Source organism: Abramis brama (genome assembly GCF_963993115.1).
Source record: "Abramis brama genome assembly, chromosome: 2".
NCBI lineage: Eukaryota > Metazoa > Chordata > Actinopteri > Cypriniformes > Leuciscidae > Abramis > Abramis brama.
The window spans coordinates 8,267,330-8,411,508 of NC_139964.1; the positions used below are offsets into that span (position 1 = coordinate 8,267,330).

A 144,179-nucleotide genomic window follows, 5' to 3' on the forward strand; every position below is an offset into this window, starting at 1 on the left:
ATGGACAACCGATATAGTCCAAACATATATATACTATATATAAAACTTTGTAAAATTAGTAAACATTTGCTACCGTATTTTTTACGGTAAGGTACGGTAAATGCAACGGTAAGTTTTTTTTTACAGTGTACTTCCAAAATCCGTACATTTAACAGTATATGAATGTAAAATTACATGAAATGTCCCTTGAGAGCTATTACAGTTTTTCACTGTATATAGTAAGGGTACATACTGTTACTGCTTTTTTACAGTTTTTTACAGTTAAAATTACGATCATTTTTTACAGTGCAGGTCTGCAGCCTCCCCCTACTCTCTGCCTGAGGTTAACAACCCCAAACAATCTCTCAGGGAATGCAGAAGACCTTCCCTTACCGCAGGAAACAGATTGTTCTGCAAAGCAGTCCTGTAATCGATCTTTAATCTAGATGGCCAGATTTGTTTCAGCCCTCACTGGTACAATATGTTTACTTGGTTTTAAAATGTGATGTGATGGATCATGAAGATGTGCCACATATAAACAATTCTGTCGGTTTCTCTTTTCAGATTGAAGAAGAATTCCCAAGGATTACTACAATCCGGCTGCAGGCAACATTCATGGAGAAACTAGACCTCTACACCCCAAAGTTGCTTACCGTGTTAAAAACAGGTGGTGCTGCAGGAGAAGAAATCAGCAAAAACATGGACTTGCTCTCTGTGGTGTGTCATCATTATGTGACAGAAAAAGTAACCTTTTTTCTTTAACCTTTTTGTGACCATAATGGTAGGATTTTTGTTAATTTACAAAACACAATCAAGTTGCTCAGTGAAATATCCCAGCTTTTCTAGAAATCAGGTTTGTAAAATATCAATGTAAATTGTAATGAAGGGAGTGGATTGGAATCCACTGCTGCTTCAATGTATATGTAATGAGTGATTATAATCAAGGTATTAATCAATACTTTTCCTTCTAAATATCAAATGAGTTGAATGACTTCTCTGGAGATTTTACTTTGTTATAGAAGTTACCAGTGTGATTACTGAAATGTTCTTTTCATGTATTCATTAATGTCAGTATTTGATATGTGAATGCAGTAACGTTGCTTGCCTATTTATCCCAGCTTCCAGAAATTAAATAGGGACTGGTTTTGTGTTTGAGAAAGGTCTTCAACATGTTAAAACACATAGGGGTCAGTTAAGTCTATAGTTTAAGGTACCATTTGTCAGTTAAAGCCTATAATTTCCATTTAGGATAAAGTGTCCTATCCTGAGAGAAAGAACTTGTTATCTTGATGTTTTGAGAAGACTCTCCTGTTTATAGTTAGAGCCTGGCCAAATCCAACCTTGGAAAAGATGTGTGTCGGGTGTGTGTGTTAGTCTTCTTGGTTACAGGTTAAGGAACCACTGGCATTGTTGGAGATTGACTGAGTTGTTGTTCGAGACATGCTGGCACCCAGCAACCCAAATTTGCGACCTGGAAGGTCATGACGTGCCTAACTTCAGGGTCCGAGTGTCAGCGGCATAATCTATGGAGATATGCTTCTGTCTATCTGTATATGTGTGGAAAATTACTATGTTTATCAATTTCTTGGCCAATAAGAATCATTCAGCCTGTAAGCAATGACGTAGCTTAGACCTTGGAAATGGTATAACTGCTGTGATCTTTGTAACTGTAAGCGGGGCGGCCTACGAACTCCTGTGTGAGTCTTGAAGCTGACTTCTGCTGATGAAACTGCAAACTATCTTCAGTAAAACTTTTCTTCTATTTTTTATAATTCTGACTCCGGGTCTTCTTTCAAACATCTGGTCCATGGGTCCTAAACTGTTAACCCCTAACAGTAATGGTGGAGGATGCGGCGGGCAATTATTCTTGGTGACAACCCGGGCAAATCAGCAAACAAGGTAGAAAGAATTATTTGGTAGTGCTGTCTGAATGGAAGAGATTGTGAAGGGGGACGGAAGAGCTTCACTCCGATGAGGAGAGTGAAGATTAATTATACTAAGTTTAAAGTATAAGAAGTCGCTGATAGCATTGTTTAAGGTTTAAAGTTAACAAGAGCAGACAGCGCAAGCGAAGCGTGCTCTGTGGGGGCCCCGCTGGGCATTGTTGGTGTAGCAACACCCCAGCAGAGTACGTCCCTGGATTGAAGGTCCAGGACGCCGCAAACCTACTCCATCTCTTCCATCTCAGATAGGGGATCCCCGAATTTAGTGAATTAGGCAGTTAGGGATACTAACAAAAATAGGGTTGTTTGCCAGGGATGCATCAGGAATGATCCCGAGAGAAAAATGCAACTTGTGACCCAAATTGGCGTGGACCAGTATATGTAACTGTCATGTTGGAGTATACTTTGCAGTTTCATCACGCAGAAGTCAAGCTGTGTTGTTCAAAGATCGCCGCCTCCATTTCTGCAATAACTTCAGGTGAGTTTGAACTACTGTGATTAAGATATGGCAGACAAATTGAGTAACTTGATCAATAACCTGAACAGTCCTGAAACAAATAGTGAGACAGAAGAGAGCAAACGCTGTAAGCAGCTGTGCTCTGATGCTCTGACTTCAAAGAAATGTGAAATTATTAAGAAAATGGGTAGTCAGGGTTTTGATTCTGTTTTGAAATTTAAACAAATACTTGACTGGCTACACAAAGAATGGAACTGAAAATTTTTAATTTTTATCCTTGTATTGCTTAAGATAATTACAAAAAGCAAGTAAATGTAATTATGGGTCTGGGATCATTTCCTTGGACAAATGTGATTTAAGTTAAACGGAAACATTGTGAAAACCCCTAAGAATATGTTGAGTGATTTTCTGTGCAGCTTATGAAAATTAATGTGCTGCCAATGATAATGATGAAGATTATGATTTGGCTATTGAATACGCCACTGGTGTAAAAGAATACAGAGAACTGCTTATCACTGCTGTGTTTACATTCCTGATTGGGACACACTGCACAGCAAAAACTCCAGTGTTAAATTAACACTCCTGGGAGTGTATATGAGTCCACACTCAAGAGTGTAAAGTGTTAAAATATGAGTGTTAAATTAACACTCAAGAGTGTTAAAGTTAATGAGGTAATTAAGTGATTAATTTAGTGATGATTGAGCATTATTGAAGACACCTGATGTTAACAAGCAGAATCACTGAAGGAGAAAATCACAAATTGTAAGTTACCATTATTGTGATCAGTGTTTGCTTTAGTTGGGCTATTGACCCTTATATGTTTACTTTAATTTTGTTTGGCTGCTGTATCTGAGTTGTAACTGACAGATGAACAAAGAAAAAAAAGTGATCTGATGGTGTTGGTTATATTATGACAATCATCATTTGAATGCACAATGCATGATGGGAGCCATTAATGAGTTGTGATTGGTGGCAGCCACTGCAACATGCTTTATTATTGTCACCATTGTTGAGAATCACAGGCTGATTATTGATGTCTGTGTTTCTAAATAAATTCATTTGAAAGTCTTTTGATCAGAACAATGTTTATTAAATATTTTGGATTATATGAAAAATACTGAAAATCATATGCTGTAGAATCACAGAGCTGCTGTAATTAACAAGTTAAACCAAACTATCTCAATAAGTAAAATTTTTCGGATCACAACATGATTATGTCAAAACATAACCAACACCATCAGATCACATTGTTTCTTTGTTCATCTGACTGTTATAAATCAATAACAGCAGACAAGCAAAATCTAAAGTAAACATATAAGGGTCAAGAGCCCAACTAAAGCAAACACTGCTCACCATAATGGTGACTTACAATTTGTGATTTTCTCCTTCAGTGATTCTGCTTGTTAACATCAGGTGTCTTCAATAATGATCAATCATCACTAAATTAATCACTTAATTATCTCATTAACTTTAACACTCTTGAGTGTTAATTTAACACTCATATTTTAACACTTTACACTCTTGAGTGTGGACTCATATAAACTCCCAGGAGTGTTAATTTAACACTGGAGTTTTTGCTGTGTGCTTCAAGGGTGTGCAGTAAGTTTGAGCCGTTTGCAAGCTCACAGTGATCAAACTATAGTAAAGGTGTGTGCTGCTGTAGTTGTGGCTGACACATGAACCCACCAGATGACAGAGAGTTGTTTTAATTGTGGTCAGCAGGGCCATTTAGCCCATAATTGTAAATGGCCACTCAGAAGGTAAAAAAAAAAAAAAAAATGTGAAAGTAACAGAAATTTCTGGTATTAATGTGGGTTTGAAAGTAGATCAGTGTTTAAATGATGATATCAAAGTTTTCGTCTGAGAAAGAATAAGAGATAAAAACAAGGTCAAAATATTGAAGTCTTAAGGGAATCCTTTTGAAGGAAAGATCTATAATAATATTTTTCATAAGTGAATTGATGAATACAGGTTGATGTAAAATTACAGATAATGACTAAAAATATGAGTTGCAAAATACATAAAAGTAACTAAAGGGATGATTGTGTGTTAATGAAACACTTTTAGAAAGGGTTTAGATTATATTGAGAGACTAGTCTCATAAATGATTTACAATGATAACTGCAAAAGATGCATCACAAGCGGAGAGTGCTAGCCTCCTCAAAGTTAGTGTGAATCCTACAACGGGAACTTGACAACTAAAATTGAGATGAAATGTGATCAAATAAGTAAAAGCAGTATTACTGGACTAACAGTTGCTAAATGTAAAATATGTAGAAAGGCATCTGATTAAACAAACAGCTTGTTAGTGTCTTGAACGTGGAGGAATAGTGTTGACCATGAAAGAACTAGGAGCTGATGTTTTGCTTTCAAAAGATAAGCTTGTGATTGGCTGAAACGGCCAGTGCGACAGAGACACGATCTGAGTGGAAATTTGTAATGTCTAAATTCCCTGATGTGGGCAAAAGACATATATAAAAATTATGTTTATTTGAAAACGCATGTAAATTCTGGCAAAGATGCCTTACGCTGGAGTAGAGTTATAAGATGGTTAAAAAAAAAAGTTTGATTTTAGAAGTTGATGAGAGTGCAGTGTACCAGCCTGAATGCCTCAGAGTCTCTCTCATTCAAAGTCAGCTAAAAGCTGTTATCTGAGCCTGTGTCATAAGTGATAATAAGCTATTTATAGTGAAGCACAGTGTTTTAGTTTAAAAACCATAGACATGGAGATGTTAAAAGAAATCATGCTACAGGCAGTTCAGATTTCATACATTTAAAGGGAAATTTGTAAATGTTTTAAAAGTAAAACTGAATGACTTTTAAGAAGTCTTAAACAATCAAAGTGACGTTTTTGACTACACTGTAAAAAATAAAATCGTAAAAAAACAGTCAATGACTGTCAGCTACGGCTGCCAAACAAAAACCGTAAAAATAAAGTAAAATATCCTAATTTAAATTAAGTGCAAAAAACTTTTACAGAAATTTTCCTTAAATGTTTTACGGAAAAACAGTGTTATTTTACAGCTATTTCCTGAATTATTACGATCAAACACCTTCATTGTAAAAAAATCACATAAAAAACAGTCAAATGACTGTCAGCAATGGCTGCCATACAAAAAAACGTAAAATTAATGTAAAATATCCTAATTTAAATAAGTGGAAAATACTTTTACAGAAATCTTCATTAATCTTTTTTAACAGAAATACACAGTTAAAACACAGTTAATTCACATTTTTTCTGATTTTTTACTGAAAAACATGCAGTTAATTATATGCATGATTTGTTGTGACTATACGTCACTGCATCAGCAACTACACAGTTACTGTCTGTTAAATAAAGCAACATGCAGCATATCATCAGTGTTTCTCTGCTCATCCTGGACTGAAGCTCAGGCTCTACTCTTCAACACAATGGTGACACAAGAAACACACCATACAGAAACACTTTAAACCCCAACAGAACATTAAACACTATCAGGATCTCAGCATCTTCACTTATTACAATCCAGACTTTATTTCTTTCATACTAACATTCTTATTGAGAATTAACAGAGGTTTAGAAGTTGAAGTTTTATTGAAAAGAATAAAGTTTGATGTCACCATGATGGAGATTAGTGTTTGTTTTAGTTGGGCTCTTGACCTTTTAGTGTTCAACTTAAGTTTTCTCTGGCTGCTTTAACTGTGTGTCTTTGATGCATGTTATGGTAGGAATCCAAGAGAAACTCAGATCAGATGATGTTGGTTACTTTTTAGTGATAATAGTCATCATGTAGTGTCCTGCTTCATTGATACCACCTGTAGTGTAATATCTGATTAAGTAATTAAATATTTGTTGTTAATTTTTGCATGATAAAACTGCTATATAAGATCCTGCAGTGCTGTGATACTCAGATTTTATAATGTCATTATACAGAAAATGTTTTGACAGGATTATATAGACTCACTCAAACATCAATAATCAGCGTATGAATCACAACAATGGTGACAAAGAAAAAAAATCTGAACTACTATAAAGTCACAAAAAGGCTTTGTTGGTTGTCACCATTGTTGAGATTCATATGTTGATTCTTGATGTCTATACTACAAAAAAATAAAATAAATTAACCAGCTCAAAACTTTTTCCATATAATACATATCTTTTTAAATTTCAGATTATTACAATATTGTTGCCAAGGATCATGTGAGAAATTTTCATTATAGATAATAATGTAAAATATAATAAAAATCATTATAGACTTTGTATACAGCTAAATTCAATCTACATATTATGTAATCTAAACTAATATATTCAGAGATTTGGCTGTCATATCAGTGAATCAGATCATCACGATGACTGTAACATCACTGATGAATGACCAAGATCATCTGATATTTCTCCTGCATTGATTGCTATAATAAAGGTGTATTAAATACACAGTTAAAGCAGCATGAGAAAATTAATATTAAAAACTCACGGGTCATGAGCCCAACTAAAGCAGACACTGATCTCAATCATGGTGACATCAAATTTATTTTAAAGCTGTCAGCTGCGGCTGTCAAACAAAAACCGTAAAAATAAAGTAAAATATCCTATTTTAGAAGTGCAAAAAACTTTTACAGAAATTTTCCTTAAATGTTTTACAGAAAAACACTGTTATTTTACAGCTATTTCCTGAATTATTGCGATTTAAAAAAATGATATGCATGTGAGAAATTATGACATTATAGACTTTGTATAAAGCTAAATTCCATCTACATGTAATCTAAGCTAATATATTCATATTTTTGACTGTCATATCAGAGAATCAAGCCATCATATGATGACATCATCAAAGAATAACCAAAATCATCTGAAATTTTTTCCAGCATTTATTGCTATATCAAATGTGCATCAAAGACACAGTTAAAGCAGCCAAAGAAAAACATACGTTAAAAATTGAAGTCATGAGCCCAACTAAAGCAGACACTAATCTCAATCATGGTGACATCAAATTTATTTTAAAGTTTTTTACAATTTATTTAAATTAGCATATTTTACTTTAATTTTAGGGTTTTTGTTTGGCAGCCGCAGCTGCCAGTCATTTGACCCTTTTTTTACGATTTTTTTACAATGAAGGTGTTTGATCATAATAATGCAGGAAATACCTGTGAAATAACAGTGTTTTTTCGGTTTATTTAAATTACCATATTTTACTTTAATTTTATGGTTTTTGTTTGGCAGCCGCAGCTGCCAGTCATTTGACCCTTTTTTACGATTTTTTTTTACAATGAAGGTATGTGATCGTGATTATTCAGGAAATACCTGTAAAATAACAGTGTTTTTCAGTTTATTTAATTTAGGATGTTTTACAGTTTTTTGGGGAGCTGACAGTCATTTGACCATTTTATCATTTAACTGTTTTCTTTCTGTTAAATTACAGATTATATTTGTAATTTTACATACATTTTTATGTAATTTAAGAAAACAGAAAAAATACTGTATGAAAAATACGATCAATTTTCTGTATAAAAAATGTGAATTACTGTAATTTGTCATTAATGTCACAATACCTAAAATAACAGCTGAATTTTTATTTTACAGATATTTTTTGTAATTTTACAGTGTTTTGAGTACAATTTAAAATGAAAGAAAATGATCGTAAAAAAATCACAGTTATTTTCTGTAAAATTAGGATTTTTTTTTACAGTGTAGTTTAATTCAGGGCCAGTAACTTCTTTGTCTCATTTTAGTCTCCACCATGCAGGGCTGATGGCTCCGGCTACAGATGTAACAGTACACTGAATGGACGTTGTGATAACTAAATTCACTGAGTATAAGCTCAGTATTGCGATTTTGCCGATTTGCTGTTATTAACCTGCCTCCCTGTGTTAACACTATTAGGCAGTCCGAATGGCTCTGGTGACTCTTGAGTGTGCCTTTCCTAAGCTCCAGAACTGATTATGTTGAAGAAAATGTCAAAGATTCTGTTATGGGGAAGAGCGGTTACCAGTGTGCACGAAGTGATATCACTCAAAGACGGGTAAGATTCTCTAGGGCCAGAGGTCAACCTAAGACAGAGGGTCACGTAACAAACACTGGGCATCTCCTGAATGGAGGTGTGTTATGTGAGTTGGTTATGAGAGTGGCGCTGAATGACTGGGAGAGGCCACCAGCGTCAGCATATCATTAAGGGGAGATGGAGCTGTAAGGAGTTACGGCATTCTGACCCAGAAATGAGAGTTCCTCCATAACACTCACCAGAAACCGCATTCATTTTATGGCTTGTTTTTTAATTGTGACAAGTGCAACTGTGCCAGGGGACAACACCCTGCACAGCAAAATCCCCAGTGTTAAATTAACACTCCTCAGTGTTTATATGTGTCCACACTACAGGGTGTTAAAAATTAACACTGAAGCAGTGTTGAAGTTAATGAGATAATTAAGTTAACACTGAAGCAGTGTTGAAGTTAATGAGATAATTAAGTTACCACTGAAGCAGTGTTGAAGATAATGCGATAATTAAGTGATTAATTAAGTGATGATTGGCCATTAGTGGTGACACCTGACAAGCAGACTCACTGAAGGAAAGAGAAACAAGAACAGAAAAGAGAAACACAAGAACTACTGACTTCGAGCCATTATTGCACTTATTATTTTACCAGTTTGACTTTATTTCTGTCATACATCTACACACGGTCTTATTCAGATTTAACAGAAGTTTAGATGGTAATGTTTTATGGAATGTTTCGTTTCATGTCACCATTATGGTGACCAGTGTTTGCTTTAGTTGGGCTCTTGACACTTTATTATTTAACATTAAGATTTCTCTGGCTGCTCCAACTCTGTGTTTATAGAGCATATGTGTTGTGGCAAGAGAAACTATGATTTGGGCTGTGTTTCCTGAAAACATTGCAAGCCTAATTTGATCGTATAGACCATTTGTTGCAGTTGGTCTGCGATCAAGTTAAGTTTAAGATGCTTTTGGAAATTCAGCCCTGGTTATGTTTCAATGATGAAATTACTAGTGACCTGTTTCAATGATGTCACCCAGCATTATAAACTGATTATCTAATTGTTTTATTAATTTTTCACTACAGTAGTTACTTCCAGCAATGTTTTAAAGATCTGAAGGATTTAAAATCACACACAGACATCAAGAATCTACATATGAATCTCAACAATGGTTACAATCAAACAAATGCTTAATGTTGCAGTGCATGATGGGAGCCACCAATCAGAACGCATCAATGGCTGACATCATGCATTGCAGCATGAATAAATTATGCAGCTGAATTGTCCTGTAATTTTCATTGTTTTTTTCTGTTTGCTTTTATTTTGCTATTGTTTTGTTCTGACTTTAGTAGCTTGTTTTGTGATGTTCAGAGTTGATCTGTTTGTCACTAGTTTGTTTATGGTCACCATTGTTGAGATTCATATGCTGATTAATGATGTCTGTGTGTTTAAACACAATAACTTCTTTGCTCAAAGTATTTTCAAAATTTTTGATATTGCTGTTGGATCTCAAACTATAGAATCTCAGAGCTACAATCACCAATACTAAAACGAGACATCATGCATATAGTCAACAATTTAGAGTCTGAATGACGTCAGTGAATCAGGACATTACATGATGATAATGTCATTATCATCAAAACATATTGTGAGCAGGTCATGTTTTCTCTTGCAGTAACAAATGTGCTTTATAAACACAGAGTTGTAGCAACCAAAGAAAAACATATATTAAAAAATGAAAAGAGTCAAGAGCCCAACTAAAGCAAACACCGATCACCATAATGGTAACTTGAAAAGAAAAATTCCATAAAACATTTCCGTCTAAACTTCTGTTGACTCTCAAGAACTTTTGTCGATGTATGACAGAAATAAAGTCAAACTGGTAATTAGTGCAACAATGTGTAATGACTCGAAGTCAGTAGTTCTTGTGTTTCTCTTTTTTCTGTTATTGTTTTTTCTCTTTCCGTCAGTGAGTCTGCTTGTTATCATCAGGTGTCACCACTAATGGCCAATCATCACTTAATTAATCACTTAATTATCTCATTAACTTCAACACTGCTTCAGTGTTAACTTAATTATCTCATTAACTTCAACACTGCTTCAGTGTTAATTTTTAACACCCTGTAGTGTGGACACATATAAACACTGAGGAGTGTTAATTTAACACTGGGGATTTTGCTGTGTGATGGAGATTAAAGATAAAGAGCTAATGGGAATGGGCTTTCAAGAGCCAGTTGAGACCGTGAGGTGATTGTCATTATGTTGTGGAGACAGTAACAAAACTTAATTTATATCAGGAACATGATGCTGGTTGCCTTATGGGCAAGGAAAAAAAAAAATATGGAAGTGTTGATATTGAAATAATATGTCAAAAAGAAAGTTAACTCCTGAAGGTCGTTAGACATGGTGGTGGCTAAAGATGAAGACAGCTTTTGTAGATTCAAGAAAAAGTCTAGAATGCATGTACAATTAGCCTACTCAACACAATTGACCTATATGGGGAGGCTGCAGACCTGGAGCCGGTAGATCTACGCCCCAGCAGTTTTACGCCCCTGCAGTTTTACGCCCCTGCTGTTCCAGATGCGTCCAGTAGGGGGATATACTGCGAAATAACACCATTAAATCGACGCTCAAAACTTCCACATTAATAACCTTCCCGTTCATAGACTTTGCCCAATTGTATGTTTTTTGTTAATTTAAATATAAACGTTACAGTGTTGATCTGCACTATCAATATCTGTAGATATTCAGTTGGGCTTCACTCTCTTCACTCAGCCTACAGATGACTGTTTGTTTTTGTAAATTAAAAAAATAATAATACACATAGTTGGATCAGATGACAAGTAATGATATATGACCTACTGTAGAATAGTTCATTGAATATTGAATATAGAATATATTTTTATAATAGAGAATATTTTTATATACAGGAGACTGAGTGAAATATGTTGTTGTGAATTGATATAAAGTTACATTTAGATATTAACCATATTCAGCCCATTAGACATACAGCACCGTGTAATCATATGGATCCTTGATTAAATATCCGCTGTACTATTCACTATTGGTCATCATACAGCTACAAAACAGTGTCCTATAGCATTTTATGAAGACAGACACAATGTATCCCTTTTCTAAAATTCCAAAGGCCATTTAGAAGAAATAGACTATATTGTTGTTCACAAAAACATTATTTATCAACACCATTTATGAATTATGATGATGACTCCAGTAGATGACTTCCCTATGGCTTGCAACTCGTCTTTAACTGTTTTTCTATCCTCCTGTCAAAGTGTGTCTGCTCACTGATTAAAAAAAAAAAGTAAACATTAAAAAAAGGACATCCATGGTGAATTTGATCAACATGACAAAGAGTTGATAATGTAACAGCAGACAGTTGTACATTATCAATTGAATGAATGTACTGAAGCATTTGCAATTTGTATAAAAGAATGAGAAATTACTTTTATGATGTGCACAAGTGACAAGATGATGTGATTTCAGTTGTGATCTGAGAAATGCATCAAAGCAACTGAGATAAACTATAAGACTTATTGGAGACCCTGCAGAATCACTGTAGACTCCCTAAGAGTCACAGACCACATCAAAGCAAATGAACACAAACTGCCTTTTTAATTTGAGTTTCATATCTGTGGGTATTTCATAAAAAAAAAAAAATATAATAATTTAAACATTAAAAAATGTAAAAAGGACATCCATGGTGAATTTGATATTGTCACAGTGTGTGTGGGTGTGCTGCCCAGAATTGATGTCAGGTGAGTGTGGATTGCATCAATTTGCTCCTGATTTTCAAAGTACAACGGCACAGGCACTTGTTGGTGGAACACTTTTGGAAAAAGTGTCATAACACTTTGATTTCTTTTGGCCACTGATGATGGACTGTGCAGAGAAAATTGAAAATGACATTAAAAACATGTCCATGTATGTCTCTGTAAGTCATTTATTTACTAGAGAAGCTATTGGTTTGGAATGCAGTTAAAAAAAGAGATGGGTGTTTATTATAGTTTATACAAGTTTAGAGAGAGAGAGAGAGAGAGAGAGAGAGAGAGAGAGAGAGAGAGAGAGAGAGAGAGAGAGAGAGAGAGAGAGAGAGAGAGAGAGAGAGAGAGAGAGAGAGAGAGAGAGAGAGAGAGAGAGAGAGAGAGAGAGAGAGAGAGAGAGAGAGAGAGAGAGAGTAGCTAGTAGCTAAAGCAAACACACACCTTTATGGGATGCAAGTTAAAGATAATTTGGTAAAGACAGAGTATGATAATTCCCACATTAAGTTCACACAGCCTACATTTTAGTCCAGTTCAGTAAGCTATTTTAAGAAAAATGTATATTTAGATATAAATTAGATAGTTAGATCATCTCATTTATAAGAAACAACTCAAACCAGAAAGGAGTAAACATAGTCTTACCAGAAGAGGCCATCTCACGCAAGATAAAGACAGGCAACAAAAGAAAAAAAAATATATATATATATTGAAAGTGAGTAGAGAAGACTAGGGCAGCTAAACGTACACGTGGTTAGCTAAGTTTAAGCCAGACAGAACATCAACCTGACCGTCCAGAACTTTTTGCTCTATCAAGCTAATCGTTTATAAATAATAAATGTTGCATCATTGCTAAACAACAATAACTTAGATTATTTAATATACCTCAATTTGTGTCGCTGTACAGTCTCCCCCTACTGGACGCATCTGGAACAGCAGGGGCGTAAAACTGCTGGGGCGTAAAACTGCCTGGGGCGTAGATCTACCGGCTCCAGGTCTGCAGCCTCCCCCTACTCCAATTGACAGTAAAAGGCACGTTGTTATCAGCAGCCTCATCACATACTCTGGTGAGAAAGTGGAAAACCTGATAAAGGAATACAAGGTAAACTAATATACATGAAGACATCTGATGCAAAAGCCTTGAATGCTACTATGTGAATGCTCTCTGCACATAGTATACGCTCATCAAATACTTTCACTTCAAACTCACTAAATCCCCTCAGCCCATTCAGAAATGCCGGTACTTGGGTAGAAACCTATAGCCTACATAGGAGCCTGATAAAAATGTTAATATTAAACAAAAACTTCAGACGGACTTTTGCATCTGAAATCTTCATATGCTTTATTTTTCCAAGTCTCACTGTTTACCTTTCACTTGAGATTTTTTTCCTGTTTTCTCAAGGTTCATATTTTTAAAAGGCCAAAACATTGCAGTTTACATTGACTGACAGTTGTGATCTTAAAATAAGATCTTAAAGGGTTCACTCAAAAATAAAATTCTCTCTTGATTACTTTAACGTGCATTGTAACCGCAATCAAATTGCTGTAATTAAAACTCGTCGAACACCATTTTTGGCTCTTTGTCCAAGAGTGTGTAATGGCAATTATTTCCACTGGGTGGCAATGCTGCTAAACTATATTGTTGCTTAGAAGCTAAAAAAAAAAAAAAAAAAAAGTGTATTGATGCAACGCCTCGCTTAAAACACTGGCTGAAATTGACTCTTAAAGTTGAGGCAATATTTGTTTAAAAAAAAAAATTGTTTTAAAATTTGTAATAATTTGTTTTAATTTCATGTTCTAGACATCTGAACAGTATATTGTCTTGAATGACAGCAATGTGGGATTAAATGTTTCTCTGAGTTACCGCAGAAAAAAAATGGGGGACCAACTCAATATTAATGTCTATTTATTTACAATAAAGTCCCTTTTGGTGTAATAGTCGGGTGTCTAAAGACTTTTGTCCGTATAGTGTATGTGCTTGATATTCTAATTTATTCTTTTGTACATTGGATGTGAAATATAATCAAAATATTAAAATGCATCTAATCTAAGGATGAGAATTTGTTCCTTTGTTTGATCAACAAAAAACAATGCTTTGTTACCATATCATATAAATAATTTGTTTTATTATATTTATATTATATTACAATGACTATTTGTCTTTTACCATACATTTTATAGAAATTGTCACTAGATCTATTATTTGAAATATGATTTAATAATCATTAATTATGTTTATTATTTTATTATTATTATTTATTTTTTGTTGTATTTGTTCATTTACTTTAAATTATATTCGATTTGTGTTATATTACGCTGACTGTTGCACTTTTTACAATGCATTTATTGGATGTGTTATAATAAGCAGCAACATTATAACATTTATTACTAATTCATGGATAATGTAAATGTTTTTATATGAAAAAAAAAACTTCAACTTCAGTTGCACAAATGAAAAATTCCATTAATGCCTACACACTTGACACCCATCTGAAACACGCACCTGAGCCGGTTCAAACTGTTCAAACAAAATGTTTTTCAGGACATCACCTGTCACTAACAAGACAAACCTGACATGGACTAGGAACAAAAGATTAAAAGGAAATATACTGAAAACAAAACAAAACTAAAACAATGCTAACTATGAACCCAGCAGATCTATAAATGCTTATTGTGAGGTGTAATGGAAAAGTCCTGATGAAGTCCATGATGAAGCAGATTTTTCCATATGTTATATCACTGTTATAATGTCCTATCTTTTGGACTATTTCACTATCTTTTGACTGATGTTCTGGACCCCATAAAAAAAAAAAAAAAAAAAAACAGGTTAAAAAATAATGGGGTTGAAAAAAGAATAAAAATGCTGCTGCCAGTTCTCTTCTCTTCATCACACGTTTCATCCAATCACAACATCCTCCCTGAAACAAGATGATGAACTTTACAGCCGCATAATTAATATTGCTTTATCTTAAAGAGTTTTTGCTGTTTTTATCTAATATGTACTATTCGCATACTATGGCGTTTTTACTCAGAAAACCCAATTTCAGATTATTTTTTTATTATTATTTATTTATTTTTTTGGTTTGAGTGACATTGTCAAGCATGATTTTTTCTGTTTTTTTTTTTTTTTTAGAGCCAAATTAAGATACTCTGTAATTATAATACATAATATATTTTTTGTCAGTTTGGCTCAATTGATTCCTATTGTTTCCAATAACATTGATTCTCTCATAAAACAATATTAAATGAAATCATAGAGCTCAGAACACATCCTGAAATTATATTCAGATTAACCAAAATGTTGCATTTTATTTCTATGAATAATTTACATTTGCATTAAAATATGTAGTCTTATTGATAACACAGATGGGCTTAAATGGCACACCTGTTCTTCACACAGAACCTGTTTCACTACAGATACTTCATTAAAGTCAAACACACAGTTATTTTATGTATGCGAACATTTACACACCTTACAGTTTGAACCTGCTCAGGTGCGTATTTTAGATGGGTGTTAGTGTGTCTTTTGTTTTTCAGGACATCACCTGTCACATCTACTAACAAGACACACCTGACATGAACTAGGAACACAAGTTTAAAAGGGAATATACAAAAAAAACCAAAAACCCAATGCTAACCATGAACCTGTCACATACAAGCACAGTTTTTATAAGAAGTACTTGGATCTATAAATGCTTATTGTGAGGTGTAATGGAAAAATCATTATCATGATGAAGCAGACACTTCCATCAGTTATATCACTGTTGTCATGTCCTTTCTTTTGACTGATATTTTGAGGAATGTTGGTGTTAAAACAACACTGGCATTTTCCACCTAAGAAATGAGTTCATAGAGATGTGGAACAAGGTGAAGGGAGTAAAGGATGACTTGAATGTTAATTTTGGCATGACCTATCCCTTCAAGTTAAGACATTAAGTAAAGTTAAACAAAAAAGTGTTAGTTAGAACAGTGAAGAACATTTTACAGTGTAGTGTAGAATGTACCGATTTGTATATATTGAATCAGACCAGATATAGATGAACACAGGGCAGACTAAATGTCAGCTGAGTAGACCTGTTTCAGCAGCTCCTGTGGCAGGTTGAACTTCCTCAGCTGGTGAATGAGGTATAACCTCTGCTGGGCCTTTCTTACTATACGAGTATCTATGTGAGTGTCCCACTTCAGGTCCTGAGAGACGGTGGTGCCCATAAACCTGAATGACTCACAGTTGTCACAGTGCTGTTCATGACGGTGAGTGGGGGAGTGCTGAGGTTTTCCTCCTGAAGTCCACGATCATCTCCACTGTTTAGAGCAGAGGTGCCCAACCCTGCTCCTGCCAATCGACTGTCCTGCACAGTTTATCTCCAACTCTAACCAAACACACCTGAAGCAACCAATTAATGTCTTCAGGATCACTTGAAAATTAAAGGCAGGTGTGTTTGATTAGGGTTGGAGATGATGTGCAGGACAGTCGATCGAGGAGCAGGATTGGGCACCACTGGTTTAGAGTGTGTTCAGCTCCAGGTTGTTGTGACAGTTGTTTGACTTCTTGTCTGTAAGCAGACTCGTCACCATTTTGGATAAGGCCGATGAGTGTCTTCAGGAGCTTGACAGAGGAGTGTGTGGAGGAGCAGTCGTGTGTGTACGGGAGAAGAGCAGTGGAGAGAACACAACCCTGAGGAGCACCAGTGCTGATAGTGTGAGTTTCTCCAGTCTCACGAGCTGCTGTCTATCTGTCAGAAAGCTGGAGATCCACTGACAGATTGAGGTTGGCATGGAGAGCTGGGTCAGCTGTGAGAAGATCAGGCATGATGGTATTGAAGGCCAAACTGAAGTCCACAAATAAGATTCATGCGTAAGTCCCAGGTCTATCGAGATGTTGCAGGCTATAATGCATTCCCATGTTAATAGTGTTTATAAAATTAGCTTAAACAGAATGTCATCAAATTGGCTTCATAAGGTGTTTATGTATAACATTTCTGTTCATCACATCCATGTTTCCATCATTGAATTCTTGCAGATACTTTCATCCAGAGAGACTCAAGCAGACATTTGAAGCGCTGCAATAGTATCTTTTAACTTTTGCACAATACTTTATTTTTATTTTCTTTCTTTGTCATTTTATTTAACTCAGATACTACTCTCACAAATTATAGTAATTGTAAACAAAACAGTAAATACAAAGCCTGAAGAGATTGTGAAAGTGAAAGTGTGTTTGAATGGAAATACAACAACTTATTTTGTTTCTGCATTAAACAGAAGGACCAGATTGACTGGATTCACTTGCATTAAAGCACTGAATGTTTTGATTGTTCTTGTGAACACTTGAAGGAAACCTGATTTGACCTGTTTAATCTGGCTCAGGTGAATCTGAATGACTTCTTTAATCGCACACATTATATCTGTGTCTCATTTCAAAGGCTTCTTCCTCCAGAGGTCACATTTGTCGGCCGCATATGTCATAAAGGATTTCTTATTTCAGAACAGTAACATTATAAAAGTGTTACTAATAAATTACTTTACTTTATTACTTTATTATATATATTTATTTATTTATAATTACTTTATTATTCCTAATAAAGCATAGATTGTTGTAATTTATTAATGACTTTGTAATGGTCAGTTTACTGAAATGAAGCCGCTTCAATGACGTGACTAATGAAACCTCCGGAGGACTCAGCCTTCGAAATGAGACACAGATAAAGTCTGAAGTGATCTAATACATTTACAGGTGTGCCATTTAAGCCAATCTGTGTTATCAATAAGAATACATATTTTAATGCAAATGTAAATTATTCATAGAAATAAAATGCAACATTTTGGTTAATCTGAATATAATTTCAGGATGTGTTCTGAGCTCTATGATTTCATTTAATACTGTTTAATGAGAGAATCAATGTTATTGGAAACAACAGGAATCAATGGAGCCACCTTGACAAAAAATATATCATCTATTATAATCACAGTGTATTATAATTGTACTATTTTGGCTTTAGAAAAGTGAAGAAAATAAATAAATGGATAAATAAATAAAACAGCAAAAATCATGCTTGACAAAATGTCACTCAAACCAATCAATCAATTAATCTGAACTTGGGGGTTTTCTGAGTAAAAACGGCATAGTATGTGAATAGTACAGATAAGACATTGAGTAAAGTTAACTAAAAAGTGTTAATTAGAATCCCTGTTGGATTTTATCGTTCAGATTAAATAAAAACAGCAAAAACTCTTTAAGATAAAGCAATATTAATAATGCGGCTGTAAAGTTCATCATCTTGTTTCTGGGAGGATGATGTGATTGGATCGAACTTGTGATGAAGAGAAGAGAACCGGCAAAAGCATTTTTTTTTCTTTTTTTTTCACTTTTTATACTGTAAATCCTTGTTGCATTTACTTATATTTGTAGCTCTATTGTTTATTTAAAGACACAGAAGCTTTAATTTCATTCTTTATTTAGCAAAGTCCATTGCAACAGTGACGTGTAAAAGAGTGAAAGCTCACAGTGGAAACAAACAAAGATCAGCTGTTCATCTACTGAAGCTGCGTCACCTGTTCTTCACACAGAACCTGTTTCACTACAGGTACTTCATTAAAGTCAAACACACAATTATTCTGTTTATGTGAACATTTACACACCTTACAGTTTGAACCTGCTTAGGTGCGTATTTTAGATGGGTGTTAGTGTGTCTTTTGTTTTTCAGGACATCACCTGTCACATCTACTATCAAGACACACCTGACATGAACTAGGAACAAAAGTTTAAAAGGAAAGATATTAAACATGAAAAAACAACACCAACTATGAACCCAGCAAAACTGTTACACACAGCAAAAACTCCACACTCAAATTAAATTATGAGTGTTAAAAGTACACTCAAGAGTGTTAAATGAACACTGAATCAGTGTTAAACTTAATGAGATAGTTAAGTGATTAATTGAGTGACGATTGATCAGTATTGAAGACACCTGATGTTAACAAGCAGAATCACTGAAGGAGAAAAATCGAAATTTTAAGTCGTCATTATGGGGATCAGTGTTTGCTTTAGTTAGGCTTTTGACCCTTAAATTATTATTATTATTATTATTATTATTGTTTTGTTTGCCTGCCGTAATGAAGCTCTAAGATGAACCAGATGAGCCAGTTGGTGTTGTTTGAATCATCATTTGACCTGAATCACTGAATTCATATAGAGCCTAATCTTGGAGTTAGAACTATATTGTTGATTACAGCAGCACTGTGATTCTACAGCATAAAATAATTTTATTTTTTTTATTTTTTTATTCAAACAAATTCTCCATGTAGGCACACACAGACATCAAGATTCAGTGTATGAATCTCAGCAATGGTGACAAAAAGTATATTCATAACTGCATTAACTTTTTCATATTTTTTTAAAATGACATCCTTTTGAGATACAATGCCAGCCAGCAATGACATGTGGGGCCCAGATGAGGGCTTCATGGGCGGCAAATGTGGGCCCCATTATGGGCTTGCACCCGGGATCCACATTGGGGCAAGCCGTGGAAGCCCAGACGTACTAAAAGTGGGACATGTCAGACCCATTTGGGCCCCACATGTCATTGCTGGCTGGGTGGTGACTAGCGTGACTTGAAATGTATTGAGTTACAATTACACTGTAAAAAATTAAATCGTAAAAAAACGGTGTCAAACAAAAACCGTAAAAATAAAGTAAATTATCCTAATTTAAATAAGTGCAAAATACTTTTACAGAAATCTTCATAAATCTTTTTTAACAGAAACACACAGTTAAAACAGTTATTTCACATTTATTTTCTGATTTTTTTATTGAAAAACATGCAAAAAAAAAAACGTTAAAGTTAATCACTAAAAGGTCAAGAGCCCAACTAAAGCAAACACTGATCTCCATCATGGTGACATCAAACTTTATTCTTTTCAATAAAACTTCAACTTCTAAACCTCTGTTAATTCTCAATAAGAATGTTAGTATGAAAGAAATAAAGTCTGGATTGTAATAAGTGAAGATGCTGAAATCCTGAGAGATCTGTTAGTGTTTAATGTTCTGTTGGGGTTTAAAGTGTTTCTGTATGGTGTGTTTGGTGTGATTTCTGTAAAAGTATTTAGCAGACTGGTGCATAGATATATACACTAGACGTCGCCTTAAAGACATTCGTTCCAATGAACTGCTGTAGACAAGGCGACATCTAGTGTATATATCTATGCACCAGTCTGCGTACACGTCAGATCAGATCACTTGGACGTGGCTGTGTATAAGAGGTAAAAACGCTATAAATACTGTTCGTTTTCTCACACAAACCGCTCGTTTCGTGTCTTAGGCCATCAATGTGTACTTATGATGGGGAATTGTTTCATTTGGACGATGGGGAATTGTTTTAATTTGGACTCTGTGCTTGTGTTTTGAGCAGAGGTGGAGAGTCCAGGGGTCAGAAAGTAAAAGTCCTGCCATATATTTATTCCACCCATGAACTCACACAGCAAACGCTCCAGTGTTAAATGAACTCTCCTGTGAGTTTATTTGGCTCCAGACTCAAGAGTGTTAAAGTTAATGAGATAATTAAGTAATTGTTTGAGTGATGATTGAGCATTATTGAAGACACCTGATGTTAACAAGCAGAATCACTGAAGGAGAAAATCTCTTTTTTAAGTTGCCATTATGGTGATCAGTGTTTGCTTTAGTTGGGCTCTAGACCCTTAAACTAATAACTTTAGATTTTGTTTGGCTGTTGTATCTGGGTTACAACTCTCAGATGAACAAAGAGAATCGTTGATCAGGTGGTGTTGGTTATGTTTTGACATAATCATAATTTGACCTGTATCACAAAACTCATTTAGAGAGTTAAGTTTACCTTGTTGATTACAGCTGCCTGTGATTCTAATATTATGCCATGTTAATCATTTTCAATGTAATCAGAAAGATTTCTTGAAAGTTGTTCTGATCAAAGGACTTTGAAAAAATATATTATTTGGACACACTGACACCAAGAATCAGCCTGTGATTCTCAACAATGGTGACAATAATAAAGCATGTTGCAGTGCATTCTGGGTGCCACCAATCAAAACTCATCCATGGCTCCCATCATGCATTGCGGTATGAATAAATTATGATCTGAATTGTCTATGTAATTTACTTTTCCTCATTGAATATTCTGCTCCTCACCATTGTTGAGATGCATAGACTGAATCTTGACATCTGTGTGTGCCTAAAAGAATGATTTTTTTTTTTAAACAAGTTTTAAGAAATCCTTTATATCAAACATTCTGGCCATTTATTCAGATTCACAGTTATGCTGTAACCAACAACATAAATCGAAGACAGAAAGAAGGATCTTAATGAGCTCAGTGATCAAGTTCAAATGATGATTGTCATAATATAACCAACAAAGATCACTTTTTTTACTTTGTTCAACTGGCAGTTTTAACTCAGATACAACCGCCAAACAAAATTTAAAGTACACATGAAAGGGTCAGAGCCCAACTAAAGCAACTACCCATCACAATAATGGTAACTTACAATTTGCGATTTTCTCCTTCAGCGATTCTACTTGTTAACATCAGGTGTCTTCAATAATGCTCAATCATCACTAAATTAATCACTTAGTTATCTCATTAACGTAAACACTCTTGAGTGTGGACTCATACTCTCCCAGGGGTGTTAATTTAACACTGGAGGTTTTGCTGTATACAAAGAGCCGTAGTTAACTGACAAGCTGAGCCATATCGCATTAAATATCGCTGGCGATACGTCCGCGATATTAATGCGATATGGCTCAGCTTGTCAGTTAACTACGGCTCTTTGTAGTAAATGCCGCTTCATCTGAAAGCAGGTGATGGCGATTTACTACTAATCAAGGAACCGGCATTACTGATGAGATGCGCATAACAATATCGCGATTTAAATCGCCCAGCCCTAGTGAAAACACACCGTTTGTCTGGAAGGGAGAGAGATAAGTAATCGACCATCGTATCTCGGATTGGAGTGCTTTGATTGTGCTATCTAAACGTCACTGAGTGAATTATACTGATTCATGTTCGATCTCTTACCCTCTTCCCCCGTGTTGGAACGGTGATGTGAATCCGTCTATGTCTGTGGAGGAAAACCCTGAAACATCTTTTTCCCAACATTGGAGCTCGTTGCTTGTGGCACGGAGACCCCTGGGTGAGTGCTGGCCTTATCTGCACTTATTGAAGTGGATTGCAGTGCTTAAATTGACGTTTCCCCCCTCACGTTGCATGTTTGGAGTGAAATTGCCGTGTGTGTGTGGAAGATTTATTCTCTTTTGCCGTGCACTCCCCACGTGCCATGCTGGTCTACTGTCAGTAACTGGAGCTTAATAATATCGATCGGCCCCATCTGTTGAGGACTAGAAGGAATAGCATCTGTGAGTCAAACTAACCTCTCTGTTTTGAAGTAGTGATTCTGACTGTCTTAGAAGAAGCTCTGTCCAGCCTGTTGACTTAAGTTCGCTACTTGCCTGTCAACCCACCTGTATGGTGAGAAGGTTTGCCCCCCTTGCAACACACGTGAGACTGCACACTCTATCTGCAATCTTGATTCTGTTTGTCTTAGCAGGAGTTCCGCTCAGCCTGTTGACTTTGAGTCTGCTGCAGCCCTAAGCCCACCTGCACGGTGTGAAGTTATCTGTCCCCTGCAACACGTGAGAACTGTATACTGTTGTTGAAGTTGATTCTGTCTGTCTTAGAGGAGTTCCGCTCAGCCTGCGACTTTGAGTTGCTACAACCCCAAGCCCATCTGCATGGTGTGAAGTTATCTGTCCCCCGCAACACGTGAGAACTGTATATTGCTGTTGAAGTTGATTCTGTCTGTCTTAGAGAAGTTCTGCTCAGCCTGCGACTTTGAGTCTGCTGCAGCCCTAAGCCCACCTGCACGGTGTGAAGTTATCTGTCCCCTGCAACACACGTGAGAGTTGTATACTGCTGTTGAAGTTGATTCTGTCTGTCCAGGAGAAGCTCCGCTCAGCCTGTTGACTTTGAGTCTGCTGCAGCCCTAAGCCCATCTGCATGGTGTGAAGTTATCTGTCCCCTGCAACACGTGAGAACTGTATACTGTTGTTGAAGTTGATTCTGTCTGTCTTAGAGGAGTTCCGCTCAGCCCGCGACTTTGAGTTGCTACAACCCCAAGCCCATCTGCATGGTGTGAAGTTATCTGTCCCCCGCAACACGTGAGAACTGTATATTGCTGTTGAAGTTGATTCTGTCTGTCTTAGAGAAGTTCTGCTCAGCCTGCGACTTTGAGTCTGCTACAACCCCAAGCCCATCTGCATGGTGTGAAGTTATCTGTCCCCCGCAACACACGTGAGAGTTGTATACTGCTGTTGAAGTTGATTCTGTCTGTCCAGGAGAAGCTCCGCTCGGCCTGCACCTTTGAGTCTGCTATAGCCCCCGGCCCATCTGCCTGGTGTGGAGTCACCTGTCCCCGGCAACACATGTGAGGCCTATATACTGCTGTTGAAGCTGACTCTGTCTGTTCTAACTGTCTGTCCTAGAGAAGCTCCGTTCAGCCTGTTGACTCGAGTCTGCTGTAGCCCTAGAGTCCCAACTGTCTACTCACCTGTGGAAACTTACCTGTCCGTCGTAGGCCTCTGTGAACTTTGCATCAGTGTGGGAAGAGGATTAGCCCTGACTGTATACCCACCTGTGGAAACTCACCTGTCTGTCGTCGGTCCCTGTGAACCCTGCATCAGTGTGGGAAGAGGAAGGGCCCCGACTGTCTACTCACCTGTGGAAACTCACCTGTCTGTCGTCGGTCCCCGTGAACCCTGCATCAGTGTGGGAAGAGGAACAGCCCCGACTGTCTACCCACCTGTGGAAACTCACCTGTCCGTCGTAGGTCCCTGCGGACCCTGCATCAGTGTGGGAAGAGGAACAGCCCCGACCGCATGCACACCTGTGGAAATCCATCGATCCATCTCAGGCCATTGTGAACCTTGTATCGGCGTGGGAGTGGGCCCCGGAGACTGCTGCATTGCCTCGATTCCGGGGAAGAAGAGGAAAGGAAGATTTTAGCTTAGGTTATTCAAATTACTTTTAACTTTAATAAAAAGAACTGTTATTCCCTTGAATTCTGTTTCCGTCTCGTCTCTGACACGCTCCTCAGGGTGGTCCTGGTTCAGGGGTGGGCGCAGTCCGGCTTGGCCCATCCCGACCTGTGACATTTCTCTCATTTCCTCCACTTCTGCAGTTATTGAGTGCTGAGGTGTTCCTCCTGAAGTCCACGATCATCTCCACTGTTCAGAGTGTGTTCAGCTCCAGGTTGTTGTGACAGTTGTTTGACCTCTCGTCTGTAAGCAGACTCATCACCATTTTGTATAAGGCAGATGAGTGTCTTCAGGAGCTTGACAGAGGAGTGTTTGGAGGAGCAGTCGTGTGTGTACGGGAGAAGAGCAGTGGAGAGAACACAACCCTGAGGAGCACCAGTGCTGATAGTGAGAGTTTCTCCAGTCTCACGAGCTGCTGTCTGTCTGTCAGAAAGCTATAGATCCACTGACAGATTGAGGTTGGCATGGAGAGCTGGGTCAGCTGTGAGAAGATCAGGCATGATGGTATTGAAGGCCAAACTGAAGTCCACAAATAAGATCCACGCGTAAGTCCCAGGTCTATCGAGATGTTGCAGGAAATAATGCAGTCCCATGTTAATAGGGTTTATAAAATGAGCTTAAACAGAATGTCATCAAATTGAAAATTTCTGTAAAAGTTTTTTGCATTTTATTTAAATTAGGATATTTTACTTTATTTTTACGGTTTTTGTTTGGCAACCAAAGCACTAATGTTTTACAGTGCAGCATATTTCACTTCAAGAATAGAAAACTTTGCTGTTATTTATTGAATCAGGAGATTAAAAAAAAAATCGTTGATATATTTTAAACATAAATCAAATGCAACATGATATTACTTTTTTACATTTCTATAGAACCAAAATAAGATGCTCGTCAGTAAATATGAAGACAATTTTTCCCACCCACAAGACCAAACATTGCTTTTGTTAGGGTATAGAAATGTGCTACTGATTGATAAAATAACAAAGGGAACTGGAAAGAAAACCAAATGCATATAAATCAAACATGAAAGGATATTAAGAGTTATTGAAGACAGAAAGAATAAATGAATACAACTGTGTGAGATAATCAAACATACAAAACTGAATGCAAAATTATATCAGTTCATATAAAAACAAAATAATTTGATGTTTGTATTGTACTGTATGCTTCTTTGAAGCCAGAAATATTCCCATGCACTTCCAATTGTTAATTTCATCAATACACTGGTGTGTGTCTGGGCTTGGCATTAGCGATGAGATCTAAGTGTTGTTTGTAAGTGGTTTGTCTGTTTTGTATTATCAGGATCACACACAAACTGAACATGTGTAAAGACTGATCCATGTAAGCACTGATCCACTGCAATGTGATCTCATGACAAGCAAATGCGTTGTTGTATTCATGCAAACTTTCACGCTTCACAATCACTCCAGGCTTTGTGTTTACTATAGTGTAATTTATGAGAGTAAAAAAAAGATAAAATCTTTGTCAGTAAAATGATAAAGAAAGAAAATAAAAAGATAAAGTATTGTGCAAAAGTTAAGCCATAATATTGCAGCGCTTCAATGGTTTATTCTCCTTCCAGTGAATCACTGCTGTTTGCATTTGTCCTCATTTGTAAGTTACGTTGGCTAGAAAAAAACTGTTAAACGAATAAACAAACACATGTAAATATGACTATAAAACACATGTAAATATAAATCAGTATGATGTTTGACTCATTTAACCTCCATAAAGTCTCTCGTGTCAGGATTAAACAACTCCACAAACAGCATTACCAGCTTCACTTATTACTAACCAGATTAAATTTAATTTTAACACCTCAGTGTTTATATGGGAACTAACAGTAGAGTGTTAAAGGCCACATTTACACATAGCCGGGTATTTAGAGAAACGAATATTTCTCCCCCTCCGTTTTCAAAAATAACATCGTGCACACAGCATCGTTTTCAAAAAAGTTGTCGTTTACATCAAACCGCATAAATACGCCGTCGAGCAACATCATAATTATGCCAAACCTATGGGCGGCAGTGTAGGGAGAAGGATAAAGCCATGCAAGCCAATCAGAATCCTCAAAATCGACAACAACGAATAGCGACTTCCAGTTCCTTTCAAAACAACAGACATGGCGCGAGATTCGTTTGTGTGGACAGACAGCGAAGCAAATGCAAACAGGCCAAAAACGTTTGCACAAAAGTAAAAATGAGTACCTCCTTAACAGCATCCATGATCAAATAGTAGCCAAACAAACTCTAAACATAGGGCGCTCACATGACGTAGGCATTTTCTGGCGCATAATGTGACGTTTGAGAACCTAAAACCCCGTTTCTCCCAGTTGACACGGCAAGACATAACCGGCGTTTTCAAAAATCTCCACTTTGGCCGGAGTTTTTAGAAATAATCGTTTTCTTAGATAAAAACGGCGTTTTCGTGTAAATGACAGGCCAAAACGCAGGGAAATATCTGCGTTTTCCCATCGTGTAAACGGGGCCAAAGAAACACTGAGCAATGTTAGAGTTAATCAGATAATTAAGTGATTAACTGAGTGATGATTGAACATTATTGAAGACACCTGATGATAACAAGCAGAATCACTGAAAAATGTTTGGTCACCATTATGGTGATCATTGTTTCCTTTAGTTGGGCAGTTTGACTCTTTTTTTTTTTTATGTTAGTTGTTGTCTTTGTAACAGTGTTTACCAAAACACAGAATTTGTTGCGAAGGAAACCACAACAAAAGATTATCAGGTGATATATGTTTCATCATCATAAAGAAAGACGTTTGACAAAAATCATCAATGACCAAAAGAGGTCACTTGTTATTGATAGATTTTTACCACCAATGCTTTTTTTTTTACCAAAGATTCTGATTTTAATTTCAAAACACATTGTGAGAAAACAAAAAGGAGAGACATACACTAGACATCAAGACTCAGCTTATGAATCTCAACAATGGTGACATGCTTCATACTGGGAGCCACCATATTATAGTAAAACCACCATAAAGTATGGCTCCCAGCATGCAAATATTTTTGACAAACAGAAAATATGAAGGATTTTAAATAAGTTTATGCTCAGAGCATTTTTAATATCTAGATACGCCAGAAATACAGAAGATATTACTCTTATCAATTATGATCTGTTCCTGCTTTAAACAGAAGAACCAGTTTGACTGGATTTACTTGCATTGAAGCACTGAATGTTTTCATTGTTCTTGTGAATACTTGAAGGAAACCTGATTTGACCTGTTTAATCTGGCTCAGGTGAATCTGAATGACACGAGAGGAGTAAAGGATGACTTGAATGTACATTTTTGCATGACCTATCCCTTTAACATTCACATTTTATTAAATAATATTTGCATTACATTTGTATATATTTGCTTAACAGGCTCCAATACCAAAGGCATTTAAGACAAATATATATACAAGAACTATACAGAAAATATTGTGTGATCTGCACTTCCTGAATGTGTTCAGTCGCTCTGATCCGATATGATCTGTTCCTGCATTAAACAGAAGCACCAGTTTGACTGGATTCACTTGCATTAAAGCACTGAATGTTTTCATTATTCTTGTGAACACTTGAAGGAAACCTGATTTGACCTGTTTAATCTGGCTCAGGTGAATCTGAATGACTTCTTTAATCGCACACATTATATCTGTGTGTCATTTCAAAGGCTTCTTCCTCCAGAGGTCACATATGTCAGCCGCATTTCTCATAAAGGATTTCTTATTTCAGAACAGTAACATGATAAAAGTGACAGCTATTCCTAATAAAGCATAGATTGTTGTAATTTCTTAATGACTTTGTAGTGGTCAGTATACTGAAATGAAGCCGCTTCAATGACGTGACTAATGAAACCTCCGGAGGACTCAGCCTTCGAAATGAGACATAGATAAAGTGTCTAATACATTTACATGTGTGCCGTTTAAGCCCATCTGTGTTATCCATAAGACTACATATTTTAATGCAAATGTAAATTATTCATAGAAATAAAATGCAACATTTTGGTTAATTTGAATATAATTTCAGGATGTGGTCTGGGCTCTATGAATTCATTTAATAGAGTTTTATTAGAGATTCAATGTTATTGGAAACAACAGGAATCAATGGAGCCAGCTTGACAAAAAATATATCATGTATTATAATCACAGTGTATTATAATTGTACTATTTTGGCGTTAGAAAAGTGAAGAAAATAAATAAATAAATAAAAAATCTGCAAAAATCATGCTTGATAAAATGTCACTCAAACCAGTCAATCAAATAATCTGACCTTGGGTTTTCGGATTAAAAAGTGCACACAGTGCAGATAGATTTTACAATGAAGTTAAGACATTGAGTAAAGTTAAGTTAGAATCCCTGTTGGATTGTATTGTTCAGATTAAATAAAAACAGCAAAAATTCTTAAGATAAAGCAATATTAATTATGCAGCTGTAAAGTTCATCATCTTGTTTCAGGGAGGATGTTGTGATTGGATCGAACTTGTGATGAAGAGAAGAGAACTGGCAGCAGCATTTTTATTCCTTTTTATACCCTTGTTGTTGTTTTAGTTATATTTGTAGTTCTATTGTTTATTTAAAGACACAGAAGCTTTAATTTCGTTCTTTATTTTGCAAAGTCCATTGCAACAGTGACGTGTAAAAGAATGAAAGTTCACAGTGGAAACAAACAAAGATCAGCTGTTCATCTACTGAAGCTGCGTCAGCTGTTCTTCACACAGAACCTGTTTCACTACAGATACTTCATTAAAGTCAAACACAGAATTATTATATGTGTGTGAACATTTACACACCTTACAATTTGAACCTGCTCAGGTGTGTATTTCAGATGGGTGTTAGTGTGTCTTTTGTTTTTCAGGACATCACCTGTCACACCTATTAACAAGACACACCTGACATGAACTAGGAACAATAATTTAAAAGGAAATATATTAAACATGAAAAAACAACACCAACCACGAACCAAGCAAACCTGTTACAAGCACAGCTTTTTTCGAGAAGTACTTGGATCTATAAATGCTTAGGTGTAATGGAAAAGTCATTATCACAGTGTCATATGACTATTGTATCACTGCTGTCATGTCTCTTCTTTTGACTCAGAAGAAGATATTTTGAGGAACGTTTGTGTTGAAACAACACTGACCCATTTAAAAAAAACAGACATTTCTCTAAATATATATATATTTTTCCCCACATAATAAAAGAGGTTATTCAGATGTGAAATGACACGAGAGGATTAAAGGATGACTTAAATGTACATTTTTGCATGACCTATCCCTTTAAAATTCACATTTTATTAAACAATATTTGCATTACATTTGTATATATTTGCTTAACAGGCTCCAATACCAAAGGTAGTTGTAAGACAAATATATATACAAGAACTATACAGCAAATATTGTGTGATCTGCACTTCCTGAATGTGTTTCCAGCAGCAGTCGCTCTGATCCGATTCATTCCCCTTCACTACAGTTCAATGTTTGTCTGAGACACACCCTCATAGTTTAGTGACAATGACTTTCCTCATCATGTAATCCAGCGAGTTAAGTTGCTAGATCTATAAAATCTGTATGCAGTTCTACATATCTTTATTGCCTCTTCATCTCATTTATTAACAACCCACAAAAAGAAGACCAAAAACAAAAAAAGATGCTTCGATCTGAAAAAAACAAAAAAACTCTCTCTGATCACCGGAAAAGTCTTCAGGATCTAAAAAAATCTTTTAAAGAAAGTGAAGGTAAGGGAAGACATGTGTGATTTGATTTAATTTTGCAGTTCATATACACAACTCAGTTTCATATGATAATGTATATAATCAGTCTATCTTTTTGTCTATCTCCTGCTTCCATATTTGTATTTAGAGTAATATCCATCTGTTACATCCGATTTACAAACTAGTAAAAATCGTAAAAAACAAACAAAGTTCAGTACGACATTATTGTTCAAGTCTAAGGCTTTAGTTAGTACATTCAAATAATGTTATGTGTTTCTTTGGAGCGCAAATTGACTTGACTTGCCAGTGAATGCAATAGATTTAACAAGGATAGAAAGGAAGCTGTTCCACCTACAGGAATTACGTCAGAAGGGCATTACCAGAACTTCATCTGCTTTAACTACTTTCCTAAAGTTAGTTCCACCATTAAAAATATTAAATTAGAAAACTTTACAGCTCATATTCTGTATGAAAATATTTATATTAGTGCTAAAATGAACACAAATATAAGCTGCACATTTCTGGAAAGTCCACTATATACACTCTTAGAAAGGATGTGTTCAAACTGATTCAAACTGTGTTAAATTCTTACACATCAATGTGTGAGTTTTGGGACAACACTTCTTGAGTTAATTTTTACACATTCACACAATGTGTCAGGAATGTTAACCAGAAGTGTAGTCAAGATCAAACCTTCCAAGATCAAGACAAAGACCACTTAAGACGGAAGCTAATGCGATAATTAAGTGAATATGTAAGTGATGATTGAGCATTAGTGATGAACAGCTGCTTTTAACAAGCAGAATTACTGAAGGAAAGAGGAACCAGAAAAGAAAAAAAAGAGAAGAGAACGAGCAGAAACAAAACAACTAAAACAAACTTACAGCATGCCCTACCAGACGTGAAGGGCATGACGTGACAAAAGCATTTAAATGGATTTAAAAGGGATATTGTCTACACTGGATGTGGCACGACATGACATTCCTGAAGGTAAACCGATGTCCCATTCTATTTCTGACATAGTGTGCCACTAGGAGGGTCCTTAGGAAGCATTGGCTAACTAGCGAGGCTCAGGCTATGAAGTAGGAGCCTCAGCAGAAACAGTCCAGACCACTATTGGGGCGCAAGACAGTCAAGCGGACAAGATCCATGCCTGAAGGGCAGGGACGTCCAAGTTATTAAACCTAGCAAAGGTAAATGGCGACGACCAGCCGGCTGCCGAACAAATATCCCCAATGGAGACTCTGCTGGACCAAGCCTAGGAGGAGTCCATCCCCCTAGTGGAGTGGGCCCTCACTCCAATGAGGCATTCAGAGCACACTTCAGAGCACACCAAGGCCAGGGCTATAGCATCAACTATAGCCAGCAGCCATATCTCCCTGTAGCCCAAGACTGGTTGCCCACTGAAGCTAAGCAGGGCTGAGCCTGGTTAGTACCTGGATGGGAGACCTCCTGAGAAAAAACAGGTTGCTGCTGGAAGAGGTGTTAGTGAGGCCAGCAAGGGGTGCTCACCCTGTGGTCTGTGTGGGTCCTAACGCCCCAGTATAGTGACGGGGACACTATACTGTCAAAGAGCACCGTCCTTCGGATGAGACGTTAAACCGAGGTCCTGACTCTCTGTGGTCATTAAAAATCCCATGGCATTTCTCGTAAAGAGTAGGGGTGTAACCCCGGTGTCATGGCCACACACCATTGGCCCTTACCAATCATGGCCTCCTAATAATCCCCTTACATTGAATTGGCTCTATCACTCTCTCTCCTCTCTCCACCTGTGTGTGGTGAGCGCACTGGCGCCGTTGTACTGTGGCTGCCGTCGCATCATCCAAGTGGATGCTGCACACTGGTGGTGGTTGAGGAGAGATCCCCTGACATGATGGTAAAGCGCTTTGGGTGTACAGTAGTACATATGAAAGCGCTATATAAATGCCCGATTCTATTCTATTCTATTCTATTCTATTCTATTCTATTCTATTCTAACTATCCAGCATGACAATCTCTGCTTTGTAACTTCCAGCCCTTTAGAGCGGCTCCGAAGCACACAAAGAGCTACTCTGACTGCCGACACTGGCTAGAGTTCTCCACATAAGTCCTGAGGGCCCGGACCGGGCAAAGTAAGTTAGCACTTACGGAGTCTTGTAGATGGCACTCTGGCCTCCACTATAGTGTTGGCTACCCTTATAGGGAGCTGCAAAGGCTCCCGTCGAGGTACCACAGATGTAGGCTCCGCAACTTAGGTTGGGGATGCCAAAGGGACCCTCTCGTCTGAGAGAGAAGGTCTCTCCTCAGCGGAATCAGCCACAGAGCTGTCAACCACGATTGGTTTCACCAGAGTGGAACCATCAGGAGGGCTGAGGATCTGGTCTCTCTGCTACGTCTGATGACCTGCGGAAACAGAGAGGTTGGGCGTACAGGTGAGCCTTGGGCCATTTTTGGGCCAGCCATTTTCCTGGAGACACTCTGGCCCAGGCCTTGGTTCAGCCTGCCTGACACGTGCATAACCCTCAGAGAACCCAGGGCACACTGTGCCCACAGGAGGAGGCGTCTCACTATTTTGTAAAGAGATCATGACCTGAGGCCACCCTAGTGATTTACGAAGGTTAAATCAAGTTGTCCAAATGATGAGGACATGGTGCTCTTCTTGAGCTGGTAGGGAGGTTTTTTAGGGCCAAGAAAACTACCATCATTTTGAGGCAGTTGATATGCAGGTGTTGCACCAGGCTGGACCAGGAGCCAATTGAACGCCTGTCTGATATAGGCGAGGGTCCTTCCAATGCGCCACAGCAGTGACACAATGACAATCCGCCTTCTGGTGCAAATGTCCCTGATGGCAAGTGTTGGACTCAGGCTTTTATCTAGCACTGCAGGGACCACAAGTGGAGCAGGCCCAATGGTACCACAGAGGAGGCAGCTGCCATCAGGCCCAGAAAGCTCTGGAAAGCTTTGAGGGAAAGGAAAGCACCTCCTTTGAAAGACACCACTCAGCAAGCTTTCCATCTTGAGCCAGGCCCGCATCTGGTCCGAGTCGATAACTGCCCCCAGGAAGGCAATTCATCTGCTGGGGGGAAACTCTTAACGGAGGAGATTCTGAGCCCAATAATCTCCAGGTGACTGAGGAGCAGCGACCTGTGAGCACATTGCTTGTGCTCAGACCGGGCTAACACTAGCCAGCCGTCGAGGTAGTTCATGACGCAGATTCCCACCTGTCTTGGAAGGGAGACAACCGTGTCCATGCACTTGATAAAAGTGTGTGGAGTCAGAGACAGCCCGAATGGGAGGACTGTTTACTTGTAAGCCACCTCCTCGAATGCGATTCTCAAGAATGGTCTGTGATGAGAGGCTATCTGGATATGAAAGCAACTTTCAGATCCACCGATAAGAACATTGGGCAAGAGTCTCCTGGGCAAATCTGCGAGAGCATCTGCTTCAAAGTCAACAACCTGAATGGCCGCCTCATTAATGCACGATTCAGGAGCCTATAGTCGAGGATGGGCCCCTGAGCCCACCATCTTACTTTGGAATGAGGAAATAGCGGCTGAAAAAGCATGACTTGCTGTGCCCCTTGGCCTCTGTCCATCATGGCCTCCTAATCATCCCCATACACTGATTGGCTTCATCACTGTCTCCTCTCCACCAGTAAGCTGGTGTGTGGTGGGCGTTCTGGCGCAATATGGCTGCCGTCGCATCATCCAAGTGGATGCTGCACATTGGTGGTGGTTGAGGAGATTCCCCCATCTATGTAAAGCGCTTTGAGGTCTCAGAAAAAGCGCTATATAAATGTAACGAACGAATTACTCTGGTGGGACAGTTTGAAGGCGCCCTTCGTCAGCAGGCACTGCACTTTGGAGCGGAGAAGATGAGCGTCTTTGTCATGAACTGAAGTGTGAACCACACCTCTAAAGCAATTATCCCTGTTTTATAGTCTGCAGAATCCAGCCTGACATGCCCGGGATGGCTTCCCGCGCCTGAAGCAGGGGGTGGAAAGGGGTCTAAGTCTTTCAGACAGCAGTTCGCTGCAACTGGAACTGACGACAGTGTTGTTGCAAAGAGAAGAAGTGCTCTTTATAGCCAGTGGGTCCACTTTCACAGTTGTAGTTTACTGGGGCGTGTACAATGGGTGTGGGATGGGCCCAGCTTTTACAGTTGGAACAGTGCCTCCAATGCCAAGAGCTGAATGGGGAGTTGGAAGGCAAATGCGAGACTTCTTCGAGGGTGGTCCAACCTCAAGCACCACCAAACTAGCCATTGACCTGCCGATCGCCTGGGATGTCATCTTTGTAGAGAGCAGGACCAGGTCAGTTGTGCTGCGCAGCTCTTTAAAGGAAGCTGGATCTAGGCCGAACTCATCCATGGCCCGGAGGAGTTTGGCTTGGAAAACTTGGAGGACCACCATAGTATGAAGTGCTGAGCCCGCCAGTCCCACTGCAGAGTATGCCCTACCCCCTAGGGCTGAGGTGGTTCTGCAGGGCACCGGGCTCTCTAGGTTGAAATGAGCTGGGGTCCTCCAAGGAGCACGACCAGCCCTCTGCATTAGATGCCGCCAGTGAATCGCTCCAGACGAGGTGTGCTGAGCCTCTCGTGGGTTACCTTAACAGCAGCTTTTCTGATGCGATAAAGTCACTCCAACTTTTTCTACTCCAAATTAAAAGTCACTACATAGCAAATGATTTTAAAGACAAAATCGTCTGGTTTTTAGTAACGCTTATTTAGAATAATAATGTTGTATGATTTAGATATTATTTATGTAATTATTAATCGATCACACATGTACTATTTTAGTTTATCAATTATTATTGCACACAGTTTAAAGGAATACATATATAAATGCAGAGATGGGAAGTAACGAAGTACAAATACTTCGTTACTGTACTCAAGTAGATTTTTCAGATATTTTTACTTTACTATTTATTTTTGTGCCGACTTTTTACTTTTACTCCTTACATTTTAACATGAATATCGGTACTTTCTACTCCTTACATTTAAAAAAATTGGCTCGTTACTTTAGTTTCAAATAATTTCAGTGAAGTCGTTATTATTTTTGCGTCATCAACCCTTCACAGGGAGTTTGATTGACAGGCGATGTGACCAATCATAAGCCGCCATTTTGTCCGACAAAGCAGTCAGGACAGTTAGTAGATTAACTGGAGGATTTAAACTTGAAAAACGAGTGTGTACCGACATCTTTTCGCGTAAAAACATAATTCCCTCTTATGTTCATTCATGTTTATTTGATGCTATAAATTAACTAGAAGGAAGAGATGATCGGTTCACGAGCAGCTTTAACTGAGGCTCTACAGCGATCTGTCACGACACATTAAAGAGACACAAAACGGTATTTATTGTTTACATTTCTTTAAAAAATTACCAGATTTGAAAGGTGAGTCTTTGTTTCATATAAAAAATAGCCTGGTCTGTCCTGTCTCTCAGCCCCTTGTCAGTGTCCTCTCTGCTCCGCGATGTGTGTTTAAGTGCGTGAGAACATGGTGTGGCATAAGAGCGGCATCGCTTGTCGGACATAGCAACAGTAACTAAAGGCAATGGTTCGAGACCGTTCGCAAACCGGTCTTTGCGAACGGTCAAATGAATGGGAATATACGTTGCACACTTGACCCATCACTACAAGACGACTCGACAGATTTGGCGGCATTCATTCGCGGAAAAATCATTACATAGCCTACATGTAGATTCCTTTAAATGTTAAGGGGAAGATTAAAAAAGAGAAACTGGGTCTGTGAATTCTCACAGAATCACAATTGAATTCACAATTGAATTCATATCTTGCTACTCAGTCAGAATCTCAGTAACCTAGAGTCCCAGTCTCTGTCACAATAATCATATAGGTGATGTTTTAGGCCTATTGGCAGACATCCATTTAAAATGTAGGCAATGGCATAAAGAACCTTTTTTCCATATCCACTTAAGTTTCTCAGCTTGCACTCTAGTAACATTTGTGTGGTCCAGGTAGCTTTGCATAAACAAAACGGTTATCATTCGCAAGGCTACTTTTACTTTTATACTTTAAGTAAATTTCCAAGCCTGTACTTTGTTACATTTACTTGAGTAAAGAAGTTAAATCAGTACTTCTACTTTTACCAGAGTATTTTTTAACACAAGTATCTGTACTTCTACTTGAGTACGAGAAGTGAGTACTTTTGCCATTTTTGTATAAATGTAATATAAATACACTTTAGAATCAATAGATAAAGCTAAAAAATGACTAGAGTACATGTGAGTTTATATGTTCAGTTCTCTATACTTTCAACTGTATAAACTAACTTCACAACTTTTACTTGCACTGATATAGCAATAATTTTTCTTTTAGTTGCCTAGTTGTCATGTTCCATAGACAACTATTTTCTTCTTGCTGTTTAAATTTGTTTAAATTATTATTATTTTTTTATCTCATATTCTGCAGAAGAGAGAAGTGAATCACGTTGCTTCTCTCGCGAGAAAGTTGACTGAGTTGACAGAGAAAGTTCATGATCAGCATCATGGTACCAACAAAACCTGATTGGATTGGTTTGGTTTTGTCAACTCAAAACTAATCCTGTAACCCTGAGTTTGTTCAACTACAATCATGGTACAGGCCCCAGGTTTTAAAAAACAAACTAGGCATAAATGTGCGCACTGTACGGACACTCCATACCGTGCATACACTGACTTATTGTACTTTATGATGCTGAAAACTGTATCACCTGACAAACTATATCTCCTGACAAACTCACATCAAAAGCCAAGAGTCTAACTGTACAACTAAAAGAAATACTGATCACCATAACGGCGACCAAACATTTTCAATAAAACATCAACACCTAAATTAATTAATGTTAATTTTTAAAAAAGAACTTCTATAGATGCATGACGAAATAAAGTCAATCTGGTTAGTAATAAGTGAAGCTGGTAATGCTGTTTGTGGAGTTGTTTAATCCTCCTCTACTGAGATCTTCAGAGATTTTATCTAAGGATCTGGCTGGAAGTCAGTTGTAGTTCTTGTGTTTCTCTTTCCTTCTGTGATTCTGCTTGTTACCAGCAGGTGTTTATCACTAATTCTCAATCATCCCTTAATTAATCACTGAATTATCTCTTTAACTCTAACTCTGATTCAGAGTTACTTTAACACTCTTTAGAGTGGGACCAAATGTTAATTAGTAAAACAACTGAATTCTTCCAACACAGTATTATTTTATATTGACCAACAATGTGTAGAGTGCTACTCATAATATGTGTGATTTTTCTACACATTTCTTCTAAGAGTGTAAATGCATTGCTGAAATGTTATCTTGCAAGCAAACAAAATTATTTAAAACATATATTTCACACTGAGATCATAAAAAGTCATGCTTTTCCAGAGCCTGAGAAACAACAGTTATGGGAGATTATTAATGATGAATTGCAAGATATCTTGAAGAAATACTCCTTAGACTTCTCAAAAGAACAAATGAAGGTAAGCAAACTACTCATATAACATTTCTGCTTATGTCATATCACTTCTCACTTCCCTGAAGGAACATACATGTTTTTAGCAGTGCTGCCGACATATATTAAATGTGGATTGTAATTATGGGCTTTCGCACCAGGTAGTTCTAGTAACTTAGTTATAGGCACTAGCCACCAGGGTTGTTCCCCGAGGAGTCGTGTTGACGACAGGTGACGTCGGAGTAAGATGGCGATGTACTTTCTCTTAATTAATTACACAAAAATACAGCAAGGTTCTTAAATTCTACTTATAGAAAATGAAGAACAAGCAACATGCATTAGGTGTGTTTTGATTTTTTATGTTTTAAATTAATTTATGAAGCCAATGTAAACTTTATTGTTACATATTATATTGCTATATTATAATGCTATACATTGTGTAGGCAATTAGCTTACTTCGCTGTAAATATAAAAGCCTGACAATATCACTGCTAAAAATATTGTTGTATTCCGCCATGTTGTTCACTGACTCTCTGACACTGACCCCAACTCGTAAAGAGTTCCTAGAACTAAAATCATTCCTAGTTCATGCGGTGCAAACATGCCAAAAACTGCATCTTCCGCCAATAATTCTAGGAACTATGAAATGGTTCCTCTGGTGCGAAAGCCCCTAATATCTTCCACATCGCCTCACATAATGTCCATGTGTAAAATATTCTCCTACTCCGTGGACATAAGCATGAATGTACTTTAGATTTCCTGGATAACAGAAGGCATCTTTCATAGAGAAGTTGCTTAAATTTGTGCTTTACTTATCTATTCTTTCTATTGTAGATTTTCAACGACCCCATTCATGGTCACATTGCGCTGCACCCCCTGCTGGTGAAGATCACAGATACACCTCAGTTTCAGAGACTCCGTCACATCAAACAACTCGGAGGAACATATCTGGTGTATCCGGGAGCTTCTCACAATCGTTTCGAACACTCTCTTGGGTAAGATATAAAGAGATATAAAAACATATTATTTCCCCCTACAATGAAAATGAAGTAATACATTATCACCAATGTTGGTGTTGTTCTAATGCCATTTGATCTTCTTTCTTTTATGTACCACAAAAGGAGAATCTTTTTTAAAAATGTCCCACTCGTGCTCATATAATGGCAGTGAATAGTAACCAGAATCAAGCTAAAAGAAAAAAAAGTATCACAGAATAATCCCATTCCAAGATATAAAATTGTATGTATTATTTAACAAAAATCCTTACCTTGGCCATTGGTCTTCTGTGTGTTCATGAGACTCTATTAGCGCCACAGTTCATGCCGTCTCATCCAGAAAAACACAATTTGTTATAAATCAAGATTAATAAATACATGACATTAAATGCAATGCCTGGAAACTACTTTCTTCACCGAGTTGAATATCTCTGGATATCTCCATTTGTCTGACAGTCAGAATGATAGTGTCATGATCGCAAGAGAGTAGACAATTGCAGGTAAAAGTATGTTTATTAAAGAATAAACAGAGCGGTCAAAAAGTCAAAGGGTTGTGTAATGTGAGCCAGGGGTGAGCAAGGACTACAGGTGCCAGGGGTGAGTCCAGGACAAGGAATGATAAAGTCTCTGTATTATTGCCTGATGTGGTGAGTGTTATGAGTTCGGTGGTGAGTGCAATGTTGGGGAGTCTTTGACCGTTAAGTGCGTTGACAGATATGCTGTGAGTAAGTGTGGTGACAGGGATGTGAAGCTTATGGGCGAGCTTATGGTCCATAAAGTTGCCCTCTGTTCCTGAGTCCAGTAGGGCGTGACAGTCGTGAGTGCCAGCTGGCCATCTCAGTCTTACCGGGAGGAGCGTGGACGATGGTGATGAGGTCTTCTCGGTGGAGATCCCAGCCTCAAGTAGCCTCAAGTGTACTACCGGGTTAGGTCCTTTAACTGGACAAGCATTAAGGAAGTGGCCCGCTCCCCACAGTACAGACAGAGTCCCTGGGATCTCTGCCACTCCTTATCCTCCCGGGAAAGCCGAGCTCTACCCACCTGCATGGGCTTGTGATCGACGACTGGGCTGACCGTGTCCACGCCGCTGGTCCGTGGGTCCTCTGTCACTCCAGGAAAACGAACCGGGGGAACGCGACGTTCCATTCTGGAGATATGTGCGTCCACCCTGAGGGCCAAATCAATGAGTCCGTTCAAGCTTGTGGGCAGGTCCAGCGTGTAGATCTCACGTTGGACATGTTCAGCCAGCCCACGCAGGAGCATGTCCCACTGCACCACCTCCATTGGAACTCGGCCGCCAGAGTGCGAACTTCGATAGAGTAGTCGGAAACAGATCGGTCACCTTGTTGTAAGTCGGCGATAACTGTAGCTGCCTCTCTTCCTGTCATTGACCGATCAAATACTCTCTTCATTTCCTCAGCGAGTGCCTGGAACGAGGCGCAAAATGGGTCTTGGTTCTCCCACACCGCCGTTCCCAATAACACCGCCCCTCCGGTCAGCAGCGTCAATACGAAGGCCACCTTCGATCTCTCGTTGTGAAAAGTACGGGGCTGTAAGGAGAAGTGCATGGAGCACCTAGTCAGGAACGCTCTGAAAAAGTTGGGTTCTCCTGAGTATGCCTCCAGAACCGGAAGACGAGGCTCTGACTGGTGCGGTGCACTACCTAGGCTCTGACTGGTGCACTCCGATGGTGCGGGTTGAACTGGCGGTGTGGGTGGCGCAACAGGACTCCTTAGGTGTTGGAACTGTTGGGTGAGCTTGGACACCTGCGTCATTAAAGCGTGTACCGCCCGCCCTGTGTTGGCGATGCTCTCTCCCTGTGAGTCCATCCGGTTGATACTGCAAGTGTTGAATTCGTCTAAGCTGAATGTGGATCCGCCTGCTGCCTCCATGATCGGGTCAGAGCATTCTGTCATGATCGCAAGAGAAGAGACAATTGCAGGTAAAAGTATGTTTAATAAAGAATAAACAGAATTGTCAAAAAGTCACAAGCACGGCACTGGGGTGGGAGAGTGACACAGGGACTTTGACGGGCAACCGGGCTGGTGGTGAGTGATGAGAGAAGCGATGATCCGAATCCAGGAGAGTGACGAAGATGAACGGAGACGAAGACACAACGAATAATCCAACAGGAGCGAAGATCACAGGAAACAGCCAAAATGGGACAGGAACAAACACCGGTTACACCGCAATGCTCTGACAACAGAAGACACCAGTCACAGAGAATATATAGATGGGTAAATGGGAATCAGCTGGCGCTCCTGATCAGTGATGATCGGAGGACACACCACACTAATTAACACACAACACAACAATCAGACGAGACAAGGAAAAGGCAGTGAATTCATGAACCGTGACAGATAGTTAACATATGTGAACATGATAACGTCTTGTTGCGATGAACACAACGGATATATTCCCCTCAGTTGAAGAAGGTACATGGATTGGTTTCCATGTCTCATATTTATTAATCATGATTTTTCACAACTTGTGTGTTTTTCTGGACGAGAGATGTGAACTGCGGCATTAAAAGACTCTCATGACTGCACAGTCGAGTACCGAAGACCAACGGCCAACCTCAAGATTTTCCTTTAATAATACATTAAATTTTAATATCATATTTTATAATATCTTTAAATAATTATATTTAATTTAAAATTGTATAGATTCATTATAATATTTTAATAATTTGACTATACATTTGCACGTTCATGGTTCTCTGATGTTGGTAACAGTCACATGGCATGCAAGTAAAGCAATTAACATTTTTGAAAAATGTTCTAGATTGTGTTATTGGTCATGAAGTGGTGTTGTATGTGTGTGTGTGTGTGTGTGTGTGTGTGTGTGTGTGTGTGTGTGTGTGTGTGTTAGAGTGGCGTATTTAGCAGGTTGTCTGGTCAAGATTCTTCATGACAATCAGCCAGAGCTCAAAATCACCAGACAGGATTTCCTGTGTGTTCAGATTGCTGGACTGTGTCACGACTTGGGTGAGCACTGATGCTTATGGATATATAAAACACCTGCAACTTTTATAATGAAATCTTCATCTCACGATTGTGTTCATTTTAATAATTTTTAAAAGTACTGTTCATTACTTTGTGTATTAATTTGTGAGGAAAAAGTTATTTAAAAAAATGATTTCTAAGTAGATTACAAATCACAAGTAAGAGAAACATATTTAAACCGCGTAATAAATAAATAAAAATGTTGTCTTTATTGATTTTAATTATATATATTTTTTTAGGTCATGGTCCATTTTCCCATGTATTTGATGGTCTGGTTATTCCTAAAGCCAAAAAGATTAAACAAATAAGGGGTAAGTTTCAGTGTGAAATGAGATCTAATAAGAAAGATCTGTGGACATGCAAATTTCTCATTTATGACATTGGGGAAAAACTTTTATGTGTGCATGTCTGGTAGATGAACCTGAAAGAGTTAAGTAATGTGCAAAATATGACTTACAAACCATCTGAGACCTGCTTCTTATTCTTAGGCTTGCCTGATGATATCCCTGAGAAGTGGAAGGTGAGAATGAACACATTGTTCATGCACACAATGTAGTTGACCTCTGTAATATATGTATTTAGGATCTCATCTGTCTTTGTGTCTTTACTGTAGCATGAGCAGATGTCAGTGCTGATGTTTGATGACATTGTGAAGAGTTTGAAGACTGAAAATGAGAATGTGTTGAAAGAGCACGGACTGGATGATAAAGACGTCACCTTCATTAAAGAGTTAATCGAAGGGGCAAAAGATTCAGTTGCTGAAGTACGTGCTGTTACTCTAGCTGTGTTAATAAAACTGAGTAACTTACAGCTCGTAGTGGAAAATGTTGAAGTGAAACAGATATTGCTTTTATTTTCAGTGGACATACAAGGGCAGAGCTGAAGACAAATCCTTCCTGTATGAGATTGTGGCAAACAAACAGAACGGCATTGATGTCGACAAATGGGACTATTTCGCACGGTACATATTATTAGGCAGTTTGATTGGCTCATGGCAACACAAGAACACATAAAGTCACAAATATAAGATCATATTCATAATTTAGCTTTGGTTTAATCTCTTGTAGGTCGTATAGGTCAGTTTAAAATAAAGGCAACTAAGAACTACTGCAAACAGAGCCAAGCTGACATTTAATATTTATCATTGTATCTTTTTTTGATATACTTATTTCTCAGAGACTGTCATCACCTCGGCATTCGTAACAGTTTTGACCATCATCGTCTGCTGAAGTTCGCTCGAGTGTGTAAAATGAATGGGAGAAATCACATCTGCTTCAGAGACAAGGTACATGACACTACCCAAAAATGTACATTGCACTATTTATACAATTTTCAGAATATCTTTTTTTGGTCAGCTCTGTTTAAAAATGTGGCAGTTTGTTTCTTTTAGACAAATCTAAAAAAGTGACCAAATTAAAAGATGAAAAGCTGTTGAATGTGAACACTGCATTATGGGAACTGGATCTGTGACTCTGGTGTTTGTATGTCTAACAGGAGGCAGATAATGTTTATGACATGTTTCGCACTCGATACACTCTCCATCGCCAGGCCTACCAGCACAAGATCTGCAACATCATTGAAGAGATGTGAGTCTCTCTGTTAGCAGTGAATATGTACCCTGGAAATTCAGATTTCTCGCGAGAGCACATGGTGAATTTGCTCAGCGAGTCACTCTAGCATTGAGTAATTAAAAAAGCGCATTTAGTTAATGTTATGTTATTTTTTTCCATCTGCCTATGTTGATTATGAAAAGTGAACAGCACGAGTAGAGAGACATGGAGCGAGTCAGACATAATTTTGACCACTTCATTAAGTTTTGTTTTGTAGAAAGCCTTTCTTTAAAGTGAATTTCGTTTTGTATAAATTGTATCTTAATTTTAATAATTTTTTCATCAAACAATTGCCTGGATTGAATAAATAAGATGCAAAATAGACCATTTAACCATTGAGGCGCCCGAGCGGTCACTTGCATTGTACGTTAACTGGAGCGCATCTCATCCTCAAATACACAAAGCTTGAAATGTCTTTAAACGAAATAATTCAAAACAAAAAGAAATAGGCTACTCTCTTATGTAATCCATTATGTGCATTTCTCTCTATAGGCGCGTTTACTACGAATATGGCGATCGTCAACTTCATCTTTGCCATGCACAGACACTGACAGAAAACACTATTTTATAAATAAAAATCAGTGCACGCGTTTTAATAAAATTAAAACTTTAATTGTGATCATTAAAATAATTGAATATTAAATATTTTGTGGCCAAGTTTTGCTCATTTATTAATAGTATATATATAGGCTATATATAGGCCTAATTTTATTAAATTGAACAAGCGCAAAATTCAGCATTCAATCAAATATTCAAAAAGACTTAATAATAATGTTATTTCAACATAATATCTTGTTATTTCGACATAATGTGCGTGCAACAAGCAAGATGTGCGTTTGTAAATCCGGGGACGCGTGCACTGATTTTTATTTATAAAATAGTGTTTTCTGTCAGTGTCTGGCAAAGATGAAGTTGACGATCGCCATATTCGTAGTAAACGCGCCTATAGAGAGAAATAACATTATTATTAAGTCTTTTTGAATATTTGATTGAATGCTGAATTTTGCGCTTGTTCAATTTAATAAAATTAAAACTTTAATTGTGATCATTAAAATAATTGAATATTAAATATTTTGTGGCCAAGTTTTGCTCATTTATTATTAATATATATATATATATATATATTAATATGTGCCCTCAGCACATGCGTTAAAAATTATCCGAACAGTAAGAAACAGTTTGCAAGAAACTTTTTAACTGCAAGACACTACAGCGTTGGCTGTTGTCTACTGGCTATTTAAATCTAGCGGGTTTGTCTCGTGCATGGTCTCGTGTCGCAAATACAATGACACTGGTAGTGACGATTCTGTCTGACCAATCAGTGATCTTCAGTGTTTTCACGTCACATTTTAGTATCGGTACGGTACGCTTGGAACCTCAACAGAGGTGGTACCATTTAAAGCGAGCCGAAGCGAGCCGTACCGTACCGTACCGTACCGTACCGTACCGTACCATGCAGTGGAAATGCGCCATAAGTGAGCCGTACCGAACCGAGCCGTACCATACCATGCAGTGGAAAAGCGCCAAAGCGTCCCGTACCGAACCGAGCCATACCGTACCATGCAGTGGAAAAGCGTCATAATTCAGCATTAGACCTTTTTGGGCCTTTGTTTTTGAATTTATTGCATTTATTGGGCCCTATGAAATCAGTTTTATTTTTTCATAAATTCCTTCTTCTTTTTTTCAAAATTTTAATAAAAATGACATTTCCCTTTCGAGGGAAATAATGCTATGTCATGCCTCTGCGTGATTGGGCTGATTTAGTAAAATGGCACATAGTCTTACAGTTGAACATTGACTAACTGGGACCAAGTTCAGGAAGCCGACAGACTGGCTAAACCCCCGTCTGCTAGCTGTCTCGCCTCACTGAGGTCAGATAAATCCCAACACATAGAGACTCTTGCACCTAGATATCATCACAGAGAGACTTACAAAATAAATACAAAAAACTCTTGAGCCATTTGCAAGCTATGGATTTATAGTTATTTTATTCTGTCATGATAATAATAATAATAATTTGTTACATTTATATAGCACTTTTCTGGGTACTCAAAGCGCTTTTTGAGGGAATCTCCTCAACCACCACCAATGTGCAGCTCCACCTGGATGATGTGACGGACACATTGCGCCAGAATGCCCACCACACACCAGCTTATTGGTGGAGAGGAGACAATGATGAAGCCAATCAGTATATGGGGATGATTAGGAGGCCATGATGGACAGAGACCAAGGGGTAAATTTGGCCAGGACGCCGGGGTTACACCACTACTCTTTTTCGAAGGACATTTAATGACCACAGAGAGTCAAGACCTCAGTTTAACGTCTCATCCGAAGGACAGTTCTCTCTGACAATATAGCATCCCCATCACTAGGGCATTAGAACCCACACAGACCACAGGGTGAGCGCCCCCTGCTGGCCTCACTAACACCTCTTCCAGCAGCAACCTGACTTTTCTCAGGAGGTCTCCCATCCAGGTACTAACCAGGCTCAGCCCAGCTTCAGTGGGCAACCAGTCTTGGGCTACAGGGAAATAAGGCATATTGAGAAGACAGTTTGGTGGACTTAGTCTCTTTGTTTTATTTACTATATGCAGCAGCAGAACAAACTCATTGTCATCTCTGTGACCGACTCTATTGCCCAGCAACCCTGGACCCTGCAGCTAACAGTCAATCACAAACTCATTTGTATACAGATCACTACATCTCCCCTTTTTAAAGTTCTACTTAATATTATTAAGTATCATTCTTCTTCTTCTTCTTCTTCTTCTTCTTCTTCTTCTTTACGTTTACGTTATATAATTCATTAATCTTTGCAGTCTGTGTTACTTCTCTACCAGCAAGGGTTCTTTTGCAGGTAAGTATACGTGGGTGTTGTGTGATGAAAGTTGAGGTACTAGACCCATTCATAGAGTTTGTGGTTAAATCGGTCTCAAGAGAGGGTCTATCAGTTAATTCACTGTTTCTATGTACAATCTATCTGTCAGGTGTTTCTGGTGTCTCAGGACTACTCTGGATGTGTCTCCGGTTCCGATGAGAGACCTTCCTTTGTTTGTACAATGTATGACCTGGGTTCAGGAGCTTTTTCTCCATTCAACTTAACTTTCACGCTTTGTCCTCGATTTAAGTCTGGTAAACTGCGTGCTGAGTAGTGTCGGTTGTAGAAGTACTGGTATGCCTGCTTGGTTTGTTTGTCCTTCTGACTTGTTCATAGTCAATTGGACTAGGTAGCAGGTGTAGAATGATAGCTCATAAGAGCTAGCTGTGGATCATACTATCTGAGTATCCGCTTTCTAATAGCAACGCTTCTTTCAGCGGCACCATTAGCCTGCGTATAGTTAGGACTGTAAGTTGTGTGAGTGAATTTGTATGTCATTTTAGAGTGTATTCACACCTGTCTTTTTTGGTTCGAGACCTGTCTTGTACCATTCAAGAGATGGTATCGGTCCAGTTCCAAACAAACTCTGGTACGGTTCAAATTTCTGTTCGATGAATGGATGACCTTAGCACACGTGTGTTTTTGTTTACACACCAAAAAAAAAAAAAAAACAACAACAACAACAACACTGTATTTGGTCTGGACCAGAGCAAGTGAACTTGCAGACTTTCCTGCTGTGAATACACCCTTAAACTCTGCAGATGCAGTGGAAGGGAACTGAGTAGCATTGTCTATCACAAGTTCATATGGGATCCCCCAACGAACAAACATGCTTTTCAAATGTATAATTACCTACTGGCTTGTGATGGCCTGTACTTGTGCAATCTTAATATCACAACAATAATAGTCCACAACTATTAGGTATTTCTTGTCATTTAGTTCACAGATGTCACCCGCAATCTTTTGCCATGGACCGCTGGGAAGAGATGTAATAAGGCTCTCTCTTTTGTGTGGGCTTGTTGACCTGGCAAAACTCACACGTCTTGACTATTTTTGTCATGTCTTTGCCAATACCAGACCACCATACCGACATGTTAGCTCTTTCCCTGCATTTAGTGAGACCTTGATGGCGTGTGTGAAGCTGACATAACACCTCTTTTCTCTGTGAATCCTGGAATCACTATTCTGTCCTCATACAACAAAAGTCCATCAACTTCAGAGAGATGAGCTCTGACAGTGTGAAACCTGTGGACAGTTCAGACATCTGACTGGGCCTTGGTGAATGTACTTACAAACTGACTGAAGATCTGATTCTTCTTGCGTGGCTTTCCTTGTGGCACTTAACTTGTCTTCACTTACTTGTTTAGTAGACAGTACTGCCTGTACACATACATTGATGTTGTCCTTTGTTTCAGACTCGCCCTGATGTGTCAACTGATGTGTCAACTGTTTGCCTGGAACATGCACGGCTTTGACATTAAATCTCATCAGATGCATTAGTAGTCGTTGACATCTTACCAGATCTTTGTCAATATTATACGTGTTTATCAAGAGCACAAGAGGCTTATTGTCAAGTATTTCTATCGTGAGAACCGCACACATGCCCACACCCCGGGCATGTGTCTTTCTTTTCTGTGAGTAGTGGCACTCTCTTTATGTTAATGTCCTTTAACAGAAACAATGGGGTGTAGTCCGTTCTCATGCTCCTTCATCAGGGCAGCTCTGATGCAAACACCTTCCCTATTCAACTTGCGAAGAAAGTGTAATGCCTCTCACAGTTTTTAATGTGTTATATGTGTGTCAAATGTGTTGTTTATGTGTTATACAGTTAGTTACGATTTCATGCGTAACGCCAGTTATGTTTTTAACATGCTATAACATGCTTTAGTAAAGTTGTACGTGATTGCGTGTCTCCAAATAGACAGTGCAAACTTCTAATCAGCTTAACTAGCTGTGCCCGATGACATGACTCTAGATGACCCAAAACACTTTCCAATTTATCCAAAGCTTCCTTATTTTTCAGCTGACCAGACACCATAACCTCATCAGGCCCTGTTAGATCCTCCATCTCTACCACAACTGAGGATGATGGCATAGCCAAACAAACAGGATGAGTTTTGGACAACTTTAACTCCACCTCACTCCCAAACGGTTCACGGGAAACATAAGGCTTCAAAATATTTAAACCCATTTCCACTACAGGAATGCTTGATCCCACAAAGGTGTCATTTGAAAATGGCAAAGTTGCTGCTACAATAAACGAGTAAAACGCACCAGTGTCACGCAAAATTTTTATGCGCACTTGCTCTTTTCTTCCCATTAATGAAACAAAACCTTCTGTAATAAAAGGCAAGTAAGATTTCAACTCCAGATTGCCTTCTCCAGTGATTCCAGCTAACTCCTGATCAGTGACAGATGCAGCACACATCACAGGATTAGCCCTGGGAAAAGTTTGCTTTGGACGAGACTTAAGAGCATAACAATCATTTTTCCAATGTCCTCGCTTATGACAGTAATTACAGATTTTTAATTCCGAGTCCCCTGAAACACGACCACTTTTATCCTCAAACGACCTACTTGCCCTTGTTTCATGAGGGCCAGCACCACTTCATGAAGTATGAATCAAGAAATAATCGTTCATGTAGGTTGTCTACAAACCAGAAGGTTGGTGGTTCTATCCCCAGTTCCACCTGACCAAGTGTCGAGGTGTCTATGAGCAAGACGCCTAACCCCAGCTGCTCCCGACGAGCTGGATGGCGCCTTGCATGGCTGACACCGCCGTCGGTGTATGAATGAGTGAATGAATGGGTGAATGTGAGGCAATATGTAAAGCACTTTGGTGGCCATCGGTCTCTTGAAAGCACTATATTGAAAGCGCTTTCTTGAAAGCACTGTTGCCTTTGGCTTGCTCAGTTGGGGATATTTCATTTTAATTTTATCAATCAATAAATTCCATTAGAAACAAACGTTGTTGTATTATTTTAATACTGTGAAGCTGCTTTGATACAATCTGTATTGTGAAAAGCACTATACAAATACACTTGACTTGACTATATAAATGCAGTCCCATTTACCATTTACCATATAGGTGGCAATGCACTCCGGCACAGAGTTTTTAAACTGCTCCAAAATGACTAACTCACAGAGGCTTTCACAAGAGTCAACCCCGGCCGCTGAGCACCAATAGTCAAAATACAATACAAAATACAATGCCAAATCACGCATTCACTCTAGATGTGACTTGTCTCCACGTCTCCAACCTCGAAAACGTAGTCGGTATGCCTCCGGCACAAGTTCATAAGTTTTAAGAACAGCAGTTTTTACCACAGAGTATTTACCACAATCAGCGCTGCTTAAAGCTTAAAAAGCCTGTTGTGCATTTCCTGTTAACACACACTGTAACATTAACATACGCGTGGAGTCAGATCAACCTCGAGCCTCTGCCAGATGCTCAAACAAGGAGAAAAATGTCTCTGGGTCTTCCTCATTAAACTAGGGAACTAATCTCAAATCACTCAAGTCATCTTGCTTCATGCTTACCTGTGCCACCAGGGGGCGGTCAGCCCGGAGTGCCTCACCCTCCAGTTTACCTTCTCTGATCAGCGCCAGTCTTTGTCTCTCCACATCTATCTTCTCCCGCTCCAAATCCTGCCTCATTCTTTCCATCGCCTGCTCTTTCTCCTGCTCAGCTTTGACACGTAACAAAAGCAACTCTTTCTGCTGCTCAAACGATAAACCAACTGGACTTACTCTTCCCGATAGAGACGATTCAACCAAAGTGTCAACTTTACCCGGCATAAAGACACCATTTTCCAACAATTTCACTTTCAAATTACCTTTAACATAATCCTTTGTCTTTCGGACATCCCCTATATCAACATTATATCAACTCTGCATTCCTGATCAATTGTTTCTTAGTAGAAATATCTAATCCACGTTCATGTGGCGATTCAATAAAATTTTCCACCACTTCATCTATGGCTAACAAATTCACCAATAGAGACAAGAAGCTTAAGTGACAAATTGATCAGTACACACAGGCTATCAACCACAGCCCAAGGACAGCGTTTCCCCTCCGTACCTCCATACTAAAACAATAGTGCAGCGAACCCCCTATTGGGAAACGCTGCTACACCTACATGGAAAAATGGCCAAAACTTAAAAGTGCACAGTAGCAAATGGTCACTTACCTTCACACGTCTCCAAAAACAGAAACTACTGCCAAAACACACGCCCAAGCACTCCCGCTCGAGTACGCCAACAAACAAATTACAACTAATCAAAATTAATCAAACTCAGGCATGTCTCCCAGAACAAAACAACTAACCATATAAGGACAATGACGTCACGTGATCTCCCCCTAACCGCCAATCAAGACGCACAGAAAACCACCATTCAAAGACGAAGCGGTAACACTTTAGAATACTGTATCTTACTTACTGCATAACTAATAAGTAATTATTGAACAACTAATAGGTAATTATTCATTAACTACTTTTTCACTACTGTTAACTACTAAGGAAGATGTGTTAACTAATCAGTATGTAATATATTTTTATGATTGTGTTAAGTAACAGTTAGTTAATCAATAAATAATGAATTCTGTCATAACTCTTGAAGAACTACTACTAATTATCTCCTAATTAAGGTTCAAGAAAAATAACTAAGAAGTAACTACTAATGAACAGTCATACAAAACTAACCTCAGATTAGTTTTTATATATAGTTATATATACAGTACTGTGTGTGTCTGTTTTCCTCAGCATAGAATGCCATTGAGTAAATTCATGTTTGAGGCAATGACTGAGGGAAACTTAAAATATAGGGAACTTATTAGTAATTTATAAATAATTATCAAATAATTCTGCAGGAATTACTTGGAACCTGGAACAGTATTCTAAAGTGAGAACATAGGGAACTCATTAGTAATTAATAAATGATTATCAAATAATTATCCAGGAATTAGGCTACTTATAACCTGAAACAGTATTCTAAAGTGAACACATAAGGAAATTAATTGGTAATTATCAAATAATTATTAGATAATTCTTCAGGAATTACTTGGAACCTGGAACAGTATTCTAAAGTGAGAATATGGGGAACTCATTAGTAATTAATAAATAATTATCCAATAATTATCCAGGAATTAGGCTACTTATAACCTGAAACAGTATTCTAAAGTGAACATATAAGGAAATTAATTGGTAATTAATAAATAATTATTAGATAATTCTTTAGGAATTACTTGGAACCTGGAACAGTATTCCAAAGTGAGAATATAGGGAACTCATTAGTAATTAATACAGAATTGCCACATACTGCTGACTCAAATCAAACTTACTGTAAAAAAACACATTATTAACGGTATTATCTAAACCTTTGTAAAATAGATAAGTTATCATACATTATGATAGTTACTTCTTAGTTATTTTTCTTGCACATTAATTAATAGATAATTAATAATAGTTCTTCAAGAGTTATGACATAATTCATTAGTTATTGATTAACTAACTGAAACTTAACACAATCATACAATTCTATTACATACTAATTAGTTAACACAACTTCCTTAGTAGTTAACAGTAGTGACTTAAGTGTTAATAAATAATTATCTATTAGTTCCTCAATAATTCCTTATTAGTTATGCAGTAAGTAAGATACAGTATTCTAAAGTGTTACCGACGAAGCTACTAGCTACACTCGCTCTCATGTGCCCCTCAAGTGCTCCCAAACAAATTACTAAATAAAAGTACAACGCGCACTAAACAAAAACAAATTACTAGCAACAAAATGTGCAAAACCAATTGACGATCCTCCTTCAGTGATTCTGCTTGTTAACATCAGATTTCTTCAATAATGCTCAATCATCACTCAATCAATCACTTAATTATCTCATTAACTTTAACACTGCTTCAGTGTTACTTATAACACTCTGAGTGTGGATTATATAAACTCTAAACAGTGTTAAGTTAACACTAGGGATTTTGCTTTGTACACTAACTTGTATGTTTTTCTATGTGTTAGGTTTGCAGAAGCGCTCGTATTAGCTGACCGTGATCTTCATGAAGGGAAACCTGAAGATATGCTGAAGATTTCTGAAGCCATAAAGACAGCAGAGGAATACAGCAAACTCACAGGTCAGCTGAAATCTAATAAATTTAACCACCTTTCTCTGAGTGAGTCTGCTGCTAAAATATGAGTGGCACGTCTGGTTTTGGGAATTTATACTCAAAAGGACTGAAAAATATAATTTCAAATAGACTGCACTTCAGATAAATGAACCATAATATCTCCATCATTCTCCATTTTTATCCATAAGGAAAATTATATAATGGTCTGAAGAAAGTAATTTGTTAATACTTTAGCTAAAATAATGAATCTTCTGTCAGATGAGATCTTTGAGCAGATCTCGTCCTCCAATGCTGATAATCTAAAGAAATCCAGAAACATCCTGGAAAAGATCGTCTGGAGAAAACTGCCAAAGTTTGTGGGAGAAGCTCGTCTGACTGAGAAAAACAAGTCAAAGGTCAGAAAATAAAAATACATTGGTTTAGTGACTGATATTGCCCATATTTAATGACTACACAACTTAATCCAGACAGTATTTACTGTACAGCACTTGATTAACCCTTTCAAATCTGCAAATTCAGGAACAGCTGATAGAAACATGGAAAGCCGCAGTGCAGAAGTACAAACCCACTGACCCGACTGTTTCTCTGAACGCTGAAGAATTACCAGTTTATGTAAGTTATGTAGTTATTCAGTGCTTGGATGGAAAGTGATTAAGATTCAGGTTTTGCTCTGAAATAAAAACTCAACTGTTCAGTTTATTCATCCCTCACATCTGCCTTCATATCTTCACAAACAAATAATTCATCTCTTACTCAGGTGGTTGATCTGGATCACGGCATGAAGGACAAAAACCCCATTGAATCCATCTATTTCTACAGCAAGAGGAATCCCAACCAAGCTTCAACCATCAAATATTATCAGGTACTCATGACACTCAAACTGTTTTATTCCAGATCATTGCAGAATTGATTTGAAATGAGTGCCATTCATTCCTTTATAGTGTTCTTTTGGTAAACCAATTGGACAGGGACTTGAACTTTGTAGTGTTGGGCTCAGTATAATTATTATTACTACATTATCAAATATCTTTATATAACTCATTGAGAGTGATATTCGTCTTGTGTTGACAGTTGTCCAGTTTCCTGCCAAAGAAGTTTAATGAAGAGCTTGTCAGAGTTTATTACAGAAGAACTGATGATCAGACAGCTGAAGATAAGATGGAGAAGTTGTTGTTGGAAGAGGCTGAGAAGTGCTTTCAGATCTGGTGTACAGAACATTTTGGACTCCCCTAGGCAGCTGAATTATTGATTCAAAAATAATTGAAAATATTATTTTCTGATTGAAAATAATTCTTCTCTGAGACTAAAACAAAAACACCCCCCCCCCAAAAAAAATAAATAAATAAATAAAAATAAAAATAAATAAACAAACATTTTTAAGCTATCTTTTAGAATTAACCATGTTTCTGGCTCTAAAAATCTGACTTTTAGAATATCTAACATTATGTACCTGACTTCCCCTAACTAACTCTAACATTATGATAAACTCTTACTTGACTTCCCCTTCTAGATCTAGCAATTTAACAAACTAAATCTTACTTCCCCTCCTTGGTGTAACCTTGTGACAAACTTTGGACAATGTAACAAAATGTTCTGTTATTTTTCTGTATTATGTCATGAAATAATGAGTAATCAACTGAACTCTAAACCCTTTACAATGTTTTTTGAGGATTTGAGATATTTTTGCTGATGCCAATAACAGAGGGTAAAAAAGCTTGCTTTACCAATTGAACAAATCATATTGATAGAAGGCGACATGTTAGTCATGCTGATCTTATTTTTGATGTGTCTGTCTTTATCCTATAAAACCTGATGTATTCTTCTTTTTGGGTGAGATTCTCTGGAGAACTGCCCTGAGATCTCCCGGCTGTGATTAAAGCATTTAAAGGACATTTGCTGAAGTGTGTCTGGCATTAATGCTGCGCAGCAAGATAGTTAGGAGAACAAGTGAGAGATGGGGGAAGTCGATTGTAGACGAGGCCCAGATATACTAAACGTCGACTGTAGACGTTCAGGGACGTCGATTGTTGACGAGGTCCAGATAAACTAAACGTCGACTGTAGACGTTAGGGGACGTTGATTGTAGACTTAGGTCAGGTGCAAAATAGGTTTAGGAAAAAATCTACCACACCCACATACAGCGAGGAATGACGGCCCTTGGGTGGCTCACTCCTGTTTGATTGTTGGTATCTGTGTGTGTCAGCGTAGGTTAAGTTTTTTGAGCTCATGTTTGTTAAAACTTCTAACTGATTGTTGTAATATTGCTGCATATCAGGCTGCAGTGAATCAGGCTATTTCATGATGATTATAAAGCCATCCTCAGGTACCCATCATCACCTGATCTCGTTTCACTTAAGCTTTCTTTGCTGCTGCAAATGTGTTTGACAAACACACTGTCACAGTGACCAAAAAAAGACAAAAGATATAAGTTAAGAGTCCAATTAATGAAAACACTAATCACTGTTATGGTGACTTCAAATGAAACACAGAGTTAAACCTCTGTTAATTCTCAATAATAACTTCTGTAGAAGTCTGACATAAATAAAGTCAGTCTGGTTAGTAATAAGTGAAGCTGGTAATGCTATTTGTGGAGTTGTTTAATCCTCCTCTGCTGAGATCTTCACAGATTTAATGTCTTCTTTTCTCTTCAGTTGATTTCATCTGAGGCTGTGTCTGAAGTCAGTTGTAGTTATTGTGTTTCTGCTCGTCTCTTTTTCTGTTCTCTTCTTTCCTTCAGTGATTCTGCTTGTTAACAGGCTTATTAAGGCTGAGATGACTCCATATTTAATATATACAGATTTTGTGGCTCAGATAAGGTCCAGTTGTGGTTTATTTCTTTGCTCTTGGCTGACATGTGGCATTGCTATGGCCTGCTTCTGGCCCAGATCTGGCAAACAAGAGCGGTCTGCCCAAGGGCTGTCATTCTACGCTGCATGTGGACCAGGGCTGGGTTTCCCGAAACCTTCTTAACGCTACGTCGTTCTTAAGTTACACCTTAAGCTGTACCTTATCGTTAATACCTGTTTCCCGAAACGTCCTTAGTTAAGTATACCTTCTGTAAGTCATACTTTCGGAAGGTTGGTCTGGACCACTCTTAGCTTTACCTTATCACTGTTGCAGGTCTGTATGAATATAATTCTGAAGTTTTAATACACCCAGACAGTGTTTAGTTAGGCTAATTCAAGTGTTTTCATGCAAAGAATAAAATTGTCATTACACTGATTGTTAATAGAATTTGAATTATATTATTATATATAATAATTTTTTTATACATTTATTTGAATTAAAGAGCGCTTTTAAATGCCAGTGAAAGCATAGGCTACTGTCAGTTAAGTCCTATTCGGACGCTAATATTGTTTCTCATGGGCTCGTAGTAAGTGAGTTATTTTGTTGCCGTCCAATCCATAATATCAGTGTTTTTTCTCATCCAACCCGTGTAAAAATCCCAGGGCAAATTAGTACCTACTGTTTTTTGACAAACAGGTCGTACGTTAATTTAATTGCCGTCTGAATACACATCTCTGAGTTTACAAGAGATTCAAAATCCACTGTTTAAATCCTTTTTGATCACTGCCGAGCACCATACGTATGACGTATGATCACTGAAATGCTTTAAAGTATTTACAAGAACAATATTTCATCACAGCTCCATCTCAGTGAACAAAAATAGGAAAGAGAAGAAAGTACATAAATAATTTAAATGGTTATTATGGCAGCAATATATGATACAATTTTAAAATATGTCGGCAAGGCTATTATAGGCTATTATAGTTTTTTTTTATATATAATATCCCATGAGTCCTAATAAATGTAATTTAAACTATTTCTGAAGTGCTTCTTTAATAAAAAACACCGCTTTCTCACATAAACAGCCCCTGCACGACAGAATAATTGATTCTCGAGCGATCGATATCAACTAATTCAGCACCATCGCCACGGACAGCGCCGGTTAACGTCGCACGTAAGAAGGTATATCTTAAGCAGCTTCCTAAGGCATAGTTCGGGGAACACGCCTAGAAATGGTATACCTTCAGTTAAGTTATACCTTAAGAGTCTTCAGAGCGCGCTAAGAGACAACGTTATCGGGAAACTCAGCCCAGATCATCTTTCCACAAGTGCCAGATGTGGGCCGGATCTGGGACATCAAAATGTTGCTATGTGGGATGTTTCATTGCTAAAATAAAAAAAAATGATTAAAAAGTTCCTCTTGTCACTTGAAAGCGAAACATAGCATTTTAAAACTGATCTTAAATTCATATGGCAAGAGGCAACACATAATTATGTTTCAGACCTCTGTGGACAAAACGTACAGTGATGTGTGTCCCTGCTGTATCTGTAACTATAACCTAGTCTAGTGTCGTATCTGTAACTATGACTGCAGGCAGAATCAGCATGAGGATTGGGCTTATACGTGATAACCTAGTCTAATGGGTTGAGTCTCTGAATCTATAAAATCTATCCACATTTCTACAGGTCTTCATTACGTCCTCCTTGAATCATGAGCAAGACAACAGCAGATCATTGAGAAAAAGAGAAGATATCTGAAGGTAAAAAAAAAAAGTGAAGGTAAGGCTTTATTATTGAAGTTTATAAAAAATATTAGATGCACTCAAAGGTTAATTATTATGTATGAAATTATTAGATATTTCATAATATTTATGTTTTTAAAAAAGTTGCATTTTAGTACGATCAAATCACTGTTAAAAAAAAACAAAGAAAAAAAAAATTTATTTTAATTTGTTTCTACAAAGTTCCAGATTAGGGCTTAAACTATACTGTATTTAAGTACATTTAATTGTATATTATATATTTGTCTTTCACAGTTTAATAAATCACTTTCTGATTTAGCGAAATTGAGATCTATTCAAACTGATAAATTCTGAAGCTTACTAAACAAAATGATGTCCAAAAGACGTCTTTTCAATGTCTTTGTCACAAAAGTCGTACGTTGACAAGACGTCCACTGAGGAGCCAGAATGAAAGTTTTTATGACGTCTTTTTTTGACGTGTTCTGCACGTCCGATATAGACGTTCATCGAACCTTCGTACAAGGTTAAAACTACTTCAGATGTGGCCATTGTGGACATATTTTCAACATCATTTAAGGTTCATTTAGATATAATTTATGCTGTTTCTGGACCAAATAAAAACTCTTAGGATGCATTAAATTAAAACTCATGTTTATTTCAATGTAATTGCAAAGCAACTCACAGACAGTTTGTTTGTCCAAAAATCATGAACATGATGAGAATCATGAGAGAAACCAGATCTGAAGGAAATACTTTGTGCTGCCCTTAATCACAGACATAAAATACAAAAAATACAGAATTACAGAGAATTAACAGAGGTTTAGATGTTGATATTTGTTTCATTTGAAGTCACCATTGTGCTGATCAGTGTTTACTTTAGTTGGACTCTTGGCCCTCTTTCTTTTTGCGCTAGCTTTTCTTTGGCTGCTGTAACTCTGTGTTTGTAAAACACAATTGTAACTCTGTGTTTGTAATACACGTCAAAAAAAAAAAAAAAAAAAACGTCATAAAAACTTTAATTCTGGCTCCAGTGGACGTCTTTTCAACGTACGCTTTAGTGACAAAGACATTGAAAAGACGTCTTTTGGACATCATTTTGTTTAGTGGGTAATATTTGACTATACAGATTTTTATTATACAGATATGAAATGGCATAAGGGGCGTAAAGGGTGACTTAAATGCCATATTTTTGCATGACCTAACCATTTGCATATATTTGTTAATGTCATGATTCCTGTCGTCTGTTAGCCTTTCTTAAGGACTTTTAAGTGTTCTCTGTTCTCCTTGCATCTGTGTTCATTGTGTCCTATGGCAATGGCCATGTTTGTTTCCTGTTGCCCAGGTGTGTCGTGTTATTGTTAAGCATGTTTGCCCCTGTGTATTTAAACCCCTGTGTTTTCTGTGTTCTTGGTCAGGTCTTGTCCTACATGGATGCACGTTTTGGGATGCTCATTCTGTTATCTGTTATCTGGTCGTCTTTGTTATGTTTATTTTGTTATAAAACTATTTTTGCATTTGGATCCAGCTCTCCCTTTGTTCTTTGAGTTCACCCTGCGTTACAGCTAAAGAACCCATTTACACTGCCGCTGTCGCTCTTATGTTATTGGTAGACTGCACATCTGGCCATATCTATAGAAAAATACAATCACAAGTGATATATAAAACTTAGATATCATTCTAATTTGACTAATTAGACTTAACAAATTAAAAGTAGCATTATGCTGTTGGAGAGTGTTGTTATATTAACCACAGCAGTGTACTGTGCATTAAATAAGTAGGGTAACACTTTACAATACGGGTGTACTAATATGCATTAATTCATGCTTAACTAATGCACAGATAATCATGTGTTAATGTATGACTTATGAAGAACTAAACCATTAATTAATGATTACTGCATCAGCAACTAATAAATATTCTATATGGTTAATATATTAAGTAATATATGAATTGTTATCAATTAAATGTGTCAATGTATTAACTTCTTAATATTTTATTAACTAAAAGTGTAAATTAATCAAACTAAAATGGCATGGTTATGATTACGTTTTTATGTTGCATTTGCTTTTGTTAACACTATCTGGTAGGTTTAGGGCAGGGTATAGTGTAGGTGTACAGTATTTTAAAACGTGATGGAGCATTAATCTTTTAATTTCAAATCATTAATTTCAAATCAGAACTGCATAATAAAACATTTCCAGACATAATAAAACATTTCCATATTCACATTTGTTCCGGAAAAAAAACTAAACGCTTTTAACGTCACTCACCGGACATTTCACTTTGAAACCGACGCAAAACATAACGCAAAGTGTTTTGCACAAATGTTGTCAAAGGAACATTTTTCGAATGAGCCTGGGCTGGATTTAAATGTTGGGTGTAGGCCTACATATTTTTAGGGATGCATAAAACAAATTTATGAAAATGAGTGTGCATTCTGAAAACAAATGTGCTGTTCTATTTGTTATTCAACTTACATCAAATATCAAAACACACCAACAATAAAGTCTATCCCTTTAGCAGAAAATTAATTTAAGGTTATAGTAAGGTTGACACGGTTATTGGCTGTACAAAGCACACGACAAAGGAGTCCAATGGAATAAACAATGGTCACACGCTGAAGGCTCTCAGCGGCCATCTTGGTTGAAGACACTACCCTGCGTCTCAATGTGACACACTATCCATCCTAAAAAGTATGTGAGATTAAAATAAGTGTGTCCCAAATCATAGTATGTTGAATAGAGTATGCCAGAAGTACCAGAATAGTCTACTATTTCCGATAGATTTTCGAAATGTGGATCCGAGCTCACTATAACAGCTAATATGGCCCACAATCCATTGCGCTTTGGAGGAGGATCCAGTTCAGAACTACAAACATGAGTAAAAAGTGTTCAGAAAACTACAAAACATGGCGGATGTGCGTGACCAATGGTTAAGTAGAAAGGTTTAGATAAAGGGGTTTGAGCCTCTAATAATCAATCTTTAAGCTGATTCAACAATTCAGCTGATCTGCATCAACAATGTGAACATTTCTAAAGATCCGTTTGGCCATTAACATGATGCAGCTGAATTGTCCTGTAATTTTCATTGGTTTTTCCTTTTTGCTTTTATTTTGCTATTGTTTTTTTTATGACTTTATTATCTTGTTTTGTGATGTTCAGAGTTGATCTGTTTGTCACTAGTTTGATTATTGTCACCATTGTTGAGATTCATATGCTGATTCTTGATGTCTGTGTGTCTAAACACAATAAATTCTGTGCACAAAGTATTTTCAAAATTGTTCATATTGCTGTTGGATCTCAAACTGTAGAATCTCAGAGCTACAATCACCAATACTAAAACGAGACATCAAGCATATAGTCAAAGACTTAGACTCTGAATGACATCAGTGTCATCACCAAAACATATTGTGAGCAGATCATATTTTCTATTGCAATAACAAATGTGCTCTATAAATACAATGTCGGTACAGTCAAATAAAAAATAATATAACAAAATTAAAAGTGTCAAGAGCCCAACTAAAGCAAATATTGATCACCATAATTGCGACTTGAATCAGAAAATTCCATAAAACATTACCGCCTGAACTTTGGTTGAATCTCAAGGACTTTTGTAGATGTATGACAGAAATAAAGTCAAACTGGTAATAATAAGTGCAATAATGTGTAATGGCTCAAAGTCAGTAGTTCTTGTGTTTCTCTTTCCTTCAATGTTCTTGTTGTTTTCTTGTTGTTCTTGTTTTTTCTCTTTCAGTCAATGATTCTGCTTAATAATGTCAGGTGTCACCACTAATGGCCAATCATCACTTAATTAATCACTTAATTATGTCATTAACTTCAACACTGCTTCAGTGTTCATTTTAACACCCTGTAGTTGGACACATATGTACACTAAGGAGTGTTAATTTAACACTGGGGATTTTGCTGTGTGAGGAGAGTCTCCGCATAAAAGACTGCAGATCAACATGCTTCTGCATTTCTCTCTGATACAGTAGAATTAAATTAAATGTGGAGGATTTTATCTTTGACAAGATGATTGACTGGTCAGTTTACGTGATAGGATGCGTGTAACTAAGCGACAGAAAGCAACCATGTCTCCCAAAGCTTGTGTACTCTTCTGCTACACACTCAAAAGTATGTACTTTTTCTTCACAAAAAGAGTACATAATTTTAGGGCGTAGTATAAGTAGACGAATTGAGACTCAAGCTGCGTCCGAAATCGCAAACTTCCCTACTACATATAGACGAAAAACAGTATGTGACAAAAGCAGTAGGCCTATGTCCAAATTCTCAGTACTGATAAAAGAGTAGGCAAAAAAGTACCTGGATGACCTTCTACTTCCAGGGAGATTATTGTGTGCACATGATGCCATATAGAACACACTTTTTTAACAGCCCTGAAGTAATAACTCAAATTCAAAATAAGGACCTACTCAAGAGAGTATGCGATTTCGGACGCAGCCTCAGTATCTGGCTCAGGCGTGGCGGCCATCGCAAAACACAAAACAACGCAAAACAAAACAGAACAAAGAACAAACTGAAACTGAAGTCTTAAATGCATGGGGCAAACAAAGGAGGAGGATTAACGAGGAGACTAATATAATGAATATAATGACTAATTAACTAGACAGAGGTGAAACGGTGTTAAAGAATCAAACACATGGGAAAATGTGAGTCAAAGGAAAACCAGCAATTGAACAATAATTCAGACAAACCATAACAAAACTCTGAAAAGCCTGTGAACGTGAACATATCTAAACCTGTACCTATTATTCTTGTAGAAATTAAATGTCTAAACAGTAATGTGAATATTGTTTGTAAATGGTTGTCATATTTACTCAAAGTAAAAGTATTTACAATAATTTTGTGCAAATACCAGACCCTTAGCCTGGCAACTCACCATAGACACGGCTCAATCCGAGGGGCGGGATAAATGGCTGTCTTTCAAATTTCCTCTGCACGCAATAGGACAGTGCTTCAACCAACCAGAGCGTTTTCCCAACAGCTGAGCTAACGTTAGTTAGTTGATATATTCAACTTTTGCCATATCTGGACGACAAAACTACGAACACATCTTCCTTTTTTTAAGAATGACTTAAGTGCCGTTCTTTGCTCTTTTCTCAAAGAAAAACGTAACTCCAAGTCCTCCAGAGTCGCGGCCAAAGCCGATTCGAAAGACTGTTCTCCAGCAGCCGCCATTCTTTGTTTTCAAGTATTAGGTAACCGTCGCAACTCTGTCATCATTATGTTAAGCCCGCCCCGCCTACTCTATACACGACGTGATTGGCCTGACCCAATTTAGGTTTTTACAGCTCCAAAAGTCAACGGAGAGTTGCTAGACTACCCTGGATGCAAAATACATTTTGCTGCCGCTAGGGTGCGTCTAGATTTCTAGGCTACCAGACCCTTGCAACGCTAGGGAATATACAGCAGCAAATAAGATTGTGGTTGATCCTATTAAAAAATCCACTTTTTGCATGTTAAAACCCCAAGCTTGTTAATGTTTCTTTCTTGCCCTTTATATTTTCTTATAGCACTAATCAGGTCGCTGTTCTCTGCAGTATTATACATTGATGTTTTTTTGCTGTACATTGTGGGATTTGTATTAGGGTTTGAGTGTTTGAGATTTAGCTCTTAAAATGATTCCCTCATCAATGCCCTGAATATTGAACAAAGGAATTTCCAACCAGCAAGTCTGGGAAATATTCTGATTACAACATTATGAATTCACATTATGGTCTCTGTAGCAAAAGTTTATGAAGAAAAACCCTGCATATTTTTTTATTTTTATTGAAAACAAAGGTGAGCCCCATGCTTAATTACATTGGCCAGTGTGTCAAAGACGGGTTCTTCACCTTTACTCAAGTATCTAAAGCACATGATCAAAACTTCAAGACACACCCTCACATTTTACTGACAAGAAGCTTCCTGATAGCATGCTGTAATGTAGTGGGTTGAGTCTGTGAATCTATAAAATCTCTACGCAGTTCTACAGATGCTCATTATCATCATCCTCTTTTTCTTCGACAAAGAAATCAACAGATCATTGAGAGAACGTGAGAATGTCTGAAGATACAACAGATGTTGAGGACATTCTTTGTAATGTAAAAAGGATTTACAAGAAACATGAAGGTAATGTTTTCACTTGATGAAATTTACACTTGTTTTTTTATTTGCAAATTACATTTTAGCAAACCATAAGAATGCAATAAAGGGTTACCTATTAAATTATAAATATGTATTGTAAGTTTTCAATTTACAATCTGTATAACCCAATTTGAAGACCGGGGCTAGTAACCTTTTTTGTCCCATTATCCCCTAGTTAAAGTGATATTTCACCCAATAATGAAAAGTCTGTCATCAATTATTCACACTGTTGTTCCAAACCTGTATGTCTTTGGTCTGCTCAACACAAATAAAGATATTTTAAAGAATGTTTGTAACCAAACAGTTTTGAAAGTAAGCACCATTGACTTCCATAGTCTTTTTCTCCTACTATGGAGGTCAGTGGTTAGTTGTTAGTGGGGTTCCCTAACCCTCTCTAATATTTTCTTATTGTTAAGGCTACTGCTTTTTAAGCCGACTCTAAATATTTCTATGAAAGTATTTCTAACAGACAAAATGTCTCTCCGCAGAGAAAAGCAAGACAAAAATCACTGAGGATTTGCAAAACGTCATACAGAAATACTCCCTAGACTTTTCAAAGGACATCACAAAGGCAAGTGATGCATCTATAGGAGAGGAGAACGTTTCCTGGATATACTGTAGTAAATTTAGCCTAAATGTCATTAGTCATATGAATATGAATATGAGGTGTTTAACTGCAGGGCTGTCTGGCTGGAGTGATATAGATATGCAGATGGGAGTTTGCTATAGATATGGGCTGAATCAATCACACATGCACATATTTGATAGCCTATAATACTATCTTTCATTTTTAACACTATAGTGTACAATATGACCAATGCAAATAAAGATCATTTGTGCAACAAATAATATTTGCCCATGATAAATGTCACATTTAGCATATTTATTCCAAGAGGATGTGTGTTTGCTCTCTTCTTATGACCAATGACCAATGACCATATTCTTTAGGTCAGTTTTTTTTTTTTTTTATTAGAAATAAATAAATAAACTAACAAATAAATAATAATATTTCCTATCCTGTAGATTTTCAACGACCCCATTCATGGTCAAATTGCGCTGCACCCCCTGCTAGTGAAGATGATCGACACTCCTCAGTTTCAGAGACTCCGTCACATCAAACAACTCGGAACAAAATATCTGGTGTTCCCTGGAGCCACTCACACTCGCTTCGAACACTCCATTGGGTAATCTTGTTTTGTTTAACTCTTTTTCGAGTCTGAACCTTTGCATTGTTCTTCCTTGAAAGAGAGTGACTTTAGTGTGTGTGTGTGTGTGTGTGTGTGTGTGTGTGTGTGTGTGTGTGTGTGTGTGTGTTAGTGTGGCGTATTTAGCAGGACGTCTTCTCAGAATTCTTGATGAGAATCAGCCAGAGCTCAACATTACAAAACAAGATTTCCTGTGTGTTCAGATCGCGGCTCTGTGTCATGACATGGGTGAGTTGCACAAACATTTGCATATTTACTCCGAAAATCTTTGAAGAAATCAAGCACACACAGGTGTGTATTTCATTGATATTGCTTTATATGTCGTTTTAAACAGAAAAAAAATATGTATAATGCATGAAGATTATGAAGCAAATTTGTAGGACATTAAAATGAGAAACTATTTTCATGCCATAAAGTGCTATGGACACCCTGAAGTTATAGCTAGAAAGTGGTTTAAAAAGTACCATTATGTCTTTTCAATTTGTTCTCTTATTTGTTTGAGAAAAGTTTCCAACATTAAAGTTTTTCATACACCGCAAATACACACTAAAACTAAGCATAATTTCTCAGTCTCTTAGTCAATACATGAAATATATATATATATATATATATATATATATATATATATATATATATATATATATATATATATATATATATTATTAAATTATTAAAGGTACAATTGAAAATTAATTTAAAACTCATTACCTTTTTGTCATTTCAGGTCATGGTCCGTTCTCTCATTTGTTTGATGGCATGTTCATTCCTGAAGTCCTGCCTAGTGAGTATCTGAGTTTTTTCACTTCAGTCATTTCAGTATAAAAGCAAATAATACTACTACTTCTTCTTCTTCTTCTTCTTCTTCTTCTTCTTCTTCTTCTTCTTCTTTGGGTTTTAACGGCAGCTTGCATCCTTGACGTTGCTTTATTGCATTACAATTATAATACGTGTTAAAGCCAATGAATGTTTAAATAAATGCCTTTACTGCTAAACCGCATGCAAGGCAAATACAGAATCATGACACTATCTATGCTAAAATTACTTTTTTATTATACATATAAAACATTAGCATCATTAAAATTCTAAATCGCATCACATTATGTCATAATAACATAATCCATTATTTACAAATCACAATTATTTTGTCAAGAATTAAAAAATAATTTAAACATTGTAGCTGTGTGTGTGTGTGTGTGTGTGTGTGTGTGTGTGTGTGTGTGTGTGTGTGATTGAGACAGTCAAACCATCTTCACTAAATGAGTTGGTGTTCGTAAGTTCTTTATTAAACCTGCCTTACATAATACCTAAAATCTCTTTTCATTTCTCAGATTCCCCTTGGGAGGTAAGCATCATAACTCTCCTGTACAGCTATAAATATATGCTGATACACACAGTCTGTGAGCTACATAGCATGTTTACTGTAAAATCGAATTATTCCCTCATGAATAAATCTCTTAACGAGTAAAACTGGCTGTGTCTATATTATGATTGACTATACACAACATTATTATATTATTTGCAAATTTGTTTTTAAATCATTATTAAGCTATTATTGTCCCTGTGTGGTTCATTAAGATACTCTTGTAAGAAAAAGAACATTAGAATAAATACTTCTAAGGTTATGTAGTTTATGTACACTTTAATTGTACTTTGATATGTATTTATGCTCATCTTCTGAAGCACGAGGAAGCCTCTATTGAAATGTTTCACTGCATGAGAAAGAAGAATGGACTGGACAAAGAGATGAAACACTATGGACTGAATCTAGATGAAGACATCAAATTTATAGAGGAATCAATTAAGGGATGCAAAAATTTAACTCCGGTAAAATGTGTTTAGTGTGCTTTTTCAGCCAGTTTTAATCAGAATACAGTATTTAAGTTGATCAAGGTATATTTCATCTTGCAGTGGCCAATGACAGGGAGGACTGAAGACAAGTCTTTCCTGTATGATATTGTGGCGAATAAACTCAACGGCGTTGACGTGGATAAATGGGACTATCTGGCTCGGTAAGCTGTATTTTGTTTAAATGGTTTGAACTGCTATTAAACAGCCAGAGACAAAGTACACTCCAACAAAATAAATCCAACAGTTGTTCCAACTAACCCCTTTTAATTAACTTTTCTTAATATATTAACTTATTTGTAAAAATCTAGTAATCTGTAATATTCACATTGGTTACTCAGAAAGTTAAAAGTAATTGATTGGTTTGAGTGATGGTATGTCAAGCTAAAGTTTTTGATGCGGGGCAATTCTACACAACTACTGTACCACTTTGAAGCACTTTTTTAAGAGTAAATGGGGTAGTTGTACTGTCAATGGAGGGAGAGAAATCTCCCAGATTTCATTAAAAATATCTTTATTTGTGTTCTGAAGATAAAAGAAGGTCTTACACTCAGCAAAAACTCCAGTGTTTTGATTGACCAGTAAAGACACCTGATGTTAACAAGCAGAATCACCAAAGGAGAAAATCAAAATTTTCAAGACACTGTTATGGAGATCAGTGTTTGCTTGAGTTGGGTTCTTGACCCTTAAATTATTAACTTTAGATTTTGTTTGGCTGTTGTATCTGAGTTATAACTCTCAGATGAACAAAGAGAAAAGGTGAACAGGTGGTGTTTGTTATGTTTTGCCATAATCATAATTTGACCAATAAATAAAATATATATCATAAAACTATGATATATATAGCTTTATATATATATAAAACCATATAAACTCTCAGGAGAGTTCATTTAACACTGGAGTTTTTGCTGTGCAGTTTTGAAACGACATGAAGGTGAGTAATTATTGACATTTTACCAATAAATTATTATAATACAAAGTTGTTAACATTATAATGCACTGTGAACTAATAAAAACAATGAACGACTGTAGATTAGTAAAAATGAATACTGTATTGGTCATTAATAGTCCTTCTTAATTAATGCATTAACTAATGTTAACAAATGAAACTTTATTGTAAAGTTTTACCACTTAAGTTATAAAACTTCTTCAACACTTCCCATTCAAAATAAACGTCCTCATGGGATGAAAAGGTCTGTGGCTGAACTCAGGGCCGGGCCGAGGCATAAGCGAACTAAGCGGCTGCTTGAGGCAGCCTATCGAGTTTTTTTTTTTTTTTTTACACACATTAATTAACTTAAACAAGTGACATAAATGAATGAATGAATGAATGAATGAATGAATGAATGAATGAAAACAAGAAAATTCTGATTTCATGATCAATATACCTGCCTACAACTTTTATTGCTTTTATTGAAAATAATAGTTTGATTTGAAGTCACCGTTATGATTATCAGTGTTTGCTTATTTGGGCTCTTTACTTTTTTGAGTTTTATTTTGCCTGCTTTAACGTCTTAACGTTACGTATGTAACCCTCATACGAGGGTATGAGGAGACGTTACGTCGGATGACGACGAATGAGGTTTCGCTTAGAAAGCCTATCATCTTCGAGTATATAAAATGAGCCAATGGCAAAGAAATGCCATGGGTCTGCGGAATTTGCATAGCGTATCTCCGCCCCACCCTGGGGGTATATAAGGAAGTGCGCTGGCAACATGCAGATATGTCTTCGCTGAGGAGCCGAGACTGAACTCAGTCTTACTCAGTCGAGACTTTAACACTCATATTTTAACACTTTACACTCTTGAGTGTGGACTCATATACACTCCAGGAGGCTGTGTACAGCGGAAGTGGCAGGGAGACGTAACGTCTCCGTTCCCTACTCAGGGAACGAGGGTTACATACGTAACCGAGACGTTCCCTTTCGTAGTCACTCCGAGTTACGTCGGATGACAACGAATGGGGTTCCCAGTGTAATCACGCCACCTCTCGACTGTCTTCCAGTGCCCTGCGTAAGTCTGAGCTCCCTGTCGTGAGACTAGCACGGACGAAGGAGTCCTACTTAACACAGGAATACCAAGGTACACTGGGAAGCATATCTCAGTGGAAATATGCAATTATGCCCAGCCCGAAGGGGGGGACTTGGAATACACATATGACCCCGGGGGGCTGCATATGGAGTATCACTGGGGTGTCCAGCCGCAGGTGGAATATTTCAACCCCAGGGGTGGCAAGGTGGCTTGCCAAGGGAAAGACACATGCTCAAAGAGGTTTACAGTGGAATACCCATGTGGGGGTCACCCAGAGGGGGAACCATGCACATGGAAGCACCTAGCCAAGCACGAAAGCTGCCAGTGGCATAACTCTGGCGTTGACGTCGTCAGTGCTGGAGGAGACTCAGGGCTTATTAGGCTCACCTGAGAAGAATATCGCGCGTATCCCATCCGTGGAGAGGAATGGCGAGCAAGCGAAGACACCTGAGCAGAATCTCTTACCGGCTAGTTGAAGCGAGTACATGAGAAGAAACTGGCTCCACTCGGAGATTATAGAATCTCGCGAATGTATTAGGTGTCGCCCAGCCTGCAGTTCTACAGATGTCTGTTAGCGAGGCGCCATGCGCTAGAGCCCAAGAGGATGCCACACTCCGAGTGGAGTGGGCCGTCACACCAAGGGGGCATGGTTGACCTTGCTGCTGGTATGCCAAAGCAATGGCGTCCACTATCCAGTGAGACAACCTTTGCTTGGAGAGAGCCTTTCCCTTCAGTTTCCCACCATGACAGACAAAGAGCTGATCTGAGGTCCTGAAACACTGCGTTCTGTCTACATAAGTACGGAGTGCACGCACTGGACAGAGCAGTGCCAAGGCTGGGTCTGCCTCCTCCGAGGGGAGCGCTTGCATCAACCTTGGGCACATATCCAGGCCGGGGTCTCAGGATCACGTGAGAGTAAGCCGGCCCAAATTCCAGGCACGCTTCGTCAACCGAAAATAACTGCAGGTCCCCTACCCTCTTGATGGAGGCCAATGCAACCAGGAGCGCTGTCTTCATTGACAGGAACTTAAGCTCCAGTGATTGCAGGGGCTCAAAGGGAGCACTCTGCAGGGCAGTTAAAACCACAGAGAGGTCCCAAGAGGGAACGAGAGGAGGGTGAGGAGGATTCAGTCTCCTCTCTCCTCTCAGGAACCTGATGATCAGGTCGTGCTTTCCCAGAGACTTACCATCAACTGCGTCGTGATGTGCGGCAATGGCGGCAACATACACTTTCAGGGTGGGGGGAGACAACCTTCACTCCAGCCCTTCTTGCAGGAAGGAAAGCACGACACTGATCGGGCATTTCATGGGTTCTTGATGTTTAGAAGAACACCAGTTGACGAAGAGGTTCCACTTCAACGCATAGGCATGTCTCGTGGACAATGCTCTAGCGGAAGTGATGGTAGCCACTCAAACCTGCCTCGTCCCGTCCAGGAGCCACACATGAAGGTTCCAAAGATCGGGACGAGGGTGCCATAGGGTGCCCCGTCCCTGAGAAAGAAGGTCCTTCCTCAGAGGGATTGGCCAGGGAGGTGCTGTCGCGAGGAGTATAAGTTCTGGAAACCTGGTGCGGTTGGGCCAATACGGGGCAACCAAAATAACCTGCTCCTCGTCCTCCCTGATCTTGCGTAAGGTCTGCGCAAGAAGGCTCACTGGGGGAAACGTATATTTGCGGAGGCCCCGCGGCCAGCTGTGCGCCAGTGCATCCGTGCCGAGCATGCTCTCGGTCAGGGAATAAAACAGGTCGCAATGGGACGAGTCGTAGGAGTCAAACAGGTCTACCTGTGCGTCCCCGAACTGATCCCAAATCAGCTGAACCGTCTGGGGATGGAGTCTCCATTCTCCAGCGAGAGGCCGAAGCCGAGAGAGCTCGTCGGCCGGCTGGTTCAGGTCTCCCGGGATATAAATGGCTCGAAGCGACCTCAGATGCTTCTGACTCCATATGAGGAGGTGGCGGGCGAGTTGTGACACACGGCGGGAGCGCAGACCACCTTGACGGTTGATGTACGCTACAGTCACGGTATTGTCTGACCGGACTAGTACGTGTTGACCCCTGAGCAACACACGGAAGCGGTGCAGGGCAAGACGTACAGCCAACAACTCGAGGCAATTGACATGCCAAAGGCACTGGGGTCCTGTCCAGGATCCCGCGGCAGCATGTCCATTGCACATGTTGCCCCAGCCCGTGGTGGAGGCATCTGTTGACACAACAACATGCCTGGACACTCGTTCCAAGGGCACTCCGGCCCGAAGAAAACTGAGGTTCGACCACGGGGTGAAGGTCTGACGGCAGGTCGGAGTCACTGGAATTTGGAGCGTGCCATGATGCCATGCCCACCTCGGGACTCGATCGCGAAGCCAAAGCTGAAGTGGTCTCATATGAAGCAACCAGAGCAGCGTGACTGCAGCTGCGGATGCCATATGCCCCAGGAGTCTCTGAAATAGTTTCAGTGGAACCACACTCTTGCCCTCGAACTAACGAAGGCAAGTCAGCAGTGATTGCGCGCGCTCGCTCGTAAGCTGCGCGCACATGGCGACCGAGTCTATCTCCATACCGAGAAAAGAGATCCTCTGCACGGGACAGAGTTTGCTCTTCTCCCAGTTGACCCGAAGGCCGAGACGAGCTAGGTGCCGGAGCACAAGGTCCCTGTGTTCGCAAACCTGGTCTCGAGAGTGAGCTAGGATCAGCCAGTCGTCGAGATAGTTCAGGATGCGAACCCCGTGTTCCTGAAGGGGAACAAGGGCTGCCTCGACGACCTTCGTGAAGACGCGAGGAGACAGGGCTAGCCCGAAAGGGAGAACCGCGTACTGGTATGCCTGCCCCTCGAAAGCAAACCATAGAAACGGTCTGTGTCGAGGAAGAATGGAGACATGAAAGTAGCCGTCCTTCAGGTCGATCGCTGCAAACCAATCCTGCGGCCGTATGCACTCGAAAATGCGTTTGGCCATGAGCATCTTGAACGGCATCCTGTGAAGGGAGCGGTTCAAGACGCGCAAGTCCAGGATTGGTCGTAACCCACCGGACTTCTTCGGTACAATGAAGTAAGGGCTGTAAAAGCCAGACTTCATTTCGGCTGGAGGGACAGTCTCGATCGCACCCTTCGCCAGTAAGGTAGCGACCTCCGCTCTCATAACAGGGGCATTGCCACCGACCATAGTGAAGCGGACTCCCCTGAACCGGGGAGGAGACCGCACGAACTGAATCGCTTAGTCGAGCCTGATGGTCCTCGCGACCCAGCGGGACAGCCTGGGAAGCTCTAACCAGGCTTCCAGGAACTGTAAGCGGGGTCATGCGGACCACAGACGTACCCTCGGTGGTGCAGCGAGGCGAAATGACCGGCCCAGGCATGGGTGGCATAGCGGCCCAGTGCGGGGGCACGGTCATTAGCCGCGTCCTGCCAGAGGAGGCCAGGGGAGGACCAGCGTCCCACAGGGGCGTGCTCTGGCAGGGGTTTGGCGACAGAGGGGGACGAGAGTGGCGAGGCTCGAGAGCGGTGCGCACTGTCATCCGAGAACTCTGTGTGCTCAGAGATGGGGAAGTGAGTTCTTTCTTTAACCACATTAGGGTGCTGCCCATCGTGGGACGAGCAGCGGGAGTGGGAAAACCAAGGATTCTCCTTCGGCCCTCCACCGGGGGAAGGAGCGGCCCTGCTACCGTCTCCTGCAAAGAACTCAGTGTCATCTCTGAGCAGCCGTCTCAGGAGCGCCGCTTTGCTTGGCGTTTAGCGGGGCCCGGGGTGGGAGAGGGCTGTGGCGCCTTCCTGCGGCGTCCTCCACGACACGACCCAGATGGCGGCTGCTGCTGGGGTTGTGCGGGAGGGGCGGGAGCCGTAGGAGGGCGCCCTCGGCGGCGAGCAGACTGAGGCACCTGTGTCGACGGCTGGGTGGAGGCAGCAGCTGGCCGTCGGGGCAGGACGTGTTTGAGAGCCTCAGTCTGCTTCTGGGCGGTCGAGAACTGCTGGGCAAAGTCCTCAACCGCCCCGCCGAAGAGGCCAGCCTGGGATATGGGAGTGTCGAGGAACCGGGTTCGCTCGGCCTCACGCATATCGGCCAGGTTGAGCCACAGATGTCTCTCCTGGACCACGCAAGTGGACATCACCTGACCCAGGGAGCGTGCGGTCTCCTTCGTCGCTCGGAGAGCAAGGTCGGTGGCGGCACGCAGCTCATCAAAGAGCCCTGGGTCAGTCCTCCCCTCGTGCATGTCACGCAACATCTGGGCCTGGTAGACCTGGAGTATTGCCATGGCATGCAGTGAGGAGGCCGCCAGCCCCGCAGCTCTATAGGCCTTCGCCACAAGTGTGGAGGAGAACCTACAGGCCTTGGAGGGGTGCTTAGGGTCACCGTGAGAAGAAGCACTCTGAGGACACAGTTGCATCGCAACAGAGCGTTCAACCCGGGGAACCCCAGTGTACCCTTTGGCAGCCGCCTGATTGAGAGGAGGCAAGGCGGAGGAGGTCGCCGAGCGATCACGGGAAGACAAGGGTGCCTTCCAGGACCTTGTGACCTCCTCATGCACGTCCGGGAAGAAAGGCATTGGGGTCACGCGCTGACGAGGATCAGCAGGGGCACCCAAAAACCAATCGTCCAGGACCAGGACCAGGTGGCGGGGACCACTCAAGACTGATGGCCGCGGCTGCCCGGGAAAGCATGGCCGTCATCTCGGGATCAGACTCGGGCAATGCTGGGACACCCGAAGGTGGCAGCACAGCCGAATCCTCACTTCCCAAGGACTCCTGCCCACCTTGTGATGCAGCGATCGACATCACATCTTCCTCTGGAGCGCCGAATGAGACCCGCGGCAAGTCAGAGGACTGTACAGCGGGCTCATTCGAAACACTCGCGGGTTGCACGGCGCTAGAGGACGGTGTGGAGCGTGGAATAGTCGGCGCGGCGCACACTGTAACCCTCAAGTCACCCTGGCCGCCAGCCGAAGTACCAGCTCTCGTGGAGCCCGTAGATCGGGGTGCGGATGAGGGGACTCTACCATGAAGGTCATTGACTCTAGACCGCAACCGTGCGATGGGCATGTTCCCGCAATGGGAACATGACTCATCCACAAACGCTGCCTTAGCGTGCTCAATACCCAGACACACAAGACAGCGATTGTGCCCATCAGATTCAGAAATGAATACACCGCTACCAGAAGTGCACGGGCGAGGCATCATTAAAAAGACGTGCCACGTGCAAGCTCTTTTAGAAAGGAGATTTCTCCGCAAATGCTGAAGCGACCAGGGAGAGAACACACAAACACTAGCAAATCACTGCACAGATAAGCAGGGAATGTGCACTCGCTGGAACTCGCTGTCACACCAACACTTGGAGAGAGGCTCGTTCGAAGAGAAGAGAGATGAATCTCAGGATTGGCTTGTGGAGTGAAGTATATCAACTTGGCTCCGAAGCGAAAACCTATCTGCATGTTGCCAGCGCACTTCCTTATATACTCCCAGGGTGGGGCGGAGATACGCTATGCAAATTCCGCAGACCCATGGCATTTCTTTGCCATTGGCTCGTTTTATATACTCGAAGATGATAGGCTTTCTAAGCGAAACCCCATTCGTCGTCATCCGACGTAACTCGGAGTGACTACGAAAGGGAACTGAGTTTATAAAGCACATTTGTTATGGCAAAAAGGCAGTTTCAATTAATGTAATCTAGAGAGTAATCTTTGATTAAATTAGAGTGGAGTGGTATTTTATATTGTTGATTATAGTGGCCCTCTGGTTCTAACAATTTGAGCTCCCACATAATTCTGTCACTCACTCACTCACTCACTCACTCACTCACTCACTCACTCTCTTTCTCTCTTTCTCTCTCTCTCTCTCTCTCTCTCTCTCTCTCTCTCTCTCTCTCTCTCTCACACACTCACACACACATTTTTGCCTTTTGTTTTTGTTGTGACTTTTTTGTAGCCTGTTTTGTGATATTCAGAGTTTGTCTTTTTTTTTTTTGATTGTCACTATTGTTGATATTCATATGCTGATTCTTGATGTCTGTTTGAGTCTATTTGATGCTGTAGTTTTAGACTTCCTTTTGTGAATGTTGAGTTTAAAAAATCCTTCAAAATAACTAGTTGCTGTTGAAACTCGCTGTAGCTTTACAGTGGTGTCAATGTAGAATTTACATGTATTAATATTACAACATGCTGTTGAGAAAGGGTTAAATATTGCAAATCTGTTTAGAACTCAGTTACAGCAGCCAGTCAGTTTTAAGCATATCGTTGTCATGTAAACATACCCTAAGACTGTGGCTGAAGTCAGTTTTTATTATTGGGTTTCTCTTTCCTTCAATGATTCTGCTTTTTAATAAAAGGTGTTCATCACCAATACCCAATTATCACATAATTAATCACTTAATTATTTAATTAACTCCAACATTGCTTCAGTGTTAGTTTCTAACTCTCATGAGACACCGAGCAGTGTTCATTTAATATCTGGGATTTTGCTGTGTTGTAATTTCCTCTCTTATTTTATATGCAGTGACTGTCATTATCTTGGCATTCCTAATGGCTTTGACTATGAGCGTCTACTGAAATCTGCACGAGTGTGTGATATGAATGGGAGGAAACACATCTGCTTCAGAGACAAGGTTCCTGCTAATTCACCTTTTCATTTACATCCATCATAGTGTGTATGCTTTTGTGTTCTGGTTCTTCACCAAGAGACTCACAACTTTTACTTACAACTGGCCAGTTCTAAGAAACTTGGCTAGACTTTGCATTGTCAAAATTGTATCTTATGTAAAGTATGTGCAATGAGCAGCAACTCAGCAACCCGTAACAAACCAGCCTCTAAAGAGAAGCAAGAAAAGTCAAAGAGAAACAAAAATTTAGCGTGAATCAAATGTCCAAAATCCAAACAAACAGTCCAATCAGATAGACAATCCAGATCAGTACAATATTTGATACACTGAATTCTATTTACTGGCAATGCAAATAAAGAATGCCTGATTATTATTTTTAACCAAATTTACTGGGCTATTTATACACTGTTGAGGACAAAGTATTGTATGTCAAAACACTCATTCTAATATATGAGCATTAACCTTGCCTCTTGTGTAAAGAATATTGACTTGAAAGCAAATTTGTTTTGTTGTTGTAATTTTGACTATACCTTTCACTATGTTGTAATATACACTTGTCTGTGTTCTAATCTGTTCATCTTTGTTTCTCTCTCAGGTGGCAGAGAACATTTATGACATGTTTCACACACGATACACTCTTCACCGTCAGGCCCTTCAGCACAAGATTGGCTACATCATCGATGTCAAGTAAGTGTGTGTGCGTGTGCGTGTGCATGCGTGTGTGTGTGTGTGTGTGTGTGTGTGTGTGTGTGTGTGTGTGTGTGTGTGTGTGTGTGTGTGTGTGTGTGTGTGTGTGTGTGAAAAAGGCATATTTATTTGTTTAATTTCTCTGCTTTCATTGTGATATTTCCCCAGATTTTACTCTTGTTCACAGGTGTTTGTTTGTTTCTTTCGGTACATTAGGATCAGGGATGCGTTTGTACTAGCTGATGGCCCGCTGAAGATCTCCAATGCCATAGATGACATGCTGGAGTATACAGAACTCACAGGTCATATAAGGCATCAAATGAAATTGAGAGAAATATTTCTTCTCTAAAAGTAACAATGAAAAAACCTATCCATTTTTCAACCAAAACCACTTATGTCAAACATGTAACTGAGCAATCTGAAGCAGTTGTCAACCATGTAATAGTAAAACAGCTGAATGGAGGTTTTGATATGAGTCTGAATTGTATTGGTTGATATTATGTATTACAGTAAGCTTGACTCACATGGCCTGCATGCGTAAATGGTCTTGTTATGCTACACCAATAATCTACTGACCCATTTCTTTTCCACTTCTCTTTTAGATCACATCATTGATCAGATCTTGAACAAGCCAAACACACGTCTGAAAAAGTGTGTTGGAGAGGCCAGATTGAATGAAGATAAATTAGAGGTAGCCAACCTTGCTTTCTGTTACAAAATCCAATATAACACTTTTTTTTTTATCTGAATGTATTTACACATTTACACATGCATTTACATTCATCTTTACAATAATTTGATTGGCAGAGATCTTCTTAATAGAATACAAAGTGAATTAAAGAGTTTGTATTGCGATACTTCTAAAGCCCTGTCCCAAAAGGTTTATTAGCAGGATTTTTAGCATTTCCTGATTTTATTGATAAACCGTGAAGAAGACACAGGGATCAAAGGAGACAAGGAAAAAGTACTGGGAAATAACCTCTTAATGGAATTATTACTTGTCTGACCTTTCTACTCAGGGCTGTCAGAGCAACAATGGGAGCTGGCTTTTGACCTGGCAAAAATCATATACAGGGTGGGCCATTTATATGGATACACCGTAATAACATGGGAATGGTTGGTGATATTAAAGTCCTGTTTGTGGCACATTAGTATATGTGAGGGGGCAAACTCCTCAAGATGGGTGGTGACCATGGTGGCCATTTAGAAGTCGGACAAACAGGACTTTAATATCACCAACCATTCCCATGTTATTACGGTGTATCCATATAAATGGCCCACCCTGTAGTTCTAATGCAGGGCTGCTCATAATTGATATGTTTTCTGTATATGGTTATGTGTCACTTTATGTGTTGCACATGTAGTGTCAGTTTTATCATCATCCTATCAGTGTTTTATCGTTAAGATAAAAGTCACTGCATATGTTGTTGAAGATAGAATAGTTAAAAGTTTATTTTATTTATATCTTCTATTTTATTTTACCATTTCATTTTTAGTGACTGATGATTTTTCTTTCAAACTCCTTTAGAGAATACTGGAGACCAGCTTGGAGGACAGGTCTGATGAAGACAAGATTGAAGTGTATAAGGTACTCATTTTTTGTTTCTCACAAACACTTGAGATAGTTAATGAGATAGTTATGATGTCATTGTTATGAATTTCTCAAGATTGGTTTTATAAGCTTTTTCCAAACCCACTTGTACACAAAAAGCATTTAATTGTATCTATTATCCATTATAGGGTTGGCTCAATACCACAATTTTATCTTTGGTTTGCCAGATTCTAATAATTCAGTATCAATATTAAATCGATACCATAGTTTACAAATAACCAGCCTCAAAAGATTGCTGAATTAAAAACAATATTATTAAAATTGCACCATACTCAGACTACTCCCCAGTCAACACTATATGGGGAGGCTGCAGACCTGGAGCCGGTAGATCTACGCCCCAGGCAGTTTTACGCCCCTGCACTTCCAGATGCGTCCAGTAGGGGGATATACTGCAAAATAAAACCATTAAATCGACGCTCAAAACTTACATATTAATAACCTTCCTGTTCATAGACTTTGCCCAATTGTGTGTTTTTTGTTAATTTAAATATAAACTTTACAGTGTAGATCTGCACTATGGATTAAAATATCTGTAGATATTCAGTTGGGCTTCACTCTCTTCACTCAGCCTACAGAAGACTATTTGTTTTTGTGAATTAAAAAATTAATAATACACAGTTGAATCAGATGACAAGTAATGATATATGACCTACTGTAGAATAGTTCATTGAATATTGAATATAGACTATATTTTTATAATATATACTATTTTTATATACAGGAGACAGAGTGAAATATGTTGTTGTGAATTAGTTACATTTAGATATTAACCATATTTAGCCTATTAGACATACAGCACCGTGTAATCATATGGATCCTCGATGAAATATCTACTGTACTATTCACTTTTTTTATGAAGACAAACACAATGTATCCCTTTTCTAAAATTCCAAGGGCCATTTTGAAGAAATAGATAATATTGTTGTTCACAAAAACATTATTTATCAACACCATTTATGAATTATGATGATGACTCCTGTAGATGACTTCCCTATGGCTTGCCACTCTTCTTTAACTGTTTTTCTATCCTCCTGTCAAAGTGCTTCTTTTGTCAAATTCACACGCAGCAGGACTCACTGTTCAATTTTGTATAAAATTCCTGAATACTTAATGTTTTACCACAGTTGCTTTGGTACATTTCTCAGATCACTACTGAAATTCTCATAACTACTTTTGAACAAATTGCCAATGCTTTGGTAAATTCATGCAACTGATTATGAATTGCCTTGCTGCTTCCTAATTTATCAATTCATTATTTCCTTCATTAGTGAAATTCTAAATACACCTCTGCAATTCATCAATTCAGGACACATTTACAAAATAAAGTCTAATAGAAATGTATTGAAAACATGCTTGACAGTTTATAGTCAACCATTTTGCATTTATTGACTTATGCAAGGAACTAATGCCTATGTTTTGAGAAGTATGACAATTCATCAGAGAAATAGTATAATAGGCCTATATTTTGATCAACATGACATAATTAGTTGATGATGTAGGAAACAGCAGACAGTTGTACATTATCAATTGCATGAATGTACTAAAACATTTGCAATTTGTATAAAAAAATGAGAAATTGCTTTTATGATGTGCACCAGTGACAAGATGATGTGATTTCAGTTGTGATCTGAGAAATGCATCAAATCAAATAGGATAAACTATAAGACTTATTGGAGACCCTGCAGAATCACTGTAGACCCCCTAAGAGTCACAGACCACATAAAAGAAAGTGTTACGAGAACACAAACTGCCTTTTTAATTTGAGTTTCATATCTGTGGGTATTTCATAAAAAATAAAAATAAACATAAAAAAATTTAAAAAGGACATCCATGGTGAATTTGATCTTGTCACAGTGTGTGTGGGTGTGCTTCCCAGAATTGTCAGGTAAGTGTGGATTACATCAATTTGCTCCTGATTTTCAAAGTAGGCTACAACGGCACAGGCACTTGTTGGTGGAACACTTTTGGAAAAAGTGTCAAGACACTTTGATTTCTTTTGGCCACTGATGATGAACTGTGCAAAGAAAATTGAAAATGACATTAAAAACATGTCTTCTGTATATATAAGTACATATAAGTCCTCTGTAAGTCATTTATAGAGAGAGAGAGAGAGAGAGAGAGAGAGAGAGAGAGAGAGAGAGAGATCAGTAGTCCAGTTCAGTAAGCTATTTTATGAAAAATGTATATTTAGATATAAATTAGATAGTTAGATCATCTCATTTATAAGAAACAACTCAAACCAGAAAGGAGTAAACAGAGGAAGAAGAGGCCATCTCACGCAAGATAAAGACAAGCAACAAAAGAAAATGCAAAAGAAAATTAATTTTGAAACTGACTAGGGCAGCTAAACTTACACGTGGTTAGCTAAGTGTAAGCAAGACAGAACATCAACCTGACTGTCCAGAACTTTTTGCTCTATCAAGCTAATTGTTTATAAATAATAAATGTTTCTTCATGGCTAAACAAAAATAACTTTAGCAGATTATTTAATATACCTCAATTCGTGTCGCTGTACAGCCTCCCCCTACTGGACGCATCAGGAACAGCAGGGGCGTAAAACTGCCTGGGGCGTAGATCTACCGGGCTCCAGGTCTGCAGCCTCCCCCTACTCAGTCAACATGCGAGATCATGTGATGATCACATTGACATCACACAATTCTTATACGGTGATACTCAACAGTGTGAGTAATACGAGCTCATTGGGCCTCATTTATGAAACACGTACAACCGAAAACTGTGCATATAGCCGTATCCACGCAAAACTTGACATTTATCAAGTAGGACATGAGCGGTGGTACGATCAAATCTCACGTCATGTCTCAGCTCATGTACGCAAGTTTTTATAGTGTGAACTTGTGTTCAGTATAGTAAATCTACTGGAGATTTGTAATGAGAGCGTTTTGTTAATTTAGATTATTTTCCTGACCGACAACCGAAGCTCAATCGATCACTAACCTCTAAAGGGTAACTAAACCCCTGGTCAGAGCCTGACTTCACCCACTGGCAATATTTGAAAAATGCTGGAAAAGTGGGCAGAGCCCAGCGGAGATAGAGGGGACGAACCGAGTTGGGGGGCGTGCACCTGAGACCCTCTGTCAGACTCTAAAATGGAGAGTGAAAGTATGTGCATCTGATGAGTTTTATCGAGTTGATGTCAATAGCATGCGCTCTCTGTAGGCATATTCATATTTATGTGAAAAAATCCAGCAAAATGCGCTGGCGCGTTTATCGACCCCAGAGGATTAACTTTAGCCTAACCATAAATTGTGATTTTATATATATATATATATATATATATATGATCACTCACATCAAGACGCCCCTGCGGTGGTGGAGTCCATGCAGGAGGAGCAGCGTTTGGCACTGCGTCGCTTTTCAGTGCGAGCTGTGTGGAGAAGCCCATTTCCACCTCTATTGCGTTGGAGAAGCAATTCCACGTAAAATGCAGGTTTCACACTCACGGTCTTCCAGGCCAAGTGCATGCAACCACTAGCGCCTAATTTCCAAGTCTATTGGAAAGCTATGCAGTCCAGCAATGCTGTTGAAACCAGCAACACTACACCTACGTACCCTCCTGCCCACTGTACAATACAGATAAATCTACGCTAGCTCATACCAAGGGCGTGGTGAGCTCGTACCAAATACCATGTATTTGACATACACTGTCATAGCGGCCATAAAAGACAAAAGATATAATAAGTTAAAAACTTTTGTAGAAGTCTGCCAGAAATAAAGTCAGTCTGGTTAGTAATAAGTGAAGCTGGTAATGCTGTTTGTGGAGTTGTTTAATCCTCCTCTGCTGAGATCTTCACAGATTTAATGTCTTCTTTTCTCTTCAGTTGATTTCATCTGTGGCTGAAGTCAGTTGTAGTTCTTGTGTTTCTGCTCTGCTCTTTTTCTGTTCTCTTCAGAAAGTAAAAGTCCTCCTCAGTATTTTGTTCCAATCACCTGGATTTGCTAATTCAGCAGGAGAGAGAACTAATTAGTGAAATCAGATGACTGAGTTTATGGGTGGAATAAACATATGGCAGGACTTCTACTTTCTGACCCCTGTACTATACAACTCTGCTCCCGATTTATCTTGTACCTCAATGTTGTTACTTTTGCTGGTTTCGTGTCAGTTTGGGTAACACACTGTAACACACTAGCAATGAACTTTGGAACAGCATTGTATCAGCCAAAATCATGATATTATACCGTTTGAAATATATGCTGCATGTCTTTTGTTTTATATCACTGTGTATCTTTTCTTGTAAGTTTCTCGTCAGATTCATATTTTGCAAGATTTAAACACTGAAAGAAATTAAAAAGCTGTATATATCTTTTGTTGATATAATTTTTATTTTAGCTTGATGTTTGACTGATTTACTTTTCCAAAACCTTTAGGTCAAAGTAAGTGAAAGCTGGATGACAATGGTCAACAACTACAACCAGTTGGCCAACACAGCACTGAGTGGTTCTGACTTTAACATTTGTGTAGGTTTGAATAGTAAAAACTACCTCTTTCTTTTCATTGTTTAAACTATTTCTACATAGTTTAGGAAAGTCTTTTAAACCTATTGTGTGATTTTTGGTTGTACTTGTTGCTGCAGGTATCCATGCCAAAGATTCATAAATGGCTTGTTAGTGTGAACTACAATATAAAGGATCAGAAATATCGGGAGGTCCAGCTGAAAGCTGAGGAGTGCTTTCAAAAGTGGTGTGAGGAAGAGGAGTTCATTGATTCAGGTAAGTGCTACACTGTTAACCCTTGCTGTAAAAAAAGGACAAATTCTGACAATATCATACCATTTATCATACCATCAAACACACCTGATTCAACACATCAGCTCATTAGAAGAAACTCCAGGACAGGGATGGGCAAATGCTTTCCTGGAGAGCCACTGTCCTGCAGAGTTTAGCTCCAACCCTGATAAACTCTCCTGTCTGTAGCTTTCTAGTAATCCTGAAGACATTGATTAGCTGGTTCAGGTGTGTTTGATTAGGGTCCCAGATAGATAGCAATCATCAAAATAATGTTACAGTTTTTTTCGATTGCTAAATGACAGTGAGCACAACTGGAGCTAAACTGCAAAACTCTAACTACAGTCTGCACTACCAACAGTCACCTGAGCTAAACCGTTCACATCACCTGCAAAACTCACTCCAAGCAACACAACTCTTAACACACGGCTCAAAACAGGCTCAGTGCAGCCAAACACTATGCACAACCCTCACTAAGATAACACACACTGTCACTCAGAACACACTGGCCCTCATTTATCAAAAGTGCGTACACAAAATTTCCAGCGTACACCTGGCGTACACCCAAAACCACGGTGACTTTGAGATTTATCAATATGGACGTTGGCGTACGGCACGCTCAAATCCTACGCCAGCTCAGGAGGTGGTGTACGCACGTTTTGAGTGCGGGAATGCGCAGAGAAACAATTCCTAACACCACAAAACGCACTGACAAACTAAAAGATATGATATATTATGACCCACTGTAAAAAAACAACAACATAGTAATTATAAACTTCAGTGTTTATTTTTGTGCAACATGGACTTCAATGTTTAAATTGTGTGACTTTACCAAAGCATTTGAATTGTAGGCATATGTATTCCTTAAGTTGCGAGCCTGTGCGCTTTACCTGACGTTTCAAGCCTTGTTTATACTTTCGCCTGGCTCCGCAGCGCGAGTCTCCGCAGACTGCGCGCGCACCTCCCCAAACGGACGAGGCGTTTATACTCGACGCGCTCGCCGTTGTACTATTCTTTGAAACGATGGTTAGGCCAGGGTTAGGCCCGGCAGGTGTGCACGGGCTGGGTTTAGTAATGAAAGGCTTTCAATGACCAAAAAAATAATTCAGACTGACAAAATAATAAAAATGCCATTCTTCTTCTTTTAAATAATAATAATACAAATAATAATAATAATAATAATAATAACGACATTCTTCTTCTAAATAACAATAAGCCTCATTAATAATAAAAATCTAGAAATCAATTTAGTTTCTTTCCACTTCCCTGGTTTCGCTTTCTCTTTCTCAAAGAAGTTTCTCTTCTTTGCCGTCTTCCGTGTGTCCATGGCATAAAATGAGGGCGTGGGGGGAGCGGAGACTTGAATATATAGGGGCGTGTTATTCTAATGACGATCGTTTTCAGCCGCGGCATTTATCAAGCGCAGGTATTGCGTACACCTGGATTTCAAAGGTACGCACAGCTTCATAAATCAGGCGGTGAGAAGAGTGTAAGCATAATCTTACGCCAATATATACGCCCGTTTCTACGCAAGAATGATAAATGAGGGCCACTGAGAGGAAAAACACTAGCATCAAACACCAATACAGAAAATACAAACTTTTCATCTTTACAGTTTGAACAATTTCAGTGACTTCATACAAAGTAATATTTTCTTCAAAGAAAAGAGTGACATTGTTTCACATGATTTATTTAACCTTTTAGAACATAACAATTCTTTACTGTAAGGTAAATGAAAATTAGCAGTTTGCGTCAGTAGTCTGTAGTAATTTACGGAATTACAGTAATGAGGAAAAAAAGATAGAAACTAAAAGTACATACTGTAATCGAGCAAATAATTGAGGGGCTAATCCTGCTCTCTCTAGCATCAGGCCACAGGTTTTCATCAACATCACATCTAATGTTCTCTCTTGCCATGCACCTGGGGAAGAACCTTCTGGAGTGCCTTATCCATCCCTGGCAGTCCTCTGGACTCGTGTCCTCACATCCGGCATGCATGGCTTCCAAAAGAGACATTTGGTCATGTGGGTGGTGACCAAACACTTTCCACCTCCACCCAAACAGAAAAAAAAAATATTGAAATATATTTTACAGTAAAGTGTAAAAAATGTATGTGGCATATATTCCAAATACACTGAAATATATTTGCATTGTTGGTCACTTATATTTATCATTTTGAAATATATTCTGAAATATAACAAAAATATATGATGTTACTGTAAGTGTGAAATATATTTACATATATTTAACAAAAATATATTTATTGGGCCAATTTCTAATATTTGCATATATTCCAAAAATATATTTCAAATATATTTATTTTGTGTATGGGAGCCTTTCAGCTGAAATTGCAATCAGTAGTGTTTGAAAGGCACAAGGCTGAAATCTGTTCTGTTTTGAATGTGTGGTTCACAGTTTTGACAGCAGTGTGTTAGCATTTGAACAAAGTGCTGTAAATCCACAGTGTTGTGCAGGTTGTGGTTAAAGTCATGGGATAAGTGTGTAGAGTTTTGAAAACTGTGTTCCAGCAATGAGAAACAAACTAGAGTTTGGTCCACATGAACTGCTGCTGTGCAGACTGTAGTTAGAGTTTTGCACATGTGACTCCAGTTGTGCCCACTGTCCTTTAGCAATCGAAAAAACTGTAATGTGTCAATGTTAACTGTATTGAATCAACATCTCTTTTGCTCCAGCAAACCATGTGTGTGTGCACAAGTGTGACCTGCAAAAAGACAGTTCAAGCAGCAAAATAAAAACTTTTTAAGTTTTAAAAGTCAAGGGTCAGCATCCCAACTAAAGCAAACACTGATCTCTATAATGGTCACTTCAAACCAAACATTTTCAATTAAACATCTTAATACAAACTTCTGTAGATGTCAAACAGAAATAAAGTCAGTCTGGTTAATAATGTGTAATAATGTATAATGGCTGGAAGTCAGTTGTAGTTCTTATGTTTCTCTATTTTCTGTTCGTGTTCCTCTTTCCTGTGTAGTTGCAGGTCTAGCACACTGTAAAAAAGAATACACTGATTTTATTGATATCTAATCAATAAAAATGAGGCAACAGATTACAAGCAATATTATTAATTAAATTTAACAAATTAGAATTGAGTAATAATTAATCAAATTAATTCCTTAAAAGTTAACCATTTAAAATGAGTAAAATTGACAAAATATCTTTTATTGCCAACATTGAAGACACCTGGTGTTAACAAGCAGAATCACTGAAGGAGAAAACCATAATTAAAGTCACCATTGTGGAGATCAGTGTGTGTTTTAGTTGGGCTCTTGACCCTTAACTTGTTAATTTTAAGTTTTATTTGGCTGCTGTACCTGAGTTATAACAGTCAGATGAACAAATAGAAAAGGTGATCTGTGTTGGTTGTGTTTTAACATAATCATTATTTCACAATCATTTGACCTGAATCACTGAACTCGTATAGAGTCCAATTTATGAGTATGAATATTTTACTGTAAAAAAAAAAAAGCCTGGTAAGGTCTAACAGTGTACTGTAGTATGTCTGCATTTATGTGTTTCTAATGTTTGTGTGGTTCTTTTTAAAACTTGATCTTTATTTTATGGATTTAGTGGACTTTTTTTTCCCAAGAAATTTGATTTATTTCTTATGTTGAGTACATAGCATTTCTTTTCCTTTTAATCTGAGTTTTCCTAACCAGTCAAAAATGGTCAGCTATTTCTTAAGTTCACTTGATTTGTATAAATCTAAAATATATATTTATAATGTGCATGTGTAATCCCAGTGGAGTTCACTAACCAGGAAAATTAGCTTCCTATTACAACTGGCCCGACTTTCCCGATAATGTTAATCTCCTAAAGCTATGTCTTAATTTTTATTTTTATTTTGCAATAAAAACGTTTAGTAAAAGGTCAATTTAAGGTCATACTATCTGCCAAACATCATAACTTTATTCTTGTGGCACTAAAACACTGTCATTGAAGTCGAGGACTGCATCTTTGAACAAATCATTCTTTGAACTAATCAGTCTGAATTGCTTCTTTGCCATTTTGCTCTAATATGCAAAAAACTTGGGAGTTATTTACATTTTAATTAAACTCTGACTCCATTATTTTATCTGACTTAAATAATGAATAATAAGCAGATTTCAACCTAAATTCCTCGTGAATTTAAGACATGTTTGATTGATTTTTCTAAATAAGAGCATTTTAAATGTATGATGTCAAGTCAAACTGCAGTGGAACATAATATATTTGTACAGAGTCTGCAGGGCAACCAACAGACAATACTATAAACCCAACAGCAGCACATTACTTTAGAACAGTAAACTGACTGGATTCAGCGGTTTTAATGCACACATGTCAGCCAGTCAGAATCAAGTATTCAACCAGATGTAGTAAAATTATGTTGACCCTTTCCATCCAGACAACCTGTCTGAAGCCCGAAGCATTCTAGGAGACGTTCTCAACAGACGGCTGCCAAAGTTTGTGGGAGAGGCCCGACTGAAGGAAGATGAATTAAAGGTACACTGGGAGAAGATGGTCGAAGATTTTAAAACCCGAACTGAAGATTGGGATGAAAATTACCATGAACAGGTAACCACCATCACCTGATCTCCTTTGACTGCTGCAAATATGTTTGACAAACACACTGTCACAGTGGCCAAAAAAATAAATAAATCACCAGGGCCCGTCTTCATAAAGATTCTAAGAATCCTCTCAGAAAACTCTTAATTTAGCTTAAAAACTTTTACGTAGGAGTCTTAGCTTAAGAGCGATTCGGGACCGATCTGAGAGCAACTCTGAGCAAGGAAAAAAAACTTTCATCTTAGTGAGGAGGCGGGGTTGCTATGTATGACACAATCTTTTGAAGACTGTGATTGGCTGGTTGTCCAAGAAGGAAAAAAAATGTGATTTTAAGTATAGGGTCTATTCTAAGCCTTCACTTTGAAATTACATGCGTAATTTTTCTTATTTGACCATTCTCTCTCTCACACACACACTCACACACACACACATGTGTATATAAATCCTTTTTTTTTAATTTACCATGCTGTTAATTTCCTATAAGGTATTTGAAACGAAATGAACTGTGACACAATAAGAGGTTCTGAAAGTGCTGTAATTGTTTGTATGATCACTCTGCTTACAGAATGTTGTGACAGACCCAAATCATCACTGCTGCATAGTTGCCAAATATCGTAATGTAGTGATTATTTTCATTTCTGCCGCTATGGCATTTCTGCGCTGTGTCGGAGATGTTAGCGCGTCTCTAATAAGATCAGTCACAAACATGATCCCTGCACGATCTAATCTATAGCGTCTTATTATCTCACTGTCATCCATTGTCTGCAACACATTTCTTCTCCCTCTTCGTCTTTCTGTCATTTTCTCCTCTGCTAAAGAAACTCTTAAGCCTCTTAAAAGTCCTCGTCCATGCTCCTAACAATTTTGACCCTAAGACCTCTTTTAAGGGTTAAGATGCTTTCTGAATTACTTTTACAATTAAAGAAAAAATCATAGTAAAGAAAAGAGTAAACGCCCACATTTCTAAGAATTTTCTTAGAATTTTGTCACTAGGAGCTACTCTTTGCATTAAGATTCTTTATGAATATGGGCCCATATCATGAGATCATCTTTCCACAAGTGCCAGATGTAGGCCGGATCTGGGCCGTCACAATGTTGCTATGTGGGCACTTTAGTTTAGAGTTGGTGACCTAGGTCTTGGCCTTTCCCTTTAGTACTCAGCTTATCACGCAGTCCTTCTCTCTTCGTCCATTTAATTCAGGCATACTATGTTAAATACGTTTTATTTGTATTGTGCTTTTCCCAAGATCACTGTGCCTTGCAACCAACAGCAGAGGTCTTTAACCCTGCTCCTGGGGACCCACTGTCCTGCAAAGATCATGTTCAACCAGCATCAGCACAATTGCATGTGTATTTTCAAACAATCCTGAAGAGCTTGATTAGCTGCTTTAGGTGTGTTTGACTTGTTTTGTAGCTAAGCTCTGCAGGACAGTCGGTCCCCAGGAGCAGGGTTGAATACTTCTGACCAACAGCAAATATAAATGCCAAATAAATCTGGGCAAATACAATAATGAATTAAGTATACACATCAAACACCATAGGCAATTATGGAATCTGAATCAAATGTAAAGTCCGTGCTGAAAATGTACAAATATCTGACCCAACATTCTAAACAGAATGAGCAGTAGAGTCAAAATTATGTAACCAGTGGGTACATCAATTAACATGTGTCAACATGAGGAAATGAGCTTATAAATCATACTAAGTGATATTTTTTGAAAATGTAAAAAATGCTGAAAGTTTTGTGTGATGGGAACATAGGTTGGGTGTTTCTGCAGCCGTACCCATGACCCAAAACTTTCAGCAATTTGTATTTTTACACTATATGATGCAGCATCTCAGTCCCTCCTGGGAACTGTGGCTATGTTAATATTTGAGAAGTTTTCAGATTTATAAAGTTGTATTCTGTAGTGTTAGTTTTAGAATAATCAGATCATATTTTATGCATCAGAAAAATCTGCTGACCGGCTTGAAAGCCCAGTCGAGTGACGCCCAGTCAGATGACATCTTCAAGAAAAAAGTGAATCAGGTACTCATTCCCTCTCAAAAATTAATTTTCTCATGATTAATACAATTAAAAGTGTCCTGAAGCACCCACCCACCTAGCAAACTGAAGAAGGGTTTAAGTGCAAATCCACTCATTTCAGACATAGAGCAAAATGTTACATTAACAAGGGGGATTTTGATGTGCACCTATAGCCCTCACTAAAGAGATGAGCAGATAGTGCAGCATTGCCACCAATAATCAGCACTGCTTTCCAACATAGTGTGTATTCAGAGTTTTTATTTTGTTAGCTTTATCAGACAATATAACATTTTATCAGTTTGGAGTCAGAGCACACTGCAAAATATACTTCATTATTATTGAAGATATATTTCAATACATAATATTATTTAAGATAAAAGCATTAAATTACTTTGTGTATTTTCTTATATGATAATATCTACCCTTCTAAATGCTTTAGGACATACTGCTGGCCAGTTTGGGAGACAAGCCTGATGAAGCTTTCGAGATTGAGGTAGTCATTCAATTTCTCACTTGGCATTTGTGGTACAGGATTATAATATTGCAATTATACATTTCTCAAGAGTACACAGCAAAATCCCCAGTGTTAAATTACTCTGTGTTTATATGAGTCCACACTCAGAGTGTTATAAGTAACACTGAAGCAGTGTTAAAGTTAATGAGATAATTAAGTGTTTAATTTAGTGATGATTGAACATTATTGAAGACACCTGATGTTAACAAGCAGAATCACTGAAGGAGAAAATCACAAATTGTAAGCCACCGTTATGACGATCACCACCCTTATATTATTACCTTTAGATTTTGTCTGGCTGCTGTATCTGAGTTATAACTCTAGGACATTAGAACATTGTTGAGATTCATCAGCATATGAATCTCAACAATGGTGACATGTTTCATGCTGCAGTGCATTCTGGGTGGCACCATAGTACAAAACTCATGGCTCCCAGCATGCACTGCAGCATGAAGCATGTCACCATTGTTGAGATTCATATGCTGATTCTTGATATCTGTTTCTAAAAGAAAAAAAATAAATAAAGGTGATTTTCAAAAAATGTCTGCACTGTATATAAAGGTCAAAATTCAGAATATTTTCTCTGTCAATAAAGGTGAAAGTTATTTATTAATGACAACTTTGGTCAGGGATATGATTAGTGCATCATTCTACGTTATGATAAAGCAATCTATAACACCTGAACGCCTTTGTGTTTGGCTTCCTTTGTAACAAATGATGTGCTTTGGTAAACACTCTTACAAAGAGCAAAATTGCACTCGAATTGCTAAGTCAAACTGACCAACTAAAGGAAGCACTGATCACCATAATGGTGCAACATCGTTCATCAACATCGTTGTTTAATCCTCCTCTGCTGAGATCTTCACAGATTTAATGTCTTTTTATCTTCATCAGGGGCCGTATTCACAAAGCATTTTATCTTACCACTAGGAGTACTCCTAAATCGCACTAAAAGATTTTAGCTAGGAGTTTTCTCTTAAAAGTTATTCACAACGCCTTTCAGACCTACTCTTAGTAAAGAAAAATGACAACTCCTAAACTAAGAGTGAGTCTTTGTTGCTATGGATGACGTCATTACTCATGCACGAGCTTGACTGAAGTGACCACCTTGATTGGCTGATGATTGTAACGCGGGAATGATTCCAAACACCTCCCCTACGATGATGATTGACAGGTGACAGGTCTGAGAATGCGTGCGCTACACAAGTAGTGCGAAGGACGGAAGATGATGAATAACTGAATAAACAGCCTAAATGAATAAAGAGTAAGGCAAAACAAATAGCCTAGTAGCCTAATGAAACATATGGATTGATGCAATATCTTTGCAACATTATTGAATTAATCTGTCACTATATGCCTCTGCCTACGTTTGCAAAGAGAAGAACATTTTAATTTGATTCACAATGAAACGTTACAATTAGTTTACATGCAATGAATGAGTAGCCTAGTTTTGGTTGTTGTTGGTGGCGGTATTGCATCCCTAGTTACGCCTACAATGCAAAATTGTTCCCTCGCGATTGGAAGCTCCTGTAGCCGCCGCATACGCATTTCAAAACATCGCAATGTGAAATGCCACAAAAAGCGGTTTGTGAACAGGTCTTAGTGAGTTAGGAGTCCTCTCGACTTCTTTTAAGCTGTCCCAGGCTTAGGTGCTACTTTTAGGGCTAAAATGCTTCGTGAATTACTCTTAGTCAAAAAAATTAGGAGTCCTAAAGTTACGAGTGACACGCCCATTATTTTTAGGAGTTGCTCCTAAATTCGCCAGTTAGGAGCTACTTTTAGCCTTAAAATTCTTTGTGAATACGGCCCCTGATTTAATTTAAGGATGTGGCTCGAAGTCAGTTGTAGTTCTTGTGTTTCTCTTTCCTTCAGTGATTCTGCTTGTTAACAATAACAGGTGTTCATCACTAATGCTCAATCATCACTCAATTGATCACTTAATTGTCTCATTAACTTTAACACTGCTTCAGTGTTACTTTAACACCATGTAGAGTGGGACCATATGTGCTCTGAGCAGAGTTAATTTAACACCGAGGAATTTACTGTGTACGTGAAAGTTTGAAACAGAAAATAGTGGTTTTCATCTTGCCACTTGGTAAAGAAAACACATTTTTACTCAAATTAATCAAAATGGATTTATCGCGTTTTGAAACCAAACTCTTCATATACAGTTTGTACAGTATAAAAACCATGACGTCTATGGAAAGTCCCCATAAAACATGAAAAAACAACGTGTGTGTGTGTGTGCATGCTTGCGTGCGTGCGTGCAAACACAGTTTTTGATGAGTGTGCTAATGAGGTCCAAGTAAGTGTGATTGAACTCCAGGGAGACTGAATGATGTGTGAACGCTGACTGTGAGGGAGATCTTGGTGTAGCTGTGATAATACTAGAGGCAGCTCTTGATGCCCAAAAGTCCCAGTGAAGGAAAGGAACCCAGTGAACACCTGAGATCATGTGGTGATCACAGTGACATTACACCATTCTCATACGGTGATACTCACAGTGTCAGTAATATATGAGCTCATTGTGAATTCATAATGTTGAGCAGGATGAGAAGACGCAGTTCAAATATGGGTCACTGGGGGGAGATTCTACTTCCTGTTTCTCAACACTATTACAGTGATGTCACAGTGGTTTCACATGGTCGGCTCACAGTATGAGTGCACACCCAGATAACAGATGTTTCTTATAAGAACATTCTCCAAACATACAACTGACTTCAGCCTCAGCCTTAGATGAAATAAAAGAAGACATTAAATCTGTGAAGATCTCAGCAGAGGAGGATTAAACAACTCCACAAACAGCATTACCAGCTTCACTTATTACTAACCAGACTGACTTTATTTCTGTCAGACGTCTACAGAAGATCTTATTGAGAATTAACAGAGGTTTAGATGTTTTGTTTTGTGTGATTTTGTGTTTTGTGTTTTACCATTATGGTGATCAGTGTTTGCTTTAGTTGGGCTCTCGACCCTTGACTTTAAGACATTATATTTTCTCTGGCTGCTGTATCTGTGTTTGTAAGACACATTTATGGCAAAAGCCAAAAGAGAACATATCCAGGTGATGCTTGTTTTTTATTGATGATAATAACATTCATCACCTGGATTCAATATACTGTCTTTGTGAGGTATTATTTATTTTACTCTTTAAATTGAAATAGCCCTGTGCCAAATAGCCATAATCATTCATAAAGGGTTTGAAATGTATAATAAGACACAAACATTTGAACTACTGTGTCATTTATACACAAAGAGAGATCAAGAATCAGAGAATGAATGCCAACAATGGTGACAATCAAACGCTTCATGCTGCAATGCATGCTGGGTATGTATTCTTTGTGTGCACTTTGACCTCACATTGTGTCCATAGTATGAGCACACAGTGAGAGCGCTGGGAGGATACACTTTTAGCTCACTGTGAACTCAGATTGTGAACACATCACGGGTATCCTGGGAGCTCATGGTGAGATCACTGAGAGATAAAATTGTTGACTGGGAAGAGAAGGGCAGTATCCATGGCCGGGACAGGAGGGACAGTGTCAGTTTTATCAAATTGTTGCATGATTATCTTATTGTTGTTTTACTACTTCATTTATTGTAGGGTTTTCTTATATGAATAACCTTTCAAATTCATTTAGGAAATACAGGGGGACAGCTCCAAAGCCCAGCCTGTTAAAGCCTTCAAGATCAAAGTCTATCAGGTAAGTTTTAGCTCAGTCATTCATTGTACAGATTTATTGTATAATGAATATGATTTAATAAACTCCTACAAACACACAAAAAGAATTACTGGCATCTCCCTACATACCTGTATTTCTACAACATTTAACTTGTGTATGGGTGTAAATTGTATTTTTTGTTGTTTGTATTAATGTGCATCTTTTTATGTGATACTCACACGTGTCGGTACTATCAGATTTATTTTGTTAGTTTGTAGTCATAGCACATGAAATTAGATATATTATTAAAGACAGAAAAGCCTTATATAAAGTACTGTTCAATTTTTTGGCGGTCAGCAAGATGTTTTATTTTTGTCCAAGGCTGTGTATTAAATCAGAAATCCAGTAAAATGGTAATAATATCAAAATAATTACACTGATCACAGGAATAAATTACATTTCTCAATATATTCACATGGAAAACAGAGGTGAATTGTCAGCATCATTACTCCAGTCTTCACATGTGTCACATGATCCTTCAGAAATCATTCTAATAATATAATTTAATGCTCGACTGATGAATCTGAGTTGATGCTCAAGAAATATTTATGATTATTATCAATGTTGAAAACAGTTGTCAGGATTCTTTGATGAATAGAAAGTTCAAAAGAGCAGCATTTATTTGAAATATAAATAATTTGTAAAAATGTCTTTACTGTCACTTTTGATCAATTTAATGTGTCCTTGCTGAATTAAAGAGCTAATTTCTTTGAAATAATAATATAAAAAAAACTTACTCACCCCAAATGTTTGACTTTATATATTGTAATATGTGTCTAATTGCTAATTTACAATTCAAAAACTTTAGAAACTTCTGGAGAAATACTGGAAGCAAGTAACAGAGCTGGTGGCTAAGGACTGTGAAATTCATGTATGTTTAAGTGGAGAAATATAATTATGAAAAAAATATATTTTTGCCTATTTTGTACCTATTGATTTTCACATTTATCTTTCTGTCGTATATGAAATCTCTTCTCATTCAGGTTCTTGAGATGGGATTTGGTGAAGTGGGTAATGAACCCATTGAAAATGTTTATTTTTACGGCAAGAATGAGCCAAACAAAGCCTTCAAGATGGAGAAGTACCAGGTGCATAATCTCACTTATCTCAAATATTTATTATACAGGATTATTATTCATGATTGTGAATCTCTTGAGCATCAGATTGTCTGTTTAACTGAGTCACTACTAAAATAAATGAATTAGTGACTAGATTTAAGCTCAGGATTTTCAGATTGCTGTAGTTTGTGGTGTGTCCCTGCAGGTGTCCAGTCTCAAGCCAAGGAAGTTTCATGAATGGCTTGTAAGGGTCTATTATGATCGAAAGGGTCAGGAGAGTCAGCAGAAAGCTGAGGACTGCTTTCATAATTGGTGCAAGGACATGGAGTTTGGGGATCATTCAAGTAACTACAATTGTGCTACTCTATAAGCATTTATTTCTATCTGTATTAGTGTAGCATCTGAGTTGTATACTTTTTTACTTTTTACATATTTTAGCAGATGCATTTATTCAAAGTTACAGTATATAAAAAGTAAATGCTCCTAACCAGGTATACTGTGATATAGGCCTGGTTTCACAGACAGGATTTAGAGTAAGCCAGGATTAGGCCTTAGCTCAATTAGGACATTTCAGTAGCTTTTATAAACTTGCTTCAGACAAAAGACTTCTTGCGACATCAAACATCCATTTTAGTCTGGGACTAGCTTAAGCCTTGACAGTGAAACTGACGGAGGTTAAGAGACAGTATTTCCTCTTGTGGTATCTTCAATATAAATCAGACTACTACATACACTCTCAGAAAAAAAGGTACAAAAGCTGTCGCTGTGGCGGTACCTTTTCAAAAGGTACACTTTTGTACCTAAACAGTACATATTAGTCCCTCAAAGGTACATATTAGCAGAGGTGGGTAATCCAGGGGCCAAAGAGTAAAAGTCCTGCCATATGTTTATTCCACCCATAAACTCAGCAGCTGATTTCACTAATTAGTTCTCTCCCCTGTCTGAAATAGCAAATCCAGGTGATTGGAACAAAATACTGAGGAGGACTTTTACTTTCTGAACCTGGTCTTTACTCCTCTGCATAGCAATGCCACATGTCAGCCAAGAGCAAAGAAATAAACCAGAACTGGACATTAACGTAGCCCCAAAAAATCTGTGTATATTAAATATGGAGAAATTTCAGCCACAGCCTTAGATGAAATCAACTGAAGAGAAAAGAAGACATTAAATCTGTGAAGATCTCAGCAGAGGAGGATTAAACAACTCCACAAACAGCATTACCAGCTTCACTTATTACTAACCAGACTGACTTTATTTCTGTCAGACGTCTACAGAAGATTGTATTTGGAATTAACAGAGGTTTAACTCTAATGTGTTTCATTTGAAATCACCATAAGAGTGATTAGTGTTTCCATTAGTTGGGCTCTTAACTCGTATTAAATCTTTTATCTTTTTTGGCTGCTGTGACAGCTTTGTCAATCACATTTACAGCAGCAAAGAAAGCTAAATTGACTTGAGATCAGATGAAGATGGTTTCCTGTTGATGGTTTGATAATCATCATGAAATGACCTGATTCACTAAGGTTTTTATAATTTAACAATTGTGTTGTCACATTAATTTTTTTTTTTCACAACACAAACCCTGTGTTATTGCAGCATGAGATTCAGCAATATTATAACAATCAGAAGACTTTAACAAACATGAACACGAAAAAGCCAGTTCAATATGACACACACAGACATCAACAATCAGCGTATGAATCTCAACAATGGTGACAATCAAAAGTACTTTGCTGCAATGCATGCTGGGTACCAGCATAGTACAAAACTCCCAGCATGCATTGCAACATGAATAAATTATGCAGCTGAATTGTCCTATAATTTTGTTTGATTCAAAATTGCTTTTATTTTTTGCTGTTGTTTTTGTTGTGAATTAGTAGCTTTTCAGTGATGTTCTGATTTTGGTTATCTGCATATGTGTGATTGTCACCATTGTTGAGATTCATACGCTGATTGTTGATGTCTGTGTGTGTCAGCATAGATCAATTTTTTTTGTTTTTCATCTTTGTTAAAAGATTTAAACCGATTGTTATATTGCTGGATCTCATGCTGCAGTAACACAGGGTTTTGAGACATGAATATATTAGTGGAACAACATAATTGTTAGATTTTTAAAAACCTCAGTGTTTCATGATGATTATAAAACCATCAACAGGTAACCATCATCACCTGATCTCATTTCACTTTAGCTTTCGTTGCTGCTGCAAATGTGTTTGACAAACACACTGTCACAACAGCCAAAAAAGACAATAGTTAGAATAAGAGTTAAGAGCCCAACTAATGGAAACACTATTCACTCTTATGGTGACTTCAAATGAAACACATTAGAGTTAAACCTCTGTTAATTCTCAATAAAACTTTTGTAGACGTCTGACAGAAATAAAGTCAGTCTGGTTAGTAATAAGTGAAGCTGGTAATGCTGTTTGTGGAGTTGTTTAATCCTCCTCTGCTGAGATCTTCATAGATTTAATGTCTTCTTTTCTCTTCAGTTGATTTCATCTGAGGCTGTGGCTGAAATTACTCCATATTTAATATACACAGATTTTTTTGGGCTACGTTAATGTCCAGTTCTGGTTTATTTCTTTGCTCTTGGCTGACATGTGGCATTGCTATGCAGAGGTGTAAAGACCAGGTTCAGAAAGTAAAAGTCCTCCTCAGTATTTTGTTCCAATCACCTGGATTTGCTAATTCAGCAGGAGAGAGAACTAATTAGTGAAATCAGCTGACTGAGTTTATGGGTGGAATAAACATATGGCAGGACTTTTACTCTTTGGCCCCTGGATTACCCACCTCTGCTAATATGTACCTTTGAGGGACTAATATGTACTGTTTAGGTACAAAAGTGTACCTTTTGAAAAGGTACCGCCACAGCGACAGCTTTTGTACCTTTTTTTCTGAGAGTGTACATTGAGTTGTAGTTATCACTTTACTTCTGTTTGCAGCAGTTACAGTTACAAAAAAATTGGACACATGAATACTACCAAAAAAAAAAAAAAAAAAACACCGCCTAAGGATAAAAAATATTATAATTTAAATGAATAGAAAATGTAATCAATTAATGTCAATTCAGTCAAATAAATTCAGTCTGGTTAGTAATAAGTGAAGCTGGTAATGCTGTTTGTGGAGTTGTTTAATCCTCCTCTGCTGAGATCTTCACAGATTTAATGTCTTCTTTTCTCTTTAGTTGATTTAATCTAAGACTGTGGCTGAAGTCAGTTGTAGTTCTTGTGCTTCTGCTCGTCTCTTTTTTTTGTTCTCTTCTTTCCTTCAGTAATTCTGCTTGTTAACAGGCTTATTAAGGCTGAGATGACTCCATATTTAATATACACAGATTTTGTGGCTCAGATAAGGTCCAGTTCTTGTTTATTTCTCTGCTCTTGGCTGACATGTGGCATTGCTTGTGGCCCAGATCTGGCAAACAGGAGTGAGCCGCCCAAGTGCCGTCATTCCATGCTGCATGTGGGCCAGATCATCTTTCCACAAGTGCCAGATGTGGGCCGGATCTCGGATATCAGTGTTGCTATCTGGGTTGTTATTTTTGGTTTTGGGTGGAAGTAAACCTAAAGACATAATGTAAATTAGATTTAAGAATTTAATTTTGCTCTGAAATATTGTATTCTTCTTGTGTTTATGCTTGCTAATTAATTATTTTAAAACACAACACAGACCTATTAGCATTCACTCACAAAAATTGATGACGCTTTGCTTACAGCTGCTCCTCTTCCAACTGAAGAGGCTAAAGATCAATATTCCTTTCACAAGGTAAAAGTTAAAATGGGACCAAAATATTTATTAAAAACTAATTTATTTTTTATTTGTTTAGGATTAGTATGTTGGACTGCAATGAATAAAAAAATTAACATGTTACTAAACAGACACAGAAGCCATGATGCTTAATGCTTTAGACAGCCAAACTTCAAAACTCAACAAACAGTATTTTTACATGTGCAGTTATAGGCAAGTGACAACCCAGCTAACAGACTTTTGTTATAAGAACTTTCTCCAAATATTCAGTGTTGGATCTGGGAACGTGAAATATATACAGTTTTCTTGACGTTAGTGGAACGTGTTTTAAAAGGTATAATGTTGAAAGTAATCAATTACAGCAAAAGCATTTGTCAGTTATAAAAATAGCCATGTTGATCCGCTTTAACAAACTATAACAAACTTTAACTATCCGCTCCATAAACACCTGCAATTGCTGATAAAACACCAATTTAAAGAAAGTCAAGGGTCAAGAGCCCAACTAAAGCAAACACTGATCTCCATGATGGTGACCTCAAACAAAACATTTTCAACATCTAAACCTCTGTTAATTCTCAATAAGATCTTCTGTAGACGTGTGACAGAAATAAAGTCAGTCTGGTTAGTAATAAGTGAAGCTGGTAATGCTGTTTGTGGAGTTGTTTAATGAGATCTTGATATAGTTCATGTCTTTTATCTTCAGTTAATCTAAGGCTGTGTCTGAAGAAAGTTGTAGTTTGTGATCTTACTACTCGTTTGAACGATGATTGAAAGAATGTTTCAGGAACATCACACTAACCTTTAAATAACATTCTAGTAACATTCAGGAAACAGGCATTTTTATGTTCTTGGAATGTTAGAAATCAAAGTTCCTATAGCCTAATGTTGACTTCTGTTGAATTAAAATTAAGTTGAAAGAACGTTTGAGGAACATTATACCTTTTAAAACACGTTCCTCTAACGTCAAGAAAACTGGACATTTTTCACGTTCCGAGAACCAACACTGAATATTTGGAGAATGTTCTTATAACAAAAGTCTGTTAGCTGGGAATCTGTCTGTCTGCAAATATATCACACAACTTGATGATGTAATAACGGCAATATATAGTACAGAGTCAGAAATGACCTTTTAGCAGCTGTGATTATTATTATTATTGTTATTTTAATTATTGCATAAATACGTCTATAGTTTTACTGATTGACTGTCAAATAAGGTTAACAAATCGATGAGAACACAGTTTAGAGGCTCTATCTGTCCATGTTCTAAATGAATGAATTATTTAATAGAATTTGTTTTTATAGTTTTCTGCTGTCCTTATTGATGCAGTCATGAAAACATGCTGATATTGTCTGAAACCTCACTTTTCCTGGTGCATTTCTAAACTGAGAACAGCATATAGTATTTACTCTTTTCTGTCCTGTAGATTTTCAACGACCCCATTCATGGTCAGATTGCGCTGCACCCCCTGCTGGTGAAGATCATCGACACTCCTCAGTTTCAGAGACTCCGTCACATCAAACAACTCGGAGGAACATATCTGGTGTATCCGGGCGCCACTCACACTCGCTTTGAACACTCACTTGGGTAAAGTACAATTAAAGCAATACATTTTTAAAGAAACTTAGGAGAAAATATACACAGGATAGTTTTTGTAACTAGAAAGGTGACAAACCTTGGTAACAAAAAAGGGCATACTAATGCTGCCTTCACGTGCAATAGGAAAAGTCCTACCTCCCCCTGAAGTCATGATTATGAGCTTGTTACATTCATATGCTTTGTTGTCAGAAAGAACAGGTATCATGGAGGACACCAGGTTGATTTTTGCCTATTAACTGTGAAAATCGAATTAAAACCAAAATGCATCCCATCCATTGATAACATTAAAAACATTCTCCACACTAAACAACAAAATCCCACATGTTAAATGAACACCCCTCAGTGTACATATGTGTCCACACTACAGATTGTTTAAAAACTGTACTGCACTAAATTTAAACTCGAGTTAATTTATTTCAATTGCAGAAACCAACTGCTTCAAATTGACAAACTGCCATTTAAATTTATTAACTAATATTTTAAATGCGCTAATAATGTGAGCATATTATTACTCTGGAGTTATTTCATTTGAGACCACTAAAACATATTTTGACCCATGAATTGTTAACATAATTTTTTGTCTCTGGTTGCTTTAAAGGGGCATTTCACCCATTTGAACATTGTTTTTTATTTAAAGTGGGTCATATATGTAGTCGAAATGTAAAATAAATTTTGAATTTGGTGCCTTTGTGACCGAGGAAAGACAAAAAATAACTTCAGGACGTATTTGTATGAAAGACAACAACTCCCACAATGCACCACATTGCACAGCTCCGCAAGCCACTCCCACTAATCCAGAAAGCGCATATCTGCCTATAAGAGAAATCACTCTTCCGTCTACAAGGCTAGCTACCACCAGAGCTTGAAATTCATTTCACACAAAATGTCTAGTTAGTTGGCGAACTCATTAGTGCATTACTCCTCGTTTGTATTTCTTTCGAAAAGGTGAATTATTGCATGGTACCTGGATGTTCAGTCAGAACATATGCGGTGTGAAACTAGGATAGTTCACAACACAAACGTCCGTGTCCTCGTCTGATTCAGAGATTTCGTCCAGGAGAAATTGTCATCGTTGAAATTCTTTGCCACAGACGGACTCTATCTCCCCAGCCAGCACAGCCATGTGGGGCCCAAATGGGTTTGACCTGGGCTATCTAGCTGGGACCCAGACAGTTTTGTCCTCGGTTTCCATGTAGGCCCCACATGGGTTTGCCCAGATGAAATGAACACTGCTTAGTGTGCACAGTACAGGCTGTTTAATGTAACACTTAATCAGTGTTGGAGGTAATGAGATAATTAAGTGATTGAATAATGATTGTGCATTATTGATGAACACCTGCTGTTAACAAGCATAATCACTGAAGGAAAGAGAAACACAAGAACTACTTCCAGCCACAGCCTTGGATGAAATCAACTGAAGATAAAATACATTACATCTCTCAAGATCTGATTAAACAACTCCACAAACAGCATTACCAGCTTCACTTATTACTAACCAGACTGACTTTATTTCTGTCAGACATTGATTACTTATTTGAAAGTAATAGTTTGATTTGATGTTACCGTTGTGGTGATCAGTGTGTGCTTTAGTCAGGCTCTTGAGTTTTTAACATTAGTTTTTGCTCTGGCAGCTGTGTCTGTTTGATATGTTGAGAACAGCAAGAGAAAATATAATCAGATGCTGTAAGCTGATTGATGATAAGAATATAATCATCATATAGTAGCTTAACTCATTGATTATTTGTGAGGTTTATACGGGTAGTATGTTATTCATTTTGTTTTATTGTTGTGATTCTATAGCAAGAGATCCAGCACAGTTTAATCAGAACAGTTCAATCGGAACATCAAATGATTTTTAAAACACCATTTACACATTTTGGACTCCAGCAAATTTCACTTGCACACAGACATCAAGAATCAGCATATGAATCTCAACAATGGTGACATGCTTCATGCTGCAATGCATTCTGGGTGTATCATACAAAACTTATCCATGGCTCCCAGAATGCATTGCACCATGAAGCATGTCACCATTGTTGAGTTTCATATGCTGATTCTTGATGTCTGTGTGTGAGTAAGATTAGGGGGAGCCCAAAATATGTAAATAGTGTGTTAAAAATAATAGACGTTCTAATTAAATTATATTATTCTTTCATTGCAGAATCACAACAATAAAACAAAATGAATAACATAAACCTCACACATAATCAATGAGCTAAGACACTATGTGATGAGTATATTCTTATCATCAATCAGCTTACAGCATCTGACTACGTTTTCTCTTGCTGTTCTTGCCATAACAAACAGTCACAGCTGCCAGCAAAAAACTAATGTTAAAAAGTCAAGAGCCTGACTAAAGCACACACTGATCGCCACAATGGTAACATCAAATCAAACTATTACTTTCAAATAAATAATCAACATCTTAACCTCTTCTTAATTCTTTTCTGTAGATGTCTGACAGAAATAAAGTCAGTCTGGTTACTAATAAGTGAAGCTGGTAATGCTGTTTGTGGAGTTGTTTAATCAGATCTTGAGAGATTTAATGTATTTTATCTTCAGTTGATTTCATCCAAGGCTGGGGCTGGAAGTAGTTCTTGTGTTTCTCTTTCCTTCAGTGATTCTGCTTGTTAACAGCAGGTGTTCGTCAATAATGCACAATCATTATTCAATCACCTAATTATCTCATTACCTCCAACACTGATTAAGTGTTACATTAAACAGCCTGTACTGTGCACACTAAGCAGTGTTCATTTCATCTGGGCAAACCCATGTGGGGCCAACATGGAAACCGAGGACAAAACTGGCTGGGTCCCAGTTAGATAGCCCAGGTCAAACCCATTTGGGCCCCACGTGGCTGTGCTGGCTGGGTCTGTGTTCGTAGCGGTTCGTAGTTGCATAGTGAGATCACCGGCGCCACCAGTCCGCCCTAACTCGAGCCAGTCCGGGCTCCTCGTCCGCGGCAGGCAGGTCTTCTGCCTCGGCTGCTCTTCGCTATAATGCGGCTTGTAAAGGTAGCCACAAACACCTGATTCAAGCATCAGACTTCCGAAATCCTCTTCCTCTAGTCTATATCATATTGAGCACTCTCCTCCGCTATTGTCATAACTGTACATCTGTCTCCACAGCGCCTGTTAGCTTAGCTTCAAACAAGATGGAGGATATTGCTTTCAGTTTCAGAGAGTAAAGTCCCACCCACTGATCTGTAATAGGTCTGTAGCGTGAGCGGGTCCCGCCCCCTGGGAAAGATGAGGAAGGAGTGTCTGTAGTCTCAACAGAAATCCCCCCCTCTTACACTTCCTCCTACAATGACGCAAAATGACGATTTTTGCGTCATTGTGGGAGGAAGTGTAAGAGGTAAATAACGGATTTCTCCCGTCTCAGGGGAAAATGAGAGAGTGTTTGCCACTGTTGCCTTTGGCTTGCTCAGTTGGGGTTACTTAATTTAATTAATCAATCAACAATACTATTGATCAGCATTATCAAACATGGATGTTTTACACTAGAAACAAACACTGATGTACTATTTTATTTAATACTGTGAAGCTGCTTTGATACAATCTGTATTGTGAAAAGTGCTATATAAATAAAGTTGACTTGACTTGACTTGACACAACCATTCAATAGTATGACTGGGTTTCTAACAATGCAAAGCTTAATGCAAATGGGTGAAGTGTCCCTTTAACTGTGTTTTTGAAAGCCACAACAAGCAAGAGTTCCAACAGCAATCAGTTACTATGAATATTTTTTTTAAACGCATCATGCACAATGTTCATTATGAAATGTAAGACAAATATAATGCAGGCATGCAAGCATATTTGTTATCTTTTGGTTTCAGTGCCGGCCCAAGCCTTTTGGGGGCCCTAAGCAGAATTTGATTTGGGGGCCCCCTCCCACCACACAAAGTCACCTGTGCTTGACGATTATTGACAAAAATGTCACGCTATAGTGTTACATTATAAATTAATACAATGAGGTTATGTATTAATACAAAATAAATACTTAATAAAAAATAGACACTTAAATAAGAAACATTTATTGAACCTTTTCTTTACTCTTTTACTTACTCTTTGAAACTTCTGAAAACAAACTGTCACAAAACATATTAAATAAATTATTTGCAAAATATCACTTTGCAGTTTGAATGATGTCCTGTATGAACATGACAGAGTATGTTTCTGTTTCCACTGTTCGATCACGCCCTCGCCACACACACACAAACATATTCCAGCATGATTGCAATCTTGACATCGCAGCCTGTTCATTATAGCCTTAGTAAAATATAATAATAAAATAGTCAACCAAAGATATAAAAATTACACTGCTCTGTTTAAATAGTCAGTAGTACAATTCGTACATTCACAGTAAGCACCGGTCCACTGTGATTTGTGGAGCAAATTTTTGCGCGTGTGAAGAGGATGATTTTTTCCGTCAATATTGGAACGTGAGTGAAGTACAAAGACGCTTATGATAAAGAATAGTTTACCATCCAAATACATTGCGAATGCTGAAACATTTTTATTCTAATGAGAGGGTTACCTGAGCCCAATGCCGCTTACTTTCACTTTCGCTTTAAATTATTTCGTTTTGGCTTGTTTATAGTTATTTTTTTTATTCTTGTTCTGTTCTGAATATCATTCAATTTAAAGGATAAATCATTTATTTAAATGTCAATCATCAATCATTGATCAAATACAATTTTTGTGACATGGCTTAACATTACTGTGACTTTGCGCATTAATTGTCTGCACGCGAGGTTCTGCGCATGACTCAAACACTGGCAGACACAGCAGCAGTTGTAGGCAGGTATATTGATCATTCTTGTCTTCATTCATTCATTCATTCGTTCATTCGTTTAAGTTAATTATGTAAAAAAAAAAAAAAAAAAAAAAAAAAACTCGATTGGAGGCCCCCTTTGTCGGGCTGTGAAGCTGCCTGGTAGGCCTAGGCCTAATGCTGTTTGTGGAGTTGTTCTTTTCTCTTCAGTTGATTTCATCTTAGACTGTGTCTGAAGTCAGTTGTAGTTCTTGTGTTTCTGCTCGTCTCTTTTTCTGTTCTTCTGTTGTGGTTTATTTCTTTGCTCATGGCTGATATGTGGCATTGGGACAGGTCGAGAGGGAGGGGGAATAGAGAAAGAGGGAGAACGATAAGGGGAAAGAGAGCTGCTCTAAGACCGACCAAACTTCCCGGTCTAGAAATGAGGGAGGAAGGGGCTGAGAGCAGCTGTGCAACAGAGCTGTCTTTATTAACACACTCCTTGATAAACAAACAAAAAGAAAGCACAAGGGCTTTTCAGCAATCACAAAATAAGTGTTTCAAATCAATAATTCTTTCCTCTGAGTGCAGCATGAAACAGCACAGCTTGCTTCCTTGGCAGCTCTCCTTCACTCTCTCAAAGCCCAGCTTTTTATCCTGTCTCTTGATGAAAAAACCTGTTAGATTTAATTAACGAGAGGGGTGTCCCTTAAATGTTGTATCAGCGATTTCAGGCCCAAAAAAGGCCCAAACATAAATGATCACATTCATCTAGTCTTTACGATCTGCTAGCTGCCCGCCCCATAAGCAGGCCATCAAAAAAACACGTCTCTGTAGGCAGCCTAGGCTCTGAGATCTGCACACAAAAACAATTGGTTTCACCAACCACTCAGAACCAAAATAAATAGTGATCCAACAAATCACCGACAGGGGGAGAGTGTTGTGAGGTTTTGCGCTCATGCAAGGTGACGGCTGCACGTGAAGTCTGAGAACACGAGCTCCACCCATACTCATTCTGCAGCAGCCTCTTAAACCATGCCCCGCCTTCCAAATAAATGTATAATTGTTATTAGAATAATTTTTTTAACTTAATTTAAGTGTTATATGATAAACACATTTTAACTTTTTTTAAATGTATTTTTTTTTACTTGACAAAACATTGCTTACACTGTTGTAACTTCTTCTAAATCAATGAATCATTAAATTGTTTGATCAATGTAAAAGCTGGATCTATCCTGTGTTGTATTTAAATTTGTGTTTTGACTGTTTGTGCAGTGCTGCATATTTAGCAGGATGTCTGGGCAAAGTTCTGCAAGAGAAACAACAGAAGGATCTTGAAAATAAACCGAAGGCTCTAAGAGAGAAGCAAGAGATACAGGATCAAGACATATTGTGTGTCCAAATTGCTGCTCTGTGCTATAATTTAGGTGAGTGCCAGAAACATCCACTTTTAGTGGAAAATAATCAAAATATATACTAAAAATGCTCTCTTAAGACTTAAGACTCTTAAGAGAGCATTTTTAGTATTTCCACTAAAAGTGACCCTGCCTGTGAAAACCCAGCTAAAGTCATTTTTTTGTGATTCTGTGTTTTCTACATTCTACACAATGTAAAGAACATTCTATGAAAATATATCCTTAAAGGGTTAGTTCACCCAAAAATGAAAATTCTGTCAGTAATTACTCACCCTCATGTTGTTCCAACCCCGTAAGACATTCGTTCATCTTCGGAACACAAATTAAGATATTTTTGATTAAATCTTAGAGTTGTCTAACTCCTCCATAGACTTCTACCCAGCCAGCACAGCCACGTGGGGCCCAAATGGGTTTGACCTGGGCTATCTAACTGGGACCCAGCCAGTTTTGTCCTCGGTTTCCATGTTGGCCCCACATGGGTTTGCCCAGATGAAATGAACACTGCTTAGTGTGCACAGTACAGGCTGTTTAATGTAACACTTAATCAGTGTTGGAGGTAATGAGATAATTAGGTGATTGAATAATGATTGTGCATTATTGACGAACACCTGCTGTTAACAAGCAGAATCACTGAAGGAAAGAGAAACACAAGAACTACTTCCAGCCCCAGCCTTGGATGAAATCAACTGAAGATAAAATACATTAAATCTCTCAAGATCTGATTAAACAACTCCACAAACAGCATTACCAGCTTCACTTATTAGTAACCAGACTGACTTTATTTCTGTCAGACATCTACAGAAAAGAATTAAGAAGAGGTTAAGATGTTGATTATTTATTTGAAAGTAATAGTTTGATTTGATGTTACCATTGTGGCGATCAGTGTGTGCTTTAGTCAGGCTCTTGACTTTTTAACATTAGTTTTTTGCTGGCAGCTGTGACTGTTTGTTATGGCAAGAACAGCAAGAGAAAACGTAGTCAGATGCTGTAAGCTGATTGATGATAAGAATATACTCATCACATAGTGTCTTAGCTCATTGATTATGTGTGAGGTTTATGTTATTCATTTTGTTTTATTGTTGTGATTCTGCAATGAAAGAATAATATAATTTAATTAGAACGTCTATTATTTTTAACACACTATTTACATATTTTGGGCTCCCCCTAATCTTACTCACACACAGACATCAAGAATCAGCATATGAAACTCAACAATGGTGACATGCTTCATGGTGCAATGCATTCTGGGAGCCATGGATAAGTTTTGTATGATACACCCAGAATGCATTGCAGCATGAAGCATGTCACCATTGTTGAGATTCATATGCTGATTCTTGATGTCTGTGTGCAAGTGAAATTTGCTGGAGTCCAAAATGTGTAAATGGTGTTTTAAAAATCATTTGATGTTCCGATTGAACTGTTCTGATTAAACTGTGCTGGATCTCTTGCTATAGAATCACAACAATAAAACAAAATGAATAACATACTACCCGTATAAACCTCACAAATAATCAATGAGTTAAGCTACTATATGATGATTATATTCTTATCATCAATCAGCTTACAGCATCTGATTATATTTTCTCTTGCTGTTCTCACCATATCAAACAGACACAGCTGCCAGAGCAAAAACTAATGTTAAAAACTCAAGAGCCTGACTAAAGCACACACTGATCACCACAACGGTAACATCAAATCAAACTATTACTTTCAAATAAGTAATCAATGTCTGACAGAAATAAAGTCAGTCTGGTTAGTAATAAGTGAAGCTGGTAATGCTGTTTGTGGAGTTGTTTAATCAGATCTTGAGAGATGTAATGTATTTTATCTTCAGTTGATTTCATCCAAGGCTGTGGCTGGAAGTAGTTCTTGTGTTTCTCTTTCCTTCAGTGATTATGCTTGTTAACAGCAGGTGTTCATCAATAATGCACAATCATTATTCAATCACTTAATTATCTCATTACCTCCAACACTGATTAAGTGTTACATTAAACAGCCTGTACTGTGCACACTAAGCAGTGTTCATTTCATCTGGGCAAACCCATGTGGGGCCTACATGGAAACCGAGGACAAAACTGTCTGGGTCCCAGCTAGATAGCCCAGGTCAAACCCATTTGGGCCCCACATGGCTGTGCTGGCTGGGTAAGGGACTGAAACTTGCTGGCCCAGAAAATGTATTAAAGAGATCGTTAATATAGTCCAAGTGACTCCAGTGGCTCAATCTTAAGTTTATAAAGCGACGAAAATACTTTTTGTGCGCAAAAACAAACAAAAATAATGACTTTATTCCACTTTTCATTTCCTTCTCTCTGGACCTCGAGTTTTTTCACGTAGTGTTTAAGCGTAGCACGTCTGTGTTGCACGTCACCACGTAGGCTCACTATTGGCCGATGCTGGTCATGTGTGATACGTGGTGACGTACAACACAGACGCATGTGACTGGTTTTGTGTCTATAGGGTCACATATATGACTTCTGTGTTCCTAATGATGATTAAATAATACTTTTTAATTAATGATGGTAAAAACAGTAATGAATTAAATATGTATTTAAGGCGGGCATACACTGTGCGATGTTTGTGTGAATTCTTCTATGTAATATTTGATAAAATATTACATAGAAGCTTCCTCCTTTTTGTCTAAAACATTTAGGTCGATTACAATGAATTATAGGCATATCATTACTTATTAACAGTCTATAATATGTTCGAACACTGCAATAATTAGTTATCAATGAAAATTAAATACAGCTTTATTTCAAAAACATTGTTTAACAAATTAATAAAAGAGGCACGGTGTAGATACATCGCAGATGGCTTGGAAGATGTTCTTTTTCTTTCTTTTTTTTTTGCTGCAGATGAAATGGTTAAACTTCTGTTTTCACTGAGTTTAGGGCAATCGTTTCGTAGCTCTGCTTCAACTGTGCTATATAGTCACGGGGAGCGACCAAAATTTCTAACATGCCAGAAATTCATCCGACCATCAGATTTCCGGTCGGAGAGGTTAATAGCCTCTCGTTTCCCCATGTACACTGCACGAACACTGCACGACAAATGGCGCACGACAGAGCTGAAAATCGGCCCGACCCGAAAATGAGTTGCACGAGTCAGAATTTGGCTCAAAATCAGACGAAAATCGCACAGTGTATGCCCGCCTTCATTTTCATTTCATTTTCATTTCATATTTTATTTCATTCTTTTGAAAAAGAAATGAAAAGAAGCAGAAAGAAGATAAACTTATAATATCTGCCATAACATAAGTTAAATTACAATTCCAAAGAGGTGCGCTTACAACACACGTCTACTTTGCAGCACATATACAAAGTCATAAATCAAATATCACATTTTCCTGCTAAATAGCAGCATTATATTTCTCTATTAGTAATGCTTTTACACTCTTCTTAAAAACAAAAAACGATGTTGAAGTTTTAATTTCACTATTTAGATTGTTCCACAGACTGACACCTTGTATTGAGACACATCTTTCCTTTAATTTTGTTCTAAACTCGGGTTTCTGAAAGACTTCAGTTCCTCTTAAATTGAATCTACTAACTCTCTTGATGAATCTATTTAGCAATTTATCAGGTAATGTTTTCAGTTGAGCTTTATACATTATTTTTAAAAGTCTATATTCTAATAAGTCATTGAATTTTAAGGTTTTCAACTGTATAAATATTGGATTTGTGTGGGCCCTATATTCACTTCCTTTTACAACACGAATGGCACGTTGCCTCGAAAGAGACCCTTAAGTAATATGTTACGCTTTCTCTAATGGTAAGAAATACAGACCCTTTCATTTCCATATAATAAGACTGGTTTAGCTCCAACCCTGATAAAACTAACATGTCACTAACGTGTCAGTCATCCTGAAGACAATGATTAGCTTGTTCAGATGTGTTTGATTAGGGTTGGAGAAAAACTCTGCAGGTCTGTGGCTCTCCTGGACCGAGTTTGTACATCCCTGCTTTAAAGACATTGAGAGACCATTTAATTTGAAATACTGATGGTTCGTTAGACTTAATCACATCATATATGCTAAATGCTATGTTCTACATACTTTTTACATGACATAAGATGTGATGAATGTCAATTGAAGACAATATAAAATTGTTCTCTGGTGAAATATGAAACATGTTATGTTGTGTTTTTTTCTTTAAGGACATGGTCCGTTCTCTTACGTGTTTAAGGACAAGTTCATCCGTAAAGTCCGGTCTGGTAAGTTCACAAGTTCACTCAGTGTACAGTTGGGCATAATATATTTGAAAATAAAATGAATCCCCAGTGTTAAATGAACAATATTGTACATATGTGTCCAACTACAGAGTGTTAAAGTAACACTGAAGCATTGTTAAAGTTAATGAGATAATTAAGTGATTAATTAAGTGATTGAGCATTAGTGATGAACACCTGCTGTTACCAAGCAGACTCACTGAAGGAAAGAGAAACACAAGAACTACAACTGACTTCCAGCCATTAAACATTATTACACTTATTATTAACCAGACTGACTTTATTTCTGTTAGACGTCAACAGAAGTTCTTATTAAGAATGAACGGAGGTTTAGATGATGTTTAATTTAAAATGTTTCATTTGATGTCACCATTATATGATCAGTGTTTGCTTTAGTTGAGCTCTTGACTTTTTAATATTAGTTTTCCTCAGTAATGCTCGATCATCACTTAATTAATAATCACATTAACGTCAACACTTTCAGTGCTATTTTAACACTCTCTGGTGTGGAAATATGCAGCCTGTGCACGGAGGGGTTTTCATTCAACACTGGGGATTTTGCTGTGTAGTTTAGGATTGCATACTTGTCTTGCTAAATTACCACATATCATTTAAAGCAGTAAAAAAAAAAAAAAAATCACATCAGGCCTGACATACATTTTTCAGTTGGTTTAGTGGAATCATAATAAAATTCGACTGACAGAAAGAAATGTTGAAAAATACAGTAGGCTGACTAGATAAAGCAGTTTTTGGAAGTTACTCATCCAGAAATCAGTATATTTACTCTGTTTTATGTTTTGTTTTGCTTGTTTGTTATTTCGATTTAGTTAATTTCATAATGTCTTAATATTCTCATAATAGTTGAAATAATAGTTCTCACTTTATTAATAGTCAAAAATGAAAAATAAATAATATAATAACCCCCGATGTTTTTTTTTTTTTTTTGTCAGGTGAATCATGGAAGGTAAGCACCAAAACTCTCTTGTATAACATACAATTGACCTATCGGTAAGACCCTCCCCTCGAACTCAGATGAGAAAAAGGGCAGTTGATTATCAGTTGCACAGGGACCGGAACTCGGACATCTTTAGGTTTCAGCGCTGAGAAACATTCAATAGCCTTCTCGAAACATTGGAAGATCCGAAGCTCTCATCGTTTTGATTGTGTTCAGGGCTCTCAAGTGTCACGCATTGAGCATGACAGTCACTCATTTCTGTCTTTTGTCACGCACTCCCGCCACACATTGTATTTCTCACGCGGAAAACTATTTATAATATATTTAATATGCGCAGCGCCCAGAATTTCTCTGGCCGTGTCGCTCTCACTATGGAACCGGCAGGAATCAACCCAGCCAGCACAGCCACGTGGGGCCCAAATGGGTTTGACCTGGGCTATCTAACTGGGACCCAGCCAGTTTTGTCCTCGGTTTCCATGTTGGCCCCACATGGGTTTGCCCAGATGAAATGAACACTGCTTAGTGTGCACAGTACAGGCTGTTTAATGTAACACTTAATCAGTGTTGGAGGTAATGAGATAATTAGGTGATTGAATAATGATTGTGCATTATTGACGAACACCTGCTGTTAACAAGCAGAATCACTGAAGGAAAGAGAAACACAAGAACTACTTCCAGCCCCAGCCTTGGATGAAATCAACTGAAGATAAAATACATTAAATCTCTCAAGATCTGATTAAACAACTCCACAAACAGCATTACCAGCTTCACTTATTAGTAACCAGACTGACTTTATTTCTGTCAGACATCTACAGAAAAGAATTAAGAAGAGGTTAAGATGTTGATTATTTATTTGAAAGTAATAGTTTGATTTGATGTTACCATTGTGGCGATCAGTGTGTGCTTTAGTCAGGCTCTTGACTTTTTAACATTAGTTTTTTGCTGGCAGCTGTGACTGTTTGTTATGGCAAGAACAGCAAGAGAAAACGTAGTCAGATGCTGTAAGCTGATTGATGATAAGAATATACTCATCACATAGTGTCTTAGCTCATTGATTATGTGTGAGGTTTATGTTATTCATTTTGTTTTATTGTTGTGATTCTGCAATGAAAGAATAATATAATTTAATTAGAACGTCTATTATTTTTAACACACTATTTACATATTTTGGGCTCCCCCTAATCTTACTCACACACAGACATCAAGAATCAGCATATGAAACTCAACAATGGTGACATGCTTCATGGTGCAATGCATTCTGGGAGCCATGGATAAGTTTTGTATGATACACCCAGAATGCATTGCAGCATGAAGCATGTCACCATTGTTGAGATTCATATGCTGATTCTTGATGTCTGTGTGCAAGTGAAATTTGCTGGAGTCCAAAATGTGTAAATGGTGTTTTAAAAATCATTTGATGTTCCGATTGAACTGTTCTGATTAAACTGTGCTGGATCTCTTGCTATAGAATCACAACAATAAAACAAAATGAATAACATACTACCCGTATAAACCTCACAAATAATCAATGAGTTAAGCTACTATATGATGATTATATTCTTATCATCAATCAGCTTACAGCATCTGATTATATTTTCTCTTGCTGTTCTCACCATATCAAACAGACACAGCTGCCAGAGCAAAAACTAATGTTAAAAACTCAAGAGCCTGACTAAAGCACACACTGATCACCACAACGGTAACATCAAATCAAACTATTACTTTCAAATAAGTAATCAATGTCTGACAGAAATAAAGTCAGTCTGGTTAGTAATAAGTGAAGCTGGTAATGCTGTTTGTGGAGTTGTTTAATCAGATCTTGAGAGATGTAATGTATTTTATCTTCAGTTGATTTCATCCAAGGCTGTGGCTGGAAGTAGTTCTTGTGTTTCTCTTTCCTTCAGTGATTATGCTTGTTAACAGCAGGTGTTCATCAATAATGCACAATCATTATTCAATCACTTAATTATCTCATTACCTCCAACACTGATTAAGTGTTACATTAAACAGCCTGTACTGTGCACACTAAGCAGTGTTCATTTCATCTGGGCAAACCCATGTGGGGCCTACATGGAAACCGAGGACAAAACTGTCTGGGTCCCAGCTAGATAGCCCAGGTCAAACCCATTTGGGCCCCACATGGCTGTGCTGGCTGGGAAGCGCGCCTCCCCTGGAATTCTTAGTCGAGTCTTCGACTTATCAGCCAATCAAAAAAACACAATAGCAAATCAGAAAATAGCACTATTGTATCTGGGTAAGATTTAATGCAACAACCAATGAAAAAAAAAAAAGCATATTCTGGAATTGTTCACGTGATTCTGCTTCATCTTCCGAAAGTTTCGAAAGTTCGGGGAGGAATGATACTCTTACCTGTCTTCAAAACTTGAGAGCCCTGGGTGTTTATGCTACAAAAATTGTAAACAATGTGCCTGGGGTATTTATAACTCTGATTCCAGGTATCCTGAGAGGATGGGCATGGGTATTCATGTAGCCTATTGTATCACCGTACTGTGTGCGCGTTCACCAGCACGTTTCAAAAGTCTGATAAGATTTGCGCAAACGGACCAATTATCTGCACAATAAGACTGAAGCCTGGTTTATTTATAATATCAATGATGTGATAGCAGTAACCTGCTTCCCTTAAGGATTCAACCCCAGTCCCAATGAAGATGAAAACATTCATTTTCTGGTTGTCATGCTATCATTGTTACCATTAAAGTTAGTGAGTCCATGCTAATGTACAAACCTAAGTATTTAGCTGTTTTCACATCATGTACAGTGTAGGTCAAAACACATAAATGAAGGTCTACATTTCAGTTCCTCTCCATATTAAACTGGTTAAATGTAAATTAATTTAATCTTACCATGCGGTACATGAACAGTGTTTGTTAGTGAGGTATTCTAGTAGGGCTAGTTCATCAAAGGTTTTCAGCCAGTAAACAGAATGGTGTATCGGTCAGGTCACAGGAATAAAGACGAGGAGATGTAATTTCTTCTTTCAGCTGTATTGAATTCCAGCAGTACTCATCAGAACATTCCAATATCCAGTATTATCATTATAATTTTTCGTCATGAATTCAACACATGAATATTGGAAGCTGGATCATTCAGAAGAGATTAAAGAAACTACACAACACAGGTACGTAGGCTGAACTATGCTGCTGAACTTTTGGGTGTCACAGGGTCGATATCCGCAATGTCAGCAGATACATAACCCAATGGTTTAGAGTTGATGATTGCCTCAACTTCTAGGAGAACGGTGAGAAGGACGTCTTCATGAACAGGTTGGGCCCCCACACAGGTGTAAAGTGCAGACTTGACGGAGCGGACCTCTCTCTCCCACACTCCACCAAAGTGTGGAGCTGCTGGTGGGTTAAACTGGAACTTAATCCTCTGCCGCGCGAGTCGTTTCCGCAAGGTTGGCTCCATACTGGCAAAAGCCTCTCTAAGTTCCCGTTCCCCTCCTTTAAAGTTGGTCCCCTGGTCTGACAACAATTCTGCATGTGTCCCCCTTCTGGCTATGAACCGTCTTAAGGCCATCAAGTAAGCATCCGCATCCATGTTTCTGAGGAGATCCAAGTGTACCGCCCTGGTGGTTAAACACTTAAATATTATCCCCCAGCGTTTCCCCTGCCGTCTGCCCATCTTCACAAACATGGGCCCAAAACAATCCACGCCAGTGGAATGGAAGGCGGGTTTGTGTAATCGGAGACGAGCAATGGGAAGGTCTGCCATTCGGGGAATGGAAGGCTGAGCTCGCCAGCACTGACATTCGGCACAAGAACGCTGATGTCTGCGAATCGCCTCCCTTCCATGGATTATCCAAAATGACCGCCGCATCTCTGCAAAGACTCGCTCTGGACCAGGATGGTGCAGGTTGCTATCGTACCTTTGGATAAGCAAGCGTGTAACTGGATGTGAGGCATCCAGAACCACAGGGTGCAATGTCAAGTCGTCTTGACCTTCCAGACGTCATAGCCGACCTCCTACTCTTATGAGGTCCGTGGATTTATCTAACTCTGGAGCCAAGGTGAGTAATCGACTCCCAGGTTTCCCTGCTGCAAGGAGTTTGTAGTCCTCTGGAAATGACTGTTGTTGGGCTCGCTGGAGAATGATCATCTCTGCCTGTTGGTACTCTTCAGCATTAGGCGATGAACTGGAAGGGGTTTGTCCTAGGATTTCTTGAGCAGTGGTATCTATGAGCTCCTGCCAGGTTTGGTACACCTTGCCATCCCTGCTGATTGACATTGGTGAGGTAATCGTTACTCCACAGAAGGTGGTCTTCCGGAGTTCCACATTGTCCTCAAATGGCTCGATGCTGGGTCTTTCTGGCCAGGTGGCTGGGTTCTGGAAAAGGAAGGGAGGTCCTTGAGACCATCGGTTGGGATTTATTAGGGCCTCCAGGGTCTTCCCTCTCGTCAGATCATCAGCAGGATTATTCGCCGAGTCCACGTAGCGCCAAGTGCACTTCTCTGTTAACTCCTGTATCTCAGCTATTCTGGCGCCTATGAAGACCTTGTAGCAGCAAGACTGGGAGTGTAGCCAGGTTAGTACAGTAGTGGAGTCTGACCACAACACAGTTCAAGCCACTGTCAAGGTAAGTTCCCTCTCGAGGACACGAGCCAGCTGCGCTGCAACCAGAGCTCCACAAAGCTCCAGGCGTGGGATAGAATGCAGACGTCTTGGAGCTAATCGTGAACGAGCAAGGATGAAAGACAGGTGGATCTGGCCTTCCTTGTCCTCGGTTCTCATGTAGGCTACGGCTCTATAAGCCTGCTCAGAGGTATCTACGAAGATGTGCACCTCACGGGTGGCACCCTCAAGGTTGGCGTCCGCTGGAACATATGCACGTGGAAATGTAAGGAGAGGTAAGGACTCAAGTTCAGTCTCCCAGCTGGACCAGGCTTGCAGGAGTTCAGCGGGTAAGTTAGAGTCATCCCAACCTCGCTTCTTATCCCACAGCTGCCTGATGATGAACTTTGCTCGGGTGGAGAAAGGTAACATGTAACCAAAGGGATCATATTGAGTAGCCAGAACTCTGTAAATGATCCTCAGGGTGGGTACCTCATAGGACACAGGCCTATGTTTGTAGCCCAAGGAGTCGGTTGCCCAATTCCAGCTGAGGCCGAGTGTTGACTCCAGAGGGTTGGACTTATCCTGTGCCAGCCACAGGTCCAGGCTTTCAGATCTGGCCTCTTGAGGCAAGTGACTCAGGACGCCTGGATCGTTGCAAGCCCATTGACGCAACTCAAAACCTGCAGAAATCAGAAGATCCCTGAGCCGATCCACCAGCAGTTTGGCTTCACCCGGCGTACCAACGCTCTGCAGGCAGTTATCTACACTGTTAGACCTTACCGGTTTTTTTTACAGTAAAATACTGGCAACACTGTTGCCAGTAAAATACTGTTAATTGTACAGTTCTTTACTGTAATCTAGTTTGTTTCTGTAAAAATGCACTAAATTATAGTTAACTAATTACACTTGCAGAAACCGACTGCCTTAAATTGACCAACTGTCATTTAAATGTATTAACTAAAATGTATAATGCATTAATAATGTGAGCAAAGTATTACTGTGAACTTCTTTTATTTGAGACCACTAAAAAACTATTGTACATAAAAAGATTTCCACTGGATCAGCAACTACACAGTCACCGCCTGTTAAATAAAGCAACATGCAGCAAATCATCAATGTTTGTAGATCTTCTGCTGGACTGAAGCACAGGCTCTACTCTTCTGCACAATGGTGACCCAAAAAATTAATTTTACAGTAAACTACTGGCAACAGTGTTGCCAGTATAAAACAGTTTTATAACTTACAGTTTATTACTGTTAAAATACATTTTGTGGGTGTGTCTTTTTTATCTTACACAGATAAAAAAGAGGGGTTCCCTTTCAACCCCTCAGGGAAATCCACACTACGAGTAAAAAGTAACGATGCAGTGAGATAATTAAGGAAATATGTAAGTGATTGTAAGCAGAATCACTGAAGAAAAGAGAAACACAAGAACAGAAAATAGAGAAACACAATAACTACGACTGACTTCCAGCCATTACACATTATTACACTTATTATTAACCAGTATGACTTTATTTCTGTCATACATCTACAGAAGTTGTTATTGAGATGTTTAATTGAAAATATTTGGTTTGAAGTTACCATTATAGAGATCAGTGCTTGCTTTAGTTGGGTTGCTGATGCTAAAACATTAGTTTTCTCTTTTGCTGCTTGAGCTGTGTTGTTGCAAGTCACACTTGCGCACACACAGTTTATGAATGACTGCAGTTATAATGATTATGATGACAAAATCATCATATTGCCTGTTCATTCACTAAGGAATTCATTCTCACTTATTCAGAGTTTAATCCTCAAGTAAAGTGTTACATTACCACCACTGTGAAAACGCAGCAATAAGATACAATGACTCTTTTTTTTTAAACACATGATGCATAACCAGAGAAACAGAGCTACACTGTGTTTTAGAATCACCGAGATATCACAATTTAGCACATGAATCTCAACAATGGTGGCAATATTTCTTTTTTATTATTATTATTATTCATGCAGCAGTGCATGCTGGGAGTTTTATATTATCCTGGAACCCAGCATGCATTGCGACATGAAACTTTTCACCATTGTTGAGATTCATATGCTGATTGTTGATGTCTGTGTGTGTCTGAGTCAAGCAGGAGTAAAATAAAATTGAATGCACTATATGATTACAATATTCTTCAGAAGACCTGATTACAGAAATATTGATTTCATTTAGTAGATTCACAGATATATGCTAAACATGAGATAACTATAATTTCAATGACTATATACAGGAAAAATCTGAAAATCAGGCATGTCCAGGATGATTGTGACATCATCACAAAAAAATAAAAACACCTGATCATCTTCCTCTTGACTCTTTCTTGCCATGACAAATGTGTTTTATAAACTCACTGTTACAGCAGCCAGAGAGAGATGAAAGGTAAGAAGTCCAGGGACAAGAGACCAACTAAAGCAAATACTGATCTCCATCATGGTGACAACAAATTTTATTAATAACTAAATCTCTGTTAATTCTCAACAAGAACTTTTGTACATGTATGAAAGAAATAATCGTAAACTGGTTTGTAAACTGGTTTCACACTCAGTGTGGCTGGAAGTCAGTTGTAGTTCTTGTGTTTCTCTTTTTTCTGTTCTTGTTTCTCTGTCCTTCAGTGATTCTGCTTATCAGGTGTTCATCAGTGTCCCAGTTCACTCACTTCTTTTCATTCAAGTGGACTATATTAGTGAACTAATGTAGGGAATAGTGAATGAGGGTATAGGGTGTGATTGGGAAAACAGCCTCTGAGTGTCGATTTTGAGCACTGTTAATTCACAGTATATTCCTGTAGGCTAGTTTTATTTTCTACGGTATATTACTGTTTTAATGGAAAATGGTATAATATTGTCAGAATTTTACAGCAAGGGTTAACAGTGTACGTAAAAGCAGTTCTCAACCGAGAATCTCAGGTCATCGTCCGGCTGGCAGCGATCAACAACATGGCGCTGCAGGGCGTATGTCGCACAGCACGGGCTACAAGTTGCGCCGAAAGGCAAAACTTGCCACTCAAATGTTCTTGGGGGTTCTTCCACTTTCAGGTCCCGCCACAGGAACCTTAGAAGAATGCGATCTTCAGGGATGAGGCGGACTTGAAGAAACATCCCCTTGATGTCTCCACTAACCGCTATGGGATGTTCACGAAATCTCAGTAAGACTCCCAGCAAGGGGGCACCAAGGGTAGGGCCAGGTAGCAGGTACTGGTTCAGGGTCTGCCCAAGGTACTGGTGAGAGCAGTTAAAGACCAGGCGGTTCTTTCCGTTGTAGCTGACGAGATGATGTGAGATGTATCATCCTTCTTTGGTAGAGGTCTCCTCAGTGACTTCCCTCACAGCACCTGCGTCAATGAGCTTCTGCATTTCCATCTTGTACGCATCTGCTAGTTTAGGGTCCTTTAAGATTCGCCTCTCAGTACTACGTAACATGGGCATAACTGACTCTTTTGGCGAGTGCAAAGGTGGCATGCTTGGATGGCGCAGCAATGGTGTGGCGTACCTAAGAATTCCATCTACATTAGTACGGACAGTCTTGGCTTCAAGCAATGCTACAGCCTGCTGATCTTGCTTTGACCGAGTCACCTCTTTTTCGTGTCGGTAAGATACAGTGTCTACTTGCTAGAGCCTCTCAACATGCTTGTAAAGCTCATCCATTGGTGGCGTAGATGAAGTAAACAGACACTGTGAAGGTTGGATTGGCCGCCCCATGAATGGGGTAGGGCCTTGAAGAGTCCACCCAAGCCTGGTGCGGACTGCGGCTGGGCCACCTGGTGGACCAAGTCTGACTGGCTCGACAGGTGTTATCAGCTGAGGGTTGTCAGAGCCTACAAGGAGTGTTGGCTGAGCATCTCTTCAGGCAGGTAGGGGAATGCCACTTAGGTATTTGTATTTCCTCTTCAGGCGGTCAATCGGGTAAGTATGCTGTGCTAGGCTGAGGCGGCCAGCTGTGAAGGCACCATTTATTTTATAGCTGGTGTGAGGGTTTGCAGCTGGTGAGACACAGAAAGACACCGTGTGGCCTTGGAGGATCTGGATGTCCTGTCGTACTGTACACAAAGGAAGCGCTTCAGGAGTGCCCTTTATGCCAAGAAACTTAGCTGCTGCCGGCAACAACATGGTTCTCTCTGACCCATCATCAAAGATCGCAAAGGTGTCAAGTGTCCGGTCCTCATATTGTACAAGCACAGGGACGACCTTTAACATGACTCGATTCCCAGGTCCAGGTCTGTCCAGGTAGAGAGAGTCAGCCGCAGAGCTGGTTAAGCAGCTCTCTTCTTTAACAGCTACATCTTTATTACCACTCTCTGCTTTTGTATTTATCTCGTGAAGAGCCAGTAGGTGTTTTCCCTGACAGATGTTGCAAGGTTTCTTCAATGTGCACTGAGCGGCTTGATGAGTTCGTGCACAGCGCCAGCACCGCTTGTTAACCCATATCCACTCTCTAAGCTTGTCTTTGGAGAGTTTGGTGACAGCACTGCACTGACTAAGATAATGTTCAGTACTCTCACAATAGGCACAGTAGGCTTTACTCTTGGCCCCTCTCTTAGCTGAACTCTCTTTGTGGTACAAAGAGGCTGTCTCTGCAGACTCACCATCTCCATGTAGGACGGTCACCGTTTGTCTTCCAGGACGACCATCAGTTTTCACATTCTGCCTTTCCTTTATGCTGCGTCCAGTAAGCCTGACTGTCGAAGCCCTGACACCATGATTCATAGCGGAGCCATTCTGCCAAATCATGTAGAGTGTGGGTCGCCCCGAACTGCTTGAACTGATGTCGACGGAAATCAGCTCGCTGTTTTGGAGGGAGTTTACTCAGCAGACGAGCAACATGTGAGCCACAGTTGAGTTCGATTTCCCCTTCAGGACCCAGAGTCCGCAACAAGCCCACTAAAGATTATATTTGGAGAGAGAACTTCTGGAATGCCATAGTATCACCACGCCTTAATTTGGGGGTTTCTAGAACACTTGCTATCTTCTTTAGGGCAAGTTGATGAGGCTGACCAAATTTGTCATGGAGGGCTGACATAGTGTCACTATAGGGAGTTGGTGAGTTTAGATAAGCATCAGCTATAAGCTTTGCTTCCTCCAGCTTTAAATGATCCACAAGTATTTGATACTTGAAGAGTTCTGTAGCATTAGATGGGAGCAGGTTTTCTAGAGCTATGCGAAGCCGTGCAAACTCACTGGGATCCGGGTGAATGAACTTTGGGATTGTGGGTTGAGGCCCTCGATACACTTGTTCATTCCCTGGCGGCTGCATAAACTGATTAGGTGGCGGCATGCCATGTACCGCTCCAGTGGCTGCTAAGGGATGGTAGGCTCGGGCAGGCGCTGATTGCATTACAGGTGCATGAGCTGGGGCAGGGTGTGTGAGCAACTGAGAGGGTCGTGTAGAGAGGTATGGTGATATCCCTTTATCAGAAGCAGGAGCGGGATACTGAGGAGGCAGTGGAGGCTTACAAGGCATACATACTCTAACTTCAGGGGGAAAGTAGTGGTGTCTACTATCTAGCCCTTGTTCCTCGACCCTGAAATTGCACATCTCTCTTGACAGGTTCTCATCAGGTTCGGGCCAGGGTGGAGGATCAGGCCAGTCCTCCTGCTCCATTTCCTTCGAGGGTGCTACATCAGCGAAACTCCTTGAGGCTGCAGCACCAGCTTGTGGAGATGTGGGGTTACTGTAGTTTGAGGATGGGCTATTAACTTTGGCCAGGTCTGCTCTCAGTGTGCGGGCTACCTCCAGTAGCTCCTTCATCTCGCGCCGTGCTTCGTTGAGTTCCTTTATGCCAGTCTGGAAGGCCTGTTGTGTTTGGAGCAGCTTAGTATTCTCCTCTCGAATAGCTCTGATTTCCTCAGAGAAACGAGAATCCAGATATGGGCTCTGATGGGATGAGGGTGTTCGCGCAGGCTGGATAAGTCCATCCAAATTTCTCCTCTGGCAGTGGTCTGGGGATAGCTGAGGAATCTCAGGGTGAGCAGCATTCCCAGGGAAGCCACTAGAGTGAGGGTGGGCTGTCTGGAAAGGGGTCATCTGATCCGGACCCTTCCGGGTAAGGAACACCCTCTTATCCAAGGCAGGGGATGACAGGCCCCATTGTAACTGATCACCTTGACTATATCCCATATAGTCCACTTCAAAGTCCTGAAGTCTAACAGGTCGACGTATTTGACGTTTAGGTCTCACATCAGGATACATCTCTTCATCTGACTCCATCCTGAATACTGCTATATGGCTCGAAGGACAAATGTTAGTGAGGTATTCTAGTAGGGCTAGTTCATCAAAGGTTTTCAGCCAGTAAACAGAATGGTGTATCGGTCAGGACACAGGAATAAAGACGAGGAGATGTAATTTCTTCTTTCAACTGTATTGAATTCCAGCAGTACTCATCAGAACATTCCAATATCCAGTATTATCATTATAATTTTTCGTCATGAACTCAACACATGAATATTGGAAGCTGGATCATTCAGAAGAGACTAAAGAAACTACACAACACAGGTACGTAGGCTGATCTATGCTGCTGAACTTGAACACGTTTCCGAACTCACTATAACCAACACACTACCCAGCCAGCACAGCCATGTGGGGCCCAAATGGGTTTGACCTGGGCTATCTAGCTGGGACCCAGACAGTTTTGTCCTCGGTTTCCATGTAGGCCCCACATGGGTTTGCCCAGATGAAATGAACACTGCTTAGTGTTCACAGTACAGGCTGTTTAATGTAACACTTAATCAGTGTTGGAGGTAATGAGATAATTAAGTGATTGAATAATGATTGTGCATTATTGATGAACACCTGCTGTTAACAAGCATAATCACTGAAGGAAAGAGAAACACAAGAACTACTTCCAGCCACAGCCTTGGATGAAATCAACTGAAGATAAAATACATTACATCTCTCAAGATCTGATTAAACAACTCCACAAACAGCATTACCAGCTTCACTTATTACTAACCAGACTGACTTTATTTCTGTCAGACATTGATTACTTATTTGAAAGTAATAGTTTGATTTGATGTTACCGTTGTGGTGATCAGTGTGTGCTTTAGTCAGGCTCTTGAGTTTTTAACATTAGTTTTTGCTCTGGCAGCTGTGTCTGTTTGATATGGTGAGAACAGCAAGAGAAAATATAATCAGATGCTGTAAGCTGATTGATGATAAGAATATAATCATCATATAGTAGCTTAACTCATTGATTATTTGTGAGGTTTATACGGGTAGTATGTTATTCATTTTGTTTTATTGTTGTGATTCTATAGCAAGAGATCCAGCACAGTTTAATCAGAACAGTTCAATCGGAACATCAAATGATTTTTAAAACACCATTTACACATTTTGGACTCCAGCAAATTTCACTTGCACACAGACATCAAGAATCAGCATATGAATCTCAACAATGGTGACATGCTTCATGCTGCAATGCATTCTGGGTGTATCATACAAAACTTATCCATGGCTCCCAGAATGCATTGCACCATGAAGCATGTCACCATTGTTGAGTTTCATATGCTGATTCTTGATGTCTGTGTGTGAGTAAGATTAGGGGGAGCCCAAAATATGTAAATAGTGTGTTAAAAATAATAGACGTTCTAATTAAATTATATTATTCTTTCATTGCAGAATCACAACAATAAAACAAAATGAATAACATAAACCTCACACATAATCAATGAGCTAAGACACTATGTGATGAGTATATTCTTATCATCAATCAGCTTACAGCATCTGACTACGTTTTCTCTTGCTGTTCTTGCCATAACAAACAGTCACAGCTGCCAGCAAAAAACTAATGTTAAAAAGTCAAGAGCCTGACTAAAGCACACACTGATCGCCACAATGGTAACATCAAATCAAACTATTACTTTCAAATAAATAATCAACATCTTAACCTCTTCTTAATTCTTTTCTGTAGATGTCTGACAGAAATAAAGTCAGTCTGGTTACTAATAAGTGAAGCTGGTAATGCTGTTTGTGGAGTTGTTTAATCAGATCTTGAGAGATTTAATGTATTTTATCTTCAGTTGATTTCATCCAAGGCTGGGGCTGGAAGTAGTTCTTGTGTTTCTCTTTCCTTCAGTGATTCTGCTTGTTAACAGCAGGTGTTCGTCAATAATGCACAATCATTATTCAATCACCTTATTATCTCATTACCTCCAACACTGATTAAGTGTTACATTAAACAGCCTGTACTGTGCACACTAAGCAGTGTTCATTTCATCTGGGCAAACCCATGTGGGGCCAACATGGAAACCGAGGACAAAACTGGCTGGGTCCCAGTTAGATAGCCCAGGTCAAACCCATTTGGGCCCCACGTGGCTGTGCTGGCTGGGTAGCTACACACTCCCTCTACCGTAACCACCGAAGAAGAGTCTTAAAGCGGCAGGCAACCAAAAATGTCAGAGCCTTTTATACAGTGTTGATCCTGAATGTTATCATCTGCGATCGTGACGACCGTAATGTGAGGCTTCTCCCACTTGCATTGTGTAAACCCTCGCTTCCAAATTAATCTTGTTACCCACCATATGTATTTTAAAATATTTTATATATATCCCTCCATGGCATATTAAAGTCCCAAATGAATGCTCCTCGACAAGAGGTGGTCCATGTGTGTCCAAAATTGATCAAAAAACATCTCGGGACAAGGTTTTCACACTGACAGCTGTCATTGTAAGACAGTTAGCAACTCTGTTTATTTGTCTGAGTTAGCAACAGTAACTAATGCCTGGCTCACACTACAGGAGTTTTAGGCCGATTTATGCCCGATTTACCCCTCCCGAGAATCGGAGAAAAAATCTTGTCGATGACCTCGATCGGTTCCGATGTTCGGCGCAGATTGTCTGGTAATGTGAGGCGTTCACAGATCGAATCTTGCACCTCCCAATCTGCTCTCACACAAATCGGCCTCGCCCCGATCATATCAAACATGTTTGATATTTAAGATTTTAAATCGGGATGAGCAAGACTGTGATTACGTCAGTGCTGTCAAAATAGCCAAGAAACAAGTAGGGCTGTCGTGCTGAAGAAGTTTCCCTTGAGGTAATTTTGAGTGACTCAACTCGATATGCGTTTTTATCTCCATTTATTTATTGCTAAATAAATAAGTGTTACGCTGTGGTCAGCAGGCACAAAGACGAGTACATGTTCAGTAGCCTAATGAAACCGAAACTAAAAAGCGCGTTAAAACGAAGTGGATTCAAATGAAGATACAATGTCAAAATAAGAGTCGGGTCCACATAATATAAACACAACATAAACCTGACAATGAGCTTGTTAGACCATTGTTATATAACAGTTAATTCCTTGAATCTCACTTTATGAGAGGCTTTCTGCTGATATTTCACGAGTTGGCATTGAAAGTCTGCGCATTCTAGACAGGCTGTCACTCAGTCATTCAACTGTTCATTCAACGGAAATGTAAAAATGCGGATGCATTCACAGATAGATTATATAATATTTAATTTAAACTTTGAGCATGATCTTTATGCATATCCCATATGTTTCCATGCTTTTCCACTTCAGATCTGCTGCGTGAGATCACGTGAGGCGCTTCCTCTGGCACGATACTCTTAATAACATTTTGTAATGTGTGGTGCACCGCGATTTTTAAATCTTGTAGTGTGAGCATGTTTAAGATTTGAGGGAAGAAAATATGCAAAGATTCTCCTTAAGTGTGTGCTGCAACCAGATTTCAAAATCGGTTAGGAGTAGTGTGAGCCAGGCGTAAGGGGGTGGGGCATACAGATAGGACAATTAATGCAAATGCATTGTATTCAAGATTGAAATGGCTTTATAGATAGATAGATAGATAGATAGATAGATAGATAGATAGAACAAAATTTATAAATTTATAAATGCAACACTGTTGTTTTTTCCCCCATTTTTCATGAGCTGAACTCAAAGATCTAAGACTTTTTCTATGTACACAAAAGGCCTATTTCTCTCAAATATTGTTCACAAATATTTATGGTTGAGTCCAATTTACATTGTTTATTTCTAAGATTTATAGTAAGTGTTGTACTGTTTCTGTAGTCTTTTAACAATATAGATGTTTCAAAACAGCTTTAGGCCGTGTCCACCAAAGCATTTTTTCACGCGGCTGGCGTGTTTTTTTCAATTGTTTTCAATGGGAGCACTGCATTTAATATATATATATATATATATATATATATATATATATATATATATATATATATATATGTGACCCTGGATGACAAAACCAGTCTTATGTTGCACGGGTATATTTGTGGCAATAGCCGACAAAACATTGTATGGGTCAAAATTATAGATTTTTCTTTTATGCCAAAAATCATTAGGATATTAAGTAAAGATCATGTTCCATGAAGATATTTAGTAAATTTCCCACCTTAAATATATAAAACATTTATTTTTGTGAATGGATGCAGCACTACCCAGCCAGCACAGCCATGTGGGGCCCAAATGGGTTTGACCTGGGCTATCTAGCTGGGACCCAGACAGTTTTGTCCTCGGTTTCCATGTAGGCCCCACATGGGTTTGCCCAGATGAAATGAACACTGCTTAGTGTTCACAGTACAGGCTGTTTAATGTAACACTTAATCAGTGTTGGAGGTAATGAGATAATTAAGTGATTGAATAATGATTGTGCATTATTGATGAACACCTGCTGTTAACAAGCATAATCACTGAAGGAAAGAGAAACACAAGAACTACTTCCAGCCACAGCCTTGGATGAAATCAACTGAAGATAAAATACATTACATCTCTCAAGATCTGATTAAACAACTCCACAAACAGCATTACCAGCTTCACTTATTACTAACCAGACTGACTTTATTTCTGTCAGACATTGATTACTTATTTGAAAGTAATAGTTTGATTTGATGTTACCGTTGTGGTGATCAGTGTGTGCTTTAGTCAGGCTCTTGAGTTTTTAACATTAGTTTTTGCTCTGGCAGCTGTGTCTGTTTGATATGGTGAGAACAGCAAGAGAAAATATAATCAGATGCTGTAAGCTGATTGATGATAAGAATATAATCATCATATAGTAGCTTAACTCATTGATTATTTGTGAGGTTTATACGGGTAGTATGTTATTCATTTTGTTTTATTGTTGTGATTCTATAGCAAGAGATCCAGCACAGTTTAATCAGAACAGTTCAATCGGAACATCAAATGATTTTTAAAACACCATTTACACATTTTGGACTCCAGCAAATTTCACTTGCACACAGACATCAAGAATCAGCATATGAATCTCAACAATGGTGACATGCTTCATGCTGCAATGCATTCTGGGTGTATCATACAAAACTTATCCATGGCTCCCAGAATGCATTGCACCATGAAGCATGTCACCATTGTTGAGTTTCATATGCTGATTCTTGATGTCTGTGTGTGAGTAAGATTAGGGGGAGCCCAAAATATGTAAATAGTGTGTTAAAAATAATAGACGTTCTAATTAAATTATATTATTCTTTCATTGCAGAATCACAACAATAAAACAAAATGAATAACATAAACCTCACACATAATCAATGAGCTAAGACACTATGTGATGAGTATATTCTTATCATCAATCAGCTTACAGCATCTGACTACGTTTTCTCTTGCTGTTCTTGCCATAACAAACAGTCACAGCTGCCAGCAAAAAACTAATGTTAAAAAGTCAAGAGCCTGACTAAAGCACACACTGATCGCCACAATGGTAACATCAAATCAAACTATTACTTTCAAATAAATAATCAACATCTTAACCTCTTCTTAATTCTTTTCTGTAGATGTCTGACAGAAATAAAGTCAGTCTGGTTACTAATAAGTGAAGCTGGTAATGCTGTTTGTGGAGTTGTTTAATCAGATCTTGAGAGATTTAATGTATTTTATCTTCAGTTGATTTCATCCAAGGCTGGGGCTGGAAGTAGTTCTTGTGTTTCTCTTTCCTTCAGTGATTCTGCTTGTTAACAGCAGGTGTTCGTCAATAATGCACAATCATTATTCAATCACCTTATTATCTCATTACCTCCAACACTGATTAAGTGTTACATTAAACAGCCTGTACTGTGCACACTAAGCAGTGTTCATTTCATCTGGGCAAACCCATGTGGGGCCAACATGGAAACCGAGGACAAAACTGGCTGGGTCCCAGTTAGATAGCCCAGGTCAAACCCATTTGGGCCCCACGTGGCTGTGCTGGCTGGGTATCGCCAATAGAAATGGACAACTTTAAAGGCGATTTTCTCAATATTTCAATTTTTCTGTACCCTCAGATTCCAGATTTTCAAATAGTTGTATCTCGGCGAAATATTGTCCTATCCTAACAAACCATTCATCAATGGAAAGATTATGTATTAAGCTTTCAGATGATGTATAAATCTCAATTTAAAAAAATTACACATAAGACTGGTTTTGTGGTCCAGGGTCACATATATATTAAAATATATATATATATATATATATAAAAAAAAAAAAAAAAAAAAAAAAATATATATATATATATATATATATATATATATTATATTTATATTTTTAGTATGAAACAAATTATCTGCGTACAAGTAAACTGTGCTGCGGATATTCTGTATCATAGCAACGAAGCGTCTCAACTGAAAAAAAAAAAAAAAAACCGCTCTCAAGCGCCCACAGCTAGGCGTTTTCAGCAGAGCGTCTAGTGTTTTCAGCTGGCTAAAAACGCTTTGGTGGACACACGGCCAAAGAGTGACAATAGGAAATTACAGTAACAGAGAGTGTTTTGGCTTTACAGCAGCTCTAGAATAAAGTTATTGTCCAGCTAAAGTTAGTTTTGATTTATTCACTTCATTCGCAACTATCATTAGTTATTAACTTAGGGGCCGCTAACACAACACTGTTCTAACAGAAAACCCTTACCGCTCTCCGGCTCATTTGCACAACAGCAGTGTTTAGTGATCACAAAATTTAGAAAAAAGTTATCTCTGCGTAGACTTCAAAAACGTGAATCTGTGAAAACGCAGACGGCGTGCACATGCGTATTACGTGTTTAGTCTATAGGTATGAGCGATTGAATATATATGTGCGCAGACTTGTAGTCTTTCTTTACAAATTGACTTCAACAAATTACTTGTCTGGCCTTAAGAATGTATAATACAGCTTTAAAAAAAAAAAGAAAAAAAAGAAATTGCTTCCACGTAGCTATTCATACATTTGTGTTTGTGTGTGTTTTTCTTATTTTGCATAGCACGAGGAGGCATCAGTTTCTTTGTTTAATGACATTGTAAAGGAAACAGGACTGAAACGTGATCTGGAGAAATATCTCACCTTTATTGAGGGGGCTGATGCTGCAAATCCAGAGGTAAATAATCCTGTGGTGTCCAACAAGTTATATTGCACTGAAGTTATTTTTATTCTTCCAGTGGACAGCGACGGGGAGGCCTGAGGAGAAATCTTTCCTGTATGAGATTGTGGCAAATAAATGGAACGAAATTGATGTGCGCAAATGGAACGTTTTTCCATGAACGTCTATATCGGACGTGCCCCAGCCAGCACAGCCACGTGGGGCCCAAATGGGTTTGACCTGGGCTATCTAACTGGGACCCAGCCAGTTTTGTCCTCGGTTTCCATGTTGGCCCCACATGGGTTTGCCCAGATGAAATGAACACTGCTTAGTGTGCACAGTACAGGCTGTTTAATGTAACACTTAATCAGTGTTGGAGGTAATGAGATAATTAGGTGATTGAATAATGATTGTGCATTATTGACGAACACCTGCTGTTAACAAGCAGAATCACTGAAGGAAAGAGAAACACAAGAACTACTTCCAGCCCCAGCCTTGGATGAAATCAACTGAAGATAAAATACATTAAATCTCTCAAGATCTGATTAAACAACTCCACAAACAGCATTACCAGCTTCACTTATTAGTAACCAGACTGACTTTATTTCTGTCAGACATCTACAGAAAAGAATTAAGAAGAGGTTAAGATGTTGATTATTTATTTGAAAGTAATAGTTTGATTTGATGTTACCATTGTGGCGATCAGTGTGTGCTTTAGTCAGGCTCTTGACTTTTTAACATTAGTTTTTTGCTGGCAGCTGTGACTGTTTGTTATGGCAAGAACAGCAAGAGAAAACGTAGTCAGATGCTGTAAGCTGATTGATGATAAGAATATACTCATCACATAGTGTCTTAGCTCATTGATTATGTGTGAGGTTTATGTTATTCATTTTGTTTTATTGTTGTGATTCTGCAATGAAAGAATAATATAATTTAATTAGAACGTCTATTATTTTTAACACACTATTTACATATTTTGGGCTCCCCCTAATCTTACTCACACACAGACATCAAGAATCAGCATATGAAACTCAACAATGGTGACATGCTTCATGGTGCAATGCATTCTGGGAGCCATGGATAAGTTTTGTATGATACACCCAGAATGCATTGCAGCATGAAGCATGTCACCATTGTTGAGATTCATATGCTGATTCTTGATGTCTGTGTGCAAGTGAAATTTGCTGGAGTCCAAAATGTGTAAATGGTGTTTTAAAAATCATTTGATGTTCCGATTGAACTGTTCTGATTAAACTGTGCTGGATCTCTTGCTATAGAATCACAACAATAAAACAAAATGAATAACATACTACCCGTATAAACCTCACAAATAATCAATGAGTTAAGCTACTATATGATGATTATATTCTTATCATCAATCAGCTTACAGCATCTGATTATATTTTCTCTTGCTGTTCTCACCATATCAAACAGACACAGCTGCCAGAGCAAAAACTAATGTTAAAAACTCAAGAGCCTGACTAAAGCACACACTGATCACCACAACGGTAACATCAAATCAAACTATTACTTTCAAATAAGTAATCAATGTCTGACAGAAATAAAGTCAGTCTGGTTAGTAATAAGTGAAGCTGGTAATGCTGTTTGTGGAGTTGTTTAATCAGATCTTGAGAGATGTAATGTATTTTATCTTCAGTTGATTTCATCCAAGGCTGTGGCTGGAAGTAGTTCTTGTGTTTCTCTTTCCTTCAGTGATTATGCTTGTTAACAGCAGGTGTTCATCAATAATGCACAATCATTATTCAATCACTTAATTATCTCATTACCTCCAACACTGATTAAGTGTTACATTAAACAGCCTGTACTGTGCACACTAAGCAGTGTTCATTTCATCTGGGCAAACCCATGTGGGGCCTACATGGAAACCGAGGACAAAACTGTCTGGGTCCCAGCTAGATAGCCCAGGTCAAACCCATTTGGGCCCCACATGGCTGTGCTGGCTGGGGCAGAACACGTAAAAAAAAAATACGTCATAAAAACTTTCATTCTGGCTCCTCAGTGGAGTTTTTTCAACGTAAGCTTTTGTGACAAAGACGTTAATTTAACTCTGGGGATCTTGCTGTGCACTCAGGCCTTGTCCACACAGATACACATTTAGCTGTATACGTAAACATTTTGTATCATATTAGCGTTTCGTCCAGATGGATCCGGCATTTTGGGAGCCTGAAACCGCTTTTTTTTTTTAAACCCAGGTCTCAAGAGTGGATACATCTGAAACAACACCCTTGCGTTTTCATGTGTACAGCCAATCCGTATATTTTATGAAACGATGATGTCATCACCCCTCATGTCGACCCTAGTCAGACACCGCTGTCACGAAACAGCAACAACAACTGCGGACTACATGCTTGTGTTCCTGCTGCAGAAGCTACTGAGCCTCTTTTATTTCTTTATTAATTATTTACCTGAATGTATTTTTATTTTACTTCTTTATTTCTTTATATTTTCTTTCTTATGCTATGGTGCTTGTCTTTTGTCTGATTAAGACATTTGATATTTTGTACCAGGCCATTTATGGTTGTTTTGTGGTGTTCTATAAAGTTCTTGGTAAAAAAAAAAAAAAAAAAAAAATGAGTGATTGAATATGTGTGCAGACGTGTAGTCTTTCTTTACAAATTGACTTCAACAAATTACTTGTCTGGCCTTAAAAATGTATAATACAGCTTTGTCGTTTTTTTTTGTTTGTTTGTTTGTTTAAGGAAAAAAGACTGAAATTGAAGAAAAATCTCACCTTTATTGAAGAGTTAATTAAGGGGGTTGATACTGCAGATCCAAAGAAGGTAAACAATCCTGTACACTGCCACTTCAGTGAGTGTCCAACAAGTTATATTGTACTGAAGTTATTTTTATTCTTCCAGTGGACAGCGATGGGGAGACCTGAGGAGAAAGCTTTCCTGTATGAGATTGTGGCAAATAAATGGAACAAAATTGATGTGCGCAAATGGGACTATTTTGCAAGGTAAACTTTTTTTTTTTTTATGTTGATTATTTAGTCAAAATGTCATTATTGATATCACAAACTTTTAACTTGTATATTTTCATATAGAGCTACATAATTCTGAGTAATTGACAATTGTTTAGAAGAGAGATCACACTATTTACTTGAGTGATTTACAAAATCTGAACAAAATAGCGTACTTTAGCATACTAGAAATTCTGATAAATGTTGTTTGATTCACTTTATGTTTTTAAAAACAATAAGACCAAAAGTATGTGAAACCAAACATTTATATGACCATATAATATATTGATCATAAATAAATGGAAATATTTTTTTGTTCTGTACAGTTAAAGTCAGAGATCAGTGATATCCATCAGCAATAGATATGCATTTAAATCCTCTCTTATTGTTCCAGAGACTGTCATTACCTCGGCATCCCAAACAGCTTTGACCATCAGCGTCTGCTGAAATCTGCTCGAGTGTGTGATGTGGACGGGAGAAATCACATCTGCTTCCGGGACAAGGTACATGATACAATTACCACTGCTTAATTGATGGCTGATCACTTTCTGCCTGTTGGATAACACTGTGAGTGTCTCATACTGTATATAACAGCAGAACGTTGAATTTAGTCTCTCTGTGCAGTATCCTGAAACATTGTCTGACAGTGATCAATTACTGCTCTTTCCAAAAGGAATTATTTTTGTAACGTTTAAAAGTTTCCACTTTAGCCAAATTTAAGAATATTTCTGAATGACAATTGAAAACCTGTACATATCAATATTAATATTTGACTGTTTGTGTTATTCTTTGTCTCTCATAGGTGGCAGATAATGTTTATGACATGTTTCACACCAGATACACCCTGTATCTCCAGGCCTACCAGCACAAGATCGTCAACATCATTGAAGACAAGTTATTATTGTTTTTACTCAGTTATAATCTTTGTTTTTTTATAGTTTATTATTGCTTGAGTTATGTACTGTTTCATACTTATTTTTTAAATTTGTTCATTAGAATCGCAAACGCCTTTTGGGAAGCTAAAGAAACACTTGGGATCACACAGAGATCAGAATCCCCTTCTCAAGAGATCATACTGATTTCAGAATCCCTTTCTCAAGATGAAATGAAAAAGTTCATTAAACTGACAGGTAAACTGAAAACACGGGTAGGATTCTGAAGATCAAAAGGGGGGGAAAGAGAAGTTGTAAAGTTCAAGTTCAAGGCATCTTACTCTTACTCATACATGGTTTATTCTTATGATTTAAACATGTTTTCATTTGACCAGAAAAGTTTAAATTTTAAAGATGCAGAGCAACGTTCAGTCGAAATTGTTCTCATTCCATCAGATCACATCTTTGAGGAGATCTTGTACTCCACTGATGACAAGCTGAAAGGAGCCCGAAAAGAGCTTGAGGATGTTGTGAGGAGACGCCTGCCAAAGTGTGTGGGAGAGACCAGAATAACAGAAGATGAAGGGAAAGTCTTTGAGGTGAGTAAAATTCTAGTGTTCATAGAATTATAGAGAAACATACCATTATTTTATAACTAAATTTTAACTTCCCCTTCTAAATGTTAGGGTAAAAATTGTCATTGTCATATTTGCAAATTCGATGTATCCCATTCCCAGATAACACTCATATTTTAACACTTTAACACTCTTGAGTCTGGAGCCATATAAACTCCCAGGAGAGTTCATTTAACACAGGAGTTTTTGCTGTGTGAAACTGGTTTATTTGTTTTGGTTGAATGCAAAAATATAAATTTTAGGATAATTGAACTTAATTAACTTAATTGTTTTGGACAAAATTAAGACTGTTAACCTTATTCAACTAAACGGCATTGGATTAACCTTATGTAATTAACTTAAGTTAATTGAAATAACTAATGTTACATAAATCCAACGTAATCAAGTTATGTGGAACCTGTTGACATAAAAAAGGTAATTAAAGCCAACATAGCATTTTTTAGAGTGGTCTCTTTTTCTGTTCTCTTCTTTTTTTTCAGTGATTCTGCTTGTTAACAGGCTTATTAAGGCTGCGATTACTTCATATTTAATATTCACAGATTTTGTGGCTCAGATAAGGTCCAGTTGTGGTTTATTTATTTGCTCTTGGCTGACATGTGGCATTGCTATGGCCTGCTTGTGGCCCAGATTGGAGTGAGCCGCTTAAGGGCCGTCATTCCACACTGCATGTGGGCCAGATCCGCATTCCACAAGTGCCAGATGTGGGCCGAAACAATGTTGCTATCTGGGTTATCACTCCATTAAACTGACTTAAGCCCTATTCGCACAGGATTAGTATTACCCCTGTACCTCTGTAATTAAGAAATTACCCCCTGACGTCTGTGTTTTTGGTGGCTCATTCACACGGGCAAATAAGCGTGCGCCCACCCATTCACACTTCAGCTGAACGAGCTGAAACAAAGATCGCGCTGCAGTATTGCAATTCAAAAAAAGAACTTATTTAAACCAATTTATTAGAGAAATATATTATATATATTATAGAATATCATATTATTGTATAAATATATAATATATCTTCTTTTTCTTTTATTCTTTGTCCATATTTACAGCAAGCCTGCCTGAATAAGGTATTATAAATACCGAAACGTCGCGATAGGCTTGTTTTTATATTCATTGTATTTGGTTTATTTCATTTTATACTACAGGGCCATTGAATGCTTGAATCTGATTGGTTGACGAACGTTCTAAGGTGTGCATTATTTTCAGGGAAACGCACGGCTAAAGTAGTTCCAGGCAGGTCTTGACCGCATTACAGTTCCATATCACTTCGCGTAGTTAACGGTAATAACGGAAAATAGGATACAATTCATAACAAGAAAAAACATTTAGCCCCATGCGCTTGATCTGCAATTTTCAATGTCTAGCTTCACAATCAATGGAAACATGCAGTTTAATTTGAATAAATAAAGTATATAGTCCTATCTATAATCAATAGAAAATTAAACTGAATATAGGCTAAATAAATGGATAGTCCTGCAGCACGGATTATTATTGCAGATAATATAACAAATAAATAATTATTGATAGGCCTAACTTGTTAAAAGGGCTTTGTGTTTCATTTATTTGGCTAGTCTGTCATCTGTCAATAATAGAAAAAAAAAGAATGAATTTGAATTAAAAGGAATTGAATTAATAAATAAATAATAATATTGACGCACATGCTTTTCTGTCTCATTATTGCAACATCTCTCTCTCTAATAACTGCATTAATAACTGGGGACACACTTTAAGGCCGGTTATGAATGTAATTTGATACGTATGACTGATCATGCCCAAACGTGTGTTCAGCGCGTTCAGTCTGTGTTCAAAGTCGGTGTTTAAAATCTGCTGCGATGAAAACAGTCTGAGAATGTGTCAGCTAGTCGTGTGTCCTCAGCATTAGTCTGCTATCAGTGGCTCAAACCTCCGTTACTAACTCTAAAATGACGTTTTGGAATTAGCAACGGAGGCATTGGATTAGATGCGTAAGAAATTAGTCCTACATACAAGAGCGCTTTAATGACAAAAACTTTACAAACGTCTTGAAATACATAATCTGAACAATGTTTCGAGGTGTGGTAACTGTAGTATAAGCGGAATAATTGACTTCAGGCCGTTGAATTATTAGAAAAATAATGCACACAGAGGTGTAACTCCGCTTCGCGTCGTGACCGCATTACCACCTCGGGTGTGCATTATTTTTCTAATAATTCAACGGCCTGAAGTCAATTATTCCTTACATATATCATTTTTACTCTTTCACACTTTGATTTCTTGAGATACTTACAGGATCAGTGTTGCCAGATGTACGATAATTATCGTATTTGTAACTGTATGACACTTCAAATGATGGTCGTTGTAATAGGGCTTCTCATTGATCTAGCTGTGGATTGTACGTCTACCGGGGGAAGAACGTGTAGAGAGAGGGAGCGAGAGACCTTGCGTGTATTTTATCTATACTCCCGAACCGAATCAGAACCCCCCCCCCCCCCGTTGGAGATTTCTTGACTCCCAGAAATGACTTTGTGCAGGTTGGGATGTCTGTCATTTTTATGTCGTTGACTCGTGTACGATAATTTTCTTCCAAATACGATAATTTTGAGCTTCTGGTACGATACTTGGACATTTCCAATCTGGCAACACTCTACAGGATGGACGTCTATCCAGATCACGTCTTTACTGTAGTTTGTTTTCTCTTTTGCAGCACTTCATAGTTTTTATTGGAGAAAAACTATAATCGGATTGGAGTAGAGCATATCGAGAGATTTTATTGTTAATATAGTTTTAATACAGACGTAAAATGGACTGTTAAACGGCCCATAATGGTTATTACGTTCTTTAGGAAACGATAGGCTCACAGAAAAACAGCCCAAATCACAGACATGGGGATTCGCACGGGGAACTGGTATTATCAGAGGACCCCTGTGTTGGCCGAAATACAGTAGGTAATTTTCGGGGGAATTTTTACAGACATTTTTACAGACATGGCAGATTCGCACGGGATAAAAATCACAGACGACCTCTGCAATTATTACAAATTACCGGAGGTCCCTAGGTAATACTAATCCCGTGCGAATAGGGCTTTAAATGGCTGTTCCAATTTGCTAATAATATACTGATCCAGCTGGTAGTCTGTACTTCGCCGACTACTGCGTTGTGTTCTGGTGCACTGATGACAGGACACTGATGTTCCTCAAGGCACTTTATTCTGTTCAATTTCAAAGAGAGCAAAAGTTCAGGATTCTATCCTCGATCAGAATCAGCCTCTCTCAGTCAAGTAGAATGCAGACTCAACATATAATCACATTCAAAAATCAGAAAATAAAATACAAAAGAATAATTAGAGAAAATAATCACATTAGGCCTATATATATTATGTGTTTGTGTCATATTGCGTGTTATATCTGTTCTCAACTCTGGGCTTTTAGCACTTACATTAACATTATGCAACATGAAATAAACTTTTCAATAGTTAATACATACATAAAGTAACGTGCGCGAAGCAACATGTACATGCTTTACATCTAGGCTTTTCAGTGCCATTGAACATTAATCAATACAAGAAAACTTTTTAAATGAACACATATTCTTAACCTGGTATAGAGCTGGTAAGTCCCGCCCCCTTCGCTTACCCCGCTGGACCTCTAGGTTGAAAAATCGTCAATGCAAGTGAATGGGAGAAAATAATTATTTTCTGGTCCCGTTTGAATTGTGCCATGAATGTGAACATATGTTGTCTGTGAATTTTTTATATAATCTTTCGTGTGAAGAATGCTACAATTTAGCGGGTAGAAGTTTGATACGGTTAGACTTTGTGTGAGAGCACTTTGTGGACTACAACTCTTCGCTGCTTTCGACGTGTTTGAAACGTCACCACCACTAGCACACGGACACTAGCTCACGGATCCCGCTAAACATGACTGTCTTTGGTGCACTTCACCGCCTTCTTTCAGGGAGAGGACAAAATCATTGAGGTTGGTGAAAACCACGGGTAAGTCAACTTTATGGGGTGACGTCACATAGGCGACATGTAGTCTTTCTCGTTATGTCTTTTCCACAACTGCTAGCTGAAGAATCATACCATATACTGTCAAACTCGTAACATGAAAGATTATATAAAAAATTCACAGACAACATATGTTCACTTTCATGGCACAATTCAAACAGGACCAGAAAATAATTATTTTCTCCCATTCACTTGCATTGACGATTTTTCAACCTAGAGGTCCAGCGGGGTTTTACGGAAGGGGCGGGACTTACAAGCTCTATTGGGAGTACATACCTGTTCAATTTCAAAGAGAGCAAAAGTTCAGGATCCTCGATCAGAATCAGCCTAACATAAGAAAAAGGACAACTGAAAAATGTGGGCTACGACACAAGAGGATAGAATGACGATCGCTAACATAGGGATGGTTAGCTATGTTAGCAATTTCTCAAACTCTCAAAACAGCAAAGTTCTCAACACATCTCGATTAAATGTAAGTGCACTCATCTTAAATTACACATACAAGTTGCCATGTGCATTGAAACTAAAATTTTAACAGGTATATCTCAAATTTACATTGTGCTGTCGCGAACACATACCTCTCTCAGTCAAGTAGAATGCAGACTAAGAAAAGAACGCAGCGAAAATTCAGTATATGACCACCACTCTAGCTCCTATCCAATAGAGGGCGCACTTACACAACAAATAACTCTCCCAATACCTATAAGCTACCGTGACATGACTGAACAATACAATATTTTGGTGAAATGAACTCACAAACAATAGAAAATAGGTCAAAGAATGACAAATATTTTTGCAACCTTTCATCTTCTGTTACAGATGCACCAACAAATCATATTGCACTTGATTTGCCATTTCATAATTTCATAACCTGTACAATCAATGAAAATGTGCAGGTTAAAAAACAATAAGAAATTTCTGTTTTGTTTATTTGCTGAATGACATGCACAGATAATGATATACTCTCACATAGATAATTTTTTCTTATTTGTTTGACTTTAATGCTCAATCCTCCAGCATAACTGGAAAGAAGCAGTGGATGAATGGAACAAACGTCACCTGTCTGTGTTCTTGGATAAGAAGGATTTCAGCACTGAAGTATGTTGTGTTCAGAATTTCCAAAATTTCCACTCTTTTGATTTTTCTTCAACACTTTTTAGTGACTGTAACACTGTAATCTCCTCTCACACAGGTAATTCAACTGGATTATAATAAGAAAAATAAAAACCCCAATGGTGAAAACCCCAATGGTGAAAACCCCAATGGTGAAAGCCCCATCAACAGTGTCTACTTCTACAAGAAGAAGAAACCCACTAAAGGCTACAAGATTAAGGAATATGAGGTACTCATACCAACTGGCATTTCAAAATATTACAGAATGACATATAATCTTCATTAACATATCATTAGATTAGGTGTTAGAATTATAAATTAATTTCTCTTGTATCGGCAGGTATCCAGTCTTCTGCCGGAGAAGTTCACTGAACATGTTGGTAGGGTTTACTACACAAAGAACTCTGATGAGGAGGAGAAGGACGCTAAAGAGTGCTTCAAATGGTGGCGTGAGGTGTGTGTTTATAGTTTATTCATCATTCATGCAGAATTTCCACACACAGACAAGTTACACACAAACTCTGCATAATAACCATGTAAATAGTCAAGATTTTTTAATAATGCACAACAAAATCACCGTTGTTAAATGAACACTCCGTGTAAATATGCCACATGTGTTTAAAACTTAACACTGAAGCAGTGTATGATCTACTCTTCATAGTGTTAATGTGTCAATTGTTCACGCAGTTAATTAAATTAATTAGGTTCACTTTACAATTGATGCTTGGTGATCCTTTAGTGGTGACACTTGTTGTTAATAAGCTATTTAGACAACTTTTATGATTTCTTTGGGTGTGTGTGTGCAGAGATTTGATAACCTTGTCTGATTCAACGAGGAAAAAAAGTTTAACTCAACCTCTCTCTTTTCTCTCTCCTTCAAGTGTGTGATTCAGGTCTACGATAAAGAAGAGTTTAAAGGGAAAAACTACTTTATCACAGGGAACTGTCCATCTTTGGTCCGCTGCGGTATAAAAGTGGTTCGCTCCTGTAGGGTGATCAGAGGCGTCTGGAAGCTCTATGAGGATACTCACTACAACAAGCCCCCTTACCAACTGAAGGAGGGGGAGTATCCCAATCCTGCAGCGTGGAAAGCCACCAGCCCTGCGCAGTCTCTGAAACGTGTGACAGAGTAAAGTCTGACCCTTATTAATCTTTAAAGTAGGGCTGTCAATTTCAAGCATTATCTTAATATAATTATCATTTTAACAACACAACCAATTATTTACTTTGTGGCAGTAAGAAGTTTTTTTTTTTTTTTTTTTTGAGGTTTCCCTTTTCCTAATTTAGATGAAAAAAGTGTGTCAGGATAAAATCTAAAGTTACACGGGGTTGGAATGACATGAGGGTGAATAAATAGTTAATTACTTGGCATATCATGCAATCAATTTGGTTAAAATGGACTGACAACCCTGCTCTTAACTGCTGAAGCCATGGCACATGTGTCTGTCAGCTTATTTTGTGAATAGACCTTATTACACAGATGCTAGCACAGCAAAATCCCCAGTGTTAAATTAACACTGAGAGTGTGGATTATATAAACTCTGAGCAGAGTGTTATAAGTAACACTGAAGCAGTGTTAAAATTAATGAGATAATTAAGTGATTAATTGAGTGATAACTGACCATTATTGAAGACACCTGATTTTAACAAATAAATCAGTCAGTCTGGTTAGTAATAAGTGAAGCTGGTAATTAGGGCTGGGCGATATATCGCAGGACATTGTTATGCGCATCTCATCAGTAAAGCCGGTTCCTAGTAAATCGCCTTCACCTGCTTTCAGATGGAGCGGCATTTACTAAAAGCACACAAAAAAACAAAAAGCAATGAAAAGAAAAATCGGAAAATATTTTATTAGTTTCTTTACATATACAGTAGGATATTTAGGCATAATGGCTGATTTATATTATTGTCAGAGTAGCTATTTGCTGGTTGTTGTTATTTCACACAGTGTGGTGTTGTAGCATATAGGCACTAGTTAGGGGTTAACAGTAGGTGATGTTTAAGAGCTATGCTATGACAAGTTTGTTTGATGATTGATTAATCAGTCCATATTATATGATTTATTTGGTGTGTGAGCAGAGATTTGATGATTGATTTATCAGTCCATATTATATGATTTATTTGGTGTGTGAGCAGAGATTTGATGATTGATTTATCAGTCCATATTATATGATTTATTTGGTGTGTGGGCAGAGATTTGATGATTGATTAATCAGTCCATATTATATGATTTATTTGGTATGTGGGCAGAGATTTTCTTTTCTTATGAGTCATTTTGGGTGTTACACAGTTCTAGAGAATAGTTTATCTGGATTGTATCTTTCTACTTTCTGATAATCTTTTAACCTTTTAAAAGATGTTGGAGTTCATATATCTGTGATTTTGGGGAAAGCATTAAACTGATATAAAAAAAAAAATGTTTTGCTTTTTCAAAGTGAAAAATAAATATCTTGATATCTTATCAAATAAATGTGATTTTTTCCCTGTTATTTTTGTAGATGAAGATAAACCAAAAGAATATAAATATAGTTGGCTTAATTTGTTCATCATATATTTCCTTCAGTTATTTTCATGCTTAAAGGGTTAGTTCACTCTGTCAAAATTCTGTCAGTAATTACTCACCCTCATGTTGTTCCAACCCCGTAAGACCTTCGTTCATCTTCGGAACACAAATTAAGATATTTTTGATGAAATCTGAGAGCTGGATCACTCCTCCACAGGCTTATGGACACTATAACTTGCTGGCCCAGAAAATGTATTAAAGAGATCGTTAATATAGTCCAAGTGACTCCAGTGGCTCAATCTTAAGTTTATAAAGCGACGAGAATACTTTTTGTGCGCAAAAACAAACAAAAATAATGACTTTATTCCACTTTTCATTTCCTTCTCTCTGGGCCTCGAGTCTTTTCATGTAGTGTTTTTGCGCTGCGCGTCTGTGTTGCACGTCACCACGCATCACACACATGACCAGCATCGCCCCATTAGTGAGCCTACGTGTGACATGCAACACAGACGCGCTGCGCAAAAACACTACGTAAACCAACTCGAGGCCCAGAGAGAGAATGAAGTGAATAGTGGAATAAAGTCGTTATTTTTGTTTTTATGCACAAAAAGTATTCTCGTTGCTTTATAAACTTAAGATTGAGCCACTGGAGTCACTTGGACTATATTAACGATGTCTTTAATACATTTTCTGGGCCAGCAAGTTATAGTGTCCATAAGCCTATGGAGGAGTGATCCAGCTCTCAGATTTAATCAAAAATATCTTAATTTGTGTTCCGAAGATGAACGAAGGTCTTACGGGGTTGGAACAACATTAGGGTGAGTAATTACTGACAGAATTTTCATTTTTGGGTGAACTAACCCTTTAATTAAACCTGCTAAAATGCATTGTATGAGATTCTGTTACTTTCACTGTTCATTCTATTGCTCTATCATATTTTATCTTTAATTTAATAGCACAGCACATATTTAGAGCAGCTCCAGCAGGGCTCAGTGCTGAGGATTGGGTCAGTGGCACACAGTAAGGCCACATTTACACATAGCCGGGTATTTAGAGAAACGAATACCCCCCCCCTTTATCAGAAATCTCCACTTTGGCCGGAGTTTTTAGAAATAATCATTTTCTGGGATAAAAACGGGGTTTTCGTGTAAATCAAACCGCAGGGAAATATCTGCGTCTTCCCTTTGTGGAAACGGGGCCTAAATGAAATTAACACCGCTTGGTGTTCATATGGGAACCACCAGCAGGGTGTTAAAGTAACACTGAAGCAGTGTTAGAGTTAATCAGATAATTAAGTGTTTAATTGAGTGATGATTGTTCAATTATTGAAGACACTTGAGGATAACAAGCAGAATCACTAAAGAAAAGAGAAACAAAAATGTATTTAGCCCAATCATTACACAACCTTATCTGCATACAATTACACCGTTTTTTTCTGATTACATCATGTTTGTGCAAAACCTAAGAAAATAGGGAGTTTCAGTAATTAATAATAGAATTCTCATTGTGTGACATGTTTAACAACTTTTATTTAGTAGGCTGAAAATCCTTTTCAAACAGGCTAATTGATAAATTAATTAATTTGTTTAAAATGAATTGTTAGAGTAGTATAATATTTCTCCTTTCTCATTTTGAGAATTTATTTATTTATGCATTTATTTAGAGGCTTTTCTTTGCCAATATTAATATATACACTGAACTGGGAATAACATGATTAGCATAACATACAGTTGATGTGATTTTATTTTATTCATTTAGCAGATGCTTTTATCCAAAGTGATTTGCAAATGAGAAACTGCATGATTACATAAAGATAACTGATTGAGAGCAATTTAAGCCACATGTGTCCATATTATTTATTTATTTTTATTTATTTTTTTGAATAAAACTTATGGTAGATGCTGTTGACAAAAAGCTGTGAAAGAAAAATCGGATTAATCCATAAACATATCTAAATTAATTAAAAGTATCGGAGTTACACAATTCAAGTAGAGAAATATTTCAATTTGTCACCTATACAGTAGAATATGTGATTAATTTTATTTAATTTTTTTAGACACATAGACATCAAGAATCAGCCTGTGAATCTCAACAATGGTGACAATTATAAAGCATGTTGCAGTGCATTCTGGGTATCACCAATCAAAACTCATTCATGGCTCCCATCATGAATTGCTGCATGAATAAATAATGAGGTTAATATTCTTGTTAATTTCCTTTATTCGTACTATTTTATTTTATTTCTGCTGTTTTTATGTGACTTTTTAGTCGCTTGTTTTCTAATGTTCAGAGTTGATCTGTTTATCTGAATATGCTGTTTATCACCATTGCTGAGATTCTTCTTCATTCTGATTCTTGATGTCTGTCTGCCTAAATCAGAGATGGGCAAACTCTGTCCTGGAGAGCCACTGTCCTGCAGAGTTTAGCTCCAACCCTGATAAACTCTCCTGTCTGTAGCTTTATAGTAATCCTGAAGACATTGATTAGCTGGTTCAGGTGTGTTTGATTAGGGTCCCAGATCTGTAAAAAGTGAACAGTTGGATCAACTTAAAAAAATTACTTAAATTACCACGTTTTATCGTGAAAAACGTGATAATTTAAGTTGAGAAAACTTAATTTCTTTAGGTGTTACCAATTAAAGTAATTTTTTTAAGTTGATCCAACTGTTCACTTTTTACAATGTAGACAGCAATCATCAAAATAATGTTAAATCAATGTTAATGTGTACATTTTTGACTCAACATCACTTTTGCTCCTACAATTAATGCAGATTTTTTTAAGATTTCATCCAAAAATCAATGCTAATGGCATTGAATCATTGTTACAATATGATGTTGGTTCAACGTCATGTTTGCACTCTCAGAAAATGAAACACAACAACTATAACTGACTTAAAGCCACACAGCCTGAAATCAACTGCAAATAAAAGACAATAAATCTCTCAAGATCTCAGCAGAAGAATTCCAACGCGACATGCCGAGCTCCGTCTGTTCACTGAAGTCTGTCATGTCCGGGATCGTTGTAAAGCTCTGAGTCTCCTGCACAACGCTATGTAAACCAAATATGGGCATTTCCTTTCTATCAGTAACCAATCGTGAATGTCCAAAGGGGGATTTAAAGCTAACGACGAAATCTCATTTAGAACTATTAAATGTTTAACTGCCGTTTTCTCAAAATTATTTTTTTGCGTTTTTTTGTCATTCTCCAGTAGAAACATCTCAGCCTATGTAGCACCTGTGTACACCAAACTTTCCAGTTATACACTTAGCAGTATTCTGAAGATCTGTTCAGAGGGATTTGTTAATAAATCATTCCTGGCCTGATTTATGTGACATTTTAATTAAAAAAAAATGGTGAAAATCGATATTTTAAGGCTATGGACAGTATATTTTGATTTCCTAGTTAATGAAAGCATATATCCTGAAATCCCTCTGAACATCTTTTTTCATCTTGTGTGTAATCAAAATGAAAAAATAATTTTGCTTCTGGCTTTATCGTATTTTCCGATATATCTACTGAAAAAAAAATGCAAAATTGCACATATTTAATGAGATAATACCTAATTTGCATAATTAAACATAAAATTTTCTAAAACTTGTAAAACATTTTTTTTTATGAACTTGTGTAAGTAATGAACTGAGGAAGTTTCATGGTGATAGCTATTATTTTAAAATTTTACCCTATTCACCTGTAGTGTCAAGCCTTAACAGAGGTTTAGATGTTGATGATTTATTGAAAATATTTCATCACCATTATGGCGATCAGTGTTTTCTTTACTTGGACAGTTTGACTCTTAGCTTTTATGTGAGTGTGTGATCTTTGCAACAGTGTGTCCTGAAACACATAATTTATTGCAAAGAAAGCCAGAAACAAAGATCATAATTCCACATCATAGTTCACTAATTTGTTATTAAAAAGTACTATTCACAAACAATACTTTCTTGCCACAGATCAGACATTCTGAGTTTTGATTTCTAAAATACATTAAAAGAAAAATATTTTTAGATACACATCCGGACATCAAGAATCAGCATATGAATGTGACATGCTTCATGCTGCAATGCATGTTGGGAGCCACCATAGTATAAAACCAGCATGCATTGTCACCATTGTTGAGATTCGTATGCTGATTCTTGATGTCTGTGTCAAAATTCTGACCATTTGATCTGTTGCAAGAAACCTATATCCACTTTTATTGAGGCAGAAAATTTGTAAACTATTCTGCTTCTAATTATGCTGAAAATGCTAATTATACTTGTTTTTTGCTTTCTTTGCAACAAATTATGTTTTGATAAACACTGCTGCAAAGACCAGAAACACACATAAAGGCCAAGAAT

The 144,179-nt window shown here is 38.3% G+C and overlaps 2 protein-coding genes across 3 annotated transcripts; both read left to right on the top strand.

Moving 5' to 3' along the window:
- Nucleotides 1–29,649: 29,649 nt before the first annotated feature.
- Nucleotides 29,650–53,817, top strand: LOC311077583 (deoxynucleoside triphosphate triphosphohydrolase SAMHD1-like). Of its 2 annotated transcripts, none has more exons than XM_084106116.1 (15): nt 29,650–29,921; nt 37,244–37,338; nt 38,145–38,305; nt 41,177–41,292; nt 41,550–41,621; nt 41,799–41,830; nt 41,924–42,073; nt 42,171–42,271; nt 42,487–42,595; nt 42,805–42,896; nt 51,820–51,932; nt 52,161–52,321; nt 52,446–52,538; nt 52,684–52,788; nt 52,998–53,817. In XM_084106116.1, the coding sequence occupies exons 1-15, from the start codon at nt 29,834–29,836 to the stop codon at nt 53,157–53,159; spliced, it is 1,650 nt and encodes a 549-aa protein (XP_083962242.1). In that variant the 5' UTR covers nt 29,650–29,833; the 3' UTR covers nt 53,160–53,817. The 2 variants fall into 2 exon arrangements, with proteins under 2 accessions (XP_083962242.1, XP_083962243.1); XM_084106117.1 differs by having other exon boundaries at nt 52,185–52,321.
- An 8,699-nt stretch (nt 53,818–62,516) lies between these two features.
- LOC311069854 (deoxynucleoside triphosphate triphosphohydrolase SAMHD1-like) lies at nt 62,517–110,249 on the top strand (the record flags this gene model as incomplete). Its single annotated transcript, XM_084093351.1, has 24 exons — nt 62,517–62,586; nt 64,531–64,587; nt 65,135–65,148; nt 65,487–65,630; nt 65,715–65,815; nt 74,158–74,266; nt 74,856–74,947; nt 75,164–75,249; nt 75,550–75,638; nt 76,476–76,535; nt 80,946–81,035; nt 81,152–81,287; nt 85,705–85,874; nt 87,817–87,894; nt 88,331–88,384; nt 92,047–92,109; nt 92,936–92,998; nt 93,111–93,215; nt 93,391–93,529; nt 96,898–96,947; nt 98,354–98,514; nt 104,557–104,708; nt 108,852–108,908; nt 109,874–110,249. The coding sequence occupies 24 exons, from the start codon at nt 62,517–62,519 to the stop codon at nt 109,933–109,935; spliced, it is 2,202 nt and encodes a 733-aa protein (XP_083949477.1). The 3' UTR covers nt 109,936–110,249.
- Nucleotides 110,250–144,179: the final 33,930 nt, after the last annotated feature.

Excerpts from the sequence above, each read along its gene's own strand:
- LOC311077583 (XM_084106116.1), top strand. The coding sequence starts at position 29,834 with ATGCTTCGATCTGAAAAAAACAAAAAAACTCTCTCTGATCACCGGAAA. Across the intron at positions 41,293-41,549 it reads TGGACTGTGTCACGACTTGG|GTCATGGTCCATTTTCCCAT; the intron begins GTGAGCACTGAT and ends ATATTTTTTTAG. Across the intron at positions 52,539-52,683 it reads CTGAAGAATTACCAGTTTAT|GTGGTTGATCTGGATCACGG; the intron begins GTAAGTTATGTA and ends TCTCTTACTCAG.